The sequence below is a fragment of the Humulus lupulus genome, chromosome X (genome assembly GCF_963169125.1).
Source record: "Humulus lupulus chromosome X, drHumLupu1.1, whole genome shotgun sequence".
Classification (NCBI taxonomy): Eukaryota; Viridiplantae; Streptophyta; class Magnoliopsida; order Rosales; family Cannabaceae; genus Humulus; species Humulus lupulus.
Genome location: NC_084802.1, coordinates 5,633,363 through 5,777,541, shown reverse-complemented (window position 1 = coordinate 5,777,541; position 144,179 = coordinate 5,633,363). Strand labels below are relative to the sequence as shown.

Below are 144,179 nucleotides of genomic sequence, written 5' to 3'. Positions count from 1 at the left end.
GATCACATGTATTCATAATACTAGTGGACCGTACTTGCAGTAATTAATCTAAAGATTCCATAACTTTATTTTACTGCGTACTATTCAAGTTCATTTATCTCAAACACAATCCTCCCGTACCAATACGTGTTTGAGATCACATGTATGAACTTAGGAATTTTCCTGATATTTACATAATATTATCACAGAATAATATAGTCCATAAAATATATGCATAACAAATTCAATTTATTTATTTATTTATTTCATAAAACAATGTCTACTACATATGCTTTCAGGGCACATTTCCAACACTTATGACCTGTGATTTATGACTATGATTATGACTTAGGTTATGACTTAGATATGACCTATGGTTTTGTGATGTGATATGATTAGTATAAATAAGTTTTGTTATGACTCTTGTGTAATTTAGGATATGTTGATTAAATGATTATATGACTAACTCTTGTTTGTATTTTCCTTATTGGGCTTAGAAGCTCACCCCTTATGATGTTGTTATGTAGAAAATTAATGATAGAAAGGCTGGTGGCGAGTGGGACCTAGAACCTTCGTGATGTACTCGTGGAGACCATATAGTCGAGGAAGATCAAGTAGGCCTATTTTTATTAAAGAATGTTTATTTTAAATTTTTATTTAAATGTTGCTCATTTTTATGTTAAAGAAAATTATTTTATTTTTGTAAAACCATGGATCCATATATTTATTTTTAAGATTTTATTCAATAAAAGAGTAATATTTATGATTATGATCCAACGTTGTGTTATCGATAATTTATGAGAAATTAAGGTGTTACAAGTGGTGATAACTCTACAAATTAGAGTTATTTTACCATATTTTATATGCTAATTGTTGCTTAGTTCTTGAGTTTTTAATTAACTTATTAAGTTTTTTAAGTAATTTTAAATTTATTAGTCTTATTTTGATTTTATATAATTTTGTGTGTTTTTATAGTTATTTTGTTGTAAAATATTGTAGTTAATTATTTAAATTAATGTTGTTTAGTTTGAGGTATAAAAAAATGTTGTTTTAGTGAAACTAAATGTCCAATTAAATTAAGTCTTAATTAATATTTTCAATGAACTAATATGATTTATGTTATAATTGAAAATATTTGAATTTGATTTAATTTATGTTTCTTTTGTTAGGGATTTTGGTGTATTTTTGCTCTTGAAAAGCAATAAAAATGAGGATAAAGAAGTGGCATTTTTGAGAGAAAGGCAAAAAAAATGACACCTCCAGCACTAGGCCCAAGGCCCGCTTGCCCAGGCCCAATTTCAGCTTCAGCACCCCACGTTTCCTCCTGGTGCACTTCCTTCATCTAGCCAACTCATTCATTTGAGGGAAGTTTGCATATATGCTCCACCGCCTGCTACATCACTCAGCCAAGCAATCAACCATTTCAGCTCCACGCCTCCAGCCTTCTCAAGTCACCCACGGCCCAGGCCCGCCTGGCCAGTTGCCAGCCCAAACGTGGGCCTTCTGCTGCAGCTCAACCCAGTCGGCCCAGATCCCTCCAAGCAGCCTGCGCTAGCTGCACTCCAGCAGCCAACAAACCCCAAAGCAGCTGCCATTTCATTTTGAGCCCACAAAAAAATATCACAAAGTACCATTTGTCCCCTATGCTCAAAATGTCACTTTTTACCCATTTTCTATACATTTTTTACCCCAAAATCATCATCACTCCTACAATTTACCCCTATTTACCACATTATTATTAATTTAATCAATTTACTTAATTTAAATTGATTATTTTAATAATCTCATTTTGGCTATAAATAAGGGTTTTGAAGACCATTTTTGGGGTGCTTAATGTTTTGGTTACCATCTTTTTCTCTCATTTTCTCTCTACCATTCTCTCTTCCATTTGGGTTTTTCAAGAGCATTTTGCAAGTATGTATGTCATTTATTTTGCAATTTCTACTCTAGTTATGTGCTTCTAATCTTTTTCATAAGATTATTAAGATCATGATGAAGCAACTTGTAACTAGGTAATATTTATGTTGTATGTTGATTTCCCTTGTAATACAACAAAGTTTATGGATTTTTCTTCTACATATATTTCTTTCATCTTAAATATCTTGTATTTTAGATTGTTAGAACATATTTACACTTTGTTCTTCATTAGTGCATAAACATAATATTCTTTGTGTAAGATGTGTCATTAAATTGTACACATCCATGCTTAGAACAAAAATATTATGTTTTGCCTTATAAATAATGTTCATTGATTTATTTGTTATTTCATTAGATTGATTTACACTAAATGCTTTGAAATTATAATTTTGAAAAGTGAAGAAAAATCCTATCTTTTTATAAGAAATTTGTGTTTAAAATTATAAATCTTTTTGGAAAATGATAGTTTAAATTATTTTAACTATCACTAAAACTTGGGAATCAATATACTAATAAATATTATCAAACTTACATTTTGTGGATTCTAGTATCTTAATAATATTTTCTTTTAACACTTATTGTCAAATCATTATTGGTTTATTTTCATTCTCTTAAATAGCTTTATTTTTCAATCTTTTATTTTATGTTCATAATATTAAAACTCATCAATCTTTGGAACTATGTTAGAATTTATTACTTTTGATTTAAAATAGTTTTCTTTTTTATTTTAGACAACTCCTTTGGGTTCGACCTCGTGCTTACACGAAAACTATTCTATAAATACGATTCGTGCGTTTGCGAGTATAAATATTTAAAACATACCCATTTTGGGTCAATCAAGTGGTATCAAAGCCCACGGCTATATTGGTCCTGAACGTTCCCATGAAATACACATGATAGCTACAAAGAACCTACTCGTTACCAAGTAAGTATACACATTGTTTTTTAAATATGTTTGTAATATCTTTCTTGTGTTATTTTCATAAATTAGCCCAATGGACTCAAGTGTGGTTAGAAAGGTTAAAGCTATAAGAAGAATACCAGACCCTGAGTAGGACAATGGATCCAATGTGGAGGATTAGACGTATATAAGAACACATCGTTAAAATTTTATTCTATGCTGTTTTAGTATTATTTCACTAGCTTGTAGTTATTTTCTTATAAAACATGTTATTTGCTTTTGTTATTATTTCATTGTTTAGTAAGTGTTAAGAATTTTGGATTCAATTGAAAGTGTAAAATTTAAATTTCTCTCTTATGGGTTAGCTTATTTATGAAGGCCCATTTGCTTTGCATTATTAGATTGGATCTAATTAAAATGAATAACAATTAATAAAGCAAGGGTTAAAATTTCTGTCTTTTGGTTCCAAGTGGAAGTTAGGGGGCCTTAGTAGTGGGTACGATATACTGAACCCAGCCCTCCTCCATGGAAGATTCAATTGTTAAGGCCCATTTACCCAAGTTTGACTTAATTGTAATATGGTAGTTTTAATAGATAGATGGACCTAATAGATAGTAGTATGATAGGCTAAGTTGTAACCTCTACTTGTTTTGTTTGTCTTAGCTTTTTCAAACTTTTCCCTTTTGGGGAAACAAAAAAGACACATGGAGCAAGAACCAAGAAGATCTGAAAGACTAAATGGCCAGGGAAGAGGCCAAGGAAGGGGAAGGGGGCGAGGAAGAGGAGTAGCCGCCACCCCTATATTTGAAGAATTTCCAGCAGCCCCGGGAGTGCTAGTGTAACGCCCTGGCTACCCCAGAACAGTTACGGTGAACGGTGGACCGGAAATTTGACTCATTGCCTGAGTCCTTTGGTCAAAAACGTGCTCTAAGTGTGATTAACAGGTTAAGGTACAAAACCAATAAAAAGGAAATGGAGATTTTGTTACAAACTGCTCTACAGAGCTAAACAAAACATTTACAAGTGGTTCTCAGTACAAAATGGTCATTACAGTTTCAAATTTACAATCCCGCCGACCTAAGCGGAAAAAATAGGGTAAACCCCCTAGTTCCTCTGAGAACACCATGACCGTGGCGGTCAAGCGGCCGCATATGTACACACCACCACATCAGCTCTCCACTCCAGGCTAAGTGAGCTTTTCTTTCCCTTTACCTGCACCATATAGCACCCATGAGCTAGGGCCCAGCAAGAAAACATAACACTTTATATAAACATTATCAAATGATTATCATTATAATCACACTGAGCATTAAGCTTTCAAACAAATGAGTGAACACCACATGAGGTCCTGATAAACCACACAGAGTGACTGACAAGCGAGTCACTAATTCAGATGGCAGAGTGGCTGATGGGTAAGTCACTAGCCTTCAACGGGTTCTGGTAAACCGCACTGAGTGACTGCCATGCATGTCACTAATTTAAGTGGGAGAGTGGCTGCTGAGTAAGCCACTAGCCTCCAAGCGCTTATTTCATTCATCGACCCTCGGGGTCGGTCTGGCATTAATGCTCTTTGAGTCATTCAATGCTAATAATCGATTAGATCCAATCTTACTGGCCTGCGTGACACACGCCAAGGTCGTCCTGACTAATAAGTCAGTCCATCGTGATCAATGCCCAATACCCCTGCCGAACCTGACTAATAAGTCACAGCTTCACAGTGATACTAGCACCCTTGCCAAACCTGACTAATAAGTCAGTGCCATGCACAAATGAGCAGCATATGCTAAGCATTCTATGTTCAATCCATGTCCATATTCTCACATCCAACATGCCTCAGGAATATCCATGCATGTTACACTTGGGGTGCAGTTTTCTTACCTCTGGTTCGAGCAAGAACGAACAAAAGAACAACCCTGAGAACGATCGACTTTTTGGTCCTTTAGCGGTTACCTAATCACAACCAATTAAAACCTCCATTAATGAGAATCCACAATAATAGGGTCTTAACCTAAGCACCACCCTCGGGACCTCGAAACATGCCCACACGGTGAGTAGAATCGATCCCGGGCCTTAAGGATTGAAACCCCAAGTCAAAAACCCTTAAAAACACTCAAAACGGGGTTTGGAAGGAACCGGGTAGCGCTACAGCGCTCAACCCCTAGCGCCACAGCGCTAAACTCAGAACCACCCAAGTGCCAGAAACCCTCCTGAGGAGCGCTATAGCGCCCTAGGGTGGGCGCTGTAGCGCTACCTCCAGCCCAGAACACCCCTGAACCGACCTTCTTCATCTCCTTCGATTCTAACTCGATTCCCAAGCTTCCAAAGCCTATTCTTGATGCCAAATGAACCCAAAAACCATCCCAACACATCCCAAACATCACAAGCATGGGAATCCTAGCCAAAACTCCCAACAAAAACCATGAATTCACCCTAAACATTTCAGCTGCAAAACAAAACCAAAACAGAGCAAACCAGAGAAACTATGGTTAGAAACTTACCCAAAGCTCGGCTTATGATGGCCTTCACTAGTGGAACACACTCCCAAACTCCCAAGGCTTGCTTCCTCAAAGTTGGCTCAAAAACCACAAAGAACAGTGAGAGAAATGAGGTACGGGAGAACTCTAAAACATACTCTGTTTTTCCATCACCTTTTTCAGCTAAATAAGGTTATATCTATCCTAGGGGTGAAATGACCATTTTACCCCTAGATCAATTAATGGTTTCCAAAGACTCCCAAGGGTATTTTTGGTACTTTCCTCCTAACTCGTTAATCATAATTAACGCTCTCCAATTCCCGTTACTCTCAATAATCTCAAACACCAATAATTCACATCCCGTTACCCTTTATCTCCCGGTAACGCTCTTACCATCAAAACACCCCGAGACTCAAACCAAGTCCCGACACTTAAACCTGTTGTGACTAAGCCGCTAATTAATAATCTACGATCGTCTCATGTCGAGCAGCTCGAACAAACCCACATCATAATGTGGTCTCAACATATATCATCGGCATGCATACAATTAACATTATATTATAATATAATTCTCATTAACATACATAAACACGTTAAATGGCATAATTAAACAATTATGGCCCTCCCGGCCTACTAATCCAGCCGTTAACCATAATAGGGAAATCCGGGGCATTACAGCTAGAAGCACCTAATGTAGTGGAAGAACCGATAGCTGCTGCTACTCGAGAAAATTTGGAAAGAGAAAATGCCCACCTTAGGGCAGAGCTAAGGAGAAGGGAAGAAGAGTTCCAAATAAACTCAGGCCAACAACAACAAGTGGCACAGTAAGTCATTCCTCTAGCACAATTACTACAGTTGGCAGAACCTCGCTACGAGGCAGTGTATGAATGTTTTAGAAAGCAGGAACCGCCAAACTTTGACGGCAAATTTGACCCAATAGAAGCACAAGAATGACTTCGATCGGTGGAGTCCATATTAGAACACATGCGGCTGGGAAACAAAGATCGAGTCTCATGCGCTTCAAGCTTGCTAAAGAAAGATGCCCGCATCTGGTGGGATATAGTGAAGCAGACTAGAGATGTGAACGTTATGACATGAGACGATTTTATCCAAGTGTTCAAAAAGAAGTATTACAGTCCCACGATTCTAGCCACAAGGGTGGACGAATTCATCACGCTTACTCAAGGGAATTCGACTGTGACAAAGTATGCCAGGAAGTTTGATAGGCTGGCTAAGTTCGCGACGGACATGGTACCCACCGAGACGCTAAGAATTCAAAGATTCGTGAAGGGTCTGAAACCTATGATAGCCCGTGACATAAAGTTGATTTGGAGAATAACCACTTATGCAGAAACATTAGAGGTAGCCTTGGAAGCTGAGCAGGTAGAAGAAAGGATTTGGAAGGAAGGCGCGGCCAGAAGGGACGCCAAAAAAAATAACAATGAACAAAACGACCAAAAACAAAAACATGACGGTGGTCAAAATAAAAAAGCCGACAAGAAGAATAAGTCTGCTTCAGAAGGTAATGGGAATAAGAAGCCCTATGTGGAATATCCTGTAGGATTACCTTATACAGGATCTTTATTTATTTTCATGTATATCTAATATTAAACAAATTAATACGAGATAGCCTAAAACATGTTTCTAAAATTGAATTCAAGAGAAACAAAGAATAGAATACTTACAGTATACGCAGCGGAATTAAAGAGTCATTCCTTCAGTTTCTCTAACTCTTGTATCCTTTCTGTCGCAGAGTATTATCAAGAAACTGAACCGATCTTCTATTTTCTTCACAATCTTCCAATGTATCCTTAGAACCACCTAGACTAGTGTGGGCAATTCTCAACACATGAGATAGATATAGAGAGAAGAAGAGAAAATAACAAAGTGGCTTAGAAAAGGACTTGTGTTTAGAGAGAATCTAAAACTATCAGAAAATCTGACTTGTGGCTTATCAAACTTATGTTTTGACTTCTCTCTAAGCACTCATTTTATAGACTCAATTAGGCCATTTAATTTAATTAAAAAATCAATAAAATAACAGCCATTTTGAAGCCCTAGGTCAAATTATCATGGGCTATAGGCTCGTGAAATTTCCCATTTGATTATAAGCCCATTGGACTTAAAATCAAGGCCTGTGTTATTTTCTATTGATTTAATTAATTAAATAACTATTTAAATCCTTTATCAAATTAATTATTTATAATTTGAACCTTGATTTAAACTTATTAATTAATTTAGATACCAATTTATCTTAATTAATAAATCTGCCATAATTTCTCTTTTCTTCTTAAAATTACACAACTCTGTGATACTATCCAAAATTGACCTGGTCAACTTTGATAATTCTAATTGATAATTAAATCAATTAATTGAGACTATCTAGATGATTTTATCCAAGGTACAATGGGGACCATGGGCCTATGAAATCAAGCTCCAATAAGTTATCATAAATCTAACAAATAAATTTACTAACTTATTAATTCCTCGTGACTCCACTATAGACTTGGAATTGCACTCTTGAATTCATAGAACGCTCTATAACAAATATAGATACGCTATTAATTATCCATTGTTACAACCATAATTGTCACTCAATCCTCTATAGACGGTTTACAATGAGATAAGACTAAAATATTGTTTTACCCCTCATTGTATTTTATCCTTAAAACACTTAGTTCCTTGTAAATGATATTTCAGTAAACTAATTTAATTACTGAAATGAGATCTCTATCATTTAACACCTTGAACCAAACTAAAAGGAACCCATCATTTCACTTCTTTATCAGAAGCTATAGATGTTCATATCTATGATTAACACTCCCACTCAATTATACTACCGAGTTCCCAAGATGTAAGTATGGGCTAGTCCGTAGGGTAAGCTGGTAACGAACAAGTCAAAGAACTCAAATAATACAATCAGTTAGAATACTAACCACTCAGAATTGAGATTGAATTGACCTATGGTCAACTATATGATATGACTAGAATAGAAAATAACGGTATGTTTACTTATCTTATCAACTGTCAATATCGGTCCAGTCCGATGTAACAAATACATCCGATCTTATCTACTTTGCTAATGTTCTGGAAAGAACATAACACTATAATGTGCAAGTAGATCATATCGTAGATTGGCAAGTCAGTGTAAATCCTATGCACTGACTAATCTTAGGACTAACTTATTTTGAACATATAATCATATTTATATTCCACTGTGATTACGTCACTATAAATAAGATTAGTTATATGCTCGGGATTTAATAGAAATTTATATTAAACAAATAATCATGAAAATAAAACATGTGTGCAAAGTGATTAACCAAGTCAAAAAATGATTTATATTCTTTTATTGATAATAAAATGAGATTACAAAGAATTTGGGTTTTAATTAGGGCATAAAACCCCAACATATCCCCAGTGCCCTATCTGCAAGAGGAAGCATTCAGGAGAATGTTGATATAAGACTGTACGCCCTAAACATCCACAGGCTATTAGCGAGCTGAAAAAGAGGATAATCCTATCTGACACGTGGAACCCACCTACCCGGAGCTGCTGTTACGAGTCTCTACCTCTTTAGCTCAAGGTAGCCAAAGGTTCAGTGAGAATACACGAAGGTATCAGGACAGTAGTGGGAACGTCGCGAGCTGAGACTACATCAAGCCCGGGGTACGACCTGGAGCTGACACCTCCGACCCTTTATAAAGTTAACCACGCGATGTAAACGTGCGCATATCAGACATCACGTGTCTGATCCGTTCCTGAAATCTCGGGCACACAGTATAAACGTGCGTGTTCAGGCACCCCACGACTAGTTTGGGCTATGCGGCCCATTATCTCCCTTACCTATTGATTAGACAACACTTCATTGTTAGGTTTTAGGAATTAATCATAATTGTCACAAAAGTGACATGATGGGTAAGAAGGTCACGGGATGAACCCCTTTGCCAACACCTAGGTGTCCTCTCCCTATAAATATGGAGACCCTGGGTGTTGCGAGGGGTGGGCTTTTATTTTTTTTGGAAGAAACACCCTGTGAGGATTACCAGAGATATATCAATAATATTGACTAGTGGACTAGAGGGATTTTAACCTTCGAACCACCTAAAAAATAAACGAGTTATAACCTTCCCTCTAAGCTACCCTCGCCAGTTTGACACATAAATATTTACATATTACGGTTCATCATTTATCACTAATCCGCATTTTTATTCATATAATGTATCTGTTGCCGAAGAACCGCATCCACAAAGACGAAAGGTTGTTTCAATTGTGGAGAAGAAGGACACATTAAAAAGGATTGCCCAAAGATGAAAGACCAAAAGAAAGATGACAAGCTTGTGTGAGCCAGAGCTTTTGCTCTTACTAAAGGTGAAGCATAAACTAGTAATACAGTGGTAACAGGTCAGGTCACTATCTCTGGTAAACTATGCAATGTTTTATTCGATTCAGGAACTACGCATTCTTTTGTCTCTATGAATACGATTGATAGCTTAGATAGACCATGAGAACTTTTTAGAGATAAATTTGTCACAGAGTTACCCTCGGGGGAAAGAATGCTATCTAGTAGAGGGGTGTAGCATTGTAGTTAGAATCAGAGCAAAAGAATTACCAATAGATTTGATTGAGTTGGATCTTAAGGATTATGATGTAATTTTAGGCATGGATTGGTTAGAAAAATATGGGGCAACAATAGACTGTAAGGGTAAAACAGTCAACTTTCAAACAGAAGGTGGAGAACAGTTCACCTTCAAAGGAGAAGTTTCCCGAACTTGCATACCGATAATCTCAGCTCTCAAAGCTCAACGGTTAATCAATAGTGGTTGCCAAATGTTTCTAGCCAGTGTGGTGGACAAAACATGAGAGACGCAGCTCGAACAAAAGATGTACATATTGTATGCGAATTTCCCGAGGTGTTTCCAGAAGATCTACTAGGATTACCTCCGAGTGGGGAAATCGAGTTTGAAATAGAATTGGCACCAGAAACGACACCAATCTTGAAAGCTCCCTATAAAATGGCGCCTACCGAGTTAAAGGAGTTAAAAATACAACTGCAAGAGCTTTTAAACAAGGGTTTCATTCGACCGAGCTATTCGCCTTGGGGAGCACCATTGCTTTTTGTCAAAAAGAAGGACGAGATTATAAGGATGTGCATCGACTATTGAGAACTAAATAAAGTGATGATCAAGAAAAAATACCCTTTGCCTCGAATATACAACCTTTTTGATCAACTACAAGGATCTACAGTATTCTCAAAGATAGATTTGCGGTCGGGGTATTATTAGCTAAAAGTACGAGAAGAAGATATCCCAAAGATGGCTTTTCGGACCAGATATGGACACTACGAATTCCTGGTAATGTCTTTTGGCTTAACGAACGCACTTGCCACATTCATGGATCTTATGAGCTGAGTATTTAAGGACTACCTGGATAAGTTCGTTGTGGTGTTTATAGATGACATATTGATCTAATCAAAGACGAAAGTCGAGCATGAAGAGCACCTGCAACTAACGTTGGGACGACTCAAAAGTCATCAATTATATGCTAAGTTTAAGAAATGCAAATTCTGGCTAGAGAATGTGGCATTTCTAGGACACATTGTATCTAAAAATGGGGTAGAAGTAGATCCAGCCAAGATCGAAGTAGTGAAGGACTGGCCCAAACCCAAGAGTGCCACGGAGGTGAGAAGTTTTCTGGGATTGGCAGAATACTATAGACGATTTTTTGAAGGGTTCTCCAGAATAGCTACACCCTTAACAAATTTGACACAGAAGCAACAAAAATTTGTATGGACGGAGAAGTGTGAAGAAAGCTTCCAAACATTAAAAGACAAGCTTATATCAGCCCCAGTTCTATGCGTCCCAAACGATAAGGGCAGGTTTGTAGTATATTGTGACACGTCGAAACAAGGACTTGGATGCGTTTTGATGCAAGACAAAAAAGTGTTCGTATATGCCTCGAGACAGCTAAAGAAGTACGAGCAGCGGTACCCGACCCATGACTTAGAATTAGCAGCGGTGGTTTTTGCTCTAAAGATTTGGAGGCACTATCTGTACAGAGAAAATTGCGAAATCTATATGGACCACAAAATTCTAAAATACTTCTTTATGCAAAAGAAGCTCAATATGAGGCAACAGAGGTGGCTGGAATTAATAAAGGACTATGATTGTGAGATCTTGTATCATCCAGGAAAGGCTAATGTCGCGGCAAACGCACTTAGTAGGCAAAGTTACGGAAGCGTATCAACACTTAAAGGGATAGCTCAATACTTACAAGATGATATTAAGAGGTCCGAAATTGAGTTAATAACTGGACAACTAGATGACCTCACGATCAAGTCAACACTAATAGAGGAAATAAAGGAGAAACAATAAGAGGACAAGTTTCTTCTTAAGATGAAGGCAGCACTACAAAGCTCAGAGAATGTTGATTTCACATTGACAAAAGAAGGCATGCTACGATATAGGAACCGAGTATGTGTGCCAGAAAGTTGAGGATTAAGAGAAAGTATTATGAAGGAAGCGCACACTACTCCGTATTCACTTCACCCGGGATTGACCAAGATGTACAACGATGTCAAGACAATGTATTGGTGGCCGGGGATAAAGAAAGACATAGCAGAATTTGTAGCAAAAGGCTAAACATCAGAGACCCGCTGAAACTTTGCAACCATTAGAGATTCTCGAGTGGAAATGGGAAGATATAGCAATGGAATTCGTGATGGGATTACCAAGGACCACCAAGCAGCATGACTCTGTTTGGGTGATAGTAGATAGACTCACAAAATCTGCTCACTTCTTGCCGGTAAGAACAATTTATAACGCTGAGCAGTACGCAGAGCTTTATGTAGTGGAGATAGTGAGACTACATGGAGTCCCAAAGATGATAGTCTCCGATAGAGGATCGATTTTCACATCAAAGTTATGGGAAGGTCTACAACGTGCAATGGACACTAAGTTAAAACTAAGTACGGCATTTCACCCTCAAACCGATGGTCAGTCAAAACGTACCATACAAATATTAGAAGACATGTTGTAGGCGTGTGCTTTAGATTTCTCAGGATCATGGAGCAAGTATCTTCCATTGATAGAATTCTCTTACAACAACAGATAGCATGCAACAATAGGCATGGCACCTTATGAGATGCTATATGGACGGAAATGCTGATCACCACTTCATTGGAATGAGGTTGGTGAAAGATGATACTTAGGACCTGAGGCTGTAAGGGAAGCAACTAAGATAGTAGAAAATATAAGACAATGAATGATTGCCACTCAAAGTCGCCAGAAAAGCTATGCCGACTCTAAGAGGCGAACTATTGATTTTTCAGTAGGCAATCAAGTCTTTCTTAAGGTTTCTCCGATGAAGGGGATTATGCGTTTCAAAAAGAAAGGAAAGTTAAGCCTGAGGTTTATAGTTCCTTTTGAGATATTGGACAAAGTAGGGCATGTAGCATATCGGTTGGCTTTACCGCCATTGATAACTCTACAAAATAGAGTTATTTTACCACTTTTTATGTGCTAATTGTTGATTAATTCTTGAGTTTTTAAGTAATTTATTAAGTTTTTAAGTAATTTTGAATTTATTAGTCTTATTTTGATTTTATATATTTTTGTGTGTTTTTATAGTTATTTTGTTGTAAAATGTTGTAGTTAATTATTTGAATTATTATTGTTAAGTTAGTGGTAAAAAATTGTTGTATTATTAAACTTAAATGTTAAATATAAATTAAGTTATAATTAATATTTTCAACCATCATTAGCTGAAATGCATAACGTTTTTCATGTATCGATGTTGAGAAAATATATCAGATTCATTCCATGTGCTCGATTACGATGCTCTAGAGTTAAAACAAGATTTCAGTTATGAAGAACGACCAACGCATTCTAGAACGGGGAACTAAGGAGTTAAGGTCCAAAAGTGCCCCTATGGTTAAAATCCTGTGGAGCAATAGCACAGAAAGAGAGGCCACATGGGAATTGGAGGAATATATAAGTGAGCGGTATCCCGAGATGTTTAGTAAGTAAATTTCGAGGACGAAATTATTTTAAGTAGGGGAGAATTGTAGTGTCCACTATAGTTTAACCTATAGTTTAAAAATATTAATTTTAACATAAGTTTTGATTAATATAGTTGGTGTTATATTATTTTATAATATAATGTAATATTATATTATTTTATAATATAATGTTTTAGATTAAATAAATGTGACATGGAGTGTCACATATTGTAACATATAATAGAGAGTTACATTATTTGGATATATGTGAAATATCCAAACATGTAACATATTTGGTGTTACAAATTCATCACAAATTTGTAACTCCTAAATATCACCCATTATTGTGTAGATTTGTTGTTACACAATATTGAGATGAATTTCTTAAAGCCATATGAGAAATGGCTGATAGAGATGTGATTTTAACTCCCATATTGTGTATGGAAGTTACAAAATCAAGTGGGAATAAATTGGAACGTTTTGGAAAAAACTGAAAAAATGTGTTGCTGAAATTGACTGAGGGCCGCGGCGCCTGGAACTAGCGCCGCGGCCCTAATGGCTGACAGCTTCTATAATTTCGGTTTTTTATCCAACTTTGAACGATTCCAACAGTAAGTAACTCCCAAATCTCTATTTTAATTCCATAAAACACCCAATTAATCATTGGTAACAGCCATGGGGGTTGGTGGAATTTGAAATTCAAAGGGTGTCTCTAAACTCTATAAATAGGAGCCTAATGCTCACTTGTAAGACACACCATTTCTATCCACTAAAGCACTTGGCTAGAAACACCTTGAGGCTTGATAATTCCATAAAGCATTTCCAAAATCTGAGAGAGATCCCTTAGTGCTTGAGTTAGGGGGAAATAAGCTTTTGGACAAAGGTTTTAAACCTTGTTCAAGTTGGTGATCCCCAATCCTCTTCACTTAGGTTGTGTAAGTGAGAGTTTGTTTGTGGTTTATGTTCTTCCTTTTGTTCTATTGTTCTTCTTCTTATTCTCTTGTTTTATTTACTTGTATATTTTGTTTAAGAGTTGTAATCTCTTCATTTGGTCCAAACACTTTATTTTATTTGTAACTTTTGTTTTGAGTTGTATTTTACTATTCCCTTCTTCTTCATCATCTTCTTCATTTCCTTTGTTGTATTTGTATTTTCAGTTATAGAGTTGTAACACTTTATTTAATCAATCTTGTCCATTGTAATATTTTGCATAGAGTTGTAACATTATCTTACCATTTCCATTGAGGCAATATTATTTTTCCTAACAGTTGGTCCTAGAAATATTATTTAATATAAACTAAGGTTTAGATAGAATAATTAAGAACATGACACTTGTCACATGTATTATTATTAAGGATTTAAGCTTTTTGGATGAATAAATTAATAAAGGATAGATCTATAAGGTCTGAAACCTTCCCTCACCTGTTAGGATCATGTTTTACTCAGTCAAAGTGGTTTAAACAAATTAAAGTGTGCTGAGAGTGTGTAAAAACGTGTTTGAAACATTAGCGTATGCCGATATATCGCAGCTATAGGGGTCGATATATCGCCTATGATTGATACGAAAAGCACGTCGACTTTGCACGAACGAAACTACGGAGGCTCGGGGCATAGGTAGGGGCGATGTATCGCCTAGGGTAGGCGATATATCGGCTCTTGGAGCCATTTTTTTTAATTTTCGTGTATACCGAACTAGAAACAGCCCCCAACAACTTTGACTCGTTCCTGAACGTTTTTTACCGAGGTTTGGGTATCTGTTGAACAAATAATTCAAATTTATTCAATTATTATTCATTTATTTATTCATTGAAATGGTAGTTAGTTTCACTCTTTGAAATCTATAAATATAGGACCCTTCACTCAACCATTTTATTCATCATTCAAGCACGGTTCAGAGCCTCCAAGCTGCTAAGTTTGTTCTAGAGAGAAACACTAGGGTTTTGAGGTTAAAGCTTTCAAATCTAAAGCTTTTCTAAACACTTGGGAAGTAAGCTTTTGTGTGATTTCGATGTTTGAGGTATAGATCGAAGCTCTAAGCTATCTAAGGTACCGTTAATCTTCAGGTTTAGTCCATTTCCATTCATCTTATTCTTATCTTTTTTTCTTCAAATACTAACTTGTTATTATGACTTTTGGTTAGGTGTTTGAGTTTCTTGAAACTTAAGGTCTTCGGTAAGTTACTATCTTGATGGTTTAGATTTTCTCTTCATCTTCTATTCTTTATAGGACTTATGGTTTCTTATGTTTGGTCTTAGGAGTTTTCAATCCCGCTCTTGTCTCTAATATCCCGGTTTTTTGTAAGAAAAATTAGGTAGTTTAGTTTATGATCTAGTTTATGTTTTGTATAACCTAACATTTCAGGTACAATAAAGGGGTAAGTGTGTCTGGAGCTAAGGTGTCCAATGATGTATGACGGATTTATGTTCGGTAGGCTCGCTTGCCAAAACTTTATGACGGACCTAAGTTGATGTCCGGTGTATGACAGGCTATTGTCCGGGGCTTAATTGCCACCCATGTATAAGCACTTATCTTTTTATTATATCTGACTTGTTATTATGACCTATAGTTATGATTATGACTTAGGTTATGACTTAGATATGACCTATGGTTTTGTGATGTGATATGATTAGTATAAATAATTTTTTTATGACTCTTGTGTAATTTAGGGTATGTTGATTAAATGATTATATGACTAACTTTTGTTTGTATTTTCCTTACTAGGCTTAGAAGCTCACCCTTTATGATGTTGTTGTGTAGAAAATTGATGATAGAAAGGCCGGTGGTGAGTGGGACCTAGGAGCTTCGTGAAGTACTCGGGGGGACCATATAGTCGAGGAAGATCAAGTGGACCTATTTTTATTAAAGAATGTTTATTTAAATGTTGCTCATTTTTATGTTAAAGAAAATTATTTTATTTTTGTAAAACTATAGATCCATGTATTTATTTTCAAGTTTTTATTCAATAAAAGATAAATATTTATGATTATGATCCAACATTGTGTTCTCGATAATTTATGAGAAATTAGGGCATTACAAAAACGTGTATTGTATGTTGTTTCTACCCAGTATATATATATATATAAAGTTTAATAGTTTCTCGCAGTTTTATTTTTCTAAAATATACATATACAAACAAAAAATTTATTACTATAAAATATGATTTTTTTAGTTTTATATGAAAATATTTTGAAAGAATTAAAAATGAAATGTTTTTTAATTAAATTGCATAACTTAAAAGGCAATTTACAATTAGATGCATATTCTAAATTAGATTTTAGCTTTAAAAAGAAGACTAAAATAATATAGGGATTATTTTATAAATACCTATGTATGAACTTATCATTCATTTATACGGTAAACTAATAATTGATTCAATATTATATAAACTAAAACTTTTAATGCAAAAATACGGTTTCTCTTTTCACTTCTCAAAACTATATGATTTTTGTTTTTGTTTCTTTCATTTGCAATACATGATCATCTAGAGAGTCAATCCACATATAATCTAGAGAGTCAATTAGGTCTTGCACGAGTACTAGCTAAAGACAATATTACACATATATATAAATTAAAAAATATATTTTTACGGTTTTTGTCATATATGATTTACATGTGCTAACAACATTAGTTAATTACTTTTAAACATATATATATAAATAATCATGATGATGGAATTAATATATAATGGTGAAGAAAAAGATGAAATTAAGTTTTTGCTGTAATACAGAAAATTCATGGCCTGAGAATAATTTTGTACAGTATTAAAAAAAAACCATCATGATCATTGTGAGATAGAATATTTAAAAGGAAAGAAGAAGAAGAAGAAAAAGTCTTACTAACTTTGGTATAGCTACCTATATCTATATGGAAAATGAATCAAATAATACAATTTGATTCAGGGTAGATGAAAACAGAGCCAAAGTTAAAGTGTAATGTGTGTGAATAATATGTTACAATTCATGTGGCTTTTCTCTATTAATAATTAGTTCACATGTACTTGATATGGGGTTGCATTGGATTGCCTTTGAAAAACATGGTAGTTGTATTGGGTTGCATTTGAAAATTGCACAACGGTTGCATTGGATTATATTTTTCAATCTACAAAAGAGTTCTTTAAAGTTGTTTTAGATTGCAGAAAGTTGTTTTAGGTTGCATTGGACTTGCATTTCAAGTTGCATTAATTGCATAAGAATGAAATTTTAAAATGAGTTTTTTAAAGTTGTTTTCAGGTTGCAGTGGACTGCATGAGTTGTATAAGAATGAAGTTAGAATATTAGCATTTTAAAGGTGCTTTAAGTTGCATGGAGTTGCATTAAGTTTTTATTTGAGGTTGCAGTGGATTACTTGAATTGCATAAAAATGAAATTAGCATGAGTTTTTTAAGTTGCCATGGTTTGCAATAAGTTGCATATGAGTTTTCATGAGTTCTTTTAAGTTACCATGAATTGCATTGGCTTTCATTTAGTTGCATGGGCTAGCATTTAATGTTGTAATGGGTTGTTTAATTTTCTAAAATTGCATTTGGGTTGCTTTAGGTTGCATTAAAATTGCATTGAGTTGCATGAATTTGCATTGGGTTGCATGTGTTATTTTAGCTTGCATGAGTTGTAGTAGGTTGCTTTAGGTTGCATTGAGCTTGCATTTGAGGTTGCTTTTGATTGCATGAGTTGAATAAAGACAAATTTGCAAATGAATTTTTAAAGTTACTTTATGTTGCATTAGGTTGCATGAGGTTTTTATTGGGCTTGGATTTGAGGTTGTAATGGGTTGCATAAGCTTTCATTTGAGGTTGTAGTTGGTTATTTAGGGTTGAATGAGCTTGCGTTTGAGGTTGCACTGAATTGCATGAGTTGCATAAGGATGATTAAGTTGCGTAATGATGCTGCTTAAGTTGATTTCATTGCATTTGAGGCTACAGTGGGTTGCATGTTGTGATTTGCATTATGATGCATAATGATGTTGCAATATTTGCTTAATTAAACTAAAATTTGCGAATGGGTTCTTAAATTTTTTTTTATTGGGTTGCATGGAGTTACATTAGACTTGCATTTGATGTTGCATTTGAATGAAATTCTCCAATGAGTTTTTAAGGTATCATGGTTGCATTGAGTTGCAAGGGCTTCAATTTGAGGTTGTTTTAGATTTATTGGGCTTGCATATGAGGTTGCAGTGGGTCATGGAACCCCTCAGTGTCTAAGATTAATGCAAACATTTTGAACTTATTCCACGAAGGAAACTTATAAGCTAAACACATTTAGATTAGCCATGATTACAAATCGCAATGCAAACCCAAAAGTAGCAGCAAAATCAACAAACCGTATAAACAACAATCTGCTTAATAGATTGAGGCACATGTTTTGGGCAGTTGTAACGCCCTGCTAATTAGGGTCCATTACCAAGTGTGTTTAAAACCAGTGCTGGACTTGCTAAACAAGTCATTTGGATTAAACATGTGATTAAGCCACTAAAGGTTTAGGTACTAAAACTTTTGGTCAACTCATAAAAAATTCCATTAAACCGACCTAAGCGGCAAAAGCTAGGTTTGACCCTAGTTCCCCTGAGCATCTCGCCCGTGGTGGTCGAGCGGACTGCATATGAACATACCACTGCTAATGCTCTCCGACTCATGGCTAGTTGAGCTTCTCTTTACCTTTACCTGCACCACAAAGCACCTGTGAGCCAGAAGACTCAGCAAGAAAACATATTCAACAACTTATGGAATAAAACGATTATCAAACAGTAATAACTGAAACGGATGCATTCACTAAACCAAACTGGAGACCATAGAGTCACACAAGTGCATGTTGCACTATCTTTCAGGTTCTTGGCATTCGAGCTAGTCAAGTGCATGTCGCACTCCCAGGGTGGCCCAGCCATGGTGGCCTATACTCCACGTGCATTGCCAATCTTAGCTTATGAACTAAGTTCTTTAAGCCCTTGACTTATAAGTCAAGCCACCACGTGCCTCCAACTTATAAATTGAAGCCTTGTGTAACGCCCCAACTCCAGGGACCGTTACGGTGTGCCTTGTAAACAGTGCTAAACTCGCTAATCGAGTCATTTGGCCAAAACCGTGAACTAAGTATGATTAGCGATTTAGGGATTAAAATTTTTGGTTAAGATGTAACGTTTCACTAGAACGTTTAATATATACATTGGGATCCCGAAAATATAATTTCAGAGTTTATTACAGAAAATATTTACAACAGGCCGTTCTAAGCGGCAAAACAGGGTTCAACCCTAGTTCCACTTTAAACCTCAGCCGTGGCGGACGAGCAGCTGCATATGTACACGTCATCACCTAAGCTCTCCAACTCAAGGATGGTCCAGCTTCCTCTTGCTTTTACCTGCACCACGTAGCACCCGTGAGCCGAAGCCCAGCAAGAAAACACAATCCAACATGATATAATATCAACAAATAACATGACGTAATATCATCAGGTAACATGATATAATATCAACAATGATCATAATAACCATTCGGGACTATCAGTCCAGGCAAATAGGTGACAGTAGCCAAAAGTCACAATAATGAGCATCGCTCCTTCTAGCCATGTGACGATAGGATCACCAGGGCTTAACTGATAAGTGATTCTTTCTTAAGTTTGATTAGGACAGGTGCAAGGTGATTAGTCACCAACATAACCTTCCTCACGACTCTAGAGTCGAAACTATGGACAACGTCCCTTAGCCATGTGACAAACAGTCACCGGGGTCATATACCTTGGCTATAGTCATCTGGTCGTAGACCAGGCAAGCGCTTATAGTTCTCATTGACCTTCCGGTCGGTCCAGCATTAATACCCCATATGAGTCATTCAATGCCGGCCTCGATTAGATCTAATCATTAATCGCCCTGCCGTTCACAACGCATTGCCACTTCTGACCCTTAGGTCGGTAAAACGCGACCAGTGCTCAACCCGTGGTGAACTTAACTAATAAGTCACAGCTTCACAGACGGATCTGACACCATTGTTGATTCTGACTAATAAGTCAGCACCATACACAGGTAAGCCATGCCACCAAACATATACCACATGTCCAATATCCAATAACAAGGTACTCAGCATGCTTACTCAACAGATATTAGTACAATTAGGACTATGCATTAACACGGAGGCTCAAGCTCTGAACGATATCGCACCTAGTATACAAATCATGTCCTATTCACATGTTTCTCATGCATCATATGCAATATATTCAACAATCCAACATGCACCAATAACAGCCATGCATGTCACGTTTAATAGTCAACCAACATGTATCAAGATTAGCCATGCATGTCATACATAATAATCAACCAACATGCATCAATAATAACCACACATGTCATACTCAGTAATCAACCAACATGCATCATAGTAGCCATGCATGTCACATATACACAGGGTGCAGTTTTCTTACCTCAGATTTGAGCTAGAACCAATATAAGAACGACCCTTGAGAACGGTCAACCTTTAAGCCCTTAGCGGTCACCTAATCATAACCAAATATGGAACACCATCAATAACATGATAACCAAAGGTTTTCAAACCAATATCTAGCCTCCAAGAGATCAATCCAAACTAATCCAAGTAGTAGGGACACTCCCGAGGCCCATAGCTAAGTTCCCGGGGTCAAAACGAGCAAACAGGGTGAAAGCAGGGCAAGGGCTGCGGCCCTAGCACCTTGGGCCGCGGCCCCCAGAATTTCCAGAGGCAAGCGCCGCGGCGCCCCACACAAGGGCCGCGGGGCCTAGCGAGACAGAAAGGCCACCTGCTAACTCGAGCTAGGGCCGCGGCGCCCAAGAACAGGGCCGCGACGCCCAACCCAGAACCATTCTCCAACGTGTTTTCAACACTTCAAAGTCCCCAAAAACACACCTAAACATTCCCCAATCATCAAAACAAAGTTCCCAAGCTTCCCAATACCTCAAAACCCTCAAAACCCAAGGTTCAAACGAACCGAAAACTCAACGATTAACAAAGTCCAATTCTATGCTTAGAAACTTTAAAAGCTTAAAACTTCAAACTTAGATTACCTTTGATTGGGTTGTTTTCCGTCAAATCCTTCGGTTAAGAAGCTTCTAATATTTCCTAGGGTCGCTATGCCTCGACCCTTGCTTGATTCCGACTCCTAGAACTCAAGATTTCCTCAAAAATACTCAAACGGTATAACGGACTGTCGAGAGAGAGAACGAGAGGTTTTCTAACATACGTTCTTATCTGGGAAGCTACTTCAAGCTTAAGTAACCTCAAATAAAACCTAGTGCTCGGGGTCCCGAAAACACCCCCGGGGATACTATAGTCAAAACTTCCAGAATTCCATCTTGATCTCAAATACTCCCAATCCATCACCAAATAAACATTTCTATTACCCCGAAATTGACCCCGTTATGACAAAACCACTAATCCATTATATATGACCGTCTCATGTCGAATAGCTCGAATATATCTTCATAATAATAAAATCTCATTCACAAATATGCCCTCAACAGGCCAAATTACCAAAATGCCCTCATAACTACAAATACTCCCATATTCATGCATTTACCACCATATAATAATATAATTCACATGAACATGCATATGATTATTAAATAGCATAATAAATCAATTATGGCCCTCCCGGCCTCCTAATCAAAGTCCTAAACCTTATTAGGAAATTTGGGGCATTACACCTTGGGACTCTCAACTTATGAGGCGAGTCTCCCAGAGTCCAATATATTCTTAACTAATAAGTTGATTCCCACTTAACACCCTAATAACCCTCTAGTTTATAAACCGAGCTTCATGGTCATAACAGACATTTGTATGTTTCATATGGCATACCTATCAACAATCACAATGCATTATAATACATTCACACAGCAGTCATAAGCATAATCATAATTATGCACATTACAGTGTACCTAATCAGATATTCACAAACACAATTATAATCATGTCCATCAACATAATCAAAGCTTTATTCATCTCCACATTCATCACCTTGACTAAGCTCTAATCATGCATTCACATAACAGGTGCAGTTTTCTTACCTTCGGTCCGTATGCAAGTTATTAGCGACGACCCTCTGAGTACGATCCCCGATTCAAGCCCTTAGCGAAAACTTAGTCACAACCGTAATAAGGAAATTCCATCAACAACAGGTAAATAAAAGCTTCCAGACCAATTCTTAGCCTTCGGGACATCAAATTCCACTTAACAAGGAAGTAGAATCGATCCCGAGCCCAAATGGTTAGGTTCACAATCTAAAAATCCCATTTAAGCCAAAATTCCCCTTAAAGGCCGTGACCCCTCACACCTGAGCCGCGGCCCCGCCTCTAATTCCAGAGGCTCGGCCTCCCTGGAAACCAACACGCGCTGCGGCGCGCCCCTGAGGCGCCGCGGCCCGCCCCTGCCACTGAGCTCTGCTGGCTCAAAATTCCCTTCGCAGGCCGCGACTCACCATAAAAGAGCCGCGGCTCAACCCCACGAACCCAGAAATTTCTGGGTTTTTCTTCAACCGAACCCAGCCAAAACTTAACCAATTTTATCCCACTCCTCCAATTCAATTCCCACAACCTATATATTCATTCACACCAATCAAACCCAGCTAATTAGCATAGAAAAGCTCATCAAACTTTCCAAACCCAATCTCCCTATTATCAAGCATGCACGAACACCATAACTCTAAATATTTCAACATAACTAACCATACAATTTTCAGTTCAAAACTCTTGCCTCAGCTTAGATGAACCACCTGAGCTTAACCTCTGATTTCCCCAAGCCCAACACCTTGATTCCTAGGCTTTAATCTTCAATTTCCCAAGAAAAATCCTCAAACTTCCATGGCACATAGAGAAAACAATGGAGAGAGAAAGGGAGCTGCTGAATTCCCTTTTCCTCTAATTTCTCAAACCTTCTGAGTATATCCCAGCCAGCCAAGTCTTAAACCTGAGTGGAAATGACTAGGTTGCCCCTTGTCCTTAGCTTATACCTCAAATGTTCACAAGGGCAATTTTGTCATTTGCCTTAAATCCCGCTATCCACAATTTGCATCCTATAATTTCCGCTACTTCCAATTTTCTCACACGGTTACCAATAAATTTTCCCGTTACCCACTAATTCCTGGTAATGTACTAAATCAATAAAATACCCCTAAGCTTACCCCGAGCCGGGTATTAAAATCTCGTTGTGACTTTTCCGCTAAGTTGCTCATCAAGATCGCCTCTCGTCGAGTAACCCAAATATATCCACATAATAATGAGGTCTCAATCACACAAACACACACATTTGCATTTATTTCCCCGAACGGGTCAAATTACTAAAATACCCTTCTCATAAGAAACAGGCTCACATACTCATATTTAATATCTCTAACTTGCAAACATAATTATATTATTATATAATTCACATAATAACTCAATTATTGCCTCCTGGCCCCCTAATCCAGGCACTAAGCCACATTAGGAAATTTGGGATGTTATAACAGTTCTCAGGAGTTGAGCAACGAAGGTTTTGGGGTTCTCAATAGCCGCAGGATCGTGGTGGTGGTTACCGAAGAGAATACAATTTGGCCTCTATGTGAGTTGCAAGTTTGGTAAAGAAACGAGAAGAAGGATGGATTGGAATGTTTGTGTTGCAACCTTGGCAAAGAATACCGTATAAATCAGGAAGAGAAAGTGATGAACTAGGCGAAGAAACAAGAACTTGTCGAAGAAATAAGTGAGAAGAGAGTGTAGAAATCAACTTTGCCGAAGAAATCAGAGAGAAGAAATGTTGAAATAAGGAAGAGATAATTCAAATGAAAGAAAAGAAAGAACTAGGATTACTTACCGTATAAATGAATAGTAAAATTCGAATGAAATTAAAAAAAAAAAAACATATAAAATTGGAATACAAATAAAAAAAAGATTATACTTTTTTAGACCCTATGTTTTACCTCATTACCTATTTGGACCATGTGTTTTAACAAATTATTTTTGGGACCCTATATTTTATAAAATGGTTCAAATAAGCTCCTAAACCTGATTTTGTTGAACAAAAAATTGAATATAACAACATAGTTCTTAGGCAGAATGATTGTATTTTTGTTCTGAGTTGTTAGTTTTATGAATTATTTATGATTTTAGTTCATAAACTTTGATTAAAATCGAGTTTAGGGATCTATTTGAACTATTTTAGAAAACACAGGGTCTAAAAAATAATTTGTCAAAACAAATAGTACAAACAAATAATGAAGCAAAACTAAAATATAAAAAAGGCATAAACCCATAAAAAAAACAAAAAGAAAATATGAGAACTTTTAGAATTGTGGTATATATTGTAATTTCCCAATAATAAACCCCTAATTTCATATTTAAATAAATTATATTTTGGTTCATTAATTAACAGTTACCAATCAATTTTATATAAATAATTTTTCCAAAATATGTATTGGTAGTCGTGGACGAGAAGAAGAGCCATGGCATACGAGGAAGAGAGGGTTCTGGAGACCCAACTGGAGCTCCAATTGCATGAGCAACGTGATTCTCTCGCTGCCCTTAAAGATGCCCTAGCTTTTGATCCTAACAATCTGGAGCTTCTCTCGGTACGCCATTGCTTTACCACCTACTTCAATTTTTTTAATTTTCTTTTCAGAAAAGAAATTGGAAATTGGGGTTAATCTACATGAAAAATGGGTTTCTGGATTCACTATCACATTTTTGTATCGAAATATACATTGCAACCTACCCTTAATCCTTCAATCAATCAAACATCATGTAGTAAAAAAGTCCCAGTATTTGGGGACTTTGATTATTGAAAACTGCCCTTTGGAGGTTATGATATATAGACATATTTAGTTGGTGAAAAATCATACCTTTGATTTTATTTATCTAGACTATTTAGTTGCTGTCATTCTGGCTTTTTCTAATTTGGTTTATTGTATAATGTTTGAAATTTTAGCTTAACTCAAAATGTCTCAGTACTTGGGTACTTTGAGTATTAAAGAAAACCCTTTGCAAGTGATGATATGTAGACATACTTGGTGAAAAATCATACCTTTGATTTATGTATCTAATTTTTTTTTTGTGTTGTTTTTCTGGTCTTTTCTAATTTGGGTCATGGTATAGTGTTTCAAATTTGAGCTTAAACTTGCTAGGCATGGTGTTGTAATTTCACAGGTTTGTGAGGAGGTTGTTCAGGCAATTAAAGATGCAGAGGAGGGCCTTCTACATTTGAAACGTGCACGGTTACTTAGAGAAGCTGATTCAGTGCTTCTAGCTTCATGTCCTACTGATAATGTGGCCAAGGTTGAACCTCTCGATCCAACAGATGTTGAGCCTGAACCTTTGGAGGAGAACCAATGTTACAAAATTGGATCGAAATGTAGATTCAGATACTCGGATGGACGATGGTATAATGGTCTAATTGTTGACTTAGATGGTTCTAGTTCTTCAGCAAAGGTTTCTTTCCTCAATCCCACTTCGGAAAGTATGCTGGTAAACTACAAGTTCTATCCTTGTTTTATTATCTGTTGCACGATAGTGATCTCATTCGGAAATCTTGTTTAGTGGATTGCACACCCTATTGAGTGGATTTATGAGAAACAAAGGTAGCTACATGTGAAATCATCGATTTGACTCTCATGTAGGACATATTGGTCTAATGTGGAATAAATGATTAGCATAACAAGTTTAAATGTAGAAGAACTTAATGAGAATTAGTTCCAGTTGGTATTTAGGCGAGACTTGACAGGGAAAACAGTCGAAATTCAATTTGTTTACCATGTAAGTTGTGACTTGAAATTATGGTGTTTGTCGCGCCACCAAACTAACACTAGACCACAAACTGCAGATGTGCAACTTCTTTCTGCAGCAAAGATGTCGGTTTCGTAATAACTGCCGCTTATCACATGGTATGCTGCAACAAATCTATTTGCAACCTGTAATTATAGCTCATTAGTGTTTAGAGTCCTTTGTTTGGGTATGGAATATTGCTTGCAAGGGCTGTCCAGTTAAAGAATATAGCCTGGCAATTTCTAAGTCCGTTATATGAATTAAATGATTATTTTGGTTCTGTTTCTGGTTCAGGAAAAGTACTGATAATGTTTGCTTCACCTCAGAAGCAAGCAGTTTATTTTGCTCTTCTACTTTTTGTTGCCAAAAACGCAAATGGCAGTTTGAGAACCTTTTACCTATATACTCTTTCATTTAAACACAAGCTGTAGTCTATTTACCGCTCACATCCTCTTTATTCTTTTTCATTTTGTCTGTTGGTGTAGTGTTACGGCACCCCTCTTCTTTCCTTATGTTCCTTTATCATTGATAGTTATGGCTGCCTTTCACCATAGCATCTTAGCCAATTATTCTTGGGTTCTATTACTTCTAGTAACTGTTTCTTAAATGTAATTTACGATAGCAGACCGCTAGTGCACCATAGATGTTATGTAAATTTAGTTTGGAGCTCTTTTCAGCATCTGCCATCTGGGTATTGACTTTGAGTCTATAATGTACAGGAGTTGATGTCCCATTATCCTCACTGAAAAAGTATATCCCAACAATATGGGAGCAGTCAGCAGTGGGATCCAGTGTTTGGGCAGTCTCTAATGGTAGCGGTGGTCTTTGGAGGGGAGGGGAGCTTGAGTCATGGGACGATGAACTTGGGCTAGGGAAAGTGGTTTTCCGAGATGATGGAAGCTCTGCAAACCTGGGGGATGAAGCTATAACACTATCAGAGTATGCTGAAATGAGCAATGAAGAAGAAAGTGACTTAAGCTCAGAACAATCTGATTCTAGTGACTATGACGAAGATAGCCCACAGGGCATAGGGTTTTTAGACAGCAGCTCGAAAAGAGGCATCCAGAAAGAAACTGCCATCTTTGCCAAGTGGGAGAACCACACTAGAGGTATAGCTTCCAAGATGATGGCTAATATGGGTTATCGTGAAGGAATGGGATTAGGTGTTTCTGGGCAGGGAATGGTGGATCCTATAAATGTCCGGGTTCTTCCTGCTAAACAATCTCTTGATCTTGCTGTTGAGTCTCGTAAAAAGAAAGAGAGCAAGGAGAATCAAGGAAAGAAGCGGAGCAGAGGTGGCAAGAGGAAACGTGATAAGAAGTTTGCTGCATTAACACGAGCTGCAAAAGAGAGAGAGGAAATGGCACCAGACGTCTTTAGTCTTATCAACATCCAACTCGCAAAGCATGACGAAGCTTTAATTGGTCCAGCACAAAAGCAGCAAAATAAAGATTCTGCAGAGGGGAAAAAGGTCGACCGGAGGACATTGGTTGCATACGATGACGAAGTCAAGGATTTGAGAATGAAGATCGAGAAGCTTGAAGAAATGGCGAACAGGAACAGGAAAGAGAAGGCGGTTTATGACGCGGCAATGAGGAAATTGAGCGAGACTCGGAAAGCATTAGCGGACACAGTGGCAGCTCATGCATCTGCATCAAATGCAGTTATGAGCAAGGAAAAAGAGAAAAAATGGCTGAAGTTTTGAAGCTTATTCTGTGTTCATTGTACTTTCTATGTAATATTAGATCGTTCCAAGATGAAATCTAGCACTGAAATTGCTTTTTGTCTACTATGTCAACGGTTTGAGTGCCATCCTCAAATTTCAGTGGCTATTTATTTACAGGCTTCTTCTAATGCAGAATGTAATCTCTCATGATATCCAAGATAGTTCTCTGTTGTTTTGCCTTTTCTCTTCCTAATGCCTCTTTTATTAACCAGTCCCTCTGTTTTTATCCTATAAAATTAGGATGATATATTATTTGAATTTGTACATAATCTTTTATTTTCCACACCCTACACTTTATTATTATTATTATTCGCTTTACATATGTAAAAGGTGGCATTTTTATTAATAATATATCATTTTCAAGGTTCCATTGATTGATTTTCTAAAACCCAATTATACAGCGTACTCTAAAAAAAATCTGCTTTTTTTTTTCTAGTATGTGAACCATTTTTATCACTTTTTTGTTTAATGAAGGGATAAAAAATTATGACTTCAAAAAAGTCAACATTGGAGCTGAATTTTTTTAAAAAAAATAAAATAAAAGTATAAGGAAATTCTCGGGTGCACTCCTGGTATTTTGACTCGGAAAGTATTTTCGATGAATTTCTTTTTGGCAAATTCTCGGGTGCACCCCCTAAAAGAGGTACACCGGTGCACCCTCCTAGTGATTTTGATTTGGGAAGTATTTTCGACGAATTTCTTTTTTATGACCGTGTATATTATAACTCTTTAGAATAGTTTGCAAATTTTCAGAAAATTCTGAATAATTTACAATGTTGAAAATAAGGTTCAAGCATGTTACATTCCACGCGTATAAAAAAATTAGTCACGCGTATAAAAACCTGTTTTGAACTTATATAAACATATGTGTATTCATTGATATATATATATATAAGACTTTTTAATAATTATTACCCATGGATGGTTACCATAAATCACTAAATAAGTTTTTGATGATAAATGATTATAATGATGATGAAAATAAATAAATAAAATATATAAAATTAATAATTTAGAATTTTTTAGGTTAATTAGGCAATAAACATTAATTGGAAAGATAAATAGTCACATTAATTCCAAAATAATTTTTTTTCTCATAGAATGTATAAAATGAATGAATCAATAATGAATAAGGAATGGATAACGAATATTAAATATGATTTTTTTAATAATGAAAAATTAGGAATTGTAACTTTTAAGGGCTCGCTAAAAGAGTATTAATGACTCCCAAAGTAAGCCCTTAAAATTGTTAATTGTTAAGTAAAAGAGGCTCAAAACTATAAGCTAGTTTTATCGAATTGGGGGAGTAAGTCATTTTTTCTAACCCACAAAATTAAGGAGATTTTTCATAAATATGACTTTTATATTATTATTGTTTAAAAATATAAAGATTATACTTTTTATAATTTGTATGAAAAAAATTATTAAAGGAAAAACTAAAATACCAGAAATATAATTGCTAAATAACTATATATTAAAAAGAGTCAAATTATGACATAAACTAACTTTTATAAAATAAAAAAAAAAGGAAAACGATTTGGAGCTAAGGGTTCATCACGATTTTGGGGGGAAAATTACACCTAGTACCAAATTTAAGTTAATCTTTTTAATTTTTACCTACTTTTTAAAACTCTTTTATTAATACCCAAACTATTAATGACTCTACCCATTATACAGTAGTCTAGTGGAACTCACAGTGGAATATTATTTAAAGAGAGAAATAAATGACACGACAGAGGCAAAGATTGAGATTTTTACGTTGGACTTCTAGTAATGTTTTAAGGGTAATATGAGAAATGTGCTTAAAAAAGTGGGTAATATTCAACTAAATATTATTAGTAGCTATTTTTGGTTAACTAATCTTAAAACTAAAACTGGTGGGTATTTTTCAAGTTATCCCCGATTTGGACCAGTGATGCAAATCCAATTTCTTTTTTTAAAATAAAACAATTTGGGGCTTCAGTCCATTTTCTTCTAACGAACCTACTCCTCCCCCTTTCTCTCAGGCGTTCTCCCTCTCTTGCACTTCTCGATCTCTCTCCGCCTCTCTCACACTCATCTCCGTCGATTCCTCGTCTCTCTCACACTCGATCTCTCCATCTTTCTCTCTGTACGAGACGTCGACGGCGACACAAGGCGCTTGGCGACGACGACAGGCGCAAACGAGGGCGCTAGGTGGTGGTGATCGCAGCGGGTTTGGGGGGCTCGACATCAGTGGGTAAGATCTCCTTCTCTCTCTCACTAGATCTCTTTTTTCTGTTTTTTTCCTTCCTTTGTCTGGGTTCGTGACTGATGATAGTGATAGAACAAGATCTGATGTATAATCTTCATTTAATAAAATATTAGTTTGGAATAATGAAAGGATTCTTTACATTATGTTGAGTGGATATTATGATTTTATGAATATTTTGCCTCTGCAGTTTATTGGAGATAATAGCTTTGAGAGTCATTATTCTTCATTTTGTTTAGTTACTTTTCATGCCCACACCTTAGAAAGAATCTAATATAAACACTACAAATGGAACATTAATTGGGTATGAAATTGATTGCGGCACCACCAAACCAAAACCAAAACGTGATGCACCATGAGAGGAACAATTGTTTTAGTTTTCCCTTATATGTTTTTCTTTTCTTTTATTGCAATATTGATTTTTTTATAGATAAATTTTTTGTCCACTTCAATTTGATATTTCAAGCTGAGTCACTTTTTCAAGCATATACTAATATATATGATGTTTCCAATAGCAGAATACAAAAAATGAAAAAAATCTATGCATGTTTCCAGTTATACAATTATAATTGGTTTGAGTAAATGTTAATGACTTTTTCTATAAATGTCTTTCTAGATTGATTTGATTTTCTTAGAGAATTAATTTGTCTACATTTTATATTGAGGGTACCAGGTAAATAGTATATAGGGGTCTTATCTAATGGTTTAATATGAATATTTGCTCACTTTTGGCCAATTTGTGATGTTTTAAAACACTCTTTAACTTACGACTTTTACACGATTACTAATGCATTGTGATATAATTCTCTAACTCTAGTAATGCTTGTAACTGCTTTTTCTTTTATTCTTTATTATCTGTTAAATCAAGCAACACTTATTGAAGTGATCGCTCTTTCTCTGTTTGAGATTTTCATGGTTGCTAAATCTGTTTGTATGTGTTGTGATTGGTGAAATTGCACCTTTAGTTTACATGTTTTGCAATTGAATACATACATATTTAAGAGGTTCCATGATAATATTCATAAGCTTTTCTGTGGATGTTGTATCCTCTACACAATTTTTTATATAATATTACAAGGTAAGTAGGCTTAAAAGAAAATATCAAGATCATTTGTTCAATATGTTTAATTATAAAATTACTTTCACTCACAAAACTGGTATAGATCATTAGATAATATTACATTTCTTTGACTTACTCACAAAGCTGGCAGAAAAACAGAGCAATTTTATTGATTATGCATTGCTACTTGCAACATTTGCATGTTTTCTTTGTACACACATATATTTCAGACTATCTATATTATGTTATCTGCAATCTTGTATTTTTTTTATTAGACTAGGGATTATTTGATTTTAATATAGTTGTTTGGTATCTATGTTTTACATCACCTCAAACCTGGATTGGACTTGAAAGTTGAAACAAACTAGAAAATATAAATGATTTACATAATCAGTTGGGAATGAATATGTGACTGTATATTTGCATCTTTCAGCAACTGTAGAAGTCATTAGCGATCATAATTGAGTTTTGTATATGCACTTGGAATAGAAAAGGAATTATCAAGATTTTTTCACGAGATTTTGAGTTGTAATTTGTTATTAATATTATTACAATTTTGGGATTGCATATCATTATTGATTTTGTTTAGATATGTTTAATATTTATTGAAATTTATTTAAAAATTTGAGAAAACTAATATATTTATAAATCACAAATAAAAATAAATACAAATTATTTTAAGGAAAGTTAAAAAATTAATGGTTATTTTTATGCATGTAATTTTCTTATACTTTATAATCTACCTAACTTATATTAATAAATTTTTAGGTTCCTCCTTTGAGATTAAATTTTTAATCTCTTGTGATACTTTATATTATTAGATTTCCTAGTTTTGTCTATAAATGTGATAAGATTGATTAATCTTATTTGTTCCAATTTTTTTTTTGTTTAGCTTTATAATTATCTCATTGAATGTACAAGTTTTGCTATTTTAAACTATAAATTTTTAGATTTGTATATAAATGTTTAATTTAAACCATTATTTTTATTTAAAATAGATGTAAATTAATTATTTTAAAAATTAAAAACACAACTTTTAAGGGCACTCATTGCGCACCCTAAAAACATTTTTTTAGGACACTCGATGAGAGGCCTAAAAACTTTATGTAAAGGTACTCAACGAGATCTTTAAGGATGCGCATTGCGAGCCCTAAAAACTTTACTTAAAACACTTAACGGGATCTTTTAGGACTCGTATTGCGAGCCCTAAAACATTCTTTTGCAAGCCCTAAAAATACTCTTGCTCGCCCGCGAGTCCTAAAAAGCCTTTTTTTGTAGTAGATTAGGAAAAAGTAAAACAACTTGTGTGAAATCAAATTCTTTTGCTTCTTTTTCTCATTTGGACTTGTTAGAATTTGATTTGAATTTTAGAATGAGGTATGTGGATTAATTTGTGTGTGAAGTAGGCTTTTGATTTTGAAAAAATGATGGGTTTTGATTGAATTGGTTTGTAAATAATGCCCTAATATGATTTTTAATAACAACCCCAAGGGGTGGCTCAGTTGGTTAGGGCGAACTTGAGGATCTTACCCATCCCAGGTTTGATTCCCCACGAAGTCAAATAAACCTCTTGGGGCCACTGGGGCAGTCTCCAGGCTGAAGTAACCCCAGGGCAGTCTGGAACAAAGCCAGAAGGGCTGTCCGCAGGTTACTCAAGTGGTAATTACCACTTGGCGCCAGGGCCTCGAGGGATTAGTGGGGGTGGGGCCCCTGATACCCTCGGTTATCAAAAAAAAAATATGATTTTTAATAACTATGGAGGCTAGACTAGTCTCAGCCAAAAACTTAATTTAAAAAAGTTTAAACCTAATAACACACTACACTCTCTTACAAAGAGCATAGATATGATTCTTTTTTTGGGTTTCTTTGTAATTCCATTTTCACCCTTAGTTTTTATTCTGAATGTTCATTCAAAACACATAAATTTAATCTAAACTAGCCCATTTTACGTATTGTTTCATACTTTTATGTGTGTGCAATAGGAAGTCTTTGATTCATTTGTAGGAGTATTAATCTTTTCCTATTTTGGGATTTTATATTTTCGTGTTGTAATTCAATAGTCTCACTTGTATGTCTACTTTTCAAGGTTCTTAAGCACAAATCAAGGTTCTAACTCTTCTAGAGTGATCAGTCCAAGCTGAGTGAACCTTATATGGCAGATTCTAAGGAAAAGCCACAGGCTGAACAAGGTATTTATTTGCATAAGCCATGTGATACTGTTGTCTTTGGTGTCTGTTTATGTTGTATTTCTTGTTGTTGTTGTTTGCCATTCGTCCAACATTATTTTTCCATTACATTTTCAGTCTGCAACTTTTTTCGGAAGCCAACAAAGAACAAAAACATCAGAAAGCGAACGGTTACTGAAGATGATGAAGAATCAAATACAGATAGCACATTTTTGCATAGTCAGAAAAAGGCCCCAAAACCGGACAATAAACTTTATTTTTCTTCTGGACCTTCTAAGAGCACTATACCTGCGGAATCAAATGTCGCATCAAATGTAGCATCTGACACTCCCGTCTTTCAGTTTGAGTCTTCGAAGGAAATTCAAGTCCAACATGACAGTAGAGCAACAGCAACACTAGAGACTGAAACTGATTTTACTAGAGATGCACGAGCTATTCGTGAAAGGGTACTTAAGCAGGCAGAGGAGGCTTTGAAGGGAAAGAACAAGGGTGCTGGGGATGAAAAGCTGTACAAAGGGGTAAACGCCTATACTGATTTTAAGGCTGGGTTTCGAAGGGAGCAGACTGTTGCCAGCGAGAAAGCTGGAGGGTCACATGGGCCACTCAGGGCTTCTGCTCACATTAGAGCTACAACAAGATTTGATTATCAGCCAGATATCTGCAAAGATTATAAAGAAACTGGTTATTGTGGATATGGAGATTCATGCAAGTTTATGCATGATCGTGGGGATTACAAGTCTGGATGGCAGATGGAGAAGGAGTGGGATGACGCAGAGAAAATAAGGAAGAGAAATTTAGCATTAGGAGAAGCAGGTGATGCGGATGATGGCGACGAGAGCGATGAAGACAATGATGAAAATGCATTGCCCTTTGCTTGTTTCATTTGTAGACAGCCTTTTGTTGATCCCGTTGTAACAAAATGCAAGCATTACTTCTGTGAGCATTGCGCATTGAGGGTAATCTTTCTTCTTGGTCTTGTGAATTTTTTTGTTCCTTTTCTTTTCATAAAAAATTGCCTGGTCTAATTTTGGGTCTTGTAACTTTGCAGCATCATACGAAGAACAAGAAGTGCTTCGTCTGCAACACGCCTACACTTGGCATATTTAATACGGCTCATGAGATACGCAAAAGGATGGCTGAAGAGGGCAAATAATGGCTGCTCAACAGCAGAGCAACGGCAACATGGCTTCACCACTTCATTGGCCCCCACCACCACCACCGCCTCCGCTGCTCGTTGCCGTTGTCGTTCCCGCTCAATTGTTGCTGTCTGTACAGATAACCAGACCATTCCTCCCTTCACCATCGACTACTCTACCATCTGTGTCGCGGAGGCCTTCGCTGAGGACCAGCTCTGGGCCACTGCTTGTCTCCGTGTTCGCTCCTTCTATGATTTCCAGCCAAACTCATTTCGTATCGAAGTTAGTCTCGTTGCTCTTATTGACTTCATTTTATCTTCCTTTTTAACTGTTTGGTTTCTCAGAAAAGAAAATGGGGGAAAATTAATTATGCTTTGTTAAAAATTATTTTTTTTTCTCAAGGGAAAGTTGACTGTTTATTCTGTTATCATTCTTTTCCTTGTTCCATACGAAAGTGTAAAAGCATTTTATTTTTAATTATAAAATGTGAAAATTATGTTCCATGTTCTGGTAAAACTAAATGGGGTTATTAATTTAGTTTTTATTATCTGTGGTTATCAATTTTATGTCAGTATGTGATTTAATTTTAACTCATGTATGGCTTCTTAAGAGTTTAAGTTCAACCCAATCAGTCTAAGTTTGGTGTCGTAGTCCATAACTACATTATGTTATAATGATAAAGTTCTAATATAATGAGGTACTTTATCATTTTAAATTGTGTAATGAATTGAATAAACTGGGCAGGTAATTTGAGATCATCTGAATGAATTATAGAGTTTAATTTAATTGTATTCTTTATCATAACTAAGACTCGATTAATCTTAAAGGGGAAAAGAATAAAAAACAATTTTGCAACAGGAAATATATATCTATGATAGTGATTTTTTTAGAAAGAATAATGGTTTGAATCTTTTCTTTCTATCGTGGTCAGATTTATTTAGAAAAGCTGGTGCGCTGTGTTTTGTTGTTGATGGTTAACATTAGGGGAGGGGGGTGTGGTTGTTCCTATGAGGTCTGGGTATGTAGTATAATGAAGAAAAGAGAAAAAAATTCATAGATGGTAAATGGTTTAATTATACACTTTCTTTTTCTGCATAAGATTTTGAGGTGCCTTGAAGATGATTATGGGATTCTTGGTTGTACCAGCGAGGCATTTTCTGATAATGGAAAGAGATTGTGATATGCTGATGGTATGTTTTCCTTGTAAAGTGTCATTAGGATCACAAAGAGCACTTGGCAGAGCGTGAGTTTGAAGCACTAAAAGAACGAATCGCTGGAAAGAGGGAGGACTTTAAAAGAGTGTCTTGCATAAATGCTACTGTTCCACTATCACAGATATCAAGCCTTTCTGAGGATTTTTGTTCTGCATGCAAGGTTTGTTGGCTTTCTTTCTTTGGCCAGACCTAATACTGTAAAGCAGAAGGAACAAAGTACATAGTAAGATTGTTGGCTTATAGTATATACTTCATAAAGTGGTGCGGACTAATCTTATATTCTGTTAGCTGTTTCGGGTCTATGTTTCTGTAAACTTCTGGACTACTTTTTTCTTCTCAATACTGGTTTTCCATCATTACAGGCATTAAGGATTTGATATCATGCATGATTCTACTTTGTTTTAGATATCTTTTTCATGTTAAGATTCCTGTGAAATCTTTATGATTGGAAGTAGAGACACTCTATAGATAAGAGTTACAAGGAAATTACTTCTTCCGAACCTTATGCAAAACCAGCTTATCCTTCTGATGGAAGTTTTACTTGCAGATTTTAGTTATTAGGCTTGGTTTTTATTATTTAAATTTTTATCTGGGTATTTTTTTTTCTTTCTTTATTTATCATCATCAACTTGTTGATATCTTTCATACATTAAACCTGCTGTAACTTAATCTAGTTAGATGTAACTATATACTCGTAGAAACACGCATATCGGTCGTTTTTGTTTGTTGTTATGTTGACAGATGTATTTGGGTGTTTTATAATTCTTCGCAGTTTTCTTACGATGGAGAGGAACGAGTGGTAATAGGGACGCTTGATCTTAACCAATGCATTAGACTTCCAGATGAAATAGCTGGAAAAAAACCAGAGGTATTAGACCAGATATTAGTGTATGAATATGAACAATGGGCATCTGAAAATGGTTGTATGCTTGAAAGTAGTTTCTCTTTTTAGGCATGCTAATTTGGCAATAGAATTGCTAGCTCAACTTTAAAGTAATTCAATGTAACAACTAAAATTTATTTTCATTTTAAATTATATGGAGATAAGTTGTCTGTCTTTGTTGTTTACTGTGAAGCATACATGTCATTGCTTTGGCTCATTTTCGACTACTCAAATGGTTATCATGTTTTTCTGAATATTGTGTTAGATGGACGGTTGCTGAAGTAGTCTCTCATCATTTTCAAACTCAACTCTACTAGGATTTTCATCAATAAAATCAGAATGTTGATTCTTATATAGCATTCTGAGTTTTTTGTAACAAAATTAATGGAGCCCCTCATATTTTTGTTCTTGTAGAAGATTTTAATTTAAAAATGAGATGAATATATTTATTGTCTTTGAACATTCTGACTTGTATATATACACTGAGTATCCAACGACAACAAAATGCAAATTCAGCTTCAGTGTTGTATCGAAAAAGGACACCAATGACTGTCTTCAAGTAATGGGTTTAGGAATGCATTCTGGTTCTTGTCTTAGAAAATTGTTTTTATCCGTATGCTGTTTATAACTACTTGAAAGGATAAAATCAAAGTATTTAAGATATGTGTTAATTTTTTGTTCATTTTGACAGGGGATTGGAGCTGATTTTGCAAGGGCGTATCTGAGAAACAATGCCACGTCTAATGAAATACTCGTAAACAAATAAATGTTAAAATAGTGTTTGATATTAATGTATTATGTTAATTTTTATGGAATGAGTACTTTATCTATGTTATGCATTTTGGAGTTATTATGAACCATCAAACTGAACGATATTTACAGATACAGTGGGAGTTAACTGAGGCAAATTTATATTTATACCAAATTTGATGTTAGACTTGTTATATCAAAATTACCCTGTTTTCCACCAAGTAATGTGTACAAGACATTTCAATAATTTTGTATTAAGAAGATTATATATAAAATAAAAATTAAGATACTCGTGTATAAATATTAAATACAGTGAGAGTTAATTAAGGCTCATTATCATGTTATAAAGCCCTCTGTCGTATCTTTGAGTTATTAGCTTTGTTAGGTAATATTGTTACGAAAGGAGGAGCTTGAACTCTCTTGTTGCAGGATTCCTTAGGAGTGGTGTGTGAAACAAACTAATAGTTAATTGAGTATGTATCATCATTATCCAAATTTATGGCCAATCATAACAAGCAAGTAAAAAGGGTTTGGAGTTTCCAACTCTATTTTTTTAGGTTTGTAAAATAAGAGGGCATGTTAATCCAATTTAATTTAACATTTACTTTTTGGGTAATGATAGACACTCCTATACTTCACACTATGATATGTCATTATTTATAATCACGCAAACTAAAATATTTGTAAAAATAATGTGTAATTTGAAAAAAGTAATGATAGACACTTTTAATTTACACATTATGATGTGTCAATTGTTTATAACCACACAATTTACTCTTTGTTTGGTATGGTGGATTGAACGAGGGATGGATTAAGGGCTCTGGAATGAAGTAATTCATCCTTAGCATATTTATGTTTGGTAAAAATGAATGAAAACAAGGGGTGGAAATGGCTAAGAATTGCAAATTCCTTGGGCCCACAAAAATCAATCCTTCCATATGAGTGAATTGTAAAACAAAAAATAAATAATTTTTTAATATTATTATTTATTTTAAATTATAAAAAAATTATACTATTTTATTTCTTTCCTATCGTACCAAACAACTCTAAGGATTGTCACTATCATTTTCTTTCATCTTTCTCTCCATCTTTCTTAATTAATCTATTATTACTTCTCTCCATCCTTCTTACCAAATATAAGGTAAGAGACCCACCCAAAAATATTAAATAGTTGATATTTGTGACGCATTATAGTGTATAAATTGAAAGTGTATAGCATTACTCATTTGAGAGTATGTCTATCATTACTCTTACTTTTTTTAATTGTGATCTAATTTAATATAATTGAATTAGAGATTTAATTTATAAAGTTTATAATGTAATCTAATTTAATTTACTTTGAATATCCGCCATAAATTCTATTACCATCTCTTCTTAATTGGATTTCAATATTTGATGTTAATTTTAAAGAATTATTTTTGAATTTCTATATATGACAATTTTAACGTGTGCCAATGCTTTATCAAGAAAAAAGAAAAAGAAAAGAAGAAGTCAATGCATATGAAAAGAATGCACTTACAATGCCCCCAACCCCAAAAAGGACAAATAGATATAAATTATATTGATGGTATTGAATTTCAATGCCGATTTAATCAAATTAGAACACAAATAATATAATTGGATATAATTTTTATTAATTATAAGGGATCATGATTTGTGAGACATTATAGTACTTTTCGAATTTTTCCAATCTCAAATAAAATTAAGTTTTTGAGCTAAGAGTATAAGAAGGTGGTTAATCACTCTCGACAACGACGAATGGCACGAGCTCACCTCATTCCTCACGTACTCTCTCCGTCACTTCTCGTTGCTGGCGCCGCCGCCTCCAATTCTCACAGAGGTAAAAGTTGTTTTCTCTTTATTAATCACTTGAACCATAGTCTGATTCAATTCTAGTGATAATCATTTAGTTATGTTGTTCAATTTGATCTTGGTACTTGTATAGGCATGGACCCTTTGAAGTTATGTGAATGACAAACATCTGAGTTTTGAACATCTATACAGGCAGAGAGATTTTAGGCTTGGGTTTTGAACAATTTCGCAAGTTTGTGAAACAATGAGGTAGAGAAACAAAGCTGTATTTACTGGAAAGCCGAATTTTCACAGTTCAGTTTTAGAAAAACACAGGGGAAGCTCAAGATTTCAGCCCCTCAATCTAACCCTAGATATGGTCATTTGACGTGGGAATGGAAATAGGGTATTCATAGCTATTTGCACACCTTGGTCTTTGCTTTGTTTTACAAAGTTCTAGCCTTACTGGGTTTTGATACTCCCTTGTTCATGGTAAATGATGTCTTCTATACACTTGCTCGGTCATGTTCTTTAACTATCATATTTAAGCTAAGCTTAATTATATTTAGAGAATATACTCATTTAGTACTTTGTATTTCATTGAAATATACATTTTTGGTACCATCTAATACAAAAAAATACCTATTAGGTACCCTATATTTATAAATTCATTAAAAAGGAATACCCTAAGATGAATTTTGGTCAACAATTTTTCTATAATACCCAAATTACCCTATTTTTTTGATAAATTAATTAATTTTCTTGATTTGTTTTTATATATTTAAATGAATTAATTGATCCTAATCATTATTAAAATTATAATGAATTAAAACTATATTTATTTAATAAAAAACAAATTAGTAAATAGATCCATCCTCAATGTCTCACCCACTTAAAACCCATAATAAAATCAAAATGTTATCTTCACATAAAGAAACTTAGGCATATTTATTTATCTTTCAATTTTTTTTAGTATTCTATGCAGCTTTTTATAGTAGCAAGCCTATTTGAGAGAGAGATTGTTCAGTTGAATTTACTCCATTAAATTCTTCCTTCTCTCTAATAGTTTCACAATACACTAAAATGAGATCCTAAAAAATCAATCAACATATGCATACATATACTAGATATAAACAACGTGCAATATGCATATTTGTTTAGTTTTATTTATAGAATTTATTAATTATTTTTATTAAATTTATATTAATGTCATATAAATTTTGAAATAAATATCATATTTTAATTAAATAATTTATTTATTTTTGTTTAAGTTTATGTTTGTTCTAGTTTTTGAATTTGAGAGTAACAACAATAAATTATATATTATATATTTAATGTAATATAAAATATTATACGTGAATTTTAAATTTAAGTTTCTTGCTAGATTTAAAAAAATAGTAATTTGTTACTAATTCACAGTATATTATATTATATGTTTAATATGATATTATTCTAATAAATAAGTTTAAGTTTAATTAAATTTTATTTAAGTTATAAAACGTATGATTTTATCATTTTTAAATAATTATCATTGTAAAATATCTAAAAAATATCATATTTTAATTTGTTGAATTATTTATTATTTTAAAATAATTATAATTGTAAAATATCTGAAAAATATCATATTTTAATTTGTTTAATTATTTATTATTTTAAAATAATTATCATTGTAAAATATCTTAAAAATATCATTTTTTAATTTTTTATTTAATTTTATTTAAGTTTAAGTGTTCACAAACTACTGTTAAATATAAGAATATTATGTTAAATATAATAATATTCCGTTAAAATTAACATTAAAAAAATAAAAAATCATTAAAACCAATAATTTCCGTTATCTACACACTTATTATATAGAAGAGATATAACCAAACACACACAAACATATTGTTGACGCGGCTCTTTGCCAACAGGTAATTAAGAAAATAAGAGGAAGGGATTAGTGCTTAACTATGAACTGAAAGAGATGGATGATCTTTTGAAGATGGACTGGTGACACAATTACGTTTTTTAGGTGGTTCAAAGGTTAAAATCCTTCTACTCCACCAGTCAATATTATTGTTATATGCTTGGTATTCTTTTACAGAGTATTTCCTTACACAATAGAATCCAACCCTTTGCAACTCCCAGGGTCTTCATATTTATAGGAGAGGGCACCTGGGAGTTGGTAAGAAGGTCATCCCGTGACCTTCTTACCTATCATGTCACTTCTATGACATTCATGATTAATTCCTAAAACCTGACTCATGAAGTGTGGTCTAATCAATAGGTAAGGGGGATAATGGGCCGCACAACACAACCCAGTCGTGGGTGCCAGAATACGCACGTTCATGCTGCGTGTCCAAGAAGTCAGGAATATATCAGACACGCGATGTCTGATATATGCACGTTTACCTTGCGTGGTTGACTTTACAAAAGGTCAAAGCCTCCAACTCCAGCTCGTACCACGAGCTGGATGCTTCCCTCGACCTGTGACCTTCAGAGTCCAGACTCAGTCCTTAAGTAATCTTGGTGAACCCTTGGATACCCCGAGCTAACGAGGTAGGACCTGACGACAACAGCTCCGGTCATAGGGGATCCACGTGGCTGATATAGTTTAGCCTGTATCTCAGCTCGCTAATAGTCCGTTGGAAAATCAGGGCGTACACATATATTATGTAATCAATACAAAATTTGCTAAATCTGGCCATACTCCTTGGAAATGACAAATAAGTTATATATATATATATTACATAATGAAATAGACATCAATAAAAACTCTAACTCTGAAATTAAAAAGAAAATCAGAGCATATTCGAAAACACTGTGACATGAAAATCAAAACATAATAAAAAATATTGTGGCATATGCAACTATTTCATTCAAGAACATTAGAAATGAAATAAGAACAACAATGGTGCTGAAGTCTATGAAATACCCAAATCTGGCACCACTTCTTTGAGCCCACCCCCCTGAATTGACCCAGCAGAGGTGACCCAGTCGGCTTCGACTCTAATAGACTTAGTCGAGGTGACCCAGACGACGACTACACTGCGTGGCTTTGACACCGTATGATAGAGAATAAGCTCGATCTCGGAAACACCGTGCAACTTCGAACTAATAGGTACTTTTATTGACCAAAATTCATCAAAGGGTACCATTTTAAACCGATTTTACAAATATAGGGTACCTGATATGTATTTTTTGTATTAGAAGATACCAAAGGTATATTTTAATGAAATACAGAGTACCAGAAAAATATATTCTCTAAATATAATTAAGCTTAGTTTAAATATGATAGCTAAAGAACATGACTGAGCAAGTGTATAAAAGACATCATTTACCATAAACAATGGAATATCCAAACCCGTTAAGTTAGAACTTTGTAAAACAAAGCAAAGATCAAGGGATGCAAAATATTTTTTGTATTAGAAGATACCATAGATGTAATACAAGATACCAAATGAGTATACTTCCTAAAAATATTGTTGAAATTCATCTTAGGGTATATTTTTGATTGAATTTATAAATATAAGGTACTAATAGGTATTTTTTATATTAGAGAGTAATAAAAGTATATTTCAATTAAATATAGGGTAACAAGCCGTTGAATTATTACAAAATATATATTTTAAATTATTGACTTCATTTTGAACAATAAATTAACCTGTCATGTAATAGCTATAGCACTCAATTATCAATGCCAGAGGAGCGCGTGCTCTCCAAATTCTCAATTCATAACGAGAGAAAACGTATTGACTCGACAAAAGGAACAACAGCCTTCATTCACAGCGGTCCGATCAGAATCCAACGGCCAGATTCCAAACCTCCAAAACATATATATACCATCAACTCACATTTCAAACTCTTCCTTCCTTCCTTCGCTTTCTTCTTCTGCAAGATTTTCATTACTTCACACGATCGCACCTCCTCAGCCCCTCCATAGCCACTCTTCTAAGCTTTCTCTCTCTCTTGACCACCAACATTATACTCGTTCTGCTTTCTCTCTCTAGAATCTTGACCAATGTCAATGGGGGAAGACACTAGACCGGTGAACCCCGTCCGTTCAAAGCCGAAAGCTTCTCCGACGATCGGTTCGTCCTTGGTGCCGATCATCAACAAGCTCCAGGAAATTATTGCTCCGGTCGGGAGTGATTTGTTGGATATTTCTCTGCCTCTGGTGGCGGTTGTGGGTAGCCAGAGCAGCGGTAAGTCCAGCGTGCTGGAGGCGCTCGTCGGTCGCGATTTTCTTCCTCGCGGCTGCGATATCTGTACTCGGAGACCGCTTCTGCTGGTGCTTGAGAATCGGCCGGTGAGTCCCGGCGATGATGGAGCAGAGTGGGGCGAGTTTCGTCACTTGCCTGGAAAGCGCTTCTACGATTTCTCTAAGATTCGCCGCGAAATTCAGGTAGATAGTTTTATGATCATGTTACTTTCCAGTACGTGAAATCAACATTTGATTATTTTTTTTTATTTGGAAATATTGGTTTATGTGAATGCAGTTTGATTGTGTGGGGATATTTATATTCGCAGTGAATTTATTGATTGTCTGACAGAGACTGATTGCTGAGTGATTTTGTTTTTTGGTTTTGAATTATGAAATGTATGTTTTTGAATGTTAGCAGTGCAGTTTCTTAACTAGCTAATTTGTTCAGGAAAGTAACATTTCGTTTTGTTGTGATTAGAAACATGTGTTTTGGTAGCTCAAAAATGGTGGCCTTTGTTGAATATTCAGCTTATTCGTGTTCACCCGGCATATCAAAAAATGTCCTATCAATGAAAAAGAGTCGTAAATCTGTATGAAATTATTTCTTATTTTACAATTTTCATCGTGTTGTGTTTTGCTTGATATTTAGAGAGCGGAGCTGTCTGTAACAAGATTTTTCTAAATATTTATTTCTCATATTTTTATTATTAGAAGAAATAGCAACTATGAATTATTATTGTGCTCGATAATCTCTGCTTAAGCAAAATCACAGTTACCTTTCACTAATATCATCCATTATATGCTTCCAATGATTTCACTCTTTGTTTGGATCATTCTTGCTGTTGGCAGCTATCGAGAGATTAGGAAAAATGGGTGCATCTAATTTGTTTTGAGAAAGCACACACCGTATACTGCCCCCAATTTGTAATTTTCTTTGCTTGTGTATGGTGTCATGCCTTGTATTTGATTGACATGCTTTGTATTTGATTGATGAAGGCTGAGACTGATAGAGGAGCAGGGTTGAACAAAGGGGTTTCAGATAAACAAATTTTTTTGAAGATTTTCTCTCCGAATGTACTTAATATGATGCTTGTTGATTTACCTGGCATCACTAAAGTTCCTGTTGGAGATCAACCCAATGATATAGAGGCAAGGGTTAGGAAAATGATAATGGCCCAAATTAGGCAAGAAAAGTGTATTATACTGGCTGTTAGTCCTGCAAATTCTGATCTGGCTACCTCGGATGCACTTCAAATGGCTAGAGAAGCTGATCCAACTGGTAGGAATTTTAGTGGCTGGATTTTTCGTCACTGAGTTTACTCTACTTTGTCTTTTGGGCTACCAGCTAACTTTTTGTGCCTGACATGATTGTTGAACAGGTTCTCGAACAATTGGTGTAATTACAAAGGTCTGTATTTCTCTTCTTTTCAAAATTAAATGAAGAATACTTTTCACTTTCTTTGGTTATTTGTTTTAATCATACTCTTTACTTGCTATATGGTTCTCTTTGTAGCTTGATATAATGGATCGAGGAACTGATGCCCGCAACTTTTTGCTTGGGAAAGTTGTTCCACTTCGCCTTGGTTATATTGGCGTTATTAATCGGAGCCAAGAGGTAACTTTTTTCTTTTTCTTGGGGAAAGTGGTAAGATATGAAATGCAGAATCTACTGTTGACTTGTATAAATAGTTCTCTTCAAACATCTTTGTGGCTTTACACGCATTACCTTTTCTTTTTGTAAAAACTATCCTTATGTGGTTCCCACAGGTTGTTCTTCATCTTTTGTGTATAGTTGTGAGATACAAGTTGATTAAACAGTTGTGTGATGCAAACAAATTTCTAATAATGATTCACTTTCATTAGTTCGTAGTCTCTTGTTATGGCCAAACAAATTTGATGAGTTTTGATTTTATTTGTCAAAATTATGTAAGTAAGTTGATGCCTTGCTTTGTTCCTTTCTGAATTGCAGGACATTAATAAAAACCGTAGCATTGCTGATGCACTTTCTCATGAAGAGAAATTCTTCCGTGATCATCCTGTAGTGTGCACTTCCTTGATCACCATTTTGACTTGAAGAATGATTTAAATTTGCTTTGGTTCTTAAATTTTGTTCAATTTTCATTTGCCTTCCATATTAAAGGTATATAGTGGTCTGTCTGGTTGTTGTGGCATTCCTCAGCTATCAAGGAAGCTGAATCAGGTTGGTTAACTCCTTTCTTTGCATCATTAATACTGCTTGATTCCTATAAATGGATTAAGTAAATTTCAAGTTTTACGTGCTTTTGTGTCTCATTTCAGTACAATTCACTTACTCCTATTTTCTTTTTAATTGTTGCCAATGATGTTCACATGCCAGATTTTGGAACAACATATTAGAATGGCTCTCCCAAGTTTGAAGTCTGAGCTGAACTCAGAAATGAATGCTATTGTTAAAGAACTTCAGACATACGGAAATGTTGTAGAGGCTAATGTAAGTTGTACTGTAATCATATGAATTAGATTCTGTTATGCTATTGGGTGATAAGACTAGGTGTTTCTGGCTTTCTGCATATGGTTGGCATGTCATATTTGTTTGGATCTTGAATAATGCTTGCTTTTAAATATGCAATTGTAATATGGAATTATACATGTCTAAATTCTGAAAACTATCATTTGAACTTCAAATTGAGAAACATTGGCAAATTTTATTTCTTAGATGCGTGTAAAAGTTTGTCCATCATCTATTTGTTGATTATTATTTATTTGTTTGCTCCTGAAAACTCGTCGCTTTGCTTGTCTCACTACCGTGACAATTATTTATTTGAGTTTATTTTGCTACCTTGTCCTGTATATCAACCAGGTGGAAAAAGGAGTAGTTTTGTTGAACATTTTGTCAAAATATTGTGAAGGTGAATTTCAATATCCCGTTATCTTGCTCAAAATTTAGGTTTTTTTTTGTTAAGTCATTTTTGTAATCTGTAGAATTTGCACTGGACTCCAAGTACGATCTTTTATGTTATTTTTTAAATGAAAAACTTAATGATCTGGTGGTCTCTATTAGTTCATTACTATTTTTCACTGGACTCTTTTAGCATTTCTGATCCTGTTTTATTCATTTAACAGATTTTTATGCTATGGTGGATGGAAGTAGTCAGGAAATATCAACTAAAGAATTGTCAGGTGGAGCCAGGATCCATTATATATTTCAATCAATTTTTGTAAAGAGCTTGGAGGTACACCTTCAACTTTAAAACAACTTTGTCTTTTGTTTTTATGTTGCTTGTTATATATGCTGCATACATTTTAATTTTAGAACTAATAAGTTTGAACCACGATCTCATTAAGGTAGTCATTGTTTCTTTTACTTCAGTTAATGGGCCCCTGCCATGAAAGCATCTCTTATTATGTTTATGGTACTGATTTATATGGTGCGAAGATAAATTATTAAAAATAAGGTGTTACTGTATTAACAAGCAGTTTGGCTATAAGTAATTGCAGGAAGTCGATCCTTGTGAGGGTCTAAATGATGATGATATTCGGATAGCTATTCAAAATGCTGCTGGTGCTAGAAATGCATTAATCGTTCCAGAGGTGAGATGATGATAATGGCATATGCTGTATTGTTGTCCCTATCATGCATCTTCCTTTATGAAAAATATGTTGGGATGGTAACTTCTTAGTTTTTCCGCCTTCCAAAGACATGGAGGACAAAAAATAACTTCCTACTTTTTCCACATCTCAGGTCCCATTTAGAGTTTTGGTTAGAAGGCAGATTGCTCAGTTGTTGGACCCTAGTCTTCAGTGTGTCCGTTATGTTTATGATGAACTGATGAAGGTGAGATGCTTTTTATAATGTAATGCTATGGAAGATTTAGATATGAACATGAAGCTAATTGTTTTGTTACAGATTAGTCGTGCTTGTGAAGTAACTGACTTGCAAAGGTTTCCAAAATTGAGAAGGCGCATGGATGAAATTGTGGTAAAGTTTTTACGTGAAGGTGTAAAGCCTGCTGAGAGAATGATAGGACATCTTATAGAGATGGAGGTAGTTCTCTCATTTCATACGCTATCTAGTGTATATTTTAGTATTGAGATTAAGATGTTTTGGTGTTACTATTTTTCTAAAAAATTTAGAACTATTAGAAAGAAAGTTGATGGTTCCTTTGGTTTTTGCGCATTACATAAGTAACAATTCTTCATTGGTTTCATTCTGATTTATCTATTTGGAACATGTCATAGATGCAGGATTCTTAATATTGTATATCATTACAGATCCAACTGCTTTTCTGGTTTTAAGCTGATTGACCAACCCTTTTTTTTTCAGATGGATTATATAAATTCTTCGCATCCAAATTTCCTAGGTGGCAGCAAAGCTGTTGAGCTTGCTTTGGAGCAATTGAGATCACAACAGGTTCCCCTGCCCTACCACTTTAGTGAAAATTATATAATTTTCATAGCTTATCAAATAAGTTTCCTTTGGCCACAAATGGGGGGCTTAGTTGAATTCTGAAGACTGGTCTTATTACAATAACAAAGAGAGGTTTACCGGCTTTGTTAAAAAAATCTCACATTATCAAAACAAACCATTTTTATCTAAACCCCAAACTGTGCCATATCATATTGTTGTGGAAGGTGAGAGATATTACCTCACATGAGAATTATCTTTCATTAGAAATAACCAAGTCATTTGGAAACAATCATCAATAAAAGAAATGAACCAATTTGCCTCAGATATGTAGAGAGTATAGACACGAGACGCACCCCACTTAGCGTGAATCTGATCGAAATGACAAGAATATTTTCTATTGCTGAATGGAAAGGAAGCTCTGTTTTTTTTTTTGGCAACTTCACAATGTAAGGCATTAGATTTACATTTTTAAAAAGTACAGTTTTTTTTTAAGATGATGGAATTAGATTTGATCAGTGTGTGATGAGAGCTTTTATGAAAGGAGAGATAGAGGTCAGATAGAGATAGTTGGTCGACATTGTCACTACAAGTCTCAAAATAGTAGGGTTCATCATTGTCCTTAGCACATTTTATCACCTTCTGTAACATGGCCCAGAAACACACAATAAAAAAAGAAAATGACAACTCAAGTTTTTGGTGAGTTGATGAATAGATAATAGATTGATAGATAATCTTGGGACATGTAACATTGTTTTCAAGGGTAGAGAAGGGGTTAGGGATACTGTGCCCTTCCAGCTATGGAGGCTATTGGACCATTATCAACCTTGATTTTTTGGTTTCTTGGACATATGTGTAGAAATAATTTGAGGTTGGTCATGAGATCATTAGCTCTGGAATCAATCACTCAAGCATAAGAGACATTTGTTTGAGATGCTCAAGACATGGATATATGATACTCACCTCAGTGAGGAAGGAAGCAAGAGGCACGAGGTTTCTTTAAAGATCAAATCAAGTTCTTGAGCTTTTCAACCTCTTCCTTGGGACTAGCAATCTCTGATATAACGATTCAAAGTCATAGTCTCTTGTTGTGTGTGTGTGTGTGTGTTTTTTTTTCAATAGGATTTGCTGAATCTGGTATCTGTATTAGCTGCAAGGTTCTTGTTTCCGTGTTTATCCCTTATTGTAAGGGATTTTCTGAATCTTATAATGAGATTCAATAGCAGAATTGTTCCCCTTATACTATCTTTGGGAGGCAGTTCTAAAAATTCATCTCTAGATTTGAATTGATATAAATTTTTTAATAAGGATGTTTGCTGCATGCTTAACAGTTTTTTGACACACTTAATTTTATTTCTACAACACTTGTTTCTACTTGTATTGTTTTTGTTTTTCTGGCACGATGTGATTAGTCAGAATTGAACGTTAATCTCATCTAACTCTGAAATATGTTGAGCTCTTTGAACTCATACCAGAAGATTTAGGCTGATTGCATCTTGAATACCCCAATTATACATTAACTTTTTAAATTTGACTAGCGCACTGAATACATTTAACTGTGCTTTATATGTATCAGGGCATTGCAGATGTTGAAAAGCCAATAGAGAAAAGCCAGAATTCTCGAGCTGTTATTCCTAGGTCTCTTATGAATGGAGCTTTACTAACCCAGGTGCGTTCTCCAACTCTGTAGAAAATGGAAACGACCTAGAAACTGGCAATGATAGAGAAAAGAGGGAAACAAAGGAGTGGTATTGTAATACTGTCTGGCTGGGTCTTATTTCCTAGTTGCTATTTGTGAATCACTGTATAGCCACTTTTACCCTATGTTTGGAACTTGAATTGTAGCAGGAAAATAAATTTTTTGTTTGGATTCAAAAAACAATTAGAGAATATTTTTTATAGGAAAAGTGAGAATGGAATTGATGTAAATTATAGTGTTGAAAACTTTTGTTAATATATTAGAAAAGAGAAAAATTGCAAAAATAAAAGCTGTAAAACTTTAGGAAAACTTTTCTCTCTTTCTTTTTACTGGACTTCTCCCTCACAAAATTTTTCCTTGCCAGAATCCAAGTTCTGAACAAAGTCTTAAAATTCAATTATATCTTAAAATTTTAATCAAATTTAAGAATTTTAGTTTGGTTGGAAGGGAGATGGAAATACGGAATTAGGTGTCGTTAACAGTTCTAAGATTGAATTATGTTAGCTCCCGAGTTTTCTTTTTATAAAAAATAATGACTTTATCTATTTATTTTAAACAATTTTGATGTGAGATTTAAATGGATGAATGAAGTATACATTTATTTATATGGCTCATAAAGTCACTAAGTATAAACTATCTAAAACTTATCTTAAAATATTCAGGGTCAACTATCTGTTTGACGCTTGTCATGTAGAATGGATGGAATTTAATGCTGAAGTGCTCTTAACTTTTTTCAAATGTAGTAATCCTGCCTATTTTGTTTGAAGATATGCTCTGAAGATTGTGAATTTTTGTTTGGCAGGGAAGTCGGTCTTCAGTGAACAATGAGAAACCTACATCATCTGGTAAATTCTAATGTTCCATCAACAAGAACTCCAGTGTCACTAGTTAAATGAGCTTTAAATTTCGTATGTTGCAATATAGGAGTAAACACATCAACAAGGACTTGGGGTATTTCATCTATATTTGGGACCAGGGGATCGTCTGGAGGGAATCCATCTAACAGCAGAACCTTAGGCGAGCCTGATGATTCTGATCAGATGCCATCTACAATCCAATTGATAGAGGTAATGATAAACCCCCACTTAAATACACTTATTACAGAAAAAAACTTCATTAAGCATTACTTAGGAGGGGCATTTTAAATGAAGGGTACTATTGTAATTCTAGGGTAGTTGGGAGGGATTAACTTGTACCAAAGACTATATATATAAGCTGTCTAGCTTTTATTGGGGATCTATCTAGAATTATAGAAGAGTAGTCTTACTTTGGAGAGCCCCAATTCTCTCGGACAGTTGGGAATAGGGGAGTACAATCCTCTCGAAAGCTTGAAACTGTGTAACCCCTTGTGTTCATCAATAAAGATATCCTAAGGATAATTCCAGTTCAGTTTGTGTTCTTTAAATATACAAATTATTCCTAGGAAAGCTTACAGCAGTTAATTTTGTATATGTGATTTGTTACTAGTCTTATATCTGTATCATTTTCTAACAGCAGTCATTTTCCTTCTTATTGTCTTATTTGGTATCAGCCCCCATCCATGTTAAGGCCACTTGAAGCCACAGAGAATGAAACAGTCGAAATTTTCGTAACCAAATTACTCATCCGATCATACTATGACATTGTCAGAAAGAATATTCAAGATCTAGTGCCAAAAGCTATAATGCATTTTCTGGTAAGCGTAATTCTCTCCTTTGTCTTCTTTCGTATCTTACCCCTCATTGACACTCTTTGGTTTGTGCTTGATGTGCTTTAGGTGAACCACTCAAAACGGAAACTTCAGAGCACCTTTATACAAAAACTTTACAGGTACCTAGTTGAAATTCAAAGTCTTGGATCCTTCTTTCTTTAATATTTTGTTATATACTTTCCATATTTAAATTGGTCCATTCAATTAATGTCTGCCATTTTGGAAGAAAAAATATAATGTATTGTGTGACTTTTAGTATCTAGATTCAGAAGGAAGGAAATATGTCAATAACTGAATTTCTAGATAAACGATCCAGGGACCCAACTGAAATAAGGGACCAAAGTAAAATAACTGTAAATTCAATCGAAGTGATCCTGATATCAGAGATTTGGAGGGTGATTTTCTGGTGGATTGGATGTGGTATAGGTTTTGGAGCTCTTTTGTTTTAGTTTCCAAGTTCCCATACAGTTAATGTACCATTTACTGCTAGCCATGAAGCAGTTAATCTTGAGGATTCTTTGTTGTGTGATAAAAAAGCCCTTGGCCGTAGAATTACTGATTATAAGCCATGAAACCATGAGTTGTGAATTTTTCTTTAGGCATAAAGCTTAGTTATAATTTATGGCATAAAGCAAGAGATTCGAGACATGGGCAGAGCGACATACTTTATTTTGTAGCATGAGTTGTAAAATGATTCTAGAATTTTGAACGTCTTATGCAGAGAGGATCTCTTTGAAGAGCTATTGCTGGAGGAGGACGACGTTGTTTTGAAAAGGAAACGCAATCAAGAGTTGTTTCAGGTTTTACAAGAAGCCATCGAGGTAACTTCAAACATTTATAGTATATTTTTCAATAGAATACCAAGTATTGCATAGCAATTTGTTTCATTGTGTGTTTGTGTCGAGGAAAGCTACTCTAAGGTTGTGCTTATTATTTCAGATGCTCGAGGAAGTTGAATCTGATGTCGCAACTGGAAGGTCACATTTAAGCTTTTGCACCGATGCAAGTGCAGCTGTCGATTCATCAAGCGTTCCAGGGATTACATATCAGTTACGTTCAACTACCAAAAGGTGATAATTGTTTTACATATCATATGCCTTACAAACTCAGAGCTTGAGGATTATTTATCTTGTCGAATCTTCATTAACTTTTTTAATTACGTGACTGTACAGTCAATGTTTTTGTAATTAAAATAAAGGGTGAAATTTTTACTGCAAGTTTAGTATTGGAAGTTTACTCAGAAGCCATGTTAAAACAGCTTTATGATTACACTAAGCAAAACATTTCCACTGTTTAAGAATACACCAAACACTGATATCCATGCCATGCCAGCATCTACAATGTCTTAATCAGCAGACACTTTGTAACAACAGCCATCCAAATTATAATTCACTAACGTTGATTCACAATGTTAAGTTTCAACATCACTTTTCACGTTCTGTTTCCACATCATCACTTGAAAATCTCAGTTCCCAACTGTTGTTTTTCAATTTTCAAGATGAAAATTTAATGTAACAATTCACTTGATCACAATCTCCTGTGTGTTCTAATGAAGTTTGTAGTATTCATAGCAATAGCTGTTGAACAGGCGTAAGCCCCACCAGAGCACAAAGCTGCTGATACCAAAAGAAGTGTCTTCCACTGTCTCCCGGACACCAAAATCGCCAGCGCTGTCAACACCACAGCCACTGCCGAGAGACCCTTTTTCCATTCCTCAAAAGCTTTGACCACAGTCCTACACCCTTTACAATGGATCACATGCCGAAAATACCGGTTGGACAAGTTGGGTGCGTGCATTGTTCCAATCCCTCCCTTGGCTGGTGAAGAAGCCGATATCCCAGCAACTAGTCCCGCCGGAGCATGCTCCACAACTGCGGGCTCTTGAGGCAACCATATAGTCCCATGCCCAAAATGGTATGGCATTCCATGCCCAACTTTGTCCATCCATTTCCTGTACTCGAGTACCCAAGTATCTGAGGATCTCAAGTTGAGGTAAAGCTCTTTGGTGGGAACCTTTTCTTTCATGAGGATTTCGTTTTGGGACGATAGAAATCCCATGTCTTGCTCAAAAACCTTACAAGCATTCTGATGGAAGTACCATTTAGGAAAGAGTTTTATAAGAGGTGATCTTCTAGTGTTGCCAAATCTGACTATAAGCATGGACTTGCCCTGTCCACTGGGTCTACAGAGGAATAGACCAGTGAAGTAATGAGTCTCTCCAGTCTTCTCATCAACAATTTCCCTATTGTTCTGGAGACAACAGGGTGCTTCAAACCTCAAGAAGTTAGGTGTCGACTTCTCACTCGCCCTGCCCCACCACCCGGCGAAACCTCGGTCGCTGCGTTCGGTGACCTCAAAGGAAAGTGCCTGTGCGTCCTCTCTCTTGGCAGTCCAGTCCGTGCGGTCATGGGAGATGGGAACGTGAGCAGGGTCCATTAGATTCTCCAGAAGTATGGAGTGGTCATATGGGAGCTCATGGATGGTGGATATGTCATTGAATCCTGGCCTGGCAAAGTTTTCAAACCAAGGGATTTTGTTGGGGTTTGGTGGAGTCTTTTGGGACATCCACACCCAGATCACCCCTTGGGAGTCTCTGACTTCGTACGGCTTAAGGCAAGCCGCTTTAGGAATCTTGGCATTAGCTGGAAGCTATATATACACACGAGTTTAAACGAGTTGGGCAATCATTAGTTTGGTATAATCTATGGAAAACTCTAAAAAACATAACCATATATCCAATAATACTAATCATATCCTCTCACTAAACTATCTCTAATTAACCATCTTTAAAAATATAATTTAACACAAAAAAAAAACATAAAAATATCTCATGGGATAATGTGCTTACAATATGGCCAAAGAATGGTTCTCATTCTCTCAAATCATCAAACTCATTTGGAAGTGAGTTGGAGATAGTTTTGTGAGAAACATTAGAAAGAGGTCGATTAGTGTTTTGGTTATATAGATATATTTTATGGAGTTTCCTAATCTAAACTATAAAAACAATAACAATGTTAAAATTTTCAAACTAAAACAAACAAACAAACCTGAGGAATCTTGACACATTTTCCATCGCCTTCAAATTGCCAACCATGGTACAAACATTCCAATCTCCCATCAATCAACTGACCCTCTGATAGTTTAGCCAATCTACAAAAATCCATAAGCTTTAGATATATACATATTATGATCATTAGTGTAATGGTGACAGAAGAAGTAATGATAAAGTTACCGATGAGGGCACCGATCTTCATGACACCGGAGCTGACCAGACCCGTCACGGTACAAGACCAGCTGCTTATGGTAGACGGTGAGACCCAAAGGAGCATCTTCAGGAACATCTTTGGTTAGATACAAAGGGTACCATTCCTCAGTCCAATCATAGTCCACCAAAACTCTCTGCTCTTTTCTATCTTCCTCACTGGTTGGACCCAAAAGGACATTATTACCCTCCTCCTTCTCCTCATCAACCGAAGGAGCGGCTCTGGTGTCTGCCACCGCACCACACTTGGCGTGGAGGCCTCTCTTGGTGGTGGGCAATGGCTTGAGTTTGAGTTGGATCAGTGGTGGGTTTGGAGAAGTGAGGGAGAAAAGGAGCTTGGGAGTTGGAGAGAGGAGAGAGGTGTGGGAGAGAACAACTGGGTGTAGCAGAGCCATGGCTTTTGGGTTTGGATTTGGAGTAAAGAAAAGTATTGGATTTGAGAGAAGGGAAATGAAGCCATGTTAGGGGGAAGGAGAGGAGAAGAAAAAAAGGGAAAGGTCGTTGCTTCTTGGTCTGTGGCACCACTCCTGGCCACACAATCTTCTTTCATTTGCTTACTACGCGACAATTACTTTGTTTTTTTTTTCTTTTTCAAGTAAGCAATATCATGTCAAAACTTTCAAAATACAATTATTGTTGAATTAATGTCATTCGAATAATTTCTTTTTTTTTTTTTTTTGGGTTAGATCTTTTATATCTCAAATAACCAATAATATTTACATGAAAAAGAAAATATTGAAAAAGGTTTAAACTCATTTATTTTTAAAGAATGTGTCAAAATTGGATTACTAGTATTTGAAAAAAAAATGTAGGGTTTTATATTACACTGACCAATAATTGCATGTACAATTCAAACTAAATAAAATCCAAAAATGAAAATAAATAACTATTTTTTGGATTATTAATTAAATTTAGGGAATTTACTCATTTGGTACCCTATGTTTTTGCAAAGTATCATTTTGGTACTCTCTGTTTTCAATAATGCTCATATGGTACCCTATATTTTAAAATTATACATATTTGATACTCTAGATTTAGATTTGATAGATAAAATTTTGTCAATATGATCAAACTGTCATCATTTATATGTAATTAAGTAATTAAATTTAAATTTGGAAGTTACATAATTGATAGCAATTTGATTAAATTAGTAAAATTTTATTAATTAAATTTGAGTTTAAAGTACTAAATATGTACAATTTTAAAATACATGGTACCATATGAACATTATTGAAAACAGAAGGTATCAAAATGATACTTTACAAAAACACAGGGTACTAAATGGTTACCTACCCTTAAATTTATAAGTTTTTGTAAAATATTATAAATATATTAATGATAAATATGATTTTTATGTATTTTAATTTGTTAAAAAATAATTATGTATTATTAATCAATTTTAAAAGATTTCACATGGAATCATTTTTCCCAATACATTGGGAAGTGAGTTATGACCCTAACATCTAAATAAGTTATAATTTTAATTTTTTATATAGCAGTATATATTATAGTAGATATAACAACTCTCTTACCAATTCTAAAAATATCATGAATAATTTACTATGTCAAAAATAAGATTTAAACAACCTCTTTCACACGCGTGCAAAATACATTTTGCAACATAGAATGCATGCATTAAGAATTTAAGACAGAAGGTTTACTTTAGGATACTTCCCATTTGTGTCATCACTTGGAGAAGCAAGAAACAATATGTCATTGCTCGATCAAGTAGTACTGAAGTGGAATACAGAGACATGGTTCTTAGACTATGTGAAACAAGACTTGGGATATCCACCTCAACAATCAATTTCGAGTATATTGTGACAATAAAAGCAGCATGTAATATTTCTCATAAACCAATTCAACACAATCAAACAAAACACGTTTGAGGTAGATAGATTTTTTCATCAAAGAGAAACTAGAAGAAGGAATAGTCGAATTACCTAAAATCAAGTCTGAAGATCATTTGGCAGACACTCTCGCCAAGGTAGTTTCAAGTAAAATGTTTATGAAGGTCTTGGCTTGGGCAAGCTGGAAATGTACGATAACTATGCACCAACTTGAGAAGGAGTGTTAACGGCTCAAGTGAACCATCCTTACCATCACTACGTTCCCACTCACCAAGATGGTGGAATGAAACCAAAATGCCGACCATAGATCCAAATTTCAATAAAAAAAATATAGTACTGTTTGGCTCTTTAACTAAAAAATTGATTTTTTGTTTATAAAAACTAAAAATTATTTTTTGAAAACAAATTGAGGTGTTTGCCGTTGTTTTCAAAAAATAGTTTTTAAAAACAAAGTTACAATAAATAGAAAATTTTGAGAACAACAAAAATATATTTTCTGTTGTTCTCAAAAAAAATTTATCTATCTGTTTTTTTTTTCTTACGTCACATTTTTAATTATTATTATTAAACATCATTTATTATCACATCATTTTCTCTCTTATCATTTTCTATCTCCTTATTTTATCACTCGTCACTTTCTCTCTCCTTATATTTTCTCTCTCACTATTCTTACTATTTTCTCTTTTCACTTTCTATATTTTCATTTTCTCTTTCATCATTTTCTATCTCCTTAATTTCTCTTTCATCATTTATTATGTCATTATTTTCTTTTTCATCACTCACTATATCATTTCTTTATCTCTCATCACTTAATATATTATCATTTTCTCTCTCATCATTTTTCTCTCTCGCCATTTCCTCTCTCTACTCACTTCTCTCTCTTCACTTTTTTTCTCATCACATTCTCTCTCATTTTTTCTTGCATTGATAATTTCTCTCTTCTCTATTTCTATTTTTTCAAATTTTCTCAACTTACTTTCTCACTCCTTATTTTTCATCATTTTTTCTTTCAAATTATTTTATCTCATTATTTATTACAAACTTTAAAAAAAAAATCTCTTTGTAAATATATTTGTTAATTTTTTATTTAAGTTTTAAAAAAACACTAAAAAATTATTTTTAGAAAATATTAACCAAGCACCTCTTGTTTTATTTTTAAATTACAAAAACTGTTTTCTATATGATAACACAACTTAAAAATAAAAAACAGAAAACAATGTCAAACAGACCCCAGTTTCTTTATTATTATTTTTTTTACAAAATGTGCATGAACAGGGAGCTATATACTCTTGAGTAAAATTTAAAGTACACAACTCTAAACTTACTAATATTGGACCCAAACAAGTAAACAAATTACTTGTATTATACCACAATAAAAGACACTACAATATTTTCCAAAGACCACTCACAATTTGAAGAGAAATAGACACTCAATAGGAAGCTCACAACTTACACCCAAAACACCACACTAAGAATACAAAGACTTATTTTTGGAGGATGCCTAACCCAAATGCAAGAGAGGGTATTTATAGTCCTCACCATTCAATCTACAACATACAAATATTAAATTGAGAAATAATCCTAGCCATACATTATTACCACATTCTACACACTTCTCCTAAAAAATCTACTTTCTACGTCCTTCTATAATTTTCTCTTAAAAATATCTTTCTTCCACATTTGTTGAGAAGCTTCCATTGTCTTGGCTTTAGATAAAATGGATTGAGCTTTTATTTACCTTTTGGCTTGGACATTTGAACTTTTTGGGCTGACATTGATTCTTAACATATACAATGTGAAACTCAACTCAACATTAATACCATCTCTGTTTACATGGTATCAAAATGTGTATAAATAGGGAGAGCCTAAATACAATGTAAAACTCAACTCAACATTAATACATATATCTGTTACAGTTACATAGCATCAAAGTTTTTGCATTATCTTATATTTATACTAAATTAGCAATACAAATTTAACGTTGATTTTTCGGTCAAGTAATTTAAAAAGTTTCTGAAGATTCGAAATAATCCTCAAGTTGGTAGAAATATGTAATCCCTGAAACACTTACGAGGCCTTAGTTGAACTTGCATCGGTGCAAAAGCTTGAATATGAGCTTCCAGTTGAGACATCAGATTCAACTTCATCAAGCATCTGAAATAATAAGCACGATTCTGCCTTAGCTTATTTTAAGCTACTTTTTCCTTTTCGAATTAAAAAAAAAAAAAAAAAACATTTCTAGGAGTGTTTGAATAAAAACAAATTCATTTTTTAATTCAAAAGGTCTTTTTAGAGAAGCTATTTTCTAAACTAGAATAATTTTTATATCCAAAAACTTTGTAAAGAACTTTTCATTAAAAAAAGATCTTCTTCATCATATGATAGTTATCTAAAAAAAAAGTCAAACCTTTTACTTATACTTTAAGCTATATAGGCAAAAGAAAATCTTTGCCAAACATTTAACTTTTGCTCAACACAAATACACAATGAAACAAATTGCTATGCGAATGGATGTGGTTGAATATCAACAATGAAAATCATGGTAACAACTATAAATGTTTGAAGTTACCTCAATGGCTTCTTGTAAAACCTGAAACAATTCTTGATTACGTTTCCTTTTCAAGACAACCTCATCGTCCTCCAGCAATAGCTCTTCAAATAGGTCCCCTCTGCATGATTACCAGCAGGAAAAGACGGTTCAAAATTGCAGAGTCATTTCACAACTCATGCTAGTATTATACTACAAAATTAAATATGTCTCGCTCTGCCCGTGTCTGGATTCTCATAAGTTTTTGCCTATAGAAAAATTCACAACTCATGCTTTCAGGGCTTATAATCAGTAATTCTATGGCCGAAAGCTTTTATCACACAACAAAGAAGCCTCAAGATCAACTGCTTGTGGCAGAGCACCTTGTAGGCAACTCTTTGGGCTATTTGGCTGGAAAGGTATAGTAGAATATTTGAAGTTGTTTTTAGCTTGGAGTAGACTATTTGGGATAAGATTCAGTTTTGGATTGCAACTTGGGTGCATAGATCTAAATGTTTTGAGGGGTTACTTTTTTGGATCTTTGCAAGGACTGGGGTAATTTATGGCTCTAGTGTTGCAGGCTTTGGAGTTTTATTGTGGTTGGTTTGGTGTCTTGTTTGTTTAAATGGTTTTCTTGTTTGGTGTCTTGTTGGCTTGTGTTACTACGGTTTTCTCCACTATATGTGAGGGCTCTCAATTTATTTGAGAGAAGGTCAGTCTAAGACAAAGGCGTCTGTCTCTTTTTTTTAAAAAAAAAAAAAACTGCTTGATGACACATTAACCCTAAACCACATCCAAACCATCAGAAAATCACCCTCAACTCTAGTAACTCGTTTCAGTTGGGTCCCTGAATCATCGTTTATCTAGAATTTTAGTTATTGAGATATTCCCTTCTTTACTGAATCTAGATACTATCTTAACTAGATGAAAACCGAAAAGTTGCACAATACATTATATTTTCATTTAAGGATTCAAGACTCCAAATTTGAACTAGGTACCTGTAAAGTTTTTGTGTAAAGGCACTCTGAAGTTTCCGTTTCGTGTGGTTCACCTAAAGCACATCAAGCTCAAACCAAGGTGTCAAAACAGAAAGGGTAAAATATAATAGAAGACAAAGGAGAGATGCACTTACCAGAAAATGCATTATAGCTTTTGGCACTAGATCTTGAATATTCTTTCTGACAATGTCATAGTAAGATCGAATGAGTGATTTTGTTACAAAAATCTCAATTGTTTCATTATCTGTAGCGCCGGGTGGCTTTAATATGGATGGGGGCTGATTCCAATCAGGGCAGTAAGACACAGATATAAGACTAAAAACAAATCAAACATGAAAAATTAACTGCTGTGAGGCAAATATAATTACCTCTTTCAATTGGATGGTACAAGGCATCTGATTAGAACCATCGGGCTCATGTACAGTTGTGCTGCTAGCTGGTTTTCCTTCAGACGATCCCCTGGCCCCGAACATTGATGGTATTGGCATCCTCCAACTACTTGTTGATGTGTTCTCTCCTACATTGCAAGATACAAAGTTTAAAGCTCATTGAACTAGTGACACTGGAAATCTTACATTAAAATTTACCAGATGCTGTAGGTTTCTCATTGTTCACTGAAGGCTGACTTCTCTGCCAAACAAAAATCCTCGGATAAGAAAGTATCTTTAGAACATATCATCGAACGAAATAGAAAGAATTACTACATTTGCAAAAAGGAAAGAGCACTTCAGCATTAAATTCCATCCATTCTATGACAAGAGTCAAACCTGAATATTTCAGTTAGCTGATGTTCTTACAAAGGTCCTGACCAGAGTTAAATAATTAGGTGAGATTTGTTTGGCAGATCAGCTGCCTTTTTCTCTTTAAATATCGTTGTGTACTATGTGCTTAATGAATCAGAAATAAAGAATGTATCATTTCCAAATCATCTTACTTCCATAGTGTAGTTGCAAAAAAACAGTGTTTCATTTCCATTCAGCAATAGAAAATATTCTCATCATATATAAGGTGAATTGGTTCATTTCTTTTATTGATGATTGTTTCCGAATGACTTGGTTATTTCCAATGAAAAATAAGTCTTTTGTGAGCTCAATATTTCCCACCTTTCACTGCAATATGATACAAACACAGTTTGGGGTTCAGATAAAAGTAGCTTGTTCTGATAATTTGAAAGAATTTTTCAACCAAGTCTGCAAACCTCTCTTTGTTATTGTAATAAGACAGTTTTACCAGTCTTCAGAACTCAACTAATCCCCCCAATTCGGTGTGGCCAAAGAAAACTTATTTGATAAGCTATGAAAATTATATAATTTACACTAAAGTGGTAGGGTGGAACTTGTACCTGTTGTGATCTCAATTGCTCCAAAGCAAGCTTAACAGCCTTGCCGCCATTGAGGAAATTTGGATGCGAATAATTGATGCAATCCATCTGAAATGAAGGTTGGTCGATCATCTTAAAACCACACAAAAAAAAAAAAGAAGAAAACAGTTGGATCTGTAATGATATACAATACTAAGAATCATGCATATATGATATGTTCCAAATAGATAAATCAGAATGAAATCAATGAAGAATTGTTGCTTGTGTAATGCTCAAGAAACCAAATGAAACATCAACTTTCTTTCTATCAGTTCCAAATTTTATAGGAAAAAAAAGTAATAATAATTGTAACAATCAAATCTCAATACTAATAGATATACCAGATAGCTTATGAAATGAGAGAACTACCTCCATCTCTATAAGATCTCCTATCATTTTCTCAGCAGGCTTTACACCATCACGTAAAAACTTCACCATAATTTCATCCATGCGCCTTCTCAAAGTTGGAAACCTTTGCAAGTCATTTACTTCACAAGCATGACTAATCTGCAACAAAACAATTACCTTCATGCTCATATTTAAATCTTTCAAAACATTAAATAATAGAAAGCATCTCACCTTCATCAGTTCATCATAAACATATCGGACACACTGAAGACTAGGGTCCAACAACCGAGCAATTTGTGTTCTAACCAAAACTTCAAATGGGGCCTGAAATGTGGTTTAGGTAAGAACTTTTTTAATGCTCGTTCCCACATCTTCGGAAGGCAGAAAAGGTAAGAAGTTACCATCCCAACATCCTTATCATAAAGGAAGATGCATAATAGGTACAACAATACAGCACATGTCATTATCATCATCTCACCTCTGGAACAATTATTAATGCATTCCTAGCACCAGCAGCATTTTGAATAGCTATCTGGATATCATTATCAGTTAGACCTTCACAAGGGTCAACTTCCTGCAATTACTCAGCCAAACTGCTTGTTAATACAGTAACACTTTATTTTTAATAATTTATCTTCATATCATGGCAGGTGGACACTAACTTAAGTATAAGAAACAATGGCGACCTTAATGAGATTGTTGTTCCATTTTATCAGATCTAAAATAAAAATATATGTATAAATCACACGCAGCATAAAAACAAAAGACAGTTTTTTTTAAGTTGAAAGTGTACCTCCAGTTTCTTTATAAAAATTGACTGAATTATATAATTGATCCTGGCTCCACCTGACAATTCTTTAGTTGAAATCTCCTGACTACACCCATCCACCAAAGCAGAAAAATCTGTTAATTGAATAAAATAGGTTCAGAAGTGACTTAAGCACCTGTCCAGTAGTATAGCGTCAACTATCATGGATCTTGTGAATAGTTTTATTAGCCTCCATGTTCTTAGTTTGAATATTGGAGTTGTTAAAACCCTAAATCTTTTGAAAGATTATTGGCTTTTAGCCATTGCTGTGGTTGATTTGTCATTCCTCCGTTTGGAAAGGAAATTTGGTTTGCTCCACACAGTTGAAAAGCTGGTTTGCTCGCGCCTAATTAGACATTTAGTTTGAGTTTTCTGTATGGATTTTCTTTCTGTTAAGCAATGTAATGACTCGGGTAGCCTGTATTAGTTAAATTTGTGCTGCTTGTAATGAACTATGTCCAATTGACCCTTTAATGGAAATTTCACTATCTTACCAAAAAAAAACATGAAAGATAGTACTTGAGTACAATGCAAATTCTCTAGATTACAAAAAAGACTGAACAAAGAAAACTAAATTATGACCAAGATAACAGGATATTGAAATTTACCTTCACAATATTTTGACAAAATGTTCAACAAAATTACTCCTTTTTCCATCTGGTAGGACAAGGCAGCAAAACCAACTTGAATTAATAATCGTCATAGTAGTGACTAGTGAGACAAGTAAAGCTATAAGTTTTGAGGAGTAAATCAGTAAATAATAATTAACAAAGAGATGAACAAACTTCCACACAAATCTAAGAAACAAAATTTACCAATGTTTCTAAACTCAAAGTTCAAATGACAATTTTCACATTTTAGACATGCAACTAATAATTATCCATATTACAGTGGCATATTTAGAAGCTAACATTATTCAAGATCCAAGCAAATATGATGAGGGTTCTCAATTTATTTGAGAAGAGGTCACTCTCTGACCTTTGTCTCTTTTTCAAAAAAAAAAATATGCAGAAAACTAAAACCCCAAAACACTAGGTCTTATAACCCAGTAACATAGCAAAACTAATTCATATGATTACAATGCAACTTACATTAGCCTCTACAAGGTATCCATAGGTCTGAAGTTCTTTAACAATAGCAGTCATTTTTGAGTTCAGCTCAGATTTCAAACTTGGGAGAGCCATTCTGATATGTTGTTCCAAAATCTGGTAGGTGAGCAAACCATGACAACAATTAAAAAGAGGATAGGAGTAAGTTAATAACAACTGAAATGAGACGCAAAAGCATCTAAAACTTGAAATTGAATTAATCCATTTATAAGAATCAAGCAGTAATAATGATGCAAAAAAAAAAGGAGTTAAACCAACCTGATTTAGCTTCCTTGACAGCTGATGAATGCCACAACAACTAGACAGACCACTATATACCTTTAAAATGAAATTTGAACAAAATTTAAGAACCAAAGCAAATTTAACCTATTCTTCAAGTCAAAATGGTAATCAAGGGAGTGCACAGTACAGGACGATCACGAAAGAATTTCTCTTCATGAGAAAGAGCATCAGCAATGCTATGTTTTTTATTAATGTCCTGCAATTCGAAACAAGGAATGAGCAAAACTCATCAAATCGGCTTGGCCATAACAAGAGAGTGAAACCTCATTAAAAAAAAGAAAAGAAAAAATCAGCATCTCACAACAAGCTTGTAGTATTTATAAAAGATGTAGGACAACATGTGGTGACCACATAAGGATAATTTTCACAATAAGAAAAGATAAGGTGGTATGTGTAAAGCCACAAAGATTTTTGAAGAAAACTTTTAATACAAGTCAATAGTAGTTTCTGCGTTTCATATTTTAACACTTTCACCAAGAAAAATATAAAAGCTACCTCTTGGCTTCGATTAACAACACCAATATAACCAAGGCGTAGTGGAACAACTTTCCCAAGCAAAAAGTTGCGGGCATCAGTTCCTCGATCCATTATATCAAGCTACAAAGAGAACCATATAACAACTAAAGAGTATGATCAAAACAAACACTAAAGAAAGTGAAAAATATCCTTCATTTTAATCTTGAAAAGAAGAGAAATACAGACCTTTGTGATTACACCAATTGTTCGAGAACCTGTTCAACAATCATGTCAGGCACAAAAAAGCTAGCTTGTAGCACAAAACACAAAGTAGAGTAAACTCAGTGACCAAAAATCCAACCACAAAGCAATTCCTACTACCAGTTGGATCAGCTTCTCTAGCCATTTGAAGTGCATCCGAGTTAGCCAGATCAGAATTTGCAGGACTAACAGCCAGTATAATACACTTTTCTTGCCTAATTTGGGCCATTATCATTTTCCTAACCTTTGCTTCTATATCCCTTGGTTGATCTCCAACAGGGACTTTAGTGATGCCGGGTAAATCAACAAGCATCATATTAAGTACATTTGGAGAGGAAATCTTTAAGAAAATGTGTTTATCTGAAACCCCTTTGTTCAACCCTGCTTCTCTGTCAGTCTCAGCCTTCATCAATCAAATACAAAGCATGTCACCATACACAACCAAAGAAAATTACAAATTGGGGGCAGTATACGGTGTGTGCTTTCTCAAAACAAATTAGATGCCAACCACAAGAATGATCCAAACAAAGAGTGAAATCATTGGAAGCATATAATGGACGATATTAGTGAAAGGTAGCTGTGATTTTGCTTAAGCAGAGATTATCGAGCACAATAATAATTCATAGTTGCTATTTCTTCTAATAATAAAAATATGAGAAATAAATATTTAGAAAAATCTTGTTACAGACAGCACCGCTCTCTAAATATCAAGCAAAACACTACTAGATGAAAATTGTAAAATAAAGAATATGAGAATTTATTTGAATAAAATTTAAGGGAACAATTACACCACATCTATTTTTTTCAATATCGGTGTATTTTTTTTTTTTTTAGGCACCTAGACAAATAACATCTTAAATTTTTTTTTTATATGGCTGTATATATTATAAATATTTAGAATATTTTACAAATTTTTTTCAAAAGAGTGCTATAATCTTTTTTGTTTTTATTTTTTCATATCAAAATAAAATTCTAATATGGTCAGTAAACTAAATTCATATATTTATAACTAAAATAAATATATACTTAAGATTTCATTCTAAATAACTATATACATAGAGTTGATAAAATAAAAATATTACAATTGTTTGCTGAAAAAAAAATCCTTGATTGAACTTAAATAATCGTTCATTAATTAATAAATAAAACAATTTTTTTGCAAAAAAATAAAAATAATTAAAAATATAAATATAACAAAATTAAAATTAAGTCATCATATTAATATGACCTTTAAAAAAGCATGATCATGAAAATATCGACCTGAATTTCGCGGCGAATCTTGGAAAAATCATGGAAGCGGCTTCCAGGCAAATGACGAAACTCGCCCCACTCTGCTCCATCATCGGCGGAATTCGCCGGCTGATTCTCCAGCACCAGTAGAAGCGGTCTCCGAGTACATATACCGCAGCCGCGAGGAAGAAAATCCCGGCCGACGAGCGCCTCCAGCACGCTAGACTTGCCGCTGCTCTGGCTCCCTATAACCGCGACCAAAGGCAGAGAAATATCCAACAAATTATTCCCGAGTGGAGCAATGATTTCCTGGAGTTTATTGATGATCGGCACTAAGGACGAACCGAGAGTCGCCGGAGCTTTTGGCTTTGTATAGATAGGGTTCACCGGTCTAGTTTCTTCCCCCATTGTTCAAGTATAAATGTTGGTGGTCGAGACTCGAGAAAGAGCTTAGAAGAGTTTGTATGGAGTGAGGTGTTGGCGTGGTGTGAAAGTGATGTAATTCTTAGTGAAGAAGAATGCCGTTGGAAATGTGTAAGTTGATGGTATTTATACATGCTATATTTGGTATATCTTGAGGTGACCCTATGGTTGGTTGTTAAAATAACAGTAATTCTTATTAAATTAAAATGTGGGATTTGATATTGGATTGCAACTTGATGCGTCACTTACTTAGTAAACATCGGTCACTATTAGTATCCCTAGCAATACTCGGTGTTATGGTTAGTTGCTACTAGTACCCGTTAATAATACTCAGTGCTGCTATTTGACGCCTTAATAAATGTAACAAAAGATGATTGGTCTAATTTAAGAGATGTACTTGTTTTTGCGACTAGCAGCAACACAAACGGTTGTGATATCTCCCAACTGGAGGCGTTTTTGCAAAAGCTACCGAGCATATATATATATTTTGTGGTGTTGGATACTTTAAATGATGTTAATGGTGTTTGTAACGATTGTTCTAAAATCGATATGGCAATTCGTTATGGAGAGTTGAATTGCAACAAAGGCATCATTAAGTGAAAAATCATACAATTGTGTGTGGTCTTTTTGAAAGATTTTGGAATAAATTGATGCTCCATAATGTGACCAAATCATACATAGCTATGCTAGTTTCTAGTAGAGAGAATAATAATATGAAAAGAATCAAGAGAAAAGGAAAGAATACTATTAAAGCGATCAAGACAAAAGAAAGCTCTCCTCATAAATCTAGTACGCTAAAGGATGCTCTTGAAAAAGCTAAAAAGAAATGAAAGAAAAAAGTTGAGCATATATAATAAGTTTTCTACTATTAATATAATTAATATAAAAGTTGAGTAACACTACCCCTTAGTATAATTAATATAAAATTTCATTATATTAGTACTGCCTTTGTTGAAAACCTTACGAGAAAAAACCTAATGGATAAAACCATAATAAGATAAAAAGGAGTTCTACTGAATAACTCCCCTAATAATAATAATAATAATAATACTAGTTATTCTTACAAATTTTGTAGATAGGTTTTTATTGAATGTGATATATTGAATATTTAAATCATTTTTTTAAGTTATTGTGTGAATGGAATAATTTAGGAGGAATATGTTTTTTATTTTATAATAATTTAGGAAGAACATGTTTAGTTCTAGCACTGTTGATGTAGCCTTCCTTTACCTCAACAACACATGCAACATTGTCTTTATATAATAGAGTTGGATTTTGAAATCCACAAGTTTCTTGAATATGTTAAATCGATGATCTCAACTATACACATTCTCGGCTTGTTTCATGGGGTGCAATAACTACACCATGATTTGAAGATGTTGCAATAAGGGTTTGCTTTTGTGAACGCCATGATATTTTAGTACCTCCATATGTTAATACATGTCTAATTTAAAACCTAACTTTATATAGATATGATAACTAGCTTGCATCTGTATATCCAATGAATCTTTGATTGAATTCTTTGAAGTAAAACACCTAAATTAATATGTTATCCCCATTATTCAAATGATATGTCATAACTGGAAATGCAAACCTAGTGACTCGTGTCAAATAAGTATTATTATGTGGAACTAGGTTTAGTTGTTGTGTAAGTTATGCGATGGTCGTGTATTATGGAGATATATCTACAAAGCATTCGAGAGCCGGTTGCATACTTCTCGTTCTAGACATATTACTCATCCAGGAGTAACTGAGACTTGTTGATTTATTCAAATGTCGTTGCTTATTTGAATTCAAACATTTACTGCACATATTATTCATGAGAGATTTAGATACTGAAAGATTGTCAAATTGTCAAGAGAATTTCGTGCTTAAAAAAACTCAATTAGCTTAGGTTCATCTGATTCTTGAGCATTCAAGTTAAAATGATCAATAAGAAAAACTCATGAATGTAGATTAATTTTTGAGGTCAAACCATGTAAAGCATGTGTGTAATTTCTTTTTGAGTTTATTATATAAGTTCACAAAAGTTATTGTTTCATTCTAAAATTGTCGTTGCCCAAAACATGAGTCAATATTTTGGTGTTCTCGTTAAGAGTTAGAACTCAAGAATGTCTACTTTATACCTCTAAATCCTTTCTTCAATGGTGCCAAAAAAACAAAACCTTGTGATAACAATGGAGAGAAGAAGATCGTCCTTGGAAATGATGGAGACGGAGACGACCCCAGGCTAAAGTAGAGCAAATGTGTGAGCCTATAGGCCTCGTGCAAAATGAAATCAACTGCGTCTATGTCAAACAAGAAGTCGTTGCTACAAACTTTGCAGCACAACTGCACGAGTTGTAGCGGTAGCAAAAATAAGTTGAGGAGCGTCAAAGGAAGGCAATACTCACACTTGAGGCAGGTTTGCAGTTGACAATGGCTAGGTCTCCAACGTACGCCCCACCAAGGTTTCTAAATATTGAAGAACAACCTCTATTGTTCATAATGGGTGAGAATGAGATGATAGGAGAGCCAACGACAATACGGATAGGCATCATCTAGCCTAAGGGCATGGCCAATCTACTTGCTCGTGGAAATTGTGATCCCACTGCTCATGGGAGTTATATTTCCTCAACTCGAAGAGATGACAGAGTAATTTCTATAACATAATTGGCTGCAACTATAATTTATTTACTTGCTAGATTTTGCATTCTGCAAATTCTAGTGATGACAATTCCTTTCTAATTTTTTTAAATCTTCAAATGGATGGGAAAATGTAGTGTTGAAAATGATTTATTTTTGTAAATTAATTTGTTTGATTTGGTTAGCATAATAAATAGTAAATATGTTAAGTCTCAATACCGACTTCTAATGGAACCAATACTTTTGATTCTGAGTATCTTTTGCTTTATACCTTTTTGAACCCTAGATTTTGTCAAATTACCTGTGTTTGACCCTGTATTTTGATAAATGATTTTTTGGACATTTTGTTTTGTAAAATTGTTCAAAAAACTCAATTTTTGTCAAAATTTTATGAGCTAAAATTACAAATAATTTACCAAACTAATAATTTAAAATAAAAATAAAATTATTTTGTCTAACAACTTTGTTGTTATATTTAATTTTTTCTTCATCAAAATTTAGTTTAAGGGTCTATTTGAATAACTTTACAAAAGACAGGGTCCAAATTTTTTTTTTCAAAAGACAGGTCCAAACAAGTAATGAGACAAAACACATTGTCCAAAAAAATATAAACAAAAAAAAACTATCATCTTTTATTTTTTAAATATTAATAAGAAAGAAAAAAACAAGCAAAATAGAGAACCTAACGAAAATCCAAAAAGAAGTGGGTTTAAAATAGGAAGAAGAATTCCCCATTCCACTTATTATTTAATTTTAGATTTTTTTTTATCAAACCAAATAAAAATAAATAAAATAAATTGTAATGGAGTTAATTTATAAAATAATAATTAAAAAAAATTGGGAGCTAACCAAAACAGAAGCGAAGCGGCTTGGCGGCAAAACAAAACAGGTCTGAGTGTGAGAGAGAGAGAGAGAGAAAGGAAGAGTGAGAGTGAGGATCTGGGTTTGCCGCCATGAAAATAGCTGTGGAAGGTTGTATGCATGGTGACCTCGACAACGTTTACAGAACTCTCCAACATCTCGAAAGAGTTAACAACACCAAAATCGATCTCCTCATCTGTTGCGGCGATTTTCAGGTATTCATTTCTCTAAAACCCTAATTTGAATCTTTAATTTTATAATAAAGAAGCTGAGGGTTTTTATCTTTTTGTGGACTTAGTCCGTGAGGAATGAGAATGATTTGGAGAGCTTAAATGTTCCGCCCAAATACCGGTCCATGAACTCCTTTTGGAAGTACTATTCGGGTCAGGAAATCGCTCCTTATCCCACCATTTTCATCGGTGGGAATCACGAAGCTTCCAATTACTTGTGGGAATTGTGAGTATCTCTCAATTTAGTTGTGTTTTCTCGAAAATTTCCAGGATTGCGGATTTGGAATGAAAAACTTGGGTTTTTTTCTCTTGACAATTTTTACATATGAAGTTTGTACATTTATGTTATGATGAAGAACTGTTAAAACAATTCTGTGAAGTTTAATTATGATTGTTTCTTACATTTGTGTCATGGCATTGAGTAAGTTGGTTTGTGTTGTTAGTACTGATTTGGTGGGTATATTACTTTAGGTACTATGGAGGATGGGCTGCACCTAATATATACTTTTTGGGATTTTCTGGGGTGGTCAAGTTTGGCAATGTTCGCATTGGTGGATTCTCTGGAATATATAATGCACGAAATTATCATTTGGGTGAGGTGTTACTTCAACTGCTGGTGTAGTTTCATGTTACTTCTTGAGTGTGAATGTTGTATTTTTTTTTTGTATCCCCTTTTCTGTCTGAACTTCTAGCTTGGTGATGAATGAACTATTAAGAATTTGAAGATGATTGCTTTGCGTTTCATTTAAATTTTCATATTGTGATAAGTTAGTGCTATCATCTTGGCTGTTATCTTATCATATACTGATGGACTCTAAAATGAGATATCTTCTCCTTTTATCTCTTCTGAGCAGGGCATTTTGAGCGGCCTCCATATAATGAGAGCACCATCAGATCTATATATCATGCGCGTGAATACGACGTCCACAAGCTCATGCAAGTTCAGGAACCTATAGATATTTTTCTTTCACATGATTGGCCTCTTGGCATCACTGACTGTGGAGACTGGAAGCAACTTGTTCGGTTCAAGCCATATTTTGAGAAGGAGGTAAGCTTGAGTTTGTCAAGATGTTCAGTGAATGCCATAATGTTGTGTTTAGACAAGATCACGCTTAATTCTTTTCACTTTCCTTTTTTGTTGCTTCTCATGCTTGTTAAATGGAAGCTGGGACTACGGCTGATAATATATAAAAGAAACCTGTAAAATGAGAGAAGAAAGCTTTACACATCTTTAAGACATGCGGTAATAATGTTTTTTAATAATATAATTTGCAAATCATCTCATAATAGAAACATGAAAAATGTAAGAAGAAAGCATAACATATCTGTAGCACGCGTGGTATAAAAAACGGTTTCAATGCCTTGGTGGGCATAACATATTGTTCTCTTTAAAACATGCCACCAAAGCATGACCTCCTTTCCTCTTGATTTTGTTGCCAATCTATTCATATATGAATTGATCATTTCCTTTAATTTATAGCTTCAAAATGACATTTTATGATTACTTGTTGAGATGTGTCCAGATCCAGGAAAGAACACTTGGAAGTAAACCTGCTGCCGAACTGCTGGAGAAATTAAAACCACCGTATTGGTTTTCAGCCCATTTACATTGCAAATTTGCTGCTCGTGTTCAACATGGGGAAGGTGGTCCAGTGACAAACTTTCTTGCTCTCGACAAATGCCTTCCTGGGCGTAGATTTTTACAGGTACTTGATGTGATATTATTGTAGAAAAGGATGCATCTTTGTAGTCTCTGCTGATAGCTAACATCTTTTCGAATTGACTATTTTTTAAGATCATTGAAATCGAATCAGAAGTAGGACCTTATGAAATTCAGTACGATGAAGAATGGTTAGCCATAACTCGGAGATTCAACTCAATATTCCCACAGACCAGGCAACGTGTAAATTTTAGGTGTTCTTCAAGAAATGTGACTTAATTTGACTAACCACATGCTCCTTTTCCTATAATTTTTTTTCTTAGAGAGAGCCACTAAGTCTGGTTTTTTGTATACAAGGAATTTACATCTTGACATGCAAGACTGTCGGCAGTGGGTCAGGACTAGGCTACAAGAAAGAGGAGCCAAACCTTTTGAATTTGCAAGGACAGTTCCATGTTACGATCCTTCAAGATCTGTCTCCAGTAGCTCCTCTCGTGGTAATCATTCTTGAATTTCGATTATTTTGTTGGGGCTATAGTTGTTTTTCCTAATTCTTTTTATGTCATTCTTTTGTTTTTGTTTAGTTTATGATCGTTAATGGTTGGGAATAACAAACTTATTTTCCTGGAAAGAGAAACATTTACAAAACTTCCAACTTCATTTATGCAGGATATACTCGAAATCCTCAAACAGAGTCTTTCTTGCAGTTTCTAGATCTTCCCTATCTCCTTGATAACATGTCAGAACCCTTGGAAGTGTCAAAGACGCCAGATTCACTGATTCATAGAGGTAATTTATTTCTATCTCTTCACGAAGTGTCAAACCCGTGGAATTAAATAATGCTTGAAAAGGAAGCATTGATAAAAGCCTATAGAGTACATTTCAAAGTCAACAAATTTTTTGCTATATACTCTGGTCAATATTTTGTTTAATTACCCTGGAATTGTAATAGAAAAACAGTCCAAGTCTTGTTTTATCCAACAAAGCTATCATTTTCCCTAAACTAATAGTGTTTAGGTATCAACAGGTTCAGTTGATGATAACAGCGAAAACATCCCCATCGATGATGTTGACGACGACGAGGATGAGTTGGCAGAAGATGTGCAAGATTAGGTGGAAAGCTGAAGATGGAAAATGGTGTGAAGCTTCAATAGTAACGTCTTCCACTTAAAGTAAATAACAACGTTTGTACATTCTGGTCCTGATATATTTATTTTGAAAACATAAGGTTCTTTTTACTGAACTTGTTCCTTGTTGTGTTGTTTCTTTGGCCCCATATAGTAATTTAACAAGGAAACAAATTGGACACGTTTGCTAACTTTCTCTGACTGAACAGATGGGACCAAACATGGAAGGTGACCTAAACCTAAACAGGCTCTGCAGGGCAACCGCATTACAGAAGCTGCATGTGGCAAGTTTCATGGTATGCCATTATGGAAAGAGAAGTTCCTTTATAGAAGAGGCATGGTCATTATGGTCATATTGGGATAACCCCTGATAATGATATAGCTGGGGGACCCCATTTGAAAGTCTGGTCACTCTACTGTTGACTTGTCCTAGGTCATTGAACAGTGCCATTTTATTTTGTGTACAACTGGCCAAATCGACCTTGCCGACATATTGAAGGATTTGTATGTTCTAAAAGAAAATAAACAGCTACAAATGAAAGTTAACTGAATTTTTTTGTACTAGAAAGAACTGTGTTTTTGCTTGATAAATTTAGCTGAAATTGTTGGCTTTATGTCCATTTGTGTACATCTGTTTATGTTAGTATCTCAACTAAAACACATTATTCTCATGGTTCACTTCCAACCGAAACTCGTGATTAACGTTAATCATAGACAATATCATATATGCTTTTTTACAAGTTTTATGTTGTGTTTTCTGATATCTACACTCGAAACGCTTCATTAATTAATGTGGGTCCAACTTCTATCTCTATATCTCTCACTTTCTCATTATGTATCTTTCACAAACACGAGTCTAATAATCCAATAGTAATAACCCATCTACTACTTGACGATCTCAACTAACAACATAAATGCAGATTTAAATACACTATCTCTTCCTCTCACTTTCTCAGATACATCCAATTCATTAAAAGGGTAGAGAGTTATTTAGCATAGTAGTATTATTATTTCCACTTTCTCTCAATGTTACTCGAGCTCTTCAAAAGCTCAGCTCTTGAGTCTGAGCTCCCTAATGGAAGAAAAAACTTCCCTTTCTAGACCAGTCCTATGTTATCACTATCTGATTCTCATCTTTTTCTTTTGTATTATTATATCTCCATCTCCTTCTTGTGGGGGCCTCTCTTTTGGGTTCTACACAGCTTCATGTCCTACGGCCGAGTTTATGGTCAGAAACACTGTCAGAACAGCCTCTTCCAGAGACCCAACTATCCCAGGAAAACTCCTTCGTTTGCTCTTCCATGACTGTTTTGTGGAGGTAGCATACTAACATTAACATTCCCTAATCATAGTAAGGAAAAAACAAAGCTCTCTAGCTTGAGAACGAGCTCGTCATGTGTGTAATTTGGGTGGTGTGTCAAAAAATGATTATTTTCTTGACACACCACTCGAAATTCGATGGTCATGATGGCTAAAAACAAAGCTTTCTAGCTCGAGAACGAGCTCATCATGCACCTAATTAAGTGGCGTGTCGAAAAGTGATTATATATGATCATTTTTTTTTTTGGACATACCACTCAAAATTCAGATTGGACTCATCCTTGAACCAAATAGTTTTTTTTTTGTATGTTGTACTATGGTTGTGATGGCTAAAACAAAGCTCTTTAGCTCGAGAACGAGCTCATCATGCGCCTAATTGAATGGTGTGTCAAAAACAGATTATGTGAATGAAATGTAATCACTTTTCAACACAAAATTGGCTCATCTTCGAACTCTTTTGATGTACTCTTTTCTTTTGCATGATTTTACAGGGCTGTGATGCATCAGTGCTGCTACAAGGAAATGAGACAGAACGAAGTGATCCAGCAAACACGTCTCTTGATGGGTTTTCAGTGATAGATTCAGCTAAAAGGGTGCTTGAAAGTTTTTGTCCAGGGACAGTTTCTTGTGCTGATATCTTGGCTTTGGCTGCTAGAGATGCCGTTGAATTTGTGAGTGTTTTATCATTATGTCAACTTATGTCTCAATGCCTTGTGTTGGTTGAGTGTTTAAATTGTTGTTAATGGTGGTGGCTCACTGACAGACCGGCGGACCAGTTGTTGAGATTCCAACTGGTAGAAGAGATGGAAAGGTTTCTGCAGCTTCAAATGTCCGACCTAACATCATTGATACAAGTTTTACAATGGATGAAATGACTAAGCTATTCATCTCTAAAGGGTTGTCCTTGGATGACCTTGTCACCCTTTCAGGTAGATACGTACAATAAATAACCATCTTATTCATCATTGCAGTAGTTGATTGTTATAAGAGACTAAATTCAATTTGTACGTGAGTAATTGGAGAAAATGGTCTTCTTTTGAAAGTCCAGCCGAGTATCGAGTCTGTCTGGAAGGTTATTTTGCAAAAAATTATCAAAAGAAGATCGTTTTCCAAAATAACAGAACGCTGGTTCTGATGTTTTGGCTTGTTTTGCATGCAGGGGCTCACACCATAGGACGAGCACACTGCGGCGCATTCAGTGGCCGGTTTCGACAAGACTCGAAAGGGAAACTTACACTCATCGACACATCACTCGACGCTGCATACGCAGATGAGCTCATGAAGAAATGCCCGGCCAACGCCAACCCTTCTACGGCGGTCAACAATGATCCAGAAACATCCTTTGTGTTTGACAATCAATATTACAAAAATCTTTTGAGAAAGAAAGGGCTATTCCAATCAGACTCTGTCTTGTTTGGTGATGCCAGAACGATCAAACGAGTTGAGAGCTTTGCAAATGACCAATTTAGTTTCTTTGAGAGTTGGAGTCAGTCGTTTTTGAAGCTCACTAGTGTTGGAGTCAAAACAAATGGGGTAGGGGAAATTAGAGCATTATGTTCATCTACTAATAATGTTTGATAATGATGATTAATAAAGATCTTAAGCACTAAGAGCCCCATGTTTGGTTGATGGACATTGATTGTTGCCCTATTTCTATTGTCAAATAAGAACAATGTATAAAATGAAGGTAAGGTCAGTAGCATATTCTTTTATATTAATTTATTTTATATATATATATATGTATTTGATTTTGTCCATTTTCTTGAATCGTTTGTATGTAAGTTTTGAATTTAATGTACTTTTATTTACTTGTATAAAATTATCAGATGATCCTGAGTGCAAAGAGTTTGGTCAACAAAATTCAGACTATATATTAGTAACCAAGTAATTCAAAAATGTCAAATCACATCAAGCAACTAATTGAAACCTTGTTTGATCTTGGATTCAAACTTCAGAATTCCTTTAAAAAGAAAAATACTAAACTTAAATATAGTATAATTTTATAAAATTTATAATAATAATAATAAGAAATATATTAAAAAAAGTCTCTTTACAAAATATTGAGAAAATATTTTCTTTTATTATTATTTTTCTCGTATTTTGTTTTATGGTCATAAAATATTTCTTCGATAAAATTCAATCTCCAAATAAATTCTTAAGGGATTGTTTGGTATGAGATTTGAGTTTGTGGAACTAGAGTTAGAATGAGTTTAGATTAAGAGAATGTGAAACTCAAATGTTTAAATAGATTAAGATTACCCTAAAATTAAACTAAAAAATAGATTTAATTGGAAACACAAACTCCCAAACCATCAAAAATAAATTTAACAAACATGGTTTAGATTTGACATTCTTTTTTCCACCAAACCAATATTTTTGTTATAAATATTGTGGAGAACTAGAATAATAATGTGTAAAAGTAAATATTTTTTTTAATAATCCTCTGTATACTGAACAAATGTACAGAATATCCTACTGAGCAACTCTACACGTAGCAGGAATATTTGGGTATGCTTTAAACACTTGGGACAGATCTTATGATACTTTCAACTACCATTTTGAACTGGTACACATCTTAAATTCTAGAGTTTGCAACCCAAAAAAATGTTCAAAATTTGCCAAACTTGCAAATGGAGAAGCTCTCTACTATTAATATTAATGCTGTTCACAAAGTGGCTTGGAGTAGCATAATTCACCTAGTTTGAGCATCATTCATGAGCAATCGATCCACTATGAAATCAACAAGTACATTTAGTCACACATAGTAACACAAGCACTCTCACCAAACTCACAAAAGTACTTGTACATCCTCACACTTGAACTCTCAAAACTTCCACAGAATGTTCTTCTTTCTTATGATGTAGTATGCTAACCAAGGGCAGCTCCAACCGGATTACAAAACATCAAATATAGTGCTAAAAATGCAAAAAATCAAATCCAACTCAACTCTATTTATCCCACCATTATGTTGTCAAGCTACGTAACCCCACCAAATATGATGAGGTACTGTAGCAACGACAACAACAAAAACTAGTACTATTTTGCTTTTTATATTAGTGTTTAATAATAAATATATATTATTTTATATATAAAATAAAATAATAAAGAATATACTTTTTGTTGTAATTTTTGGTGTTGTGGTTGGAATGGAAAAAAAATATAGTGCTAAGATTTCTTAATTTTGGTGTTGGTGCAACACCATATATAGTGTTATGGGTTGGAGATGGCCTAAAGACCATACTTACTATTTATGGTAAGTCTTGGATTAACTATTTTAACTACTTTCCACAAAAGGAAAATCTTCTTGAATCCAATCTTGTCATTTTGATATGTTGGAAGCTGTGTATCAAGTTTGGAGAATTAATACCACAATATTGGTTGAGTCAATAACATTTCATATTGTAGTACATGAGAATAAGAATGACCTTAGCAAATATTGTGATACTCTACTCAATTTTTAGGTGAGAACTTTATGTTCTTATAATATCTGACATTATCTGAAAAACTTTTGCCATCTCTTATTTTAAAAAATATTGAAATTGCAAACAAAATTCTACATACTCTAGTATAGAAGATGAATCCATAGATATGTTAATAAGTTAACTTGGAAATATTTTTATTTTATTTTGTGAGCATGCATGCTCAACAAAAACAAATGATTTGATGTTTTTTTATTTGCAAATAATTTTATTAAAATTTAGAAAGTAGTTTGTTGATGAGTTAATTTCCTAACAGACACTATACCATCAAAGGATCCCTAATAGAGGTAGTAATTCTTGAAACCAATACCTAACAAGACAAATATCATAAATGAGAAAGACAACACCTAATGAGAAAATAATAAAGTACAATATTGGACAAGGTTAAAGATGATAGAGAAGATTCTATTATTTGACCACTTCATAGTCTAGTTATAAGGAGGTTAATGGTGCTTAGCTTGTTTAGTTTTGATTTTAGATTTTCCATTTAGGTTTGTAGTTGTTGTGTTTAGTTTGAACTTTTTCTATGTGGGATATGGTAGTAATTATCCTACATATTTTTCATTACCTTCTATTTTGGATAGAATAGTTTTAATTTACCACCATAGTTTTGGTTGTATGTCATATATATAATGTTTGTTTTATTGATATTTGTTATTATAGCTTATTAGGGCAGTCCCAATGACTGCTCTAAATTAATTAAAAAGTAAAAATAAATAGCTAAAAAGCCTATTATTGTCTCCATAAGCTCCTTTAAATATTTATGTACAATAGCTTTGCACTAAAATCAATGATTTTTACACTAAATATAACTAAGCTTCAATCAATATGTAAACATTTTTTTTATCCTTTTTATTATTTTTTATTTTTTAATTTTATTCTGTAACTTTAACTATTAAATAATAATTGTAAATACAATATTTAAATGATGTAAAAGAAAATATAGAGAAGTTGATGAATGGTATAATGTAAAATTGTGAGATAAAATAGAAAAAGTGGGGTTTTGATGAGATATTTTAATAGATAGAGGAGTGGTCTAAAGAACTATTATACTAAATTTGGTTTGTGTTACTACTTAATGAAATCCTTGGGCTTTTTTTTTTGAAAAAAATAGTTTTATTAACATTTATGGTAATAATTAGTTTTCATATATCTATTTTATATATAAAATATGTATTTAATGGTTTTTCTTAATTTTAACCGTTTTTATTATTAAATATTTAGCGGAATATACTTTTAAAACTAATTAAAAATAAATATTTATTAATCATATTAAAATAATTCAAATATTAATATTAAAATAGTGTTTAATATAAGATTGCATATTTAATCATTATATTAATATAAATTCAAATATTATCAAGTATTATAATTGTAATAATTTTTAATACAAGACTCGATATTCAATAATTATATTAATATAAATTTAAATATTATAAAATATCTGTTGATGCCGTTTTTCATCAACTTAAACTTGAAGAACACTAAATAAAGATTCAAAAAAGAAGAAAAGAACAATGAGATTTTTATGTGGTTCAGCAGTTAAAATCTACCTAGTCCACGAGTCAATATTATTGATTCGTGATACTCTCTCAAAGCTTTCTCAGAGCAATTCAACAGAGTATTTTGGTACAAAATTGTGTGTGTCCTCAAATGAAAATTACCAGGCTATTTATGAACCTGATTGGATGCATATCTTCCCTTGATTTTAGAGAAGTTACAACTGATTATTCTCATATGAAATAAATGTAATTAAATACATAATATCCCATGGCAATTGAGATTTAATTATCAGATAACAACAAATCCCTAAAGAATACAGATCTCCTAACAACTGTTGCATGCAAAATGTGTTGCTGACCTTGAATGTAAGGTTAACACACTTTCGAGATCGACATACATTCGAGCTTGTTATTTTGGTCAGCCCCTCCTCCGCTGGTGGTTTCATCGAAGTCAATCTTCAGAGACCAATACTTTCGAGCTTGCAACTAAGGCTCAAATAACATCCATATGCGTCGGGGAAGATTCCTTCTTTCGAGCTTGAAGCTTAAGCTCGAGCCTTTTAAACTTGTGCTCGATCGCTAACAACAACATATCAGGGATCATGCATATTCATACACGTGTTCATGCTTGTTATTTTCGAGCTCACACTTTTCAAGCCTACATTTCGAGGCTCATTTATTCACCCTCAAAATTTGGGTGTTACAATATCATTATAATATATAATATATAATCTTAATTTGTATTAAAATTTTTAACATTTATATTTTTTTTAAAAACATGTTTTTTTTGGGTAAATAGGAATATTAACCATTGAACTATGGCCTCTATAGAGTTTTGCCCCTGAACTTTTTTTCGTAGCAAAAATCCTTCTTGAACTATAATAACTATTGTTCATTTTTTAAAACAATTTGCTCATGTAGTACCGATGTTGCGCTAATGTGTCATAATTCGACAGTCCTAACAGAAAAATACATGCATACATAGTGATATAATGTCAAATTTTATAAATATGTGTTTGCATTTTTAGAACTAATTTTTGTATGTTAGCATCAAAAAACTTGATTTCAACTAACTTTAGTTAATTAAATAGACTCTCCTGTAACTATGCATGTGACATGTGTCTGCATAGCAAACTGCTTAAAAAATGAAAAAAGTGTAACAAAAGGGGCATGTTTGCAATGATCTCCATAGTTAAGGGGACATTTTTGCCACAAAAAATAATTCAGGAGGCAAAACTCTACAAGGGCTATAGTTTAAGGGGAAAAATTTCTACTTGTCCTTATTTTTTTTTAATTTGATCTAACCTATATAAATATATTATATATAGGTGTCGTGTACATATATAGAATGATTGTGTAACTACATAAGAAATTATAATAACATTTATCTTTTATCAATAATAAACAAGCTTCTTCTCCAATCATTAAAGTATAATTTGAATAATATCATGAATGTTTTGTACCTTAAATATATGCTAAGTTTGTGTATTAAAGTTATCATATTATTGTTATTATATTTTTTTAAAAACCATAAAAATATTTTGGTTAAATTTTTCATTTATAATTGTTATCCCCATTTCCTGCCGTGGGCCCGGGACGATGGTTTACGTCCATGGTCTAGGCGCTCGAATGTGGGTTTGGGCCAAGCCCGCGTGGTATCGGAATAACTAAGGGGCCCGGCCCTAGTGCGATTTCTGGGCCCAGACGGTGTCCGGGATGGTGATCCAGAATAGTTGTCTGAGAGTCGCACAGAGCTCGGAACCCCATTGAAGTATATGTAAAACGGTCCCGGAGCCTAGTAACCGGTCCGGGCCTGTGGTAAACGAAGGGGGACAAAGGTAAACGAACCCGGATCAGGTCCTCCCTGTTTGCAGGGAAAAGCATCTGTGACCCTGAAGCCGCCCCACGACGCGTGGGGGTTGTCCCCACTTTTCACCTGCGGAAAAGGCCACCTCGGGATTGCACGCCGCTGTTTCAGATCTGCACTGCCAAGTACTCTGACTGATCTTGTCCCTTGAGTCTGCCTCATAACTCGAAGTTCCCAGACCAAAAGCACCGTTTTGTCGGGCGAAATATAGCTCTTGGGCCACCTTATTGGGCCTTAATTAGTCATGAATTTATGTATGTTTTATCTTTTATATTGGGCTTCCACTAGAGAAGCCAAGAGTATCCATATCTCTGATGGGCCCGGGTTATACCTGGCCCAGACCCAGTGTTCCCATGAGTCTATAAATACAGGCAATAGAACACTGGAAAAAGGACCTCTCTGCAACTAATATACAGTTACTCTGCCAAAACATAGAGAGAAACACCATTGTAAAAGACTTTCCAAGCTCTAATACAACTGACTCGTGGACTAAGGCTCATTAACGCCCCAACCACGTAAAAAATCTTGTGTTAATCTTCTATATTTCATATCTTTAGTCTTAGCTAATATTCATTAGCGCGGATTCCGAAAATCTCGGTAAACATTTTGGTGCTTTTATTGAGAGCTGAAGAAAGCTAGTGCTAATACCAAGCCTTTACTACAATGGTGAACACACGACACACAACCTTCGACCCTAGCAATCCAGAGCAGGGCAACGAAGACCCGCTGCCTTCACAGCATCTCTCTCAGGATCTACCCGAGAACGCGCCTCCTCAAACATCTCACCATGACGAGTCACAAGACTACGAGGGTGGACCAGAATACGAAGAGGAAAACGAGGAGGAATATTATGAAGAGGAAAATGGGGGGAAATACCACCACGAAGCTGCGGATCCCGAGATCCCCGAAGGAGAGCCCCACCAGCAGGACTTGGAGGTGACCAGACTGAGGCAGCAAGTCCCGGACCAGGAGGCCAGGATCGCTGAGCAAGCGGAGGGGCATCGACAGATGCAAGAGTCTCTCCAAGCCCTACAGGCATTCATAGCCGCGCAGGGTCCGACAGCCAATCCCGCGACTGGCCCACTTCCAGGAGTGCAGCAGCCCGCTCCACAAGCGCGAGCCGGGGTCCCCGGAGGAGCAAACCCGGCCCCTCCCCCGGAGCCGTTTCCTGAGCCAGCTCCAGGAAACCCAGACAGGGAGAAAAAGAAGGCCGATGGAAAGACCCGAGAGAAGACCACCCCCGTCGCAAAGGCTGAGACCCGTTCCCGGCCGCTCCCTAGGAAAGAAAAGGTGCGCCCCGCCCCAGGATGAGGCCACCCGATCGATCCGCAAAGGACGCGACCACGAAACGCACAGCCCCGGCACGCCCCAGAGCGAGACGGGCGGGAAAGATCTTTGCACCCAAGTGCCTCGGTTAACAAGAACCGTCGGGAGCGGCCTTGCAGCGAGGAGCATCATGCCCTCAGTTCAGGGGACGATACGTCCCGGATAGACTTACGCGACGGACTGAACGCTCGGAAGGAGCGAGCCCGTAAGGAAAAGATCCTCCCTCGTGGTGGCGACCTTAGGAACAACATTAACGGCATGAGGAACGAAAGAATCTCCCTGGAAGACGGCACGGCCAGCCAACTCATGGAACAACTGGCCGCTTTGAAAAAGGTCACGGACCGCTTGGTCCGCAAGCAAGAGGGAGCGGATACCGACTCCGATGAAGAGGATAAAGAGCCCTGCGCGAGGCACATCCTGGACACTGTACTCCCCAAGGGGTTCAAGATGCCAAGCCTCACCGCCTACACTGGAAACACCGACCCCCGGGACCATCTGTCCTGATACAACCGGCTCATGACAGTGGCCCACGTCACTGACGATGGCAAGTGCCTCTGTTTCTCGATCACTCTAGGCGGTCCCGCCGAGGAGTGGTGGAAGAGACTTAAGCCGGGATCCATCCAATCCTGGTTCGGACTGCAGTCAGCATTTCGCAAGCAGTTCGTGGCCGCCATGAAGATGGACATGCAGATCAGCGCCCTCGCAAATATCAAGCAGCTCCCCACGAAGACACTAAGAGCCTACATCCAGCGCTTCACTGAAGAAGCCTCCAAAACAAAGGTGGACGATGGACAACGCCTGGTGGCTTTGCAGTCTGGGATCCGGGCGGGATCCCCCCTTTGGGATGACATGCAGCGGACCAAGGCAGCTACCTTGGAAGAGTTCATCAAGAGGGCCCAAGGATTTATCAATTGGGAAGAGGCCCAGATCTAGGCTTTCGGGTGGCCTCGGGCACCGCAGCCCAGCGCCCAATCGTTCCCAGGGTATGGGATACAGTTCCCAGCGCAGTCCTATGTCGCGCCCCCGATTGTCCCGGGACCGGTCGTCACACCCGGAGTCACCTACACCCCTACGGTGTACGGTCTCGTCGCTTTAGGATATGCCCCGACCTAATCCACCCACTTCTCCGGATATGGAGTCGCGCAAGCAGGGCACAACATTGCCCCTGTCGAGGCCCAACAGTCACAGGTGGGAGGGACAGAAGCAAGTGTGAACCCCTCCCGGGGGAAGCGATCTGGCAAAGGCCAGAACCGGCCCGAGCCGGTCAAGAAGAGAAAAAGGGGCTACGAACCCCAATATTCAGAATACACCAATCTGGTGGACACCAGGGAGAACATCTACCTGGCCACAGAAAGGGCAGTTCACTACTGGAAGCCCAACCCCATGTTCAAAGGGGGGAGGAATCCGAGGGATACCAGCAAAAGGTGCGCCTATCATAAGGATGTGGGCCACACCACCGAAGAATGCCGGCAGCTCAAGGATGAGATCAAAAATCTCATCAAGCTGGGGCACCTCCATCAGTGGGTTAGGATGCCCGTGGGAGTCCCGGGCATGTCAGCGGGCCCTGGACAGCCCAAGGTCCCGGGAATGCCCCGAGCGTACCCGCCTCAGGGAGGGTATGCACAGGGACCCACGGCACAGGCCCCTCAGGGGGCCCTCGTCGCACAGGTTCCCGGCCCTAGCATGCCTTACCCCTCAAGGGTCGTACCCCCTCGAGTTGACGGACATGTGGCCACCATCTCGGGCGGACCTCACCTGGGAGGACCGTCCAGGAACGACCAAAAGTGCTACCTAAGCAAGCTAGACCACGATCAAGAGGTATGCGCCCTTGTCCAGGCCCCAGCTCAGCGCCCTAAGTTGATGAACCTCCCCATCACCTTCACGGAGGACGACGCCCGCAATGTCCATTTTCCGCACCACGACCCGCTGGTCATAAATGCTCAAATCGCCAACAAGTTGGTGTCTCGCGTGTTGGTGGATGACGGGAGCTCCGTCAACCTCTTGTTCAAACCCGCTTTCATCGCCATTGGCTTAACTGAAGCGGATCTGGCATCATGCCTTACCCAAATTTACGGCTTCAACGGGGACGCACTTCTCCCCATGGGAAAGATCCAGCTGCCCGTTACGCTGGGCAGTGAATTGCAGCACTCGTTCAAGTTCTGCACCTTTGTTGTGGTGGACTGCCCCACCACTTACAACGTCATTTTTGGCCGGCCCGCATTAGTCGAGTTCGGGGCCATCACCTTCATCCGTCATCTTTGCATGAAGTTCCCATGCGACAACGGAGGGGTGGGGACTGTTCGGGGAGACCAGAAGAGCGCCCAGAAGTGCTACCACGTGTCGGCCCGGCCAATATATATGGTCCGGGAAGAACCCGTTGAGGACTTCGTCGACCCGATTCCTCCCCCGCCAGCTGGGAGGGTCGTCCGGGAAGAAGGTGACCTGGACCCGAGGATAGGGGATGACCGCATCCTGGAACCAATGGACGAGATAGATGAGGTGTGTATCAGTGACACCGATCCAACCCGGATCATCCAAGTCGGAAAAAGTCTGCCGACTGATGTTTGGGTCGCCATCATCGCCCAAGTTAAGGAAAACCAGGATATCCTGGCATGGTTTCACTCAGACATGACTGGGGTCGACCGCAACATCATCTGCCACGCGTTAAGTATTGACCCAAACGCGACCCCGGTCCGCAAGAAATGCAGGTCTTTGGGGACGGGGAGGGCCGAGGCCCTTAAGCTGGAAGTTGAGAAACTGTCTTCTATCAACTTCATACGCGAGGTTGTGTACCCTGTGTGGCTGGCCAATCTCTTCTTGGTGCCGAAACCAAACGGGACATGGAGAACATGCATCGACTTCACGGATCTCGACAAAGCCTGTCCGAAGGACTGTTTCCCGCTACCCCGGATCGACCAAATGGTGGATGCTACGTCCGGGTACGAGACCTTGAGCTTCATGGATGCTTACTCCAGCTACAATCAAATCTCTATGCATGTGGCAGATCAGGAGCACACCAGTTTCCAGACCGATAAGGGGATATACTGCTACATAGTCATGCCCTTCGGATTGAAAAACGCCGGGGCAACCTACCAAAGGCTCGTCAATCGGATGTTCCGGGCCCAGCTAGGGCGAAACATGGAAGTCTACATCGATGACATGTTGGTCAAGTCCAAGACTTCCGGGAAGCATGCGGACGATCTGGCCGAAGCTTTCGCAGTCATTCGGAAGTACGGGATGAAGCTGAATCCCAAAAAGTGCACTTTTGGCGTGGCCTCCGGGAAGTTCCTGGGCTTCATAGTGAGTTTCTGGAGAATATAGGCCAATCCAGATAAGATCAAGGCGCTGGTTGATATGGCCTCCCCCCGGAAGCATATGGACATACAAAGCCTGACAAGGCGGATAGCCGCCTTGAGCCGTTTCGTTTCCAAAGCCACGAACAAGTGCATCCCGTTCTTCAACGTCCTTTGGGGGAGCCAGCGTTTCGAATGGTCGGTTGAGTGCGAAGAAGCTTTTCGTAAACTGAAAGAACACTTGGCCCAAGCTCCAATTCTGGCGAAACCGGTGGATGGGGAACCTCTGTACCTCTATCTGACAGTGACAGAACACGCGATCAGCGCAGCGCTGGTGCGGGAAGAGGAGAGGACGCAGCTCCTGGTCTATTATGTAAGTAAGCGATTGTTGGACGCTCGGTATCCATTGATCGAGAAGCTGACCTTTTGCCTGCTAATGGCATCCCAGAAGCTCCGACCGTACTTCCAGGCCCACGCCATAAAGGTCCTGACCAACCACCCCCTGCAGCAAGTGTTACAGAAGCCCGAGTCATCGGGAAGGCTCCTGAAGTGGGCCATGGAGCTAAGTCAATTCTACATATCCTACATCCCTAGAGTGTCTATCAAGGGGCAAGCCCTGGCCGATTTCATCGTTGAGTGTTCCGGGGTATCTCAAGAAGATAATGATCCCAGGGGCCCCATGGCACCCGTATGGAAGGTCTTCGTGGACGGAGCCTCGAATGAGAGCGGGGCCGGGGCCGGGATCATCTTGGTGTCACCGCAGGGGCACCAGTTACAAAATGCTCTTCGTTTCCAGTTCAAGGCGTCGAATAACAAAGCAGAGCATGAAGCTGTCCTAGCCGGGCTGCGTTTGGCCCGGGAGGTAAAGGCAGCGAACCTGGAAATCTACAGCGATTCCAAGCTAGTTGTCAGGGAAATCTTGGGGGAATATCAAACTAAAGGAGAGAGAATGGCGGCCTATGTGACCCAGACGAGAGAGATGCTACAGGCATTCACAAAGCACTCCATCCGCCAGATCCCCCGAGAGCAAAATGTCTTCGCGGACACACTAGCAAAGCTGGCCTCCGACGCCGAGGCGGAGCTGGCCGGGATAGTCCTCGTCAACCATCTCCCCGTCCCAAGCATCAGGGCCCCCGCGGTCCACACCGTCGATCACTCCACGTCTTGGATGGGACCGCTTATCCGCTACCTAACAGCTGGGGAGGTTCCAGCCGACAGGGCCGCAGCCAAGAAGCTCCACTACCAAGTCCACCGATATGTCATGATGGACGGAAAACTCTATCGCCGAGGGTTGTCCATGCCTTATCTCAGATGTGTGTCCGGGACTGAACTAAGCGCCATCATGCATGAAGTGCACGAAGGCTTTTACGGAGATCACACAGCCGGGCCCAATCTTTCCAAGAAGATCCTGTGCCAAGGATACTTCTAGCCGACCATGAAGAAAGATTGTATTGAATACGTCCGCAAGTGCGAACAGTGCCAAAGGTACGCAAAGGTTCCGCGGGCCCCCCCGACAGAAATATCCTTGCTGACTAGCCCCTGGCCCTTCGCTGTGTGTGGGATCGATCTCGTAGGATCGCTCCCAACCGGGAAGGGAGGGGTGAAGTATGCCATCGTGGTCGTGGACTACTACACCAAGTGGGTTGAGGCGAAGCCCATGAACACCATCACTTCCAAGAAGGCATTGGATTTCATCATCAACAACATAGTGTGTCGTTATGGCCCACTTCACGAATTTTTGCGAAAGACACGGTATCATCAAGAGCTTCTCCGCGGTCGCCAGGCCCCAAGCAAACGGGCAGGCAGAAGCCGTGAACAAAATCCTAAAGGGGACGCTGAAGAAAAAGCTCCAGGCCTGCAAGAGCAAATGGCCCAAGGAACTGCCTCGCGTACTATAGGCTTACCGGACGACCGAGAGGACATCAACCAGCCACACTCCTTACTCCATGGTTTATGGATGCGAAGCCGTCATTCCCATCGAAACGACCGTCCCGTCTCACCGACAAGACACGTATGACCCTGCCCAGAACCACGCCTTGCTCAAGAATCACTAGATCTCATCGAGGAGATCCGGGAGGAATTGCAGGTACAGCTGAAGATGTACCAAGGCAAGATCGCGCGAGACTTCAACTCGAAAGTCAAGAGCCGAAAGTTCAGAGCCGGCGACTTAGTCTTGCGGAGAGTCTTCCCTGCTACTCAAGATCCGGGAGTGGGGGTTCTGGGCCCGAATTGGGAGGGGTCGTATGAGATCCAACACGAAGTGTGCCCCGGGACATACCGCTTAAAGCGGCTCGATGGCTCGGAAGTCCCGCGAGCATGGAATGCGGAGCATCTCCGTAAATACTATCAGTAGTCGGGAGAGCATGTCCCAATTTAATATTTTCATTGCAAACGATGTACGCCTCAGGGCGACCCCTTTTCTAATAATAAAAATGGCGCGTACAAAACGTCATAAAGAAATATTGTAAAACAATGAGAATCTTTCCTAAGTGACCCCAGACCAGTCTCCGCTCACTTGCGGGGGGTATCACGGGTATAAGCGAATACCCGGCGGGGTGCAAGCTCAGGCTAGTCCCGGTTCGGATCAACGAGGTCCGAGTGACACGAACCCTGCAAGCCCAAGGCTGGTCCCGCCTCGGACTAACGATGTCTGGGGGATATAAATTAAAGAGGACCGAGCCCAAGGCCGGTCCCACCTTGGACGAGCGACGTCCGGGGGTACAGATTAAAGAGGACCGAGCCCAAGGCCGATCCCACCCCGGACGAGCGACGTCCGGGGGTACAGATTAAAGAGGACCGAGCCCAAGGCCGGTCCCACCCCGGACGAGTGACATCCGGGGGTACAAGTTAAAGAGGACCAAGCCCAAGGCTGGTCCCGCCCCGGACTAACGATGTCCGGAGGATATAAGTTAAAAAGGATCGAGCCCAAGGCCGGTCCACCCCGGACGAACGATGTCCGGGGGCATAAATTAAAGAGGACCAAGCCCAAGGCTGGTCCCACCCCAGACTAACGATGTCCGGGGGTACAAATTAAAGGGGACCAAGCCCAAGGCTGGTCCCGCCCCGGACTAACGATGTCCGGGGGATATAAATTAAAGAGGACCGAGCCCAAGGCCGGTCCCACTCCGGACGAGCGACGTCCGGGGGTACAAATTAAAGAGGACCAAGCCCAAGGTTGTTCCCGCCCCGGACTAACGATGTCCGGGGGATATAAGTTAAAAGGATCGAGCCTAAGGCCGGTCCACCCCGGACGAACGATGTCCGGGGGATATAAAATTATAAAGGACCGAGCCCAAGGCTCGTCCCGCTCCGGACGAGTGATGTCTGGGAGAGAGAAGCATCCGGTATGCCCTAGGGCAAAGCCATGGCTTATAGTTGATAAAGGGAGAACAAGGTTCCAAAATAAACTTAGCCTCGTTGGCCCTGGCCTTTGGAGCCAGGATTAAAAACTTGGAGGTCCGGTCTGAAAACTCGGCAAGTTAGTCAGTTGGTTTAGTCCAGGCCGTTGGAACTGGGATCAAACCCTCATAATCAATTAGGCGAAGCAGTAAAATGAAATTTCTACTCGGAATAACGAAAAGAAATACTTATATAAAAACCGGAGAAAATAACAGTGTTTTGAACGTGCACGCGTCCGAACAGGTCAAAATTACAAAAGAAAAAAAAAAAGGGACAAGGCCAGGATTCGGGCCTAAATTTCATCCGCCTGGAGCTCTGCGTCCTCCTTCTCCTTGGCCTCGAACTCGGCCCGCTTTGACTCCTGATCGGGGAAGACAAGGAGGTTCATACTCTTGTCCTTGCACCAGGCCATGTAAATAGCCTCCTCGAAGGTGACCTCCAGCATGCCCTCGGCTTCCTCCTTCTCGCGGCGGGATGCTTCATGCGCCGCCTTCTCCTCGAGAAGAGAATTGCCCAGTTCGCAGACCCGGGCCTTCAGGGTCTGGATCTCCTCCTTGTCCAGGACGGATTGAGCCGCGGCCGCCTCCAAGAGTGTTGCCCGCTCATCGGCCTCCTTTGTCTTCCGGGACAAAGCCTCTTCCAGTCCGGACTTGGCGCGATCGAACTCCTCACGCTCCGCTTGGGCACAGGCCATCTCCCGGCCAAGGGCCCCCTTGGCGGCCTCCCTCTGATTCACGGCCGCCTCTAGCTCCAGCTTGGTCATCTCCATCTTCACGGCCAACTCGGCCACCAGGTCGCCACTCCGATGGAACAGCAGATCAACCTGGAGCAAAGAAAAGTTAGGGAAAATCCTTATCAACAAGAAAGGGAAAGAAAAAGATAAGTAGAACTTATTGCAATAGCCTGGTGGCGGAGCGCCTGGGAGATGAATAGTACGTCCGGGTTGGCAATCGTGGTGTACCGTTTGAGCTGGAGATTGGTCCAGCAAGTCAGCCGCCAGGGTTGTTGTGTCCTGCCTGAGCTTGGGACGGAAGCCCATCTCGGCGGCTGGCCGATCCACGATCGGCTGGGGAACGCTGAACGCTGCCGGACGCTCCGTGAATTCTACCTGACGGTGGATCGTCAGGGCCCTGTACGTTTCGTCCCTCCAGCCTCGACAGTTTTCCTAAGTCCAGTTGATTAGCCGGGACTGCTCGTCCAGCGCAGCGGACTCCCCCTCCTCGAGAAGAGTCGGGCGTACGGGGAGAACAGGCAAGGCGGGAACCTCCTTCGCGACGAGTCGACTCTCACCGTGCGACTCGTCGGCCGAGCCAGCCCGCCTCACTCGGGGCCTCTTCCCGGGGTTGGCCCCCTCAGCGCCGGCTTCCAGGCCCCTTTTTCCAGAACTTTGGCTAGCCGCTGCACCCGCCTCCAAGTCTATCACCGGGTGTTGGGCGGGGCCGGATACTGCAGCCGGCTCCACGACTTGAATAGGGACCGCGGCAAGGGCTCCCCCACCAGGACGGAGCTCCGTCCCGGACGCATCCTTGTTGAGGCTGGATTTCGGGCCCTTCGCCTCTTTGGCTTTCCTAGCAGCTTTCCTGGGCGCCCTGTCCTTGAGGAGCTGCCTCATTTCGCTGGTGGGAGTAGACATGCCGGAGTCTCCTGTAAAAGCACAAAAAAGGGAATTAATATGGCAAGCCAGACATAAAAGAAATAAATACCCAAGCTAATAATGACCCGGGACGAACCCTCATCTATGCCCCGAGCGCGACTCAACTCCTCTAAAGCAAAGGAATGGACTCGGTCCCCCATGTCGTCCGGGTTCAGGAAGTTCCCGTACTGAAGGAACCCGAATAAAAACATAAGGACCTCCGAGCCTACGGGGACAGGAGTCAAAGGCCTCGCCTCCCCGTCAGCCCCGAACGTGGGGCCTCGGAGTACTAGCATATCCCTAGCTAAGTCCCTAACTTGGGGACCATAAGTCAAGATTAAAGGGGAGTTACCTCGCCCTGATACGCTAGCCCTGGGAGTCCCCGTGTTCGGTAGGTCATCCTCAAAGAGCTCCTCCAGCTCCTCCGAAGAGGCTGCCTTCGTCTGGGCCTAGTCCTACTTTCGCTGGGCCGCGTCAGCTCGCGCCGCCTTCTCCACTTCCGCGATGTGGTCCAAGGCCATTTGTTCCCGGACGATGACGTTCTTCTCGCAGGCCATGCTCCGAAGGTTCGGGATGATGATGGTTTGGGTGGCCGCGAGCATCCCGGCCAGTCGGAGGTTGTCATCCGTAACGTAGCCACCTACGTCTAGGTCTTCCGCGCTCAGCCCGGAGTAAAACCTCCTCATTTCCATGATGAACTTGGTGAGGGGAGTTTGAGCAAAAGGTCCTGCCACCCGGAAGATCATGATGAGAGATGGAGAAAAAGAAAATAAAAACGGAGAAAAAGGATCGGGAAAGCACTTACCCACTCGCTGGAAGTCCAGCAGCAGTTGTAACGCCCTACATCCTTAGAGCCGTTACTAAGTGAGTTTTTAAGACGAAACAGTGTGCAATGAACTCGCTAACCGAGGTTTTGAACAAAAGTGTGACTGATTAAAAGTTAAGGCTGTAATCTTTGAAAATGCGTTGACTCAATAAAAACTTCTAGTGTTAGACAATTGGGATCCCAAAATAAGGTTTGAAAACTATTTACATCTTGAAATAAGTTTACAGTTGATCAGTTACAAAATCATAGATTATTACAGCCATTTTCAAATAAACCCCCAACCAAAGCAGTCGGGCAGGCCAAACATGTACGCGTCGCTTCACGCTCTCCGTACTCATGGTTGGTTGACTCAGTCTTTGCCCTTCCTGCAACACGGAGCACCCGTGAGCCGAAGCCCAGCAAGAAAACTCATGCAGAACATAACATATGCAAATATATATGGTTAATCATATCAGATAATCCACAAATAAGCAAGTCAACCATTAGACTAAGAAAACACGGCCATGCCGCCCCAGAGCCTTACCGAAGCCTGGGGTATCGGTTCTCACCGTGAGGATAACTCATGTATCCCTTGGGTCCCACCCTGAATATAGCATAACACATGTATCCACCGGGCCCCGCCCTGACTATAGCATCCCATGTGCTAGGTGTTACTTTCGGCCCACGGCCGCCCCGGCCTACGCCGTACTCGGCCCTTGCCGTTCATTTCATCATAAACACATATATAGTACATTCGAAATGAACATTCACACACATCACGGTTCATTTAAGGTTAAACATTTACACATAATACAATCCGGGGCCATGCCCTACAATCACACAGTGGGGCCATGCCCTATTATCGGGTGTTACGGTTTTCTTACCTTAATTCCAAATGCTTTAAATAGAAAAATGACGGCCCCCGAGCACGATCCACTTCCCGAGCACTAGCTTAACACCTAGTCACAACCAAGATAATGGATACCAATAAGATTAATCTCAAATGAGTTTCTAAACCAAGTTCTAGTACTCGGAACGTTGAAATTCACCAAACATTGTAAAAGACTCAACCCCGAGCACCCTAGGTTAAATTCCCAAGCCCAAATTCTCAAAATCCCAAAATTCCTTAAGCGCCGCGGCATGGCCCAACCATGCCGCGGCATGGCCCCCAAACAGAGCCACAAAATGCCCAGAAACAGGTAAGGGCCGCGGCCCTACAAGGACCATGCCGCGGCCCGCCCTCCATCCTCAGCACAACTTAGCCTTCAAGGGCCGCGGCCCTCCAAGAACCATGCCGCGGCCCGACCCTTCGAACCCAGAAAAACCCACCATTTTCAAGCTTAAAACCTCACCTTAAGCCATCCCAAAGCTCCCAAATCAAAACCAATTAATAATCACAACATTAGGATGGTTTAAACAACACAATTCCACCAAAAATCCAACCTAACACTCACCAAGATCCCAATTCCAAATTTCTGAAATTTCAAACCTAAAACTCAAAACCAACCATGGAAATTCTCAATTTCAACCATCAAACTTTAATTTAAACCTTACCTCAGTTGTAGAATCATTTCCCAAAGGATCCCATGAACTATCTTCAAAGTTTCAAGCCTCAAACTCCACCTTGAACATCAAAATCCATAAACATTCACAACCCAACAAAATCTCAGAATTTAACTTGAGAAAAAGAATTAATTGCTTACCTTTGCCCTGATTTGTTCTTGATTAACTCTTGAGCTAAACCTCCAAATCCCACAATAAATTTTCAGAAATTCAAGCTTGATTTCTCCTAAGATTTCTGTGGATTCATGAAAGAAAGAGGAAAGAAAGAAGAAGAAGAGAGGGTGGAGGCTGGGTCGGTTTCTCTAAGTCTCCAAATGGTTTATTTGTTTTGTTTTTATAACTTAAGCTGGTTACCTCAAGGTTCGGGGTACCAAAATATCCCCGAGGCAAAAATGGTAAAATCCCCCAGTATTCCCGCCTAGACATCCTAACCTCAAATATATCTCCAATTATTTATTTTCATAACCCAATATCAAAAATACTCCTTGACTTGCTCAAAGTCAATCATAATGCCCCGTTGTGACTTTTCCCCGCTATCCAGCTCTAGGATCGCCTCGTGCCGAAAGTTACAAATCACGGATATACCCACATACCACTGTGGTCTCAACAATCATCACATATTAATACAGTTATGCCCAACATGGCCAAAATTACAATTATGCCCTTCTAACACAATCCGGGCCTACATGCATACTAATATACATAGTCATGCATCTCAAATAATCAAATAGTCACATAACACGCTTTAAATCATAACCATGCATTTAACTCATAAAATCACACATAAATCCCAACATGCCCTCTTGGCACACTAATCAAGGCCCTTAAGCCTTATTAGCGATTTTGGGTCGTTACAGCAGTGCAGGGTTCTTCTCCAAGAGGAACCCGGACGTCATAAACCAATAATGACGGACGTCTGGGGGATGCTTCCAGGAGCTGGTGGGAGCGGGGTAGCTACCTCGCGGATTCAGTCTGTAGAAGCCGTCCAAGGTCTTATCCTTGACGTTGACCTGCGACTCCATCTTCTAGAAGTACAAGATTTCCGCAGGAGTCGGCTCCGCGATCTCCTACGCGATGCAGAACACTCGCCACCTCGCGAGTAGCCGGTACGCTTGCGGCATGAGCTGGAACGGTGCGATTCCCACGTACGTCAGGAATCGCACGAAATAGTCGTGAAGCGGGAGCGTGGCTTCCGCGTTGATGTGGCCGGCGCTCCAGTCCCCGAATCCCTCCATGGACGTGTGTGCCTGCTCTTCAATCCTGGCCATGCGGTTGTGAAAAATTCCGGGAGTGGATTCGATGCCCAGACGTTGCTCCAGGAGGTACATCATCCAGTAGTTCCGGAACAGGTTGGGCACCACGTCCATTTCCCACCTGTTGCCCTTGGGTGTCCGGGACCCGGGAATGACAACGGGGGCCCTATTGACTTCTTCCTTAGAGTGGAGTGTGACGCCCGTTGTCATAATTGATGATTTGGGAACAAAGAAAGAAAGCCAAGCAATCAGTACCTAAACCCAAGAAAGTCGGTTAAGGTACGGGGGGTCTCCTAAGGACTGCTTGGAGCCCCTTCAGATCGGGTCCAGGATCATCAAGGAACCATGAGACCCTGATCGGGAACAAAAAAAAAAGAGCTACTAAGGCTCCGCCATCTGTCCGGGAAGCATCCACACACGGAGCAACCCGAGCCAGGCGGCATTCCTAACAACTCCTAAACGTAATCGGATTCTAGCAGCCTAAACATGCGGATTAAAAGAACAGCCTAAGTTCATATATTCATCAAGAAGGTTAGAAGGACTTACTGTGAGTTATTGGCCATAGAAGATGGTGGTTGTCCGACGGTAAGAACGACAGAACTTCGTTCTTGAAATGGTGAAGCCGGTTTAGCAATTCGTCGATAGGACTGGCACAAGGTGAGTTCTCAGGCAAACGGGCAGACGCTGGGGCCGTAGGGAATGGGCGACGGTGTAGAGATAACAGACGATGGTGGATGTCACCGGCGATGTCGGACATGCAAAGCTGGTCAATTCTTAAGATGGCTCGAGAGTGTGAAAACGTCAAATGAGCATCTGCGGGGTATTTATAAAGGCCCAAATCATGGCCCCTGATCCAACGGACAGGTGTCTCCCCATCGGACGGTCCATAATCGCGCAGGGGTATTTATGAGCCCTCTCAGGCTGGATCCTCGCCATCTCAGATCTAACGGCCCAGGAGGGGCGGATGCCAAATGTCGCCCCATCCTACGGTCCACCTCAACCCAAAAGTAATAATGATGGACCCCTGTGCGGATGGGACGCTTTGTGATCTGTGCTGACACCCTAGCCTAGGCCTAGCGACCCTTGGGATGGCTAGGCGACCCTTCATGGTCGAGACCCATCCAAACAGCAGTCACCTGGTGACACGTGTACCCCTATCACGAAACAGGACAAAGGTAAACGTACCCGGACACTGGTAAATGGTCCGAGCCCATCATGCGGCCGGCATCACTGCCCTCTGTCACGAACCCACGATCCCGGGCAGGAACTGGGAAGGCAACTGTGGATCGTTCGGGAGTGAGGCAAGTCTCCACCTGGTGGCCCCAGGCGAAGGCTTGGGGGGTAAATGTTATCCCCATTTCTTGCCGTGGGCCCGGGACGATGGTCTAGGTCCATGGTCTAGGCGCTCGAATGTGGGCCTGGGCCAAGCCCACGTGGTACCGGAATAACTAAGGGGCCCGACCCTAGTGCGATTTCTGGGCCCGGACGGTGTCCGGGATGGTGATCTAGGATAGTTGTCCGAGAGTCGCACAGAGCTCAGAATCGCATTGAAGTATATGTAAAACGGTCCCGGAGCCTAGTAACCGGTCCGGGCCCGTGGTAAACGAAGGGGGACAAAGGTAAACGAACCCGGATCAGGTCCTCCCTGTTTGCAGGGAAAAGCATCTGTGACCCTGAAGCCGCCCCACGACGCGTGGGGGTTGTCCCCACTTTTCACCTGCGGAAAAAGCCACCTCGGGATTGCACATCGCTATTTCAAATCTGCATTGCCAAGTACTCTGACTGATCTTGTCCCCTGAGTCTGCCTCGTAACTCGAAGTGCCCAGACCAAAAGCACCGTTTTGTCGGGCGAAATATAACTCTTGGGCCACCTTATTGGGCCTTAATTAGTCCTGAATTTATGTATGTTTTATCTTTTATATTGGGCTTCCACCAGAGAAGCCAAGAGTATCCATATCTCTGATGGGCCCGGGTTATACCCAGCCCAGACCCAGTGTTCCCATGAGTTTATAAATACAGGCAATAAAACACTGGAAAAAGGACCTCTCTGCAACTAATATACAGTTACCCTGCCAAAACATAGAGAGAAACACCATTGTAAAAGACTTTCCAAGCTCTAATACAACTGACTCGTGGACTAAGGCTCATTAACGCCCCAACCACGTAAAAAATCTTGTGTTAATCTTCTATATTTCATATCTTTAGTCTTAGCTAATATTCATTAGCGCGGTTTCCGAAAATCTTGGTAAACAACAATGTTTATGACATTCTTTTATATATAATATTATTTATTTATTTGAAATTTGTATGACAATCATAAACACTTAATAAAAATAATTAATAAATTTTCTAAATAAAACTAAACAAACATGCATTGTAGCACGTTGCTTGCATATATATATGAAATTTTGTGGTAGAAAATGTTTTTTTTTGCACTATTTGTTGTGTACTATCCCTGTTTAAGACACGTGGATAAGTTATAATTGTAATTTTTTATATAACGAGTTACATTGTAATTGCAGTGAATTTTTCACACATTTTTCGAAAAACTTTGAAAATTTTATTATGTCGAAATCAAGGCTCAAACAACTTATTTCATGCATATAGATTTTGCAAATCATACGTGCATGATTTAAATATTGACATTGACACAAAAAGACCTCCTGTAACTACAATTTACATAATCATAAAAAAATAGGATTACAACATATCCTAAACATGTAGTACATTAGTAGAAAAAAAAAAAAAAAATAGGTTTGGAGCAAAATGATTCTAAAATGATGTGTGAAAGTAAGTAAATGTACATGTTTTCAATTTTATATAAAAAAAAACAGCTTGACCACCTTCTTAATACTATGCATTATCAATTATGTTATTTTTATATAGCAAATTATATTGATATTATTCTATTCTAAATAGGAATAATGACATGTATACCAAAATTATGCACCAAAACAGTACACCAACTGACGTGACCAATAAAATTTATTTCAAGCAGGACACATTGTTTTAAAATACAGTGACACGTCAGTTGGTGTAATGTTTTGGTGCACATATCATTAATATTCTGATGTATGTATATTAGTTTTGTTCAATTAGTTTTTATTTTAAAGTTATGTTGATTTTTTTTCTCCATTTTTTATGGGTTGTTGGTATATTATTTTCTAATTGGTGTATATATTTTTTGTGGTATAATATATCAAAGTTGTATAGTTAATATTATATAAAAACTACATATTTTTTTAGGGAAATTTGCAGCAATAATACCTATGTAGTTAATTTTGTTGCACTTAAATGCTTATGTAAAAAATTTGGCGGCAATAATGCCTATCGTTACGAATTTGGTGCAGACGTTGGTCCCTGACCGTCAACTCTGAGTAGGGACCAAAGTGGCAGCCATGTGGCGACACCTAATTGGCCCATTTTTTTAATTTATTAAATATATTAAAAAAATTATTTTAAAAAACTTAATTAATTACAATAATAAAAAATTAATAAATTAAGTAGAAAAGTAAAAACATACATTTTAACTAATAGAAAATTTCATGTTTCAAAATTTAACTAAAAAATTCTTAAAAACTAAATCTGAAAAATAAAATAAAAATGATTCATCCTCATCTTCCCCAACCGTGCTACCAAACCCAGAACCCCAACCCATAATTTTTCTTCCCCAACTATGCCACCAAACCCAGAACCCCAACCCATTTTTCTTCTTCCCCAACCGTGCCCCCAAACCCAGAACTCCAACCCATCCTTCTTCTTCCCCAACCGTGCCCCCAAACCCAGAACCACAACCCATCCTTCTTCTTATTCTTCTTCTTTTCCAGCAGCAGATCTCGACGGAGCTTTGAAGGCTAGCAATTTATGGGCGAATCTTTAAAGGATGGCGAGTTCAACAAGGTCAGCGAAGATGAAGGACTCCCGGCTTCAACCCAGATCTAGGCAGGAACAAGTTTTTTTTTCTTGTGATTTTCTTGTTTGGCGATGGATCTGAGCATAAACTCTGCCGAAGGGGTTGAGACTCCACACTTGGCATCGACCGGAGCTTGTCGCCTGGGTATTCGAGGGTTTTGGTCTGGATGAACGACGAGATCGCGAAGACTCCGTTGACATCGAGATGTTGCTCCGTCTCTCGTCGGCCCTGCAACTTAAACACAGCTTCGTCTCTCGACACTTGCAACGGAGCAGCGTTGGACAAGAGTGGGGCTCGTTGATATTGTTGCAGTGTCAGGCACGATTCAACTCGTCGGCTATGGAACCAAACGCTGAAACACTTGTGACTCAAGGACCCAAACCCCTTCTTTTTCTTTCTTTATGGTTTCACTTTTTTTTTTAAGGTTCAATCAACATATCCAAACTCATATAGACAATGTGCATTTTGTTGTGATCTTCTTTTCATTTTGTTGTTGATTCATTCAAATATGATCTCTTTTTCTGGTATTTGTATTGTGCATAAATTATAAATAAGAATGGGTTCTTTTTTTTTATTAAAGTAAATATGACCTTATTAATTTTTTTTTTTTGAAAAAAAATCAGACCTTAATTATTTATTTATGTATTGTGCATATGTTGATTGAAGAACAAAGGTATTTTTACGGTTTAAATAAGTTAAAACTGAAAATAATTTTTTACGGTTTAGCTTTTGTTGTAATTTAATCAAAAATTCGATTTTTTAATATTTTTTAAATTAATTTTAAAATTTAATTAACTATTTTAAAATTAGATTGATTTTTTAATATATATTTTAAATTAAAATTTTAATTAACTAAATTTAAAAAATATTTTTATAATATTTTATTAAAATAAAAATGATTGTGCCAATCAGGTACCAACACGTAGCTGCCACGTTGGTCCCTACTCAGAGTTGACGATCAGAGACCAATGACTGCACCAAATTCGTAACGGTAGGCATTATTGATGCCAAATTTTTTACATAAACATTTAAGTGCAACAAAATTAACTACATAGATATTAATGCCGCAAATTTCCATATTTTTTTAATTATTATTAACACAATATACATTGTTACGTTATAGTATATCAAATTTCGTTATTGTTATTTCATATAAGTTTACTAGTATAGTATATTAATTTAATATATTGTAGTACAACAAATAGATATATCATGCTATTAAACATATACACATACACTAAATAGAAAATAATATACCAAACAACCCATAAAAAAAAAAAAATCAACATAACTTTAAATTAAAAACTAATATACACGAAGATATTAATATTAAAGTCATACTTCTAAATCAAAATATAAATGATAAATTTAAAAAACTAAAATATAATAAAATTAAAATCTAAAAAAAGACATTTATTATAATTAATTTAAGAAAGGGTAAATATTATTTTGGACTCTGTGTTTTGCAAAAATTACCGATTGAACCATTTGTTTTGTTAAATGACAATTTGAACCTTTATTTTACAAAATAAAATAAAATAGTACCTTATACCTAATTTTGATCAAAAAAATTTCGAATATAATTTTTCATTCTCAGTTTCTCGACTACTTTTCTTGTTTCTCTTAACCCATTACATCACTAATGACCCAATAATTAATCTTATAATTGAATTTTTTTTACCAAAATTAGTTAGAGCACTCACAATGGGTGTTCTACTCCATCATTTAAAATACCTCCCCAAAACACATATTTTTCTATTTTACCTCTAAGTTTTACATTATACCATACATCAGATTCTCTATATATTTCTCTACATGATTTAAATATTATATTTTTAAACATATTTTATTAATTAAAGTAAAATAAAATAATTGAAAAAGAAAAAAGATATAATAAATATATACTAAATGAGAGAGAAAACTTATAAGGAGAAATAATAATATTAAAATATTATATAAATCACAAATAATTTACCAAACTAACAATTTAGAACAAAAATAAATTTATTCTGTTTAAAAACTGTGTGGTTATATTTAATTTTTTCTTCATCAAAATTGAGTTTAGAGTTCTATTTTAACTGTTTTACAAAATATAAGGTCCAAAAAGTAATTTGTCAAAACACAAAGTATAAATAGATATTGGAAAAAAAAATATATAAACATTCTGTTAACAAAATACAGAGAATGACCAGTAACTTTACACTGGTAAAAAATAGTATTTGCCCATGAACAAATAATCCAATTTTCATAACTTAACCCTTTTCTTTTCAAATCCCCCCAATTTTCTCAGCACTCTCTCTCCGACTCCTTCTCTCACATCGCTGCCACCTCAATCAATCTCTCCTTTTCCACCGCCTCAGGCGCTCTTTCTCCGTCACGACGTCGTTTGGTACTATAGTCTGAGGTCAGCTCTCTTTCGCCTTCATCTGATTTTGTCTGAGCTAATTTATACTGTTTTGCTTGTTTAATCGTTCGGATAATGTATTCCAAAACACCAATTTAAGAAATTTTTAGAGTTAATTTCATATGTGTTAATTATTAGTTCTTCAGCATATGTTGATTTTGTGAGGTCTTATGGTGCTGTGGTATTGTCATTTGAGACCAGACCATGCTAAAGTTTCAATCAATTTCGCTGCTATGGCCGTTTTAAATAGTTGAATTTGTCATCTTTGAAATGTGGAATTGAAACTGAATAGAATAGCATACGTTTGACCACATGTGACCTAGCAAGCAGCATTATATGAGCAATAGTAAGCACTCCATTAACGTTTCTAGAATTCAAACCCTAAGAAACAGAGAAATTTATAACAGTTACTCTACTTAATAACTCTTTAAGTATAAGAAAGGCTTCTGGAAAGAAAGAAAACAATAAGCCAGTCAATAAACCACAAAATTCTAAAGCAAAAACCTAAGACAAGTGTTAAAATAACTCAATAATCTGCTCTAATTCGAAACCCATGTCTCTATCAATCGAGGAAACAAGTAAGCCTTATTTTTTTTTCCTTAGTGAAATGGGTTTCCTTAGCAAGACTTAATTGAGCTGACTTTTTCTTTTCTCACTTACTAGTTACTACTGTTTTGGTAGTTTCTGTTTTGCAATATGTTTGCCCTTTCAATGGTCGGGATCGGGAGTTATTTTGATTCGTGTTATCTTTTTGTTTGATTATCCATTGCAATATGCTTTTGCGCTTTCAATGGTTGGGATTGGGAGTTGTTTTGATTCAGCAATACCCATGGTTCTTTAAAGGTAATCTCTTCTATTTATTTATTTCATTCTTTTTCATTTCCTTTGCTAGATCTATCAAGAATTTCAGCTACCATGAAATTTAATAATGGTTAAATTACTTTCACATGAACTCGTCTATTTACGTTGAATTTAAGTAGAATTTATCATTGCTTAGTGTGTTATATATATGACAGAATAGATATAGGACTGTTGCTTGAATGTGTATTCTTCGATTTAATTTTGTAACTAAACAATAGGAAACTCGCCATGCCCTCTCCCTGCTCAATCCATGTCATCTAATAGCCAAATTGTTTTCTTTCCTTTCTTCACACTTTCCTAAATTTTTCTTTTCTATTTTTGTTCTCTCTTTAAGGTTTCACATGACTCTTTTCTTTTTTTTCTTTCATTGTGCACATCAACCCACATTGAAAGTAATAGTTTTTAATCTTCTAAAAGTTAATTTTTTGTGTGTGTGTGTGGGTGCATGTGATTTCTGCTCAAATTCTTGTCTTAAGTCAGGCCACACCCAATGAATCCCCATTTGTTGTAGGATTTTAACCCAGATAGCTCTTGTGAAGAAGGAACAATGTAAGAATAAATGATCATTAGTCTCAATTCCTTTTTGCACACCATGCATTAGTTTAGGAAAGCTTGTAGAAATGGTTTCCATTGCTGCAAGTTCTCATAGATTTTTAACTTGTTCAGACCTATCAACTACTACCCAAACACTTATATTTGCAAGGGCCAAAGATTTCCCAATGAAATGATATTGATTGAAACGAGTAATACCATCTTATACTACTCTATTTCCAAAGATGGATTTACAATAAAAAACATCAGTCATTGAGCTTCCATATTCTTTTATTAAGCACCGAAGTACAGGACACGTGTGAATCTAATACCTACATCAGTTATGTGACTTGTATCATCTACCCCTCGTTTAGGTTCCTGAAGAGCTTGAGATCCTAACAATATCCTCTTGTTATCTCCAACTTTCGAACTCGAAAATTCACTAAAAGTTGTCCTAAGAGGCAACAATTTTATAAAGTAAAAGGGAACAAATTAATGACTTACAAAAGGATATGTCAATTAAATTTGTTTAATTTTAAATTTATATTTGTGTTTTGGTTAATTTTTAATGTTTTAGTTAGAATATTTATATTTTTGTCTGTTTTTTATAATGAACTAAATCAATTTATGTTAGGATTGTAATGCAATAAATTATGAATTTTTTAGTATAGGATGTCTGTCATTTTATCTTTTACTTCAATATCTATATAAGCTATCCTAAATTTAATAATGTCAAAACATTATTTAAGGGGTGTTCACTTACCAGATAATCAGATCTTTAAATTTTAAACCATTGTTTTTTTAGCAATGTGGGACATTGCGTTTTTGTTTTCTTTGTTTTAAAATTTATGTAAATAAAAAATTTCATGAACAAAGAAAGTGATTGGCTCAAATGATGTGTTTGTTCAACACTCTTATTGAGCATAGGTTCAAATCCTTGTACTCTCAATTAGGGGTGCTCAATCTTACATCTAATGGGGGTAAGAGATGAACACATTATCTGAGCCAAACACTCTTTCTTTGGTGTTCCTATTCCTATTCTCATTTTTATTCCACTGTTTTCATTACTCCCAACCAAAAAACATCATAATGTATTTTTTTCTAAATGTAGAGTCTGAGGGCACACACCACCAGCTCTATTGTGAACATATCTATTGACCACAACTTGAGATTTTGGCAGTATAAGGTAACTTGCAAACTGTATATCGAAGTAGGTTTTTGAAAAGGACCAAGTTCTATTGAATGCGGTCACTGCACTCACTGATTGAGAATTCAGTAAATGCATTTTCTAAGGTTTTATTAACCCATTCATGGGCAATCAAATCGGGTTCCATCACCGATATTTATATAGCTAACAATATCCTTAATGGGTATTCGAGATTTCAAGAATTTTGGTGTGCCCACAAACTGTTTGGCGGAATGGCTTACAAAGACACTGTGTCTTGGAATACAGTGATCGCTGGTAATGTAAACTGTGGGAAATTTGAGATTGCTTGGGAAGTTCTAAGAAACATGAGAAGATGTGGATTTGAACTTGATGGATACACATTTGGCAGCATACTTAAAGGAGTCGCTTTTGCTCATCGATGGGATACTGGGCAACAATTACACTCATTGCTACATAAGATGGGTTATATTGATAATGTTTATTGTGGAAGTGCACTTTTGGATATGTATGCAAAATGTGATAGAGTTGAGGATGCATTTCTGATGTTTGAAGAAATGCCGGAAAGAAACACCATTTCGTGGAATGCACTAATTTCTGGGTATGTTCAAGTGGGTGATCGAGGAACTGCATTTGCTCTTTTTAAATGTATGGAGGAGGAAGGTGTAAAGCTTGATGATGGTACAGTCTCTCCACTTTTGACACTGCTTAATGGTGTTGAGTTTTACAAGTCCACTATGCAGATCCATGGAAAAATTATAAAGCATGGTCTGGCATTTAATAATAAGGTGTGCAATGCCATAATCTGTTCATACTCTGATTGTGGGTCTATAGGAGATGCTAAAAAAGTGTTTGATGGTTCTTTTGAAACCAGAGATGTGGTCACATGGAATTCCATGATAGGAGCTTCTCTAGTACACAACAAAGAGGATTATGCATTCAAACTCTTTATAGATATGCAGTGGTTTGGATTTGAACCAGACATGTATAGTTATACTAGCATTATAAGTGCTTGTTTTGAAGAAGCACAAAAGAACTATGGAAAATCTCTCCATGGTTTAATTATAAAAAGGGGACTCGAACAATCAGTTCCAGTCAATAATGCTTTGATAGCCATGTATCTCAAGTCAAACAACAGATCCATGGTGGAAGCACTGAATATATTTGGATCCATGAAGTTGAAAGATCGTGTTTCATGGAATTCAATTCTAACTGGATTATCACAAATTGGGTTAAGTGAAGATGCCTTAAAATTATTTGCACATATGAGAAATTCAGTTATAGAAATCGATCACTACACGTTCTCAGCTGTCCTCAGGTCTTGCTCAGATTTAGCAGTCCTCCAATTAGGTCAACAGGTTCATGTATTGGCACTTAAATCAGGCCTCGAGTCAAATGAATTTGTCACCAGTTCTCTGATTTTCATGTATGCCAAGTGTGGAATCATCGAAGACGCAAGGAAATCGTTTGAAAACAACCCCAAAGACAGTTCAATCACTTGGAATTCAATCATTTTCGCATATGCTCAACATGGGCAGGGCTCCATTGCCCTGAACCTCTTTGCTGAAATGAAGAAGAAAGAAGTCAAAGCAGATCACATAACTTTTGTTGCAGTTTTAACTGCTTGCAGTCATATTGGTTTGGTTGAAGAAGGCTGCAAGCTTTTAAAATTAATGGAATCCGATTATGGAGTACCTCTTCGAATGGAGCATTATGCTTGCGCTGTCGATATGTATGGACGAGCTGGGCATCTAGACAGGGCGAAATCCTTGGTTGAATCAATGCCATTTGAGCCTGATGCAATGTTGTGGAAGACTTTCTTAGGTGCCTGTAGGGCTTGTGGAAACATTGAACTAGCTAGTCAGGTTGCTAGCCATCTTCTTGAAGTGGAGCCTGAAGAGCACTGTACTTATATACTCCTCTCTGATATGTATGGGTATCTGAGTCGTTGGGATGAAAGAGCTTGTGTAAAGAGGTTAATGAGGGAAAGGGGTGTGAAAAAAGTCCCTGGTTGGAGTTGGATAGAGATTAATAATGAAGTGCATTCTTTCAAAGCTGAAGATCGTTTACACCCTTATTCTGATCAGATATATTTTGTACTTGAAGTTTTAATGTATGAATTCAGAACCGTAGATGTTCTTGATGATTTTGAAGTTTTGGATGACAATTTGGAGGATTTGGGTGTCTTTTCTGATCCTATTGCAGTTGCCTTCTGAAACTTCTTTTTTTGTCTTCCCCAAATGTACTAATTCTTTCATATTAACATGAAAGTGGAATATAACTTGTTAAATCCCATCAATAATGCGGAGTGGTCGGGGAAGAATCTGATCTCTGTTTACGTGACAGAAAATTTCTTTCTTGTTGATAAGAAATCCTTGAAGGTCGAGAATGTGATGGATTTCAGTTGGTCTCCTACTGATCCAATTCTTGCCCTGTTTGTTCCTGAATTGGGGGTGGGAGCTGGGAATCAACCTGCTAGGGTGAGTCTAGATTTTCTCTCAGCTGACTATTTTAGTTTGACTTGTACATATATGCATATTAATATGTATGCTCCAAATGACAGGTGAGCCCTTTATCAAATCCCAAGTAAAGAAGAACTTAGACAAAAGAATTTGTTCAGTGTCAGCGATTGCAAAATTTACTGGCAATCCAATGGGGATTACCTCGTAGTCAAGGTTGATCGGTATGCAAAAACTAAGAAATCGACATACACAGGCTTTGAGCTGTTGAGCGTGATTGAGGTGTTGGAGCCAAAGGGTCAGAGGTTTGCTATTATCCATGGCGATAACCCTAGACCTGATGTAAACATTTACTTGATGCGGAGTGGTAATAACACAGGCCGTGTTTCCAACTTATCACTCTAAAGGCAAGCAATCAAATGCTCTATTTTGGTCGCCCACTGGTCAGTTCATCATTCTAGCAGGATTGAAAGGATTGAATTGGGCAGTTGGAATTTTACAATGTGGATGAGTTAGAAACCATGGCAACTGATGAACATTTCAAGGCAACAGACAAGGAATGGGATCCTACAGGAAGGTAGTTCTTGTGTCTCAATTTTTTCTTCCATAATAGGGGATCATTGTTAATTCATATTGATCTTGGATTTAATATATGCTTCTTGTCAAATGAAACAAATTCACTTTTTTCTTTCTTCTTGGATCTGACCAGTTCTGTTTGTGACAATTAGGCGTGCTGCAACTGCTGTGACTTCAGTTCATGAGATGGAGAATGGATTTAACATTTGGTCCTTCAATGGGAAGCTGCTTTACCGGATATTCCCCAATATGCATTTGCTTTCAGTTGAGAAACAGAAATGCATAAACTAGATGGGGTGCTTGCCATTCCAATCTCCACTATTTTTTAACACTTTCCTCCACTGAGTGAGATTCTATTTTATATTTGCTACAGTTTTTGTGGTGGCCAAGGCCTCCACCTTTCTTGAGCCCCGAGAAAGAAGAGATTGTGAAGAACTTGGAGGCTGAGAACCAGGACGTGTCAATGCTATTGATCGAGCAGGATCGGGAGAAGAGTACGAAGCCAAAGAAGTTGAAGTCGAGGAGTTGTTGGAAACCACTGAGGAGATTCTTCCATTCGAATATGATCACGAGTGAAGTAGTGAAAAATATAAAAACCAGTAGTGAAAGAAAATGGATTTGTCCAGATAGCAGACACCTTTCTTTTTGTCTAGGAATTATGGACCAGGTTGTGTTTTTGTTTTCTTTGTAAGGAGTCAAAACAACTTCATTCTTGATATATTTTTGTTCCAACTTATTTTTGATTTAATAGACTTAGAATTTTGCTAAGCTATGCACAGAACATGGCTTACTTATATTCCTATGTTGTTATGTTTGACAGTAGAGCACTCTTGAGAGATTTCAGCTCAGCAAAAGTCTTTTTCTTTACAAAATTCTTGTACACGTTACAATGCATAACAATTATTAACATGGTAATTATCTTTTCTTTTTCCAAAAAAGAAAGTTTACTGAGAAAAGGGGTTTTTGATATAAACAAAAAGGGTTTGGTGAAAAGCATTAGAGGGTTTGTAAATTATTTAGTGAAATCAAAAGGATATTATGAAGATTTTCTTTAGTTGTTGAGAGATATTGAGAAGGTGTTTACTCAGTTGTCTCAACAATTCATCAAATTGGTACAATTTGCACACAATTAATTTAAATTGTGGATGAGGAGTGGTAACTACAATCTCTTTTAAATAAAATAAAAAAGTAGATTGATCTAATACAACAATAAAAATAATAAGAATATAATAAAAAATAATGAAGATAAACTTTTCACTAATTTTGATCTCACTTTTCTTATAACATGTCACAAAAAGAAAAAAAGAAAAAAAACTATAATCATTAAGTTTTCATATATACATATATAAAATGAAATTCTAAGTCGGTTTAGCATGTTGGAAGTTTAAAAAAAAAACATAACAAAGATAAGTATAAATTTATTCGTTTATATATATAAGAAAAAGACAAAAGAAGGATCAACAACAGTTTATTTGTTTATATATAGATAAACGATAAAAAAAAAGAAAATATTTGCGAATTACATTCATATAGTATAAATATATTTAAATATAAAACATGGCTAATGTTCAAATTTCATCCTAAAAAAAATCATAACTTCTTGTTGCTTTTAAATTATCAAATATAAACAAACACACATTATATATATATATATTTTATATTTATGTAAATCTATTGATAAACTTGAAAAAGAAATAATTATAGCTAGCTCACTATATGAAGACAACAGCAAATTACCAATCATATTAGAACATTCATCTTTTTCATTGGCAAACAACATCATAAAACTGCAAAGTAATCACAATAGCTAATATAAGTAGTTTTCTTGAGCGAAAGAGTGCAACTATTTAATCTGTTTTTAGTGAGTTTGGGGTCAAATATTTGGCATTGATTGATTGCAAATAGAAAAAGAGATAAAAACTAAAAAGAAATCTCTTATCTTAAAATTTTATCTTCCTCAATTTTATAATAATGTCACATCACTCTATTTGTATTAATAACAAAACGTTATAATGTATATATTATAGGTGAGATATGTGTGAACATAAAAATTTGAGAAAGGTGATTTATATTACCCACTAAATAATAAATAGGATTCTTTGTTAAAAAAATTTAAAATAATTTTGTTCTTTAGCCTAGTTTTAATAATTACTTGTAAAATATTTTTTCATAATTTAGACGGCTAATCAAAACTTTAGACAAGTAGTCGAAAAATTCAAACTATCAGTCTAAAATTTTAAACAAGTAGTCAAAAAATTTAGACAACTGGTCGAATTTTAGACAGAAATCATTTTACAAAAAATTATCGAAAGTATGCCATAATGCAAAATCACTTAAAAAATAGACAATTTTCACCGATTTCTCTAATAAATTTATTTAGTTGAGTCAATTACAACAACAATAAAAATGTTATAACTGACATGAAAAAAAAAATTAAGAAAAACTAAATCATATCATATAAAAGTATTTTTGATAACATTATATAACACATTAATTTGTAACTCTACGTCAATGTTATTATTATTATTATATATATATATAGTATTGCTCTTATTATCATCATAAATACTCTTTATATCAACACATAACAACTTAGGTTTAGGTATAGTTTAGTATGAAGTAATGAAAATTTACAAAAGAGAATATTAGGGGAATGAAATAAAATAAAATAAATTTTTTAACTGTAGATTAGAATATTTGTTTTTTAGGAAGAATATCAAAGTGGGAAAATTATTCCAATACTTTAAATTATAACCAAATAAAACAAATTAATAAGAATGAATTCTTTTTCATTCCTTTTTCCACAACCAAGGATCTTTTTATTAGTATTTTTCAAAATGATCAAATTTATTATTTAATAAGTGTTTTAATTGGTATACAACCAATTACAATAAAAAAAACTGAAACTTATTTATCTTTTAGGTAATACAGAGTTTGTAAATATTTATTTATATAATATATATATATTAATGATAAGAGATATTTCAACAACCGACCTTAGCTCAGTTGGCAGAGCGGAGGACTGTAGTTGGCTATAAACCATCAGATATCCTTAGGTCACTGGTTCGAATCCGGTAGGTCGGATTTTTTTAATATTAATTTTTTTTAATATTTGTATTTAACTGATAATTAATTAATTTGTAACTTCAAAAATTACATCTTTCATTTAATTTCCTAATTTCCTAATTTTCTCATTATTTTGTTCTTTCCCAATATACAATATAATTCCATCAAATAATTAATCTATGGCACTATCTAAATGTGTCATCTTAATATCATAGAACAATCTAGTTCAACTACAAGACAATAATTATTATTGAAATGCTATTTATATTCTTCGATCTATAATTATATATATATACTAGATACAAATATCATGTTGGTTTATAGGATTTTTTAATTATATTTATTAAATTTATATCATTGTCATATAAATTTTAAATAAATAAACAATATTATATATAAAAAAATGACACAAACGTATTAAATAAAAAATTAAACCAAAATATTGTTTATAATTTTTTAAATATATATATATAATAGGATAACTTTTTTAAACGATAATTTTTTTAATAAAAATTAAGATTATGTATTATATATTATTATGATATTTTATAATATTTAAATTTACATTAATATAAGTATTAAATATCTGATTTTGTATTAAATATTATTATTATAATAATATTATTATTATAATAATATTTTATAATATTTAAATTCATATTAATATAATTAGTAAAAAATTACGATTATATATTATTATCAAAATAATATTTATAAAATTTAAATTTATATTAATATAATTATTAAATATCTAATTTTGGATTATATATTATTATAATAATATTTTATAAAATTTGAATTTGAATTTACATTAATATAATTATTATATATGTAGTTTTATATTAAATATTATTACAATAATGATATTTTATAATATTTAAATTTATATTAATATAATTAATAAATATCTATTTTAATTAATTTTAAAATAATATTTTATTAAATATTTAGAATATTTTATTAAAATTAACAAAACACATCCTTACATCCAAAAAATTTAGTTTTCTACACATTTTTTATATAAAAGAGATATTTATATAAGTATATTGATTTTTTAGTTAGACAAAAACGACATATTACAAATTTAACCATTATTATTAATTTATGTGGAATCATTTTGTTGATGTCAAATCATCTTGAAAACTACTGGACCAACTTATTCAAAAAAGAGAAGAGTACTGAAGACGTAAGAGAAAATTAATTGACTTCTAAAGTAAAATATTCAAAAATTTCCCATTAATAATAATAATAATAATAATAATAGAGGATTCTATGGTAGGGTCTTAAAAAAGAGACTCCAGTTGGAGCATTTTTGTATTTCCGACTTATGAATAATTTTTGGTGTAATTTGTTTTTAATGATTGTGTATATTGTAATTATTTAGAGCATTATACAAATTTTTAAAAAATTTCAAATAATTAAAGTGCCGAAAATTAAGTTCAAACATGTTATTTTCCACGCCCATAAAAAAATTAGTCACGTGTGCAATAACCTATTTTTAAACTAGTTTTCGACATTGTAAATTATTCGGAATTTTTAAAAAATTTGTAAGATACTCTAAATAACTATAATATGCATGGTCATAAAAAAATCACGTCAAAAATTATTCACGAATTGAAAAAAAAAAAAAAATCCAAATGATAAGATTCTTTTCAAAGCCCCTACCACATAAATTTCTAATAATAATAATAATAATAATAATAATAAATTCTGCATTTTAGATTCGATTAATTAAAATTTGTTGTTACATGATAATCATAGCCACCAAATAAGGTTCTCTTGTGAACAACTAATTATTTGTTTGAAAAAGAAAACAATATAATTAATTTCCTGGCTATGTCGTTTTCCAAAGATACACAGTTTCTATCTACTATTATTCTCATCAATACTGTTAAGCCTAATAAATAATAAAAAAGAATCTACGTAATCATAAAGAGTATTGTCGCTATTTGGTCACACTAGTTTTTAAAATAATAGTGATCGGATATGTTATACTGTTAAATTACTATATATAATGTTTACGTAGATATTTTGAGATGATATAGAGAAAAAATATTAATATTTATCATTCTGGAATCTATATAATCCATTTATAATATATATATATATAATTTTTTGTAAAATAGTCTCGGTCTAAAATTTCTAAATTTTTCGACTAATTGTCTAAAATTTTCGACCAGTTGTTTGAATTTTTCATCCATCTATTTAAATTTTCAGCTGACTGTCTAAATTATGAGATATTATTTTGCAAATAATTGTTAAAGTAGGCTAGAGTGCAAAATAACTTTAAAAAATAGATATTTTGCTTAGAGACTCATATATATTATATATATAAATGTAGGAATTACATAATTTTGGATCTTGTATTTTGTCTCATTAACTATTGGATTATGTATTTTAACAAATTACTTTTTGGACTATATATTTTGTAAAATAGTCCAAATAGATCCCTAAACCTAATTTTAATGAACAAAAAAATGAATATAACAACAAAGTTGTCAGGTAAAATAATTGTGCTTTTGTTCTGAGTTGTTAGTTTGGTAAAGTATTTGTGATTTTAGTTCAAAAAACTTTGATTAAAATTAGGTCCAAAAATTTATTTGAATCACTTATAAAATATAAGATCCAACAAATAATTTATCAAAACACATAATCCAAAATAATATTATCTCGTAAATATATTTATATATATCAATTACGGCAACAATCAACTTCGAAACCACACACATATGTAAATACAACAACAGTTCACAAAAACGAACACCTAAGAACTAGTGTGAATATATCTCTCTCTATATATATATACACTAGAAACAAGCATGTGTTTGTTTGCTTAAGTTTATTTATAGAATTTTTTAATTTTATATTGTTGTTATATAAATTTTAAATAAATAAATAATATTATATATAAAAGAATGACATAAATATATTAAATGAAAAATTAAAACAAAATATTATTTATGATTTTTTTTAAATATATATAATATGATAACAATTTTAAGCATACATGATAAAATTTTTAATAAAAATTAAGATTATGTATTATATATTATTATGATATTTTATAATATTTAAATTTAAATTAATATAAGTATTAAATATCAAGTCTTCTATTAAATATTATTATAATAATAATTTATAAGAATTCATATTAATATAATTAGTAAAATAATGAGATTGTATATTATTATCATAATAATATTTTATAACATTTAAATTTATATTATCTACGCACTTTTTATATTAAAGAGATATTTACATTTATGTACAACAAATGCAAATGGAGGTGTCATGATTGGAAGCTTCTTTGTCTCTTTGCATGAAAATTATTAACTTTTTGTTGACTTGTGGCTTCATTGATGGGTGTGTGTGGATAACAAGTCTTATATATATTGTCTTGTTTCTAAAGTAAATTATCTATATGTTTATATATAACTCTAAAGTAAATTATGAGATGTTGTTTATATAATAAGAATATGTATAACTATACTAATCACTAATTAATTTTTAGATGGAATCCCATAATTCTTTCAGGATTCATCTCTTTGTTCTTTTCTTTTCTCGTTCGTTCCTCTTCTCCAAATCGGTGTCACCTTTCATGGCTACCAATACTTACACAAAGAACACTCTCACCTCAACCTCCACAAGGTTGTCTGTATAATTCTTGTGACTCAAATAAGGGTAGTTAACCATTTTGTACCTTGTGTTTTTGGTAAGTATCATTTTGGTATCATCTGTTTTCAATAATGCTCATACGGTATTTTGTATTTTAAAATCGTATATATTTGGTACCCTAAACTCAAATTTAATTAATAAAATTTTACTAATTTAATCAAACTGCTTTCAATTATGTAGGTTCCAAATTTAAATTTAATTACTTAATTACATATAACTGATGACAGTTTGATCATATTGATAAAATTTTATCTATCAAATCTGAGTCTAGGGTATCAAATATGTATAATTTTAAAATACAGGGTACCATATGAGCATTATGAAAAACATAAAATATCAAAATAATATTTTGTAAAAACATAAAGTACCAAATGAGAAAATTCCCCTCAAATAATTATCCTTCTTTGAGCAAAGTATCAAATACTATAAAGTAATCTGACAAAAATATTATAAACTCACAACAAAATTACATACACTAACATCCATACTATTGTGATATAACCCACACTTTATCCACTAACCGATTATATATCAATGTAAGTAAAAAAATTCCTCACCCATAAGGACAAAACCACCTTCCGTGTGTACATGTTTACTTAGTTTTATTTTAAAAATTTATTAATTATTTATATTAAATTTTTATGATTTGTCATATAAATTTTAAATAAATAAATAATATTATATAAAAAAATGACGTAAATATATTAAAATAAAAATTAAACCAAAACATTATTATGATTTTTTTTTAAATAATACAATAACATTTTAGATCACAAATTACAATATTTAAGATACAAAACATTCATGATATTATTCAAATCACACATTAATGAGAAGAAACTTTTTTATTTTTGATAGAAGATAAATATTATTCTAATTTTTTATTATTTAGTTATACATTCATACTATTTGTACATGACACTTATATATAATATATTTATTATGTATTATATATATTATTGTAATAATAATATTTTATAACATGTGAATTTATATTAATATAATTATTAAATATTTAGTTTTCTATTAGATATTATTATAATAATAATATTTTATAATATTTAAATTTATATTAATATAATTACTAAATATTTATTCTAGCAAAATTTTATAAAAATTAGGATTATATATTATATGTTATATATTATTATAATAATAATATTTTATAACATGTGAATTTATATTGATATAATTATTAAATACTTAATATTGTATTATATATTATTATAATAATGATATTTTATAACATTTGAATTTATACTAATATAATTAATAAATATCTAGTCCAATATTAAATATTATTATAATATTTGAATTTACATTGATATTATTGATTCGTTTTTTCATTAACTCGTCTAACACCCAAATAATATTATTGAGAAGATTTGTGAAAGCTAAATAAAGCATATAAGATGCTTCTAACTAGTGCTAAAAAATAATGGATAGAGAGAGAATTTTATAGTGGTTCAACCCCAAAAGATGACGAAGATCCACTTAGTCACTATCATTCATCTTGCCAACCATGGGTTACATTTGTATTTAGTTTTTAGCTATTTGACTCCATTGAAGATGGAGGACTCTCTTTGTAAAAAGTTGTCGCCTCTCTCTCTGTTTTTCTTTTTGATCCCTACTCCTCTTATATTTATATTGAGAATTTAGAGTTACATTTGAGCGTTAGACAAAATAACAAGTGATTGGGCCTTAGACATAATTTGGGCCGATGGGTAGTGACACTCCAAAAATGATTATAACAAATACAATTACTAAATATTTATTCTAGCAAAATTTAATAAAATTAGGATTATATATTATATGTTATATATTATTATTATAATAATATTTTATAACATTTGAATTTATATTGATATAATTATTAAATATTTAGTTTTGTATTATATATTATTATAATAATGATATTTTATAACATTTAAATTTATATTAATATAATTAATAAATATCTAGTCTAATATTAAATATTATTATATAATAATATTTTATAACATATGAATTTATATTAATATAATTAATAAATATCTAATGATATTTTTATAATATTTGAATTTATATTAATATAATTAATAAATATTTATTTTTAAATAGTTGTAAAAATATATTATATTAAATATTTGAAATATTACGTTAAAATTAACTAAATAAACCACTAAATAATCTATGTTATATATATATATATATATATAGTTATAGGATTGATTGAACGTTATTTCTCCTAATATCTTCAATTTAACGTCTTATATTTATGAAGGCATCCCTTGTACGTGTTAATTTCTTTCTCTAATCGATATACAAAACTGAGAAAAAGATTGATATTAGATTGTATTTTTTTTGTTCTAATGTTCTTTTTTTTCCTTCCCATTTCTAATCATCTATATTTGTATTTTCATTGATTTATTATTACCAGGTAGTGCTTAATCAAAAATCACATGGTAAAATCAGATTGCTGAATTTTTAGAAGTCACTTTTGAATTTTCGAAACTTCAAAAGTACTTGTAAAATTGGTTGGATTTTTAATATATTTTAACTTTAAGTTCTAAAAAGTCCTATTTGATAATGAGCTAGACTTAATAGCTTCTTAAAGAAGAGAACCTAAATAAAACATAAAAAGCTATAACAAGTCCTAAAGAACATTTACTTGAATTCGATTCCTATTTTGGTATAATAATGTACTTTAATATCCATTTTTTTTTATAGTATATATCTCATTCATTTACCACTAATGAAGAACTTACGTGTTATCTTATAATGTCATATACTAATGAATTTTTTTTTTTTTTGTGTGTGTAGGGTTTGTGAAAAAGATTGATGTAATATATTATGGTATATGACAACTTTTCATCAAATTTTTCTATGGTTATTATCTATGAATGGTTACCATAAATTACTAAATAAGTTTTTGATGAAGAATAATTATAATGATGATGAAAATAGATAAATAAAATATATAAAATCAATAATTTCAATTTTTTAAGATTAACTAGGTAATAAACGTTAGTTAGAAAGATAATGATCATATTAATTATTCTCATTAATTCCAAAATGATTTTTTTTCTTTATAAAATTGATAAAATGAATGAATCAAGAATGAATAAAGAAATGGAGAATAGATATTAAATAAGATTTTTCTTTATCCTTTATTAATTAGTAAATACGTGACTACCAGTCCTTCTAAAATTTTAAAAAGTCAAAATTTATTTATCTAAATCCAATAATTAATATTAAAGTAACTATCTATGAGTAATAACCGAGTGCCCCGTATATGTATATATATATAGTATCTTTTATAACATAACGACTACTTCATGATATTTGTAATGCCCCAACTCCAGGGACCGTTACGGTGTGCCTTGTAAACAGTGTTAAACTCGTTAATCGAGTCATTAGGCCAAAATCGTGAACTAAGTATGATTAGCGGTTTAGGAATTAAACATTTTGGATAAGTTGTAACGTTTCACTAGAACGTTTAATATATACATTGGGATCCCGAAAATAAAGTTTCAGAGTTTATTACAAGAATAAAATATATACAACAGGCCGTTCTAAGCGGCAAAACAGGGTTCAGCCCTAGTTCCACTTTAAACCTCGGCCGTGGCGGACGAGCAGCTCCATATGTACACGTCATCACCTAAGCTCTCCAACTCAAGGATGGTCCACTTCCTCTTGCCTTTACCTGCACCACGTAGCACCCGTGAGCCGAAGCCCAGCAAGAAAACATAATATATCATGATATAATATCAACAATAACCAAAGTAACCATCCAGAACCAACGGTCCATACAGATAGGTGACAATAGCCAAAAGTCACGATAATGAGCATCGCTCCCTCTAGCCATGTGACGATAGGGTCACCAGGGCTCAACTGATAAGAGATTCTTTCATAAGCTTGGTTAGGACAGGTGCAAGGTGATTAGTCACCAACATAACCTTCCTCACGACTCTAGAGTCGAAACTATGGACAACGTCCCTTAGCCATGTGACAAACAGTCACCGGGGTCATATACCTTGGCTATAGTCATCTGGTCGTAGACCAGGCAAGCGCTTATAGTTCTCATTGACCTTCTGGTCAGTCCGGCATTAATACCCCATATGAGTCATTCAATGCCGGTCTCGATTAGATCTAATCTTTAATCGGCCCGGCGTTCACAACGCACTGCCACTTTTGACCCTTGGGTCGGTAAAACGCGACCAGTGCTCAGCCCGTGGTGAACCTAACTGATAAGTCACAACTTCACAGACGGATCTTGCACCATTGTCAATTCTGACTAATAAGTCAGCGCCATACACAGGTAAGCCATGCCACCAACATATACCACATGTCCAATATCCAATAACAAGTATTCAGCATGCTTACTCAACAGATACTAGTACAATTAGGACTATGCATTAACACAGAGGCTCAAGCTCTGAATAATATCATACCCAGTATACAAAGCATGTCCTAATCACATGTTTCTCATGCATCATATGCAATATATCCAGCAATCCAACATGCACCAATAACAGCCATGCATGTCACATTTAACAGTCAACCAACATGCATCAATAATAGCCATGCATGTTATACATAATAATCAACCAACATGCATCATAATAACCATGCATGTCATACATATTAATCAACCGGCATGCACCAATAATAACCATGCATGTCCCATATACACAGGGTGCAGTTTTCTTACCTCAAAGCCGAGCTAGAACGATTAAAAGAACGACCCTTGAGAACGATCAACTTTTAGTCCTTTAGCAGTCACCTAGTCATAACCAAATATAAGGTATCATTAATAAAAATGATAACTGAGGGTTCCCAAACCAAATCCCAGCCCCCGAGACCTCAAATACTACCCAACCGGGTACTAGGTCCAACCCCGAGGCCTATGGTTTGAATCCCTAAGCTAAAAACCACTTTTTAGCAAAATTGGCCTTAAGGGCCGCGGCCCCCAAAAGCTGTGCCGCGGCACGCCCCCAAACAGAGAGGCCCCCATCTGCCAGACGCCAAGGGCCGCGGCACGCAAAAGCTGTGCCGCGGCACCCAGCCCAGTTCAGCCTAAGCCCTACGCACGAACCAGATTTTCAACCCTGCATTTCCCCTCTCAAACCAGACCTTCAAACCCTCTCTAAACCTCTTCCAAACATATAGTTGAACCCCCAAACAACATCCTTATCTCACTCACACCAAACCCCAATCAAACTAACACCAAAACCCCCTTGGCTTCACACTTTCCACAACAAAACCCATGACTAAAAAAATAAAACGAAAACAGAGCATAGCTTAAGTTCAATGATCAAAACTTACCTTAAAACTTGTTTGAACCTCCCTTACAAGCTGAACAAGGTCCCCAACCTAGCCTTTAAGTTCCTCTAGCTTGAATTACCACCAAGAACACAAAACCATCAAAGGAGGAGTGAGGAAGATGAAGCAAGGAGAAGGTACGGGAATGAAGGAGGCAAACCCCTGTTTTACTCTGTTTGTTCTACAACTTTCTAAGCCCCTTAAGTGACATATATCCTTCCAAAAAGACCAAAATACCCTTGTATCATCCTAAACCTTTTAAACCAACTCAAGGGCAAAATTGGTACATTCCGCTAAACCCGTTAATTATAATTAACGCTTTCCAATTCCCGCTAATCTCAAAATCCTCAAACACCAATAAATCATATCTCATTACCCTTTAATTCCCAGTAACGCTCTAATCATTAAATTCACCCTGAGACTCACCCCGAGCCCCGAACTTAAACCCGTTATGACTAGACCGAACACTTACATCTCATGATCGTCTCATGTCGATAGCTCGAACCAATCCACCTTATAGTGTGGCTATATTAATTAATCACAATCATGCACCCAAAATATACAGTTACGCCCACAGTGGCCAAATTACCAAATTACCCTCATAATTAACATATGAGCCCATATGCATGCATTCACCATCATATAATAATATAATTCACGTAAACATGCATATAATCATTAAATACTATAATAAATCAATTATGGCCCTCCCGGCCTCCTAATCAAGGTCCCAGACCTTATTAGGAAATTCGGGGCATTACAATATTAGTACACATAAAATTGGAGTTGGTCCTATATACACCTGCCGATTATAAATAACCTACACTTTGTGGAAATGTTGTAAGTATGCTTGCTTATTTTTGTGATTTATGTATAATTTTTAATTTTAACAAGAGTATTTCAACAAATAATTGAGTCTATATTACTAATTAGATTTTAAAATATATCGGGATTAATTTTGGATGACGGATTATATGGTTAATTTAATTTCTTTTAATAAACTATTAAAGCTAAGTATAACTAGTGAATAAATATTTAATAGTTAAAATCTAAGGATAATATTATTTTAGATTCTCAATTTTTACTAAAAAATTGTTTTGACTCTCTTTTTAAAAAATATTTTTTTGTTTTTCGTGATTCGTAAATCTGATTTTAATCGAAATATGTTTTAATATAACCTTGTAAAAATTGATGTCGGTTAAATATTTCTACATTTTTCATATCGATTACTCTCTGAATAAAGTTTGAAGGCAAGAATATTTTCGAGAGATTCAAAATGATAGTATTCTTATTAATTGATAATTATGCAAAGACACAATTCATAAAACCCAAATGAGAGATAGCAAAAAGATGAAGAGAGAAAATGGAGGCTAGAGTGTATTGCAAAATAGAGAGAAAAATATTCTAGGTTACAAAACTAATAAGCCAAGCCTTTTATATAAGACAAAAGATATAAAATAACAATAATTAAGAAAAGACTAAAATGTCCTCAAATAATAACTCTAACATTAATATCTATGTGCTCATAATAAATAAGCATTAGAGAAATTAATGAAAATTGTTTTTTTTTAAGTGATTTTGCACTCTGGCCTACTTTTGATAATTTTTTGCATAATGACTTCTGTCTAAAATTCGACTAGTTGTCTAAAATTTTCAACTGGCTGTTTGAATTTTTCGACCACCCGTCTAAATTTTCGACTAGCTGTTTAAATTATAAGAGGTTATTTTGCAAAGAATTATTAAAACTAAGTTAGAGTGCAAAATGACTTTTAAAAAAAAAAGTCATTTTGCCGAGGGTTAACATTATTATGAAATACTAACCCATTTATTAATATAGTTTAATTAAAATAATTATTTAACTTTCACATTTTTATCCATGCATTATCTAACTTGCCAAGACAAGTATGAATATATGAGTAGGTAAGCAATCTTGTAAAGTAGAATGATGTAATGGATTTGATATCATAAGTACCTAAATAGGAACAAAGAATTATTGGACTCTCATGAAAAGAAATAAGATTCATATTGATGATAATATTATATATTGTATAAATAATAAGAGGCAGCTAGGCAATCAAAGTTAATTTCTCTTTCCCATTGGAAAATTTTGTGACAGATTCCAGCTTTCTTCCACCACACAATATTTTATGCATGTCTGGCCTAGAAGTATCCAAATAAGATTCCAATCCTTATCTCTTTCCAAAATATCAGCATTACAATTTTATTATAACAAGCAAAGCTAGGCATCATATCACATAAAAATAATCAATATTATAATTTGATTGATATATAGAAAAGCAGTAGGGCTACTCCAGTACCATACCAGTACCAGTACCAGTACAATTCTATACTGACTAATATGTGGCACATTTTTTTATTCTTAAATCATTTCAATAATACTATAAATTATTCTAGTTTAAACAACACCCATAAATATTGAAGCAATACTACATCCAAAATCGATATATATATATAATATTGGAAAATTTGTTAGTAAGAGCGTTATCTGATGATTCAGCACTTAAAGAAATTATAATCTAATTTTTTTTATATAACAATATATATTATAGTTATAGAAGATATTTCACAAATTTTTAAGAAATTTTGAATAATTTACAATGCCGAAATTAGAGTTCAAACAGTTAGTTGCACACATGCTTAATTTTTATTATACGGGTGGAAAACAAATTGTTCGATCTTATATATTTCAGCATTGTAAATTATTTCGAATTTTTTGAAAATTGATAAAATGTCTGCTATAATTATAATAAACATTGTCATATAAAAAAAAATTGAATTAGGATATCTCCAAATGCCAAAAACAAAAACAGACAACAACCCTGTGGTATGATCAAAATTGATGTCCCTACCAAAAAGAATTGTTCTATACATATAATAAGATGGTTAATTAATGTGAACAATTATGAATGAGAAGCTTTCTAGAAGGCCCACTAATCCCCCACTTATTTTTCATGTTGTTGAAGAGTAAAAGAACTGGCCACCCCATCCATGGTTTTAAAATCAAGAATATACCATTTTACTACTCCAAAAAGTGATATAACACCTCCAAAATATGATGTGATCTTTACAAAAATGAAATTATTATGTTTTCCATGTAACTATTATAACTATTATGGGCTAATAGTTAAAAATATAATTACCTTCACTTTACTATGATGTGAAAAGTAAAAAACCATGTAAAACTTCATCAAATATTGACAATAGTAGAGCCAACAAACTTTTGAAGTGGGAGAAGATAGTATAGTTTTATTACAACTTTGAAACAATGGCTTTATAAAAAGTGTGGCTATGTATGGTAAGGACAATGGGGGATTTATGATTTTAATTCTATCATAAATAAAAATGAATGAGAGAATTGAATATACAATACATGTAGAAATTAAATAATAAACATTTTTTTGGTGAAGTCATGTTAATATAAAATTTTATAATAATAAAAATGACACTTGACCTACGCTTTTGGTTCATCCTTGGAAAAGGATGGTAATTGGGATTACGACACGATAAATTAACTCGAACCCATATATTATAAATAGATGCAAGTCAAAATTATGCTAAAAAAAATAGATGCAAGTCAAAATTAGGTCGAAACTAATTACGAAAAAACAAGTAGGTCAAATACATGTTAGCTCACTTGACACAAAATCAACCAATTTAATATGATATTAATATTTTACATTGAAATATTATATATTTTTTTCAAGATAAATAACTTCCATAAAACTCATTTTAAATTAGTATAAAAAATATTATTGTTTTGATAATTATTTACAAAATAATATATGCCTAGAATTCCGAACAAAGTATAATTTGACTTTAAAAAATAAATCATTTTACTAAGACTCTTATCAATAGCAAATTCATTTTGATTGTGAACGTCTAAAATTCTAGACACACCCATTATAGATAAAAATTACTATGATGATTTTTCTTTTTTTGTATAGAAGAAATTACCATGGAAACAACATTTAAAATTTCTTTTAGAAAAAATCTATTTTTTAAACAAAAGTAATCCAATTTTTATTTTATATAAAAAAAATTAAGCTCTTAAGTCTATAAAAAATTCCTCAAAAAAAAACTCCATAAAATTTTAAAATTCTAAAAAAAAATCTTTTATTTCCTTACATTGGGAAAATCCTCATTTGAGAAACCTAAAATTAATTTGTCATACTTTTTTTTTTTGAAATGGTTAATTTGGCATGCATATATAGGTGGCAATATATGAGCCAAATACAATTGCATTACTCGATTTTGACTTATTTACCACCACACATCATACAAAATACCCAATTTTTAATATATATATATATATTTATCAATCTCACATATTAAACAAAAAATAACCATTAAATTGTGACAATTTAACAACTATAAACAAATAAGTACTAATTAAGTGATTCTAGTGAACTCAAAAATCAAAATCGATCAAAATAGTATCTTAGATTATTGAATCCACACCACATACAAAATCTAAATTATAAAGTAGTGTAGAACACCATTGATGTCTCTTAGCATTAACTTATCGATAAACGATAACCTCATAATACTTCATAACCTAGAATTGGTTGACTTTTAGTGAAGCCCCATAGATCTTATATAGTGCGGAGTGTCCAAACATGTGAAATTAATTTGGTGGTTTTCTAAGTCACAAGACCACTTCTATATTCTATTATGTTCTATATATTCTTATACATTTTATTTATTAATAATGTTTTAAGTGTTATATATGGACTGATCAGAGCACTATCACTATCTTTTTAATTCCTTAGATTATTTTTGGCTCTATGGGTGACATTTTCTTAGTCTCACCAAACTATTTTTAGTTAGTGAGTGGGAGATTTTAGTGGAAGTCACCAATTTTTCAAAGTTAGGGCAATCCATTTATGATTGCATATAGTGTATATAAATTGACTATATATATATAAATTTAGAATCTATGTACTTTATTAGTGTTTACTTATATTAGGTATAGTACTTAATTGATTAGCTTGATTAGTAATGAATACGCTATAAGATGCATTTGCATATAATTACCATAACTTATCACCCTTAATGATTGTTTATTGAGATTTTAATATGAAAACATTTACTATTAATGGAAAATCCTATAAGAGGTCTCTCATAAATTTCACATTGGGAAACTATATATAGGTGCTTTATATATATCTTACCTATTATATAAGTGGCTATCTAACAGAGTTTAGTATTTAACGGATTTTGGTATGTTTTAACAGAATTTGTTACGAATTTAACAGAATATGCTGAAAAAAAAGTTAAATTTAGATAAGTCATCCAAACTGAACAATTGCTTCTATTCCCAAAAAATACAATAATTGGTTCTTTACACAATCAAATAATTAATGTTAAAAAAATTAAACAATACAACACTTCAGAAGTACACATCCTTTCAAGAGTACACAACCCTTCAGAAGTACACATCCTTTCAAGAGTACACAACCATAAAAAATTTCCCTGATTTTGTTTTCATATATATATTTGGTGATTAGCAAGAAGTACTCAATTCATCAAAATCAAGAAGTATGGCCAAGTTGTTGATAATTACTACTGCTGATGATGAAGAGACTAGAAGAAACAATCGTGAAGAAGTGGTTAAGAAAATTATAAGAGATACAATGGTGGTTGTGAATGCATCGATTCGTAAAATACATATGAAACTTGATGAAGATGTTAGAGACGAATGGAATATGGAGGACAGAATGAATGCATACACGTAAGTATATATATATATGTAAATATAATATTCCCTTTTGATTTTCAAAGTTTAAACATATATTAATAATAGATTGCGTTAATTATATTTTAACATATTACTCATTTCCATGTTATACAGAGCTGTTTACAACGTTTTCTGTACGAAAAACATACATGGTTTTTGGCATTATGTAATTCGTGAGTTTTATGATAAATATGAGAGCATTTTGACACAAAGGATTTCAAACTATGTAAGCTCCGTCACTTAATTCATAGGTTTTTTTTTTTAACTAGAATAAAAATGAAATCATATAGATTCTTTATTAAAAACATGATATTATTAAGTTTGTGTGTTGGTGTAGGTGATTCCTTCATTGGAAGATATGTACGGCGAAGAGTTCATGATTGAAATTGTGATACAATGGACAGAGCTAGAACAATACAAAAGATATCTTCAGATAATATTTGCTCGTGTGGAGAAAGTTGCAGCGCATTTACATCTAGAAAATCATTCATTGATTGATATTTGTAAAACTCAATTCTGTGACAGGGTATATATATATATATATGTTCCAATTATCTTAAAAGAAAAATTATTTGATTTTTTATTTTTTAAGTGTTGATGTTTTTTTTTCTTTTACTTTTCAGGTCTGGGATAGGTTCCACACTGAAATTGACTTTTCGGTAACTAAGATGGTAAAACAATCCTCGCCACCATTTCTTGTTTTTATTTAATTGTTTATATATTTTTAACAAGATAATAATTAATTATATGTGTTATATATAACACAGAAGGAGGCAGGGGTGTTTAGCAATGAAAATCCATTGAAGAATGACCTGATTCAATTCTTCACTGACATGGAGAAAGTACGTCCCAATGAACGATTTCATACGACTTATGATATTGTCAAACAGCAGTAGAATTTCGATCGTGCCCAAAATTATTGAAGATTTCGTTGGATTTTATATATGATTATGATAATTTTATAATGATGATGATTTTATAATGCTATAGCACGTGCCTTGTACGTGCACATAACAAGGCACCAAATGGAGGCATCATGTTCTATATTTTGCTTCACCGAAATATAACGTGCATTGCACGTATTTTATACCTAGTATATATATAAATATATATATATTTATAATTATTTAAAATGACCAAAATATACTACTATAAATCTTTTGTTTCATTTTAAAATTTATGATAATTTGGAGTACACCACCTTAACTTATATCCATATAATATCTAATTTTTCATTTTTATATTTTTGTCTTTGACCATTAATTTTTTATTAATCTATGAAGCTATAATATATAAAATGGAGTTTATATAATTTTGTTTGGTGTCAGTATAATTCTCGTTCAACATAATGTGTGATTTTCAATACCAAAAATATTCCATAATAAAAACTATTAAATATAATTGAAAATTTAATTAAAAAATTATATATAAACATCTTTAGGAAAATAATATAATGTAAATATAGCATATAGTACAAACTCTTACTATTATAATTACACAACTAGTTATTCCCAAATCTTTTCATTATTATAAAAATTCCTCACTAAAAAAAAGAATTATTATTGACAATTTTCAGTCATATAATACATTTTTTTATGATTAAAAGTCTTATAAACACAAAATAAAAATTAATAATTAATCATAAACTATTACTAACATAATTTTAATTATAATAAATATTTTTTTCATAGACTTAATTAATTATAAAATTATGATAATATTTTGAGGATTTTATTTAATAATTTATTTTAATACATTTTTTTTTTTTAAATTGAGAGGGGACTTTGAGCCTCTAGTGCATCTGTGCCAGACTGCATCCATACCTACTATCATCACCATTGATAAAATAATATATATATATATATATATTATTTATTTCATTTTCAAGATCAAGCTGTCGTCCATATTTTAAGAACATAATAAATATAATAAAAAGTTTTAAAAAAAAAAGGAGAGAAGCAAAAACAATGAATATTCTTACATAAAATCAAGTTTATGAATAGAAACCAAATTTACAAATAACAAAACTATTGTCATTTATTACGTACTTAAATTATGTCAATTTTTTATTACTACGTACCAATAATTTATTATTATTAGTATTGTGTTACTATCATGATATAATTACTAATTAATGTTCTTTTTCTTGTTTGCTATAATTACTATCATGATATAAATTATTATTTATTTAAAATAATAATATGGCGGATTTGTCCCATAATTCTAAAATTGGCTTCTTCCATTTTAGGGCATTTGTAGTTTAATTTAATTTCACGATTGACTCTGTTACCATTTTTTCTGTCAAATTGTTAAAAATGATTACTTAAATTGAATTTCGGTCACAATATTTTTTTTTTCTTCAGATTTTATTTTATAAAATCATCGACTTAAAAAATGTGTGGATCTCTAACCGATATCAATCTTAAGAAGAAGGTTATTACATTTTAAAATATTTCAATTGATTTTTATTTAGAGGACTATTTTTTATATATTTGATAAAATACATATATAATCCAAAAACATATTTTTAAAAACAAAAATCCCACCATAAAGTTAAGTGAAAATACATAGAACCAAATTGATATAGACCCTTCTAAAATGTATAGGACAAAGTGGAATATAATTAATGGACCAAACTTTCCCACTAATATTTATTGACAAGAAAAGAGTGGTTCACTTCATTCTTATTCATTGCATGCTTTCATAATTCTTAGTTTCACATTGCCCTAACAATGACTTCTCTACTTTCGACACGTGGCATTGTTATTTGTACTATACACTATATATAAAAAGATAGAAATGATATTATTGAACCAACTCTAGCCACATAATTATAATATTTTTTTTTATATATATAGAAAAAAAATAATTTAATTCTAATTATTATATTATTAATAATTCTAAGAGAAGAATAATAACATATTATTATACTCCTTTTAAAAAGTATATATATTATAAATTTTCAATGATCCATCAATTAAGTACTTCATGTAAATTATATAATTAACACTATAATTTACTTTATTATATACATAATTAAGGAGTGTGAAAAAGTAATTTTTTGAACGAGATTCTATATAAAAAAATATAAATATATCTTTGAAAAAATTGAGATACCTTTTAAAGAATCAAGAAGAACCAAGATAGGGCATTTTAATTTATATAAATTATTACATGCATGCCTTAACTGATTTTTTTTTAAGAATTTTTTTTCTATTTTTTCCCTCATATTTATTTTTATTTTTGTTATTATATTTGTATTAATAAACATATTTTATTTATAATGGATGTAGATTATTATTGAACGAGATCGAACTACTATAAATTTTTTATTTCATTTGTAACACTCGGTATATAGTATTATTATTTGATTGAGGAGTTTCTTCTATATATGTTCTTGTGTCTTGATTTCTCTAAAATCTTTAATTTTACTACTCTTTAATATTTTATTTGATAATTTTTTAACCAAATATACATTTTATTTATTACTTTTTTTAATATGTCCATTGTGTGTGGTTCATCGATCGATCCTTGGGAAACCAATTGGTTAACCATTGAAGAAAATAATTGATGTTAATACGAATTAAGGATAATGATAGAGATGATCGGTTGATCATGAGTGATGAGTACACGTAATTACAATATAAAAACTATGGAGAATTATTAAACAATGAAAAGATATATTTAATTTATTATTGAAGAAAAAAATCATAACTAATTGTAAAGGTACATAGAAATATATAAATATATATAAGATAAGATTGTCAAGTTAACTACAAGAAGTGATCAATATTCTCAATTATTAAAATGAAATCTAACAAACCACACATTTTAAGGTATAAATTTTCTTTTAAATACATAAAGTACATTATTTTTGTATCTTATAGTTAACTACACATATTCTGTGTTAAAAAATTGGGCAAATACTCATTTGCTACATACATGTATTTTATCGAAATTTTCAATAATGCTCATCGGACATTTTGTATTTTAAAACCATACATATTTTAGTACTCTGAACTCAAATTTGATCAATATGACCAAATTTTAAGCCTAAATTACTAAACTATGTACAATTTTAAATTGCAGTGTTCTATAGCATTATTGAAAATATAAGATATCGAGTCTATATTTCGATTATTTTTTCACTGACTAAATTATTTTTTAATATTTTTTTATTTTAAATTTAATTAAAAAAATATTTTTAAATTGGCTAATAAGGTGCCGACACGTGGGTTCAAGGTCAGCTTTTAACGGACTGGGTACCAACAGATACCAACACAAGTGAACATTGGCTAATAAGGAGTTGACACGTATGTCCAGGGTCAGCTATTAACGAATTGGATACCAACGAATAATAACATAAGTGAACATTAGGTATTTTTCCCACAAAACAGAAAAAAATTGAGTATTAATTCACAAAATTTTCAAAGGTAATTTCGCCGCTAATTGACCTATTTATATATACATGATTGGAGATGTTTACATCTCTAACATTTATGTGTTTGGGTGTCGCTAACAATAACATCACCGGTTTACATTACAATTAATTCTGTTCTCGCCAATCACGGCATATACATCCTTAACAAACTCAAATTACAAAAACACCCTTGACAAAACAAAATGCCCAAGAATATCGATAAAGAAAAAACCCCACTCACATGGCTGATTGGAAAACCCCCAAAATGACAAATGATATTTTTTCTTTCTTTCTTTTCTAACAGTAACGTTCACTATTAGTCAATTTAAACAAATCAAAAAAATATATAACAAAAAAAATAAAAAAAAAACAGTAATAACCAGAAGTGATATTTTAGCAAATTTTGATTTTAGTTGTGATAATTGAGATGAAAGTGAAAAGAAACATCCGAAAATGGATAATAGAGATAGAGATGACGTGTAAGAAATGGTTTCTAAGATTTTGTCCAATTGGTTTATTATATAAGGAGGTTGGGAGTTGAGAAGGCCATAAAAAGACCCAAAAAAGAAGAAGAAGAAGAGAAGAAAACTGGTTAATTAGCTATGGCCATTATTATTACCACCTCTTCTTCTTCTTCTTCTTCTTCTTCTTCTTCATTTTTGATAAGTTGTTTTCTTTTATTATTATCATGTGTTTGTGTTTTTGGTTTGGAATCGAAAGAGAGTGTTATTAATAGTCATCCTCATCACTATACTCATACTCTTCCACTCAACTCTCTATTTCCAGCTTCCACTTGCGACTCTTCCTCCACAGGTTATTATAACAAAATCTCTCTCTCTCTCTCTCTCTCTCTCTCTCTCTCTCTCTATATATATATATATATACATGCATATTCATGAGGCTCAAACTCTTCTCATTAATAATCTTCATGTTTATATATGTAGTTATTGATTATGGCATTTTGGTTTGAGTGAATTGAATTGGGTTTATTTGTTTATATATATATTTGGGTGTGTATATATGAAGCTTTTATATATATATATATATATATATATATAAAAAGTAGTTAACTTGATTATTCTTTTTCCGACGATGAGTTGTTTTTCCTTTATTAGAGGCAGGTATAAATAACAAATTGAAGTGTTGATATATTCTTTGAATTTATATTAATTTCTTGCCTTTATTACTTCTATATTTATTTATTTTTTAAATCCCTACAATTAACTTGTATATGTTATATAATTTATACGAATGATTTTTATATATTATTTAACAAAATATTCTTCTTTTGATATATATTAAATTGTCGAGAATTTTCGATAAAATTAGTGTTGGAGTTGATTTTTTTTCCTCTTTGTATAGTTTATATTATATTAATACACTAAATATATGCTAGAGTTAAATTTTAAGAAAAATAGTAATAAAATCCCTAAATAAATTTCTAGCTTTATCGCTAAGTAAGGTATTGAGAATTTTTAACTGAGTGTGGAGTGTGTTTGGAATGGGAAATTTTGAAAAAGAAAGAAAGGTTCGAAAAAGTTAGGCGCCCATTTTATTATATTGTATTGTATAGTTTTATATTAATTATCTAAGGACCACAATAATGAAAAAGAGAGAAAGGTTCCATATTATAACAATGGCATTTAGTGAATAGTTTTACTAATATATATATATATATGTTTATATGAGTGGCCAAACATGATGTGGGTCATGTTATATTTTGAATTTTTCTTATGTCATGATAATTTTTGCATTATTAGTGGAAGAATTGGAGTTATTGGTTGTCATGCATATATAAGTATATGTGTATATATATATACTCAAGCTAGTTTTCTTTTGATACAAAAAAGTAACTTTTGTTAGATATATATATATATATATAATATAAGACATGAAAGTGACATTATTTTGTTTGCTATCTTCTTCCACGTTAATATTACGCCTTAAGCATTAATGGTGGGGTTCTCAGTATTCTCGACCCGTTAATAATTTTCAGCGCAATTTTTTTTTATGATCGTGTATATTGTAACTATTTAGACCATCTTGCAAATTTTTAGAAATTTTTTTAATAGTTCACTGTACCGAAAACTAAGTTTAAACATGTTGTTGCACGCGTTACTAATTTTTTTTACGCGCGTGGAAATCAACATGTTTGAGTCTATTTTTCGGTACTGTAAACTATTCGTAATTTTGTGAAAATTTGAAGGATATTCTAAATAGCTACAATATACACGTTTATAAAAAAAAATCGCGCCGAAAACTGTTCACGAGTCAAGAAACACTGAGAGCCCCATCGTTAAGGCTTGAAGTGGAACTTTGTAAAAAAAAAAAAATTGTCCAATATTAATATATATATATTTATAGAGTGACGAAAGACTTCACTATAATGATTAGAACATAACTACCAAACAGGTATTTAAAAGCTTAATTTAATTAATTATACAAAAACCATAAGAAAGGCGTCTATGATTCATGTGCATATATATACTTTATGGTTAAAAAGTACTTGTAGAAATAAATACTACTCACGAGTTCACATTTCAGAGTCACAAGAAAACATAATGAGAAAAATAATACAGTTTGTCTACTACTTGGCTTTGTCAAGAAAACAATTAAAAAAAAAAAGTGTTTCTTCCAAAATAGAACATTATTGAATTTGAAAGAAACAAAAATTATTATTTATTATTTATTATTTTTATTTTTATTTATTTAAACATTATTTATCGAAATAAAAATTATTGTGTCACGGGAATGCATGCTTAGGAATAAGAAAATATACTATTATTATTATTATTATTATTATTATTATTCTTTGTTTAGGTGTTTGTTTTTATAATCTATCATCATTTTTTATGCAATATTAAGACAAAATTAAGCGTGTTTCTCATAATATTTTTCTGACCAAATTAGCTTTCATAATGAAAATATAATTAGCTAATTTTCAGTAATTTTGGTAATATTAATAATTATTTTTATATATATATAAATCTATATGAATATTTTTTAGTAAATGATTATATAGAATTAAAAATAGTAATTTGGTATGTAATCCCTAAAAAAAAAGATGTCTTTTTCAACTTTCAATCATATTATTCATAAAATAATATTTTTCTAAATTTAAAAATTATTTGTATTTGAGACCTAATCTAGTAGTTTTAATTTTCTAATTTTCTAAACGATAATTTGAGACCTATTTTAGTATTTTTTTTAGGCATCAACCTGATTCTCATATACTTTCATTTTGTGCTATATTAAAAAAAACTAGTCATGCACACGATTTTATTATAAAATAATATTCTAATACATATATTTATTTATTTATTTTTGTCAATAGTGGACAACAATGAGGCTACATTGAAAGTGATCCACAAGCATGGACCGTGCTCCCCACACCAAGCCAAAACCGACCACACTCAAATCCTCCAACAAGACCAATACCGTGTCAACTCCATCCGATCCCGTCTTTCCGACAATTCTGCGGCCCCCACCGCTCGTGGCGGCCGCAAGGGTCGGGGCGGGGGCACGGGAGAAAAGAAGGACGCCATCACTCTCCCGGCCAAGTCAGGTGCGGTGTTGGGGTCAGGCAACTACATAGTGACGGTGGGACTCGGCACACCAAAGAAAGACCTTTCGCTCATATTCGACACGGGTAGTGACATAACTTGGACCCAATGTCAGCCTTGTGCCAAGTCGTGCTACGACCAAAAGGAACCTATCTTTGATCCCTCCAAGTCCTCTACTTACTCTAATGTTTCATGTACCTCTGCTGAGTGCACAACACTCAAATCTGCCACAGGTAATTTTTAAATTATATAAAATTAATTATAATGCATCTTAATAAAGAAAAATCTAGCATTAAAAAATGTTATACAAATTTTTAAAAATAAAAATATATCTTATTTTTTAAATTTATGATATTTTCATTTTTTTTTAATTAAAATTCTATTTCTTAATATCTTTTACAATTAATTATAACTACAATTTAATTATTAAAAATATAGCATTAAAAGATAATATATAATAAGAGATTTTTTTTTTTGCAATAACAGTGCATACTTTTTTTATTTTTGGTATCTGAATAGATATAATCCCAATTTTTTTTATATGACGGTGTACATTATAGCTATCTAGAATATCCATCAAATTTTCAAGAAATTCTGAATAAATTATGGTACCAAAAATAAGGTCTAAACTGTCAGTCGCACTCGTGCTTATTTTTTTGTGTACGCGTGTAAAATTTGATAGTTTAAATTTTGTTTTCGACTTCACAAACTATTCAGAATTTCTTGAAAATTTTGCAGGATATTCTAAATACATACAATGTACACCGTCATATAAAAAAATTTAAAATTATATATATCCAGATGCCAAAAAAAAAAATGCACAAAAAAAAATAAGATACATTGTATGCGTTTTCTATATAATAATATAGGATTAAAATTTTTATGTATTCACTTCTTATATCTCAAAAATCTAATATAAACTAAAAATTATATATATAAAAGTATGATATTAAGTATTTGGGAGTAATTTTTTTAGTAAATGTATTTGGATACTTTTATTAAAATCATATAAATAAATTTGATTATTTGTAAAAAAAAAGAATAATTAGGATTAGTTTAAAATAGTTTAGTTTCATTTTTTTCACAATTACATCACCAAAATTGTTGTTACAGAAATTATGTATATATATAAAAAAAAGAGTAATATGATTATTCAGAAACATTTTAATATTTTTCATGAAATGTTATAAATAAATTTGATTAAAAGTAGATTAAAAAATATAACAAACTGTATTATAAAATGGTATAAACATGGTAATTTTAAAATTAGAATTAAAATATATTTTGAAAAATAACACCAATTAATAATGAGAACGAATGAAATTTTCAGGTAACACTCCAGCTTGCTCTTCTGGTTCGTCCACGTGTATTTACGGCATCCAATACGGCGACCAATCCTTCTCCGTCGGCTACTTCTCCAAAGAAAGACTAACGCTGTCATCCTCCGCCGTTATAGATAACGTCCTCTTCGGCTGTGGCCAAAACAACCAAGGCCTTTTTGGTGGTTCAGCGGGCCTATTGGGCCTGGGCCGAAACAAACTCTCCATCGTCGAACAAACGGCCCAAAAATACAACCGCTACTTCTCCTACTGCCTCCCCAGCACCTCCAGCCAAACCGGCTACCTAACCCTAGGCAACGCCGCCAAAGCTTCCGACTCCGTCAAGTACACGCCGCTCTCCACCATCTCTGGCGGAGCGTCATTCTACGGTCTTCAGGTTCTCGGCATAAGCGTAGGTGGGAAGAAGCTGCCGATTTCGCCGTCGCTCTTCCAGTCGTCCGGTACGATCATCGACTCCGGCACTGTCATCACGCGGTTGCCGCCGACGGCTTACGGCGCCATAAGCTCGGAATTCAAGAAGCAGATGAGCAGCTACCCAGTAGCTCCGGCGCTGTCGATCCTGGACACGTGTTACGATCTGAGTAAGTATAAAACTGTGACGATACCGAAGATCGCATTTACCTTCGGCGGCGGTACAACGGTGGAGCTGGACTCGACGGGGATACTCTACGCGTCGAAGATTTCTCAGGTGTGTTTGGCGTTCGCCGCCAACGGCGACGATGGTGACGTGGCAATATTTGGGAATGTTCAACAGAAGACTTTGCAGGTAGTTTATGATATAGGCGGAGCGAAAATTGGGTTTGGGACACGTGGCTGTTAGTTAATTAATTATTGATTAAGCTGAGCTAACTAAAGATTAAAGAAAGAAAAGGTTATTTTGTTTTGAGATTATTATTAGCTCAAAGCATAAATAAGTTAGTTAGCTCCTCCAAGCTTAATTTAAAAGAAGAAAAAAAATGTTTTAATACACATTTATAATTGAAATGTTAGTGAAAAATATGGTAAAGGGGAAAGAAAGAAAGAATAAGTACTCGTAATTTGTACTTATATAAGTCGTTGTTGGTGGTGGAAGATTTGTAATTGTGAAATTAATTTCTAAGCCAATGAAAAGATTATCTTTTTATTTTTTCGGGGAAAAATATGGTACAAATTTTTAAATTCTATTTTTATGTGAATTAATATTTTATTATGGATTGATATTATAATTATTTATCGTGTATTTAACTTTATCAAGTATAGAAATATTTTTTTTTAATATCGTGTTAAACACTATACATTAATATAAATTTTATAATAAAAAATTATTATTTGGTGGTATTAGTAATTTTATAATACAATTTAAGATTATTATTAGTGAACCTAACAAAACGAAATCTTACCTAACCAACAACAAAGCTTCCCCAATTAACATTAGAATGCCATTATAATAAAATAACTTTGTTATCATTTTAATAAACCAAAAAAAAATAGGAGGAAGGATCATTCGATACATTTAAAAATATATATATTTACTCATATTAATTTTTATTCAATTTAAATCCACTTATGTCCTCATATAGTCTACAATCCACTTGTATACAAACAATAACTACTCAAAGGCATAGTTGTACAAAATGGGCCACGATGGCCCATTTTTTTAGGCCTAAACTGAAAATGGTTTGGGGTGAGATGGGTTGGGCCATCTAACTATGCTTTTTCAAATGAGATTTTTTCTTAAATACACTTTTTATTTTTATTTTTTACGGCTCCTACATTTTTTTTCTTCAAAAATACGCATTTAAGTTTTCAAAAATATGATTTTCAAAGTTTTATAATTACAAAAATACAGTTTTTATGAAAAACAACTTAAAAATAACTCACTGGATCAACAAAAAAAAACTAAAAAAAAAAACAAATATGCCATTTTTTTGTATGCATTTTATATGGTATTTTATGTTTTCTTACTTTTTTATGTGATTTTTTTCCCATATTTGTGTAATAATTTATTAGTTTTACCATATTTAATTATATAAGATTATTTTGGCTAATTTTTAATTTTTATGAAGGTATTTCAGTAATTGTAAGTATTATTTTTAATTTGTTTTTTTGTTCAAACATTGAAAAATATTTTGTTTTCTTCTATTCTTCTATTTTTTTTTCTTTTTCAATCAACATTTTCTCCGTTGTAATCGGTTACCACTATCAGAACAATTTTTTTTGTTGGTAGTGATCATTTGCCACTGTCAATTTTTTTAGTGATGTGTGATAACTAATTATATCTATAAAAATTAGTTTTATTTTTTAAGTGATATTGTATTAACTGGTTACAACTACAAAAAATAATTTTGATATTTTAGTAATGTACTATTAACAAAATACCGGCTGAATTGTAATTGGATACTTAGTAAGATTTGGAGAAAAAAATAGAGGAAATTACATTTTATATGGGATTTTTAATAAAGTGTGCAAAAATATGGCTTTTTTTCAAAAAAAAAAGTTAAGGGATATTTACACAATTCATTACAATATCTTTTTTATTTACTATATTAATACCTTCCAACATATTTTCATTTTTATATACATATCCTAACTGATTTTGAATTTTAATTACTATGATTGTATATTTTTTTTATACTGATTTTATATTACTTATTACTTTCCGTGATATAAGTTTATATATTTATTACTTACCTTTTAAAACTTAGTTGTCTTTTTGTTTTTATTTAATTAAATTTCTGAACATTTTTTAAAAAAGCTTCCGCCATTTTGTTTCCCCAATAAAGCTGTTTTCCCATTTCAAAAACAAAAACCCAAAATTCATTCTCTTTCTATTCCTTACCGTGATCATTTACCCCAAAACCCTTTTTTTTTCTTCTGCCATTTCCTTTACCCAGAAAATGCTTGTTTTCCCATTTCAAAAATAAAACCTCATAATTCCTTCTCTTTCCATTCCTTATCGTGAACCCTTACTCCCAAACCCATTTTTTATTTTTCATCATCCATTGCCATGGTCTCAACTCGGAGTGCCGGAGACAATCTATCCATTGAGTCGCCAGAGAAGGATGGTTCGATCGATGATGACTTTGAAACCGACGAGTCCGATGATGACAGAGATTCCCCACCGAGTGTGAAGATGCATGCAACTCTAAAGAAGATGAAAACTAGATCACCCCCCTCTTTTAAACCTAGAACTAACAAGAAGTTGAAAATTGTTGATGAAGCTGTGCTTGTTCAAGACTCGGTTTCTGATTCCGACCCAATCCCCGAATCCCCATTGATAAATGTTTTTTTTTTTTTTATAGCTTTTTTTTTTATGTATATTTTTTTGGGTTCTTGAACTAGTAAATATTTGTTTTCTTTAGTTAAGATTTTTATCATAATAGAAAGTTATAGTGTTTTAATGTAGGTATTATTTTGGTGTATTTCTAAAGACGGTTTTTATTTATTATTTTTTTGCAATTGTTTGTTATTTCATTTGTTTTCGAAAATTTTATATTTTTGTTTATTTTTTTGCACTTGTTTATTTTTCTCATTTGTTTGCACTTGTTTATTTTTTTTTCATAATTTAAAATTTTTGTTTATTTTTTAATTTTAAGTTTTTGATTTGGTTTTATTTTGTGTGTGTTAAATTTTTGTTCATACCAACCTGTTTTACATCATAATATTTTTATTTTTATTTGGTTGCTGAAATGTTGTTTTTTCATGTATGTTAATTTGTATATTTTTTTACAGGATTGAGAATTTTTTTCAGACCCGAGAATGGACCACAAACTCTGTAATGACCCACTAATCTAGACTAACTGGACCATTATCGAAACTATACATAAAACTTACATTTTTACGAAAATACCATAATTTATTGAGTAACTTGAAAATAAGAGTTATTTACAAATAAACAGAATACTAAGAAGGATTTTGGGATCCCATTGTCTTTAAAACAAAACAAGATTTAAAATAAAAGACATTACATAATAATGCGGAAAATACACATAAAAACCATAAAAACATAAAAGAAGACTATATCCTCGAATCGAATAACGCTCGGCCCCTTGACTTCATTCATCATCGATACACATTCTCCAAGCGTCACGAATCTTTCCGCCTCTAAACTTATTTTCCTGCACATAAACAGAAAGGAGTGAGCCTAATGCCCAGCAAGGAAAACCTAACACATAGTCATATACATAATTTCATAAGAAAACATAAAGACATATCATAACACATAATTCACTTATTATAATGGCCATTATTACTTGGGGTCCCATAGACTAAACAAGCTTATGCCCATGAGATTAGTGGGGTCCTACCAGCTAAATAGGCTTATGCCCACAATCCTTTTGGGGTCTTGTTAGTCAAATAGGCATATGCCCAAGCCTACAACGTACACATCAATAACATATAACATATGAAAACATAACACATAAAATAGCATAATCATAAACATGTAGACTCTAGCCTATTTTCCTTACCAAAGTTACCGAGATTATGGACTGAGTTGGGATTGTTGGAACACTCCTAAAACCATAAAAAAAGAGTAAGTCTAAAGAAAGGAGATGAAATGAAAGAGATGGAAAGACTAAACCATAGAAAACATACTTACCAACTTATATGCTTAAAAGCTTGGATCCCTAACCAAAATAAGAATAAGGTTAGGGGACTGAGTAGAAGGTTTTGAGAAAGGAAATAACATAAAAATACAGAAAAGAACTATAGTTTTGGGTTTACCTCAAAGATTGCAAGACCAATCTAACATCCACCGAAATACTATAGCACTCACTTCCCAAAGTGTTTGATAAGCTTATGATGTTTAAGCTTATAGTTTTTCCCCAAACCAAGTGTTTACACTCTCACACTCACTTAACACTAGCAGCCTCTGAACTTAGAGCAAATGGTGAATAATGGCTGGGTACTAGGTCCTATTTATAGAGTTTGGGAATGAAAATATCTTGATTTTACTTGAATAAAAATAATGGCTTTTTAGGTGAAAATCATTTGAATAATCGTTCAGCAGAGGCTGAAGACTCGTTCAGAAGATGCTGGACTGTTGAAGGAGTTTGAATGGCTGAAGGGAAAAGAATTCAAATGTATTTGAATTCATGCTGGTGGAGGCGATATATCGCCCCCTATAGGCGATATATCGCCTGGACCTTTGTTCCCGAGGCGACCGTGCATCGATTCGTGTTTTCCGTATCTACGTGCTGCGACATATCGCCCCCTATAGCTGCGATATATCGGCATACGCAGAATATTTAAACACGAATTTACACATTTTTAGCTAAGTTTGAATGGATTAAACAGCCTTGACTAAGCCCTCAACGTGCTCAAAGCTGCTGACTGACCCTATACATTCAAACTTTTACCCTTATTTAATTTAATCCTAAAAAATACTTAATCCTTAATTACCATTCAAAACATGTGCTTAAAATCCTATTGGTTGATGTCTAAACCTTATAATATAATAATATAATCCTTAATATCAGACACATTAATCAAACCTTAGGTTATACTTAATATTCTTAAACTATAGGTTAAACTTAGAAAATCTATAAGTACTACTATGAGTGTCCAAATAACTCCCGGTCTGAACCAAAAATCCAAAGTAACAATGATAACACTAAACATACTATAATACTACTAAACAATTAGCTAAGTAAAGTTCTTGGACTCTACAAACTCATTGCTGTTATCATACTTTGTTTGTCTTGGAAGACATGCCCGGTTTTTATGTTCTTAATCTCCCGATCCCCATACAAGAATGGATCATCATCATTTTCATCTGTAGCCACTATTTGTTCTTCATTGTTTATTATTGATATGGCTAGATTATGTGCTACCCCATTCCAGTGTGGTTCATGTATAAGAAATCCCCCCATACTAACCTGATTTATCAGAAGGAAAACATTTTTGTTAAATATTTGATAACAATCGCAATTTATATTGGAAAGTGTTGTAATGTTTATGTTTTGGATTTTTTTTTTGGGTAAAAAAAGATTTTACCTGATTGTCTTGTCTTGAACATTCCCCCCACGCTTTGTGTGTTTTGTACTTGGGTATTGTCGAAACTTACCAGCAAAGGGTATACTGTTTCATCAAAATGTTTCTCATGTAGTTCCATGAAAAACTTTACCGTGTCATCATCATCTATTACCATCGGTGGTAATGATGGATTTGGTTGGAACTTAATTTCTATAGCTATGTTTTTACTTTGTACCTTCATTTTTTTAGTGATCATTGTACTCAATTGAAGAGAAGTACAGTCACTAGGAAGTAAGATCCCAGTTACCTCAAAATCTTTATAAATACACCGATTTTCCCAAATACCATTGTAGTAAATGTACACAATTGTCATATTGGTGTGTCCTGTTTTCATAAATTAAACAGTAAGTCAAATTTTAGATAATAAACATTGTATTTCTTTACTTATTTCATTTTTTTTCACACGATATTAAAAAATAAACAAATCTATTTAACGTTCAAATATGTGTTATAATTTTACATATTTATTTTTATACAAATTTTGCTTAATAAATAAATAAATTGGAATACATAACAATAGCAGTTTATAAATGTATATATTTAATTTTTTTTTCAAACTTTCCCTTTATATAAAATTAATTTGTTTTAAGATTTACAATAGCATTGTTTTTTTTTTCTTTATATGATTTATATATTCTGTTCTTATAATTATGTATAATGTTTTCAAAAAATAAACAGTAGCATACATGTTAGATAATAACCCTTGAATTACTGATTGTTATCATTTTTTTTCATCATGTCATTGAAAATAAACAAAAGGTTTTGAGTTACACAGATGTGTTTTAATTTCACACATTATTTAAAAAAAAACATAACTAAATTAATAATTAAAAAAAACATAACACTATTAGGTTATAGTTTTATAAAAGTAAATGTTAGTGTTAATTATTTATTCAAAGAGTCCTTTTAAGTTTTATAATTTTATATTTAGATTTACAATAGCATTGTTTATTTTCTTCCTCATCATAGTTTATTTTCTTCTGTGTTTTGTTTATATCCTTATATAAGTTATTCTAATTATTCGTAAAAATGCATCATAACATAATTATTTGTTCATGTCCACACCTTACAAAATAAACGTATTAGTTTATTTTTTTGAACTGATGAAATTGATAATTATATCTATATGTGGACTATTCCCATTATTACTGAAACTTTTCATTTTTAACCTTATTTGATTATAATATAAAAGTACTTAAACATATGTTATGCACATCACAATGTTAAATCAAACATTTATATATATACTTTAAAACAATATTGACATATAAATCATTCCAAAAGCTTACCTTACCGGAAAAAATGGTGTCTCAAAATAGCAGCTTCAAAAGTAGATATTGCATCTTTTTTATAAGAAGTGTACTTTAGATCAATACCCCTAATTCCTATATGAAATTATAAATATATTTATTTTTCTTTCAACCAACATTTTTTCTTTAGTTTTCTATTGAAATTGTGAACAAATGCAGATTTGTTGAAGATATATGTCCAAAAATTTTGAAAATGGCGCCTGATAATAGTGATTATGTATTTCCAATTTTTTTTTGTGTAAATCCGATATTATTTGTATGATATTAAATGTGTATATTTCTTCATTTCATATTTTAATTAATAAATATTTTTATTTATATCTAATATTACGGTTTTGTTTTGTGTTTTTTGATGTCTACGTTGCATTTATTTTGTTTCCTCATATAATAAAAAGATTACGTTGAAGATATATGTCCAAATTTTTTGAAAATAGTGATTACGTATTTCCATTTTTGTTTGTGTAAATCAGATATTAATTGTATGATATTATTTGTGTATATTTATTCATATCATATCATTTATATCTAATATTACGGTTTTGTTGTATGCATTTTATTTATGGGAAGTTACAAATTTTGAAACTAATACATATAAGGAAAGTGTCTGAATTTTAGGGATTGCATTTTCATAATTATTTATATTAAAAAGGTATAGATTGTATATATTTTTGTAATTAGTTTTCTTAATGTTATTACAGTAATTTTTTTACTTTTGTTGTATATAAGTGAAAATTGCCCAAAAGTTAATCTATGGCTTTTTTTAAGAATTTTCACTTTTATGGGTTTATTTTCCCATATTTTTGTATAAAAGTTGGTTTATGCCATAGTTTTACTCTTAATCAAATTTGGAAGGGTATGTTTGTAATTTGATTATTATTTTTTTATGTTATTTTATATTACTAATTTTATATTAAATGTTTCTTTGGTTGTTTTGCAAAAAATTTTTTGTAATATGAATTGTTTTTAAAATTATTATTTATTTATTATAAACATGTTTTTTTTAAGATTGTATTTTTTTTTTTCAAATCCTGGGTAGGGTAACCAGTTACTTGATTGATCTTAAAAAAAAATCCTAGAGCTAGGTTAAATAACATGCACCAGGAGGGGTAACCAGTTATCCTGAGATGAGTAACTTTCTGCCATAAGAGGGGTAACCAGTTACTTAAGAGAGGTGACGAGTTACTCATATTACATATGAAAAGAAACATCAAATTTGAAGGAAAAAATAGAAAAACACTTCATTAAAAAAGGAAGAAGAAGTAACTATAATTTTAGTAACATAAGTAACTAGTTACCATAAAGAAACCATAAATATACACACACCAGAACGTGAAAGTAATCAGTTACCCTCAGAAATATATACACAAAGAATGTGAAGGTAACCAGTTACCCATTCACGTTTTCATATTTTTATTAGTTTTCTTTCCAAATTTTGGTATTCCTATAAGTGTTACAATAAAAATAAAATGCTAAAAAAATTGATTTGAATTTTTTTTACATATAGTGGAAAAAACTATAAAAAAAATTACAATAATAAAAGATAATAAATAAAAAAATATAGTGGAATAATTATGTAATGTTAAAATATATGTGTGAAAAAATTGAAAAAAAAAAGAAGAAATAGAATGAGAAAAGAATAAGTACAAAAATGAAGAAAAAAAACACAAAAGAAATGATGAATAAAAAAATAGATGAATAAATAAGAATGAAAAGAAGAAGAAGAAAAATAATGGAAAAATTAAAAGAAAAAAAATATGAATGAAAAAATTGGTAGAAAAAAATGGAAGAAGAAAAAAAAGCTCATATGTGTGAAAAAATAAAATAAAAAATAGAAGGAGAAAATAATAAATACAAAAATGAAGAAAAAATAGAATGAAAAAAAAAACTGAAAAAATATGAAAAAAAAACAAAACAATACAAATGAAAGAAAAAATAGATAAATGAAAAAAAAAAAAGAGAAGAATAATGAAAAAATTGAAAGAAAAAAAGATGAATAAAAAATTGGTAGAAAAAAAAAGAAAAAGGAAAAAATGGAAGAGAAAACAAGTAAGGAAAAAAAATGATAGAAAAAAATAAAAATAAAATTACCTTCAAAATCAAAGAAAACATAACTATGATAAAAAAAAAATGTGACATTTCCATATTTTAGTTAGCTACTAATTGTTTTTCCCATAGTTTAACTTTTTCTTTAATAAATTTCCCATACAAATTAAGAAAAGTATAACTCCTATATTTTTGCACATTAATGATATAAAAACCATAGTTTTGAAAAATCCCAAAAAAAAAACTGAAATGAAAAAAATAAACTAAATTGATCATGAAGATATCTGGTTAAAATTAGGTTTGAAAAAAAAACTAGTTGTAATGGTAACCGGTTACCTAGCCAGACCTGAAAACAAATAGGATCCAAACAAAAAATCTAAAATGATCATAATCGTAACTAATTAGAACTAGGTTTGAAAAAAAAAACCATATCTAAAAAAAACAGTTACGATGGTAACTGGTTACTTATCTAGACCTGGAAATAAAATTAGATCTAAAAAAATATATATAAATTGATCATTATTGTAACTAGTTACAGCTGAGTCTGAAAAAAATCAAATATGAATAAAAATAATTAGGCACCATAGTACCTGGTTACTTAAACAGGCCTGAAAAAACATAAACAAATCGTGATGGTAACTGGTTACAATTAGGGCTGGAAGAAAAAAAATCATATCTAAAGTGCAAAATCAAATTTAAAATGAAAAATAAAACGTGAAAAAGAAGAAGAACAACAAGAACAACCAAAAGAATAACATTAAAACCAGTAGCGCCAGAAGGAGAAGAAGAAGAACCAAAGGGCGGTAAAGCTGCATCATCGTCGGGGGTGGGGGGCTACGTCTCCGGCTGAAGGCTGAGAAGAAATAACCAAGTGGGGAGGAGAGAATGAGAAATGAGAAAATAAAGAGAAATAAACGTGAAAGACAAAGGAGAAGATGAGAAAGTGTGGGAGAGTTTTGTATAAAAATATGGTAATTTATTTTTTATATTTATGGGATTCCCATATTTTAAACTTTTTTTTTTTTTGGAAAATTCACCATGTTTTGGAGCTTTTTTTTTTTTGCTCATAAATATAAAAACTCATCTATTTTTTCAAATATTTATGTAAACTTCTCAAACGGTTTGGGGTGAGATGGGTTGGACCATCTAACTATGCTTTTTCAAATGAGATTTTTTCTTAAATACACTTTTTTGTTTTTATTTTTTTATGATTTCTATTTTTTTTCAAAAATACGCAGTTAAGTTTTAAACAACTCAAAAACAACTCACTAGATCAACAAAAAAAAAACAAAAACAATATATATATCAGAACAACTAGAAAACAACGTAAAAACAACTTGAAAACAACACAAAAAAAGAAAAAAAGACAAAACTGTAAAAATGTAAAAAATTTCTTAAAACCATAAAATTGAGGAAAAAAAATGTTTGACTGCAAAAATGTAATTTATTAACGAAAAATGAGTATTTTATGTAAAAATCTCTTTTCAAATTGAGATATAATATTTAGGTTTGTACAATGGTCAAATTTTTGGGGTTAAGTGTGTCAAGTTTGAGGTGAAGAAAAGGGAAACGAAACTAACTCATGCACTTTTGGATTTGCATTATGTAATGTCCCAAAAATGTTGATAGGGTTTAGTGCCTTGATTAGTGTGCCAGGAAGACATAATTGGATATATATGTGTGATTTATTGATTAAATGCGTGGCTATGTGGCCTGCATGATTTATATGATGATACAAATATATTTAAATGCATGATTTTTAGTATTAAATATGCATGTGGGTCCGTTCTTGTTTATAAGGACATATTTGTAATTCTTGTCCGATAAAGGCATAAAGGTGATTATATGTGTTTAATGATTGAGACCACATTATTATATGGATATATTTGCAGTATACGGCTCGAGGCGATCCTAGTGAGCGGATTAGCGGAATAGTCACAGCAAGGTATAATACCCGGCTCAGGGTGAGCTTA

At 34.3% G+C, this 144,179-nt stretch overlaps 10 protein-coding genes, 1 long non-coding RNA gene and 1 other non-coding gene across 21 annotated transcripts; 10 read left to right on the top strand and 2 right to left on the bottom strand.

Annotated features, from left to right (window-relative positions):
- Nucleotides 1-24,651: 24,651 nt before the first annotated feature.
- On the top strand, nt 24,652-27,916 carry LOC133803392 (zinc finger CCCH domain-containing protein 18). Its single transcript, XM_062241421.1, has 4 exons — nt 24,652-24,822; nt 25,397-25,714; nt 26,070-26,130; nt 26,731-27,916. Exons 1-4 carry the CDS (start codon nt 24,697-24,699, stop codon nt 27,714-27,716), a joined length of 1,491 nt encoding a protein of 496 aa, XP_062097405.1. The 5' UTR covers nt 24,652-24,696; the 3' UTR covers nt 27,717-27,916.
- Nucleotides 27,917-29,700: 1,784 nt separating this feature from the next.
- Nucleotides 29,701-36,431, top strand: LOC133807144 (zinc finger CCCH domain-containing protein 1-like). Of its 4 annotated transcripts, XR_009879168.1 has the most exons (6): nt 29,701-29,955; nt 33,114-33,216; nt 33,331-34,169; nt 34,262-34,631; nt 35,559-35,723; nt 36,336-36,431. XR_009879168.1 is itself a non-coding variant. In XM_062245311.1 (4 exons), exons 2-4 carry the CDS (start codon nt 33,180-33,182, stop codon nt 34,364-34,366), a joined length of 981 nt encoding a protein of 326 aa, XP_062101295.1. In that variant the 5' UTR covers nt 29,701-29,955; nt 33,114-33,179; the 3' UTR covers nt 34,367-34,850. The 4 variants fall into 4 exon arrangements, 1 of the variants encoding a protein (XP_062101295.1); XR_009879167.1 differs by lacking the exon at nt 36,336-36,431 and having other exon boundaries at nt 35,559-35,945; XR_009879169.1 differs by lacking the exon at nt 36,336-36,431 and having other exon boundaries at nt 35,449-35,945.
- A 2,397-nt stretch (nt 36,432-38,828) lies between these two features.
- Nucleotides 38,829-39,646, top strand: LOC133803807 (uncharacterized). Its single transcript, XR_009878160.1, has 2 exons — nt 38,829-39,036; nt 39,142-39,646. It is a non-coding gene; the product is annotated as an uncharacterized LOC133803807 (long non-coding RNA).
- A 3,182-nt stretch (nt 39,647-42,828) lies between these two features.
- Nucleotides 42,829-52,139, top strand: LOC133803805 (dynamin-related protein 3A-like). The gene is made up of 20 exons (XM_062241921.1): nt 42,829-43,374; nt 44,170-44,452; nt 44,553-44,581; nt 44,687-44,788; nt 45,143-45,211; nt 45,314-45,373; nt 45,530-45,643; nt 46,013-46,061; nt 46,276-46,385; nt 46,651-46,743; nt 46,895-46,987; nt 47,060-47,197; nt 47,477-47,563; nt 49,134-49,226; nt 50,059-50,101; nt 50,181-50,323; nt 50,788-50,931; nt 51,013-51,065; nt 51,668-51,767; nt 51,886-52,139. The coding sequence occupies exons 1-20, from the start codon at nt 42,991-42,993 to the stop codon at nt 52,018-52,020; spliced, it is 2,322 nt and encodes a 773-aa protein (XP_062097905.1). The 5' UTR covers nt 42,829-42,990; the 3' UTR covers nt 52,021-52,139.
- Nucleotides 52,140-52,193: 54 nt separating this feature from the next.
- LOC133803806 (protein TIC 55, chloroplastic) lies at nt 52,194-54,707 on the bottom strand. The gene is made up of 3 exons (XM_062241922.1): nt 54,179-54,707; nt 53,994-54,096; nt 52,194-53,595 (listed from the first exon to the last, which is right to left on the bottom strand). Exons 1-3 carry the CDS (start codon nt 54,601-54,603, stop codon nt 52,474-52,476), a joined length of 1,650 nt encoding a protein of 549 aa, XP_062097906.1. The 5' UTR covers nt 54,604-54,707; the 3' UTR covers nt 52,194-52,473.
- Nucleotides 54,708-57,928: 3,221 nt separating this feature from the next.
- Nucleotides 57,929-65,958, bottom strand: LOC133803350 (dynamin-related protein 3A-like). The gene is made up of 19 exons (XM_062241357.1): nt 65,468-65,958; nt 64,328-64,610; nt 64,193-64,221; nt 63,986-64,087; nt 63,618-63,686; nt 63,467-63,526; nt 63,191-63,304; nt 62,708-62,756; nt 62,085-62,194; nt 61,770-61,865; nt 61,523-61,615; nt 61,313-61,450; nt 60,926-61,012; nt 60,171-60,213; nt 59,952-60,100; nt 59,718-59,861; nt 59,584-59,636; nt 58,628-58,727; nt 57,929-58,212 (listed from the first exon to the last, which is right to left on the bottom strand). The coding sequence occupies exons 1-19, from the start codon at nt 65,843-65,845 to the stop codon at nt 58,126-58,128; spliced, it is 2,184 nt and encodes a 727-aa protein (XP_062097341.1). The 5' UTR covers nt 65,846-65,958; the 3' UTR covers nt 57,929-58,125.
- Nucleotides 65,959-69,340: 3,382 nt separating this feature from the next.
- Nucleotides 69,341-72,977, top strand: LOC133807326 (lariat debranching enzyme). Of its 3 annotated transcripts, none has more exons than XM_062245579.1 (10): nt 69,341-69,561; nt 69,645-69,802; nt 70,048-70,169; nt 70,431-70,624; nt 71,100-71,282; nt 71,372-71,490; nt 71,594-71,733; nt 71,906-72,025; nt 72,264-72,408; nt 72,573-72,977. In XM_062245579.1, the coding sequence occupies exons 1-9, from the start codon at nt 69,439-69,441 to the stop codon at nt 72,347-72,349; spliced, it is 1,245 nt and encodes a 414-aa protein (XP_062101563.1). In that variant the 5' UTR covers nt 69,341-69,438; the 3' UTR covers nt 72,350-72,408; nt 72,573-72,977. The 3 variants fall into 3 exon arrangements, with proteins under 3 accessions (XP_062101563.1, XP_062101565.1, XP_062101564.1); XM_062245581.1 differs by having other exon boundaries at nt 72,518-72,977; XM_062245580.1 differs by having other exon boundaries at nt 72,264-72,464.
- A 363-nt stretch (nt 72,978-73,340) lies between these two features.
- Nucleotides 73,341-75,401, top strand: LOC133807327 (peroxidase 46-like). The gene is made up of 4 exons (XM_062245582.1): nt 73,341-73,681; nt 74,175-74,354; nt 74,447-74,612; nt 74,843-75,401. The coding sequence occupies exons 1-4, from the start codon at nt 73,439-73,441 to the stop codon at nt 75,259-75,261; spliced, it is 1,008 nt and encodes a 335-aa protein (XP_062101566.1). The 5' UTR covers nt 73,341-73,438; the 3' UTR covers nt 75,262-75,401.
- Nucleotides 75,402-99,953: 24,552 nt separating this feature from the next.
- On the top strand, nt 99,954-106,506 carry LOC133807086 (putative pentatricopeptide repeat-containing protein At3g25970). 5 transcript variants are annotated; one of them, XM_062245231.1, is made up of 5 exons: nt 99,954-100,963; nt 102,624-105,157; nt 105,241-105,713; nt 105,865-105,976; nt 106,086-106,506. In XM_062245231.1, the coding sequence occupies exon 2, from the start codon at nt 102,755-102,757 to the stop codon at nt 104,891-104,893; it is 2,139 nt and encodes a 712-aa protein (XP_062101215.1). In that variant the 5' UTR covers nt 99,954-100,963; nt 102,624-102,754; the 3' UTR covers nt 104,894-105,157; nt 105,241-105,713; nt 105,865-105,976; nt 106,086-106,506. The 5 variants fall into 5 exon arrangements, with proteins under 5 accessions (XP_062101215.1, XP_062101214.1, XP_062101213.1 ...); XM_062245234.1 differs by having other exon boundaries at nt 99,955-100,120; nt 102,624-102,698; nt 102,966-105,157; nt 105,865-106,506; XM_062245233.1 differs by having other exon boundaries at nt 99,955-100,963; nt 102,624-102,698; nt 102,966-105,157; nt 105,865-106,506.
- Nucleotides 104,942-106,003, top strand: LOC133805440 (eukaryotic translation initiation factor 3 subunit B-like). The gene is made up of 3 exons (XM_062243625.1): nt 104,942-105,157; nt 105,625-105,713; nt 105,865-106,003. The coding sequence occupies exons 1-3, from the start codon at nt 104,942-104,944 to the stop codon at nt 106,001-106,003; spliced, it is 444 nt and encodes a 147-aa protein (XP_062099609.1).
- Nucleotides 106,507-108,703: 2,197 nt separating the features above from the next.
- TRNAY-GUA (transfer RNA tyrosine (anticodon GUA)) lies at nt 108,704-108,796 on the top strand. Its single transcript has 2 exons — nt 108,704-108,740; nt 108,761-108,796. It is a non-coding gene; the product is annotated as a tRNA-Tyr (tRNA).
- A 19,704-nt stretch (nt 108,797-128,500) lies between these two features.
- Nucleotides 128,501-133,964, top strand: LOC133805398 (aspartyl protease family protein At5g10770-like). The gene is made up of 3 exons (XM_062243569.1): nt 128,501-128,748; nt 131,270-131,731; nt 132,829-133,964. The coding sequence occupies exons 1-3, from the start codon at nt 128,538-128,540 to the stop codon at nt 133,656-133,658; spliced, it is 1,503 nt and encodes a 500-aa protein (XP_062099553.1). The 5' UTR covers nt 128,501-128,537; the 3' UTR covers nt 133,659-133,964.
- Nucleotides 133,965-144,179: the final 10,215 nt, after the last annotated feature.

Excerpts from the sequence above, each read along its gene's own strand:
- LOC133803392 (XM_062241421.1), top strand. The coding sequence starts at position 24,697 with ATGGCATACGAGGAAGAGAGGGTTCTGGAGACCCAACTGGAGCTCCAA. Across the intron at positions 24,823-25,396 it reads ACAATCTGGAGCTTCTCTCG|GTTTGTGAGGAGGTTGTTCA; the intron begins GTACGCCATTGC and ends GTAATTTCACAG. Across the intron at positions 26,131-26,730 it reads TAACTGCCGCTTATCACATG|GAGTTGATGTCCCATTATCC; the intron begins GTATGCTGCAAC and ends TATAATGTACAG.
- LOC133807144 (XM_062245311.1), top strand. The coding sequence starts at position 33,180 with ATGGCAGATTCTAAGGAAAAGCCACAGGCTGAACAAG. Across the intron at positions 33,217-33,330 it reads AAAGCCACAGGCTGAACAAG|TCTGCAACTTTTTTCGGAAG; the intron begins GTATTTATTTGC and ends TTACATTTTCAG. Across the intron at positions 34,170-34,261 it reads GTGAGCATTGCGCATTGAGG|CATCATACGAAGAACAAGAA; the intron begins GTAATCTTTCTT and ends GTAACTTTGCAG.
- LOC133803805 (XM_062241921.1), top strand. The coding sequence starts at position 42,991 with ATGTCAATGGGGGAAGACACTAGACCGGTGAACCCCGTCCGTTCAAAG. Across the intron at positions 45,374-45,529 it reads TATCAAGGAAGCTGAATCAG|ATTTTGGAACAACATATTAG; the intron begins GTTGGTTAACTC and ends TTCACATGCCAG. Across the intron at positions 51,768-51,885 it reads TTTTACAAGAAGCCATCGAG|ATGCTCGAGGAAGTTGAATC; the intron begins GTAACTTCAAAC and ends TTATTATTTCAG.
- LOC133803806 (XM_062241922.1), bottom strand. The coding sequence starts at position 54,603 with ATGGCTCTGCTACACCCAGTTGTTCTCTCCCACACCTCTCTCCTCTCT. Across the intron at positions 54,097-54,178 it reads GAAGATCGGTGCCCTCATCG|ATTGGCTAAACTATCAGAGG; the intron begins GTAACTTTATCA and ends GGATTTTTGTAG. Across the intron at positions 53,596-53,993 it reads AATGTGTCAAGATTCCTCAG|CTTCCAGCTAATGCCAAGAT; the intron begins GTTTGTTTGTTT and ends GTGTATATATAG.
- LOC133803350 (XM_062241357.1), bottom strand. The coding sequence starts at position 65,845 with ATGGGGGAAGAAACTAGACCGGTGAACCCTATCTATACAAAGCCAAAA. Across the intron at positions 64,088-64,192 it reads CAATTGGTGTAATCACAAAG|CTTGATATAATGGATCGAGG; the intron begins GTCTGTATTTCT and ends TTCTCTTTGTAG. Across the intron at positions 62,757-63,190 it reads GATACCTTGTAGAGGCTAAT|ATGGAAAAAGGAGTAATTTT; the intron begins GTAAGTTGCATT and ends TTGTCCTACCAG.
- LOC133807326 (XM_062245579.1), top strand. The coding sequence starts at position 69,439 with ATGAAAATAGCTGTGGAAGGTTGTATGCATGGTGACCTCGACAACGTT. Across the intron at positions 69,803-70,047 it reads TCCAATTACTTGTGGGAATT|GTACTATGGAGGATGGGCTG; the intron begins GTGAGTATCTCT and ends ATATTACTTTAG. Across the intron at positions 70,625-71,099 it reads AGCCATATTTTGAGAAGGAG|ATCCAGGAAAGAACACTTGG; the intron begins GTAAGCTTGAGT and ends AGATGTGTCCAG.
- LOC133807327 (XM_062245582.1), top strand. The coding sequence starts at position 73,439 with ATGGAAGAAAAAACTTCCCTTTCTAGACCAGTCCTATGTTATCACTAT. Across the intron at positions 74,355-74,446 it reads CTAGAGATGCCGTTGAATTT|ACCGGCGGACCAGTTGTTGA; the intron begins GTGAGTGTTTTA and ends GCTCACTGACAG. Across the intron at positions 74,613-74,842 it reads TGACCTTGTCACCCTTTCAG|GGGCTCACACCATAGGACGA; the intron begins GTAGATACGTAC and ends TTTTGCATGCAG.
- LOC133807086 (XM_062245230.1), top strand. The coding sequence starts at position 102,755 with ATGCGGTCACTGCACTCACTGATTGAGAATTCAGTAAATGCATTTTCT.
- LOC133805440 (XM_062243625.1), top strand. The coding sequence starts at position 104,942 with ATGAAAGTGGAATATAACTTGTTAAATCCCATCAATAATGCGGAGTGG. Across the intron at positions 105,158-105,624 it reads CTGGGAATCAACCTGCTAGG|TTGGAATTTTACAATGTGGA; the intron begins GTGAGTCTAGAT and ends TGAATTGGGCAG. Across the intron at positions 105,714-105,864 it reads GAATGGGATCCTACAGGAAG|GCGTGCTGCAACTGCTGTGA; the intron begins GTAGTTCTTGTG and ends TGTGACAATTAG.
- LOC133805398 (XM_062243569.1), top strand. The coding sequence starts at position 128,538 with ATGGCCATTATTATTACCACCTCTTCTTCTTCTTCTTCTTCTTCTTCT. Across the intron at positions 128,749-131,269 it reads TTGCGACTCTTCCTCCACAG|TGGACAACAATGAGGCTACA; the intron begins GTTATTATAACA and ends TTTTGTCAATAG. Across the intron at positions 131,732-132,828 it reads AACACTCAAATCTGCCACAG|GTAACACTCCAGCTTGCTCT; the intron begins GTAATTTTTAAA and ends TGAAATTTTCAG.